Source organism: Phyllostomus discolor, chromosome 1 (assembly GCF_004126475.2).
Source record: "Phyllostomus discolor isolate MPI-MPIP mPhyDis1 chromosome 1, mPhyDis1.pri.v3, whole genome shotgun sequence".
NCBI lineage: Eukaryota > Metazoa > Chordata > Mammalia > Chiroptera > Phyllostomidae > Phyllostomus > Phyllostomus discolor.
Window position 1 is genome coordinate 39,092,819 of NC_040903.2, and position 144,179 is coordinate 39,236,997.

General features: G+C 33.5%; 1 protein-coding gene across 1 annotated transcript; it reads right to left on the reverse strand.

Annotated features, from left to right (window-relative positions):
* Positions 1-21,773: 21,773 nt before the first annotated feature.
* TECRL (trans-2,3-enoyl-CoA reductase like) lies at positions 21,774-105,078 on the reverse strand. Its single transcript, XM_028507947.2, has 12 exons — positions 104,798-105,078; positions 88,066-88,117; positions 69,257-69,301; positions 64,497-64,600; positions 52,602-52,717; positions 47,752-47,857; positions 46,530-46,602; positions 46,094-46,137; positions 36,555-36,612; positions 24,219-24,304; positions 23,707-23,752; positions 21,774-22,868 (listed from the first exon to the last, which is right to left on the reverse strand). The coding sequence occupies exons 1-12, from the start codon at positions 105,029-105,031 to the stop codon at positions 22,741-22,743; spliced, it is 1,092 nt and encodes a 363-aa protein (XP_028363748.1). The 5' UTR covers positions 105,032-105,078; the 3' UTR covers positions 21,774-22,740.
* Positions 105,079-144,179: the final 39,101 nt, after the last annotated feature.

The following is a 144,179-nucleotide window of genomic DNA, read 5'->3' on the forward strand; positions in this document are numbered from 1 at the left end:
AAAAGGAACCCCCCAGGTCCATTATGTCCGCTGCCAGAGGAAAGACATCTCTCAATGCCAGAGATTCGTGAAAAGGAAAGGAAATGTTTATTTCCTTAAATATTTATTTAATGCTATAGAGACTTAAAGTAGTGGCCTAATGTCTTCATCAAAATCCCAAAGTCCCTTAAAACACCCACAAATACACACTCCTTCCTTCCCCCTTTTCCCAGTCTGGGATACCATATCTCAGGAAAAGAAAAAGAAGTCCGTGACTCAGGCAGCCCTCGGTTCTTCCCAGTAATCCGTCTCAGCTGGTAGGCCTCCCTCAGTTCCCGGCACCCTGAGCTGTGTTGCCGGGATCTCTTCTAAAGCCGGGTGGTGGTTCCCCCTTCTAAAGCTGCAGGGGTCCCCACTCTGGCAAAGCTGCAAGGTTCTCTCTTCAATGGCTGCTGCATCTGGGTTTAAATCACTACTCCAATCTTCCTCTGCAGCCCCATTTCTGATTCCTCCTACAATCAGTTACACCTGCCAGTACTCTAAGTCTGTCCAGCTTTACTGGGCTGCCATTGTGAGTCTGGGCAGATGTGGTCCCATGGCATGGAGCTAATCCTCTCCAAGCTCCCATGCAGGTGCTGTAACTTGGGGGACCTGCCTCCCGGTTCCATCTTGGTGAGGAAGTTACTTCCATTCCCCTAGCTCAAAGCATGGCCACAGGTATTTAACATATCTATGCAACCAGTTAAAGGTTATAGATATGTTAGATGACCACACCAGAAGTTAGCTGCAAAGCTGTTGCTATGCAAAACAGCTCGCAGTGGCCCTGCTCCATTTGTCCCTTCCCCCAACGCACACCCGTGGTGGGGGTGAGGACATCCTAATATTTCCTGAACACTTTGAGTTCTGGACCCCATTCTAAATCCCTATTTGGGGCCCCCCTCTTGGCTGCACCCCTGTTACAATGACACTAAACCATTTAAGTAAAATTCAAAGCTAGCCACATAGTGGAACAAAATTGTGTATAAAGTATTTAATTGACAGTAATAGTTATACTATTTTGAATTATATAGTTAGAATATCTACAAGTCAATGATATAAAAAAATAACCCAGTTAAAAAATAAGCAGAATTTTAAGACAATTCATTAAAGAGGATATAAATTTCCAGTAATCAAATGTAAAATTACTCAATTTGATTTGACACCAGACACTGTAAATTAAGTCCACAATGAAGTGTTACCTTAACCACCTTGAATTTATTTTTGTGTTTGGTGTAAGTTGTTGATCAAGTTTCACTTTTTTGCATGTAGCTGTCCAGCTCCCCCAACACCATTTGTTGAAGAGGTTATTTTTACTCCATTTTATGCTGCTGCCCCATTTGTTGAATATTAATTGACTGTAGAGACTTTGCTTTATTTCTGGGCTCTCTATTCTGTTCCATTAGTCTATCTGTCTGTTTTTATGTCAGTACCAAACTGTTTTGATTACAGTGGCCTTGTAATACAGTTTGGTGTCTGGTATTGTGATACTTATTATTTCACTCTTCTTTCTCAAAATTGCTGCAGCTATTTGGGGTCATTCATGGTTTCATATAAATTTTTGAAGTGTTTGTTCAATATCTATTAACAGGAACCTAATCAACAAAACAAACAAGCAAGCAAAATATAACCAAAGACATTGAAATTGAGAACAGGCTGACATTGATCAGAGGGAAAGGTGGGGAGGGGGATAATGGAAGGAAAAGGGTGGAGGTTTGCAGGAACAATTATAAAGGACACATGGACAATAACAAGGTGGGGTATAATCAGAGGAGAGAGGTGGAGAAGGCTGGGGTGGTAGGGAACGATGGGGAGAAAAGGCAGACAACAGTACTTGAATAATAATAAAAATGTTTAAAAAAATGAAGTACTACCTTACAGAAACAAGAATTACCAAATTGATGAGAATTTGAAGTAAATGAAAATTTCATAGCTTGTTAGTGGATATGTAAAAATTAACACACCTATAGACATATTTTAAACATTTCTTATAAAACTAAGTATAAACGTTTAAACATTTCTTATAAAACTTACACTTTACCAAACAATTTTAAGGTAGTTATCCAAAAAAGTAGAAAATGTATTCTATAAGAAATTTCTATAAAAATTTCACACTTTATTTTAATAACCCAAAACTGGAAACAACTTTGGCATTCATTAATGGATTGGAAGTATGCATGAGTAGAAAACACAGCAAACTGAACAACTTGCAAAACCTTGTGTTTATAGAATATTCTATAAACTCTGTCTTCAAAATATATACAGGGCCTGGACACTCATTTCTGCCTTTGGTTTTAGGACCGAGGTCCTAATCATCATCATTTCTGCCTGGTTTCTTGCACTTGCCTCATCATTTCCTCCTTCTACTAAATCCATCCTCAATAGAGCAGAATAATCCCATTAAAAAGTAAATCACATCTTTTTTTTTAAGATTTTATTTATTTATTTTTAGAGAGGGAAGGGAGGGAGGGAGAGAGAGAGAAAAAAAAACATCAATGTGCAGTTGCTGGGGGCTGTGGCCTGCAATCCAGGCATGTGCCCTGACTGGGAATCAAACCTGCGACACTTTGGTTCACAGCTCACGCTCAATCCACTGAGCTATGCCAGCCAGGGCAATAAATCACATCTTAACTCATCATTTCATGCAAATAAAAACCAAAATCTTACAAAACAGCCTAGGTCTATGCCTCTTCTTCGACTCCATCTGCTGTCACTCTCCATTAGGTTTGATTATCTCACTTCGACCAGAGAGGGTCATGCTTGCTGCTTCTCTTAATTGCAGTGATACTCCAGTTAAGAGAATTCCTATTGGCTATTTCTTCTGACTAGAGAGATTATCTGGTTGGCTCACTCCTTCACATCAATGATGTCTATATGCAAAAACTGCCTTTCAATGAGGCCAACCTTAATCATTGTTACATATTGTTGCAATACATCAACTCAACTCGCCACACCAGCAAATGTTAATAATGCCCATTATCTCTTTTTTCTCAGGTGATTTGTAATTTCTGCATTTATTTACTGTTATTTAATTATTGTGTTAATTATTTCTTATCTGTCTTTATAGAATGTAAACTCATGGGGAGCTGGAATTTTTTTTCCTATTTTCTTCATTTATTTTTCCCCAAGAATAAACATCAAGACTCAGGATATGGAAGTTACCAATAAATATTTCTTTAATAACTTAGTTTAAATAGAATAATTTATACAATCCTTCTAATATATCCACATATTAACAAAATAAAATTGACTACTCTTTTTCAGCATACATACAAGAAATCCATAAATGAAAGCAACCTCGATTATTGAAGAACATTCATAAATTTAAATGATTGATATCAGTACATCATATGTTTTAACCATAACAAAATATTAATATACATTAATAAGAAATAAATTTAAAACAAGACTTAATTCATAAACTTATAAACAATTATAAATAATGTGTGAGTTAAAGAAAAAATGGCAAATTGTAAAATACTATAAGCTCTGCTATGAGGGAACTTTACAGTTCTGACATTTACATTTGTAAATACCTCATGATTGTAAGAAGAAACAATAATCAAATTTTAAAATAACATGAGCTGTTTCATGGGGAACATTTATAGTCTTGAATGCTATGGATCAAAAATAAGAAAGACTAAAAGTGTATTTTTAAATTTACTTATTAGGAAGTTACAAAAAGAATGACAAAATTTAAAAACATTGCATATTTTATTTCCCAAAGCTGGTTGAAGTAACATGTGCTCCTTCAACAGTGTGATTGACTCATCCCAACAAGTGGTGTGTTGTTCATTTTGTTCCCTTTGAATCTAGGCAGATTTTAGTAGATGGTGGCAGAATGATGATAGGTCAACTCTGAAGCTTGGTTATGAATAGAATAGAACTTCCCCTTGACTTATTCTGTTACAAAAGTTTCCATGGGAAACATGAGCTTACACTTAAAAAGTCCAAATAGTGTGACACCTTTATGCTGAAGAGACCAGGTATAGAAGACATACACATAATAAAGATGCACAGGGAACTTCAGCTGTGCATGCCTTGAGCTATTTGAGTTTTCCCAGCATCAACTACTAGACTTATTTCTCTCTTGGCTTCAAAAAGCAACAGAAGATACCAAGTGCAGTAGAGACAAAACCTTTCTGTTGCTCCCTGTCTTAACCTCTGACTCACAGAACCTGTGTGCACAATACATAGTTGTCAAATTAATTAAAACTAGAAACTGTGTTTACCAAATTCTGTTTTCATGTATATTTCTTACTTGGAGTTGACCAAAACAGGAAAATGAATAAGAATTGAAAGTGGGAAATAAAGAAGTCATTACTTTCCCAAGGTCTCAGAAGCCAGTCAGATTGAAAGAGAGGCAGAGAGATATCCAGTGTACTCAAGGATAGCCAAGGTCTGTGGGACTACTCACCTCAGCAACCAACTGCAGATGCAAATCAACTGCCAAGCTCATCAATGAAGTTGCTTCAAAAAAACAGCAAATTACACAGATTTCTCCACTGATTTTCATTTCATACTTCACTTCTATAATCAGACATGCACACCTTCTAAAATATTCCTTGAAGTTTGCATTTGCTCAAGTACTTCAGTGGCAAAGCTTTATGGTTGAGAGTGATTGTACCTTATCTTTCAATTCTTATCTTTGTGAATTTTACTTAGCTAATACCTTTCATGTTTATGTAAATCCTATTTCTATAGTAAGCTTTTTAGCTCTATCACAGTTTTAGTAGTTCTACTGTCCTAATAAAACTTTGCCTAAGACAACCATGAATTTATCACTTATTATATTAAAATATCTATGGCAAATATAAACCTTCAATTTTATATTAGAATTTTCAAGTTTATATTAGAAACTGTATCATTGAATATGAGATCAATGAGATCATGAATATAACATCTGCAAATGAACATAAATTTAAGATTCAGTGATTTTGATACATATGGAGTGGGGATGACAAACATTTTTTTTGTAAAGGGTCAGATAATGCATTCTTTAGTTTGTAGAGGGTTTTTTTTAACCCTCACTCAAGAACATGCTCATTGATTTTTGAGAGAAGGGAAGGAAAGGAGAGAGAGAGGAGAAAATATCGATGTGACAGAGAAACATGGATCAGTTGCCTCGTTTACACACCTGGACTGGGTACCAAATCTATGACTTAGGCCTGTGCCCTGACTGGGAATCAAACCCACAATCTTTTATTTTATGGAACCATGTTCCAACCAATAGAATGTTAATGTCCAGGGCTTAGCTTTCAGTTCTTATTAAGTCTCTTTTGTAACCATTCAACTCTGCAGAAGTGATTGTTGCTGTGTTCCAATTAAATTTTATGTACACCAAAACTGTTAGTAGTCCAAAATTGTTCCATGGAACATAGGTTGTTGAACCATGGTTTACAGAATGATGTTGAAGCAATTAAAAAAAAGAAGGACTTCAGAATTTATTTAACTTTGGAATCAACGCAATTTAAACTTACAAAACTGCTGTGTACAAAATCATTTTATTACACTTTGAACATTCATTACTTCCTAATTTCTATCATACCTGTACCTTCCTAGAAAATAACCTAAATACTACAGTTCTGCTTTTCAGATACTCAGCCTATTTCCAATTAAAGTCTAATTTTCCACATAATTGACAAAGTACATTGACTTATGCTCTCACAGTCTCTTGTGCATCGACTCATTATATGTCCCACATATTCTCCCATATTTGTTATGGAAATCTGGTAAATATGTGAGATCCCCCTATGGTAAAATGTCAGGGGGAATGGTGGTACATGAAATACAAACTGATGGAACCTCACAGTAGTGAACTTTAGCTTGTCAAACAAATGTGTAAATTTATTCCCTTTGCTCCATGCTAATAATGCACTGCATAAGGAATAAAAAATGGAAAGAATAAATGGAACCAGTGTTCAGAGAACCTGAATAATTTTTTTTAATGCTTGCACCTTGTGGATTTCATACCTTCTAGCAATGAAATCTTAAGATTTATTTGGTTACCCTTAGAAGTAAACAAGTCACTGTGACATTCCCAAAACATCTGTAATTGTATCCGCAGGTAGCTTTAGGGCTGTGCCTTCATTATGACCCTGCATTCTGTGGCAGCTGTTGTCTGTTTAAAAAGTCACAATAAATACTGCTCACAATCAGCCATTCCTTTCTCATACCATAACCAAAACTACTTAAAGTAGATCATGCATTGGCTAAATCCACACACATTATTTATGCCAAACAACAATAAATATATTAGTCTGTAATTTTTTTCTATTTTTCTAATAGAACTTCTCTGACAGAATTACATTTCAAACATTTAAAAAATCCATTATGACAATACAAATGACTTAAATAATATTAAATATTTATATCACTATGCATTGACATTGAATAGTGACTAGCTAAGAGGATTTGTTTCTCTCCTCGCTGAGGCTTGGCATTATTAAAAATTTTAAAGCATTATCAGCCAACTGCAGCTGTTGATTATTTAATTACAGTGCGCTTCAATTTTAGGAATTTAAAGTGAATGTCACCCTCTTCCTAAGTAAATAATCATATTTTCATTTTTTTAATTTAATTCAGGCAGGTATTTTAAAATTTGTGATTCACGGATATACATGCATATATTTTAGCATCATTAAATCCCCAGAAATTTTATCCACAATTGTACATGTGATTTTTTTCTGGTGGAAAAAAAGGTCTATAGATACCAGTAGATTGAAAAGTGGAACCATAAGTAAAAATGATCACTAGTAAAAAAGTAATTGTTATGAATTAAGATTGAAAATATAACTTTTTCTATTTTTATCACTTTCAATAACAATGTGTTTTAATTTGACTGTGGCATCTTAGACACTAAAATTATTTTATTTCTCTATGAAAAGCCCTTAAATCAACATTTAAATATAATCTTCATATCTCACGAAGAAAAGTATTGAATAAGATTCAAGAGAAATGAGTGCAGAAACTTGCCTTTTGCTAAAATCAATCAATAACATTATGTGACAAATAAATATGTTGTAAACCAGAATTTTTCATTATGCTTCCAATAATGACATGTGACCTTGTGATATAAGACAGCTATTTTTTTAAGTTCTTTTCAGGGTTGTCATATAATCAGGCTTTTCAAAGGCCTTTGCCAAGGCAATGACTATTTTTTACTGTTTGCTATTTGTAAAAGCCCAAACAAGTTTTTGTTGGCTGTTTGATTGATTCTGTTGTTTGGATGGCTTTCTCCTTCAAGTATTGTTAAAACACAAAATCAAGCCTTTCAAACATGTTCATTGAGTAAATAGATCTGGGTTGGGGTAGAAGAGAGCTAATAGGGCATATTTCTAATTATCTTTATATAATATTCAAGTTAAAAATAGAATCCAGTTTCAGAAGAATGAATGAAATGGAAAACACTTAACTTCCTGTTTACTTAGTTTTATTATTTGTGAAATCTCTTGCAGCTTAAAAATGCTATGATTTTAGTTTCAAGAAAGTCTGGTAAATGAATCATAAATACAATACTGCACTGATCAGGGTAATGGATTGAATGAGATGTAATGAGTACTGCTGATTCCATTTCAACAGTATCAAGCTATTACACATGAAAGGTCAATTACTCCCATCAGCTACTCAGATATTTTCATTTTTTTAATTGTTCAAGTACAGTTTTCTGCCTTTTCCCCTACTCCAGCCCAACCCCCCAGCCCTCTCCTCCTCCCTCCTATTTCTACCCTCCCTGTTATTGTCCATGTGTCCTTTATACTTGTTCCTGTAAATCCTTCACCCTTTTCCCCTGAAATTCCCTGCTCTCTCCCCTCTGGTCACTGTCAGCCTGTTCTCAATTTCAATGTTTTTGGTTATATTTTGCTTGTTTGTCTGTTTTGTTGATTAGGTTCCTGTTAAAGGTGAGATCATATGGTATTTGTCTTTCACTGCTTGGTTTATTTCACTTAGCATAGTGCTTTCCAGTTCCATCCATGCTGTCGCAAAGGATAGGAGCTCCTTCTTTCTTTCTGCTGCATAGAATTCCGTTGTATAAATGTGCTATAGTTTCTTGATCCATTCATTTACTCATGGGCATCTAGGTTGCTTCCTGCACTTGGCCATTGTAAATTGTGTTGCCATGAATACTGGGGTGCATAATTTCTTTTGGATTGGTGTTTCAGGGTTCTTAGGATATAATCCTAGCAGTGGAATTGCCAGGTCATAAGGCAGTTCTATTTTTAGTTTTCAGAGGAAATTCCATACTGTTTTCCATCAAAATGTCCATACTACCCAAAGCAATTTATAGATTCAATACAATACCTATTAAAGTACTAATGGCATATTTCACAGATATAGAACAAACACTTCAAAAATGTATATGGAACCATAAATGACCCTGAATAACTGCTGCAATTTTGAGAAAGAGAAAAGTAGGAGGGATCACAATACCTGAAACCAAACTGTATTTCAAGGTCACTATAATCAAAACAGTCTGGTACTAACAGAAAAACAGACAGATAGATCAATGGAACAGAATAGAGAGCCCAGAAGTAAAGCAAAGTCTCTACAGTCAATTAATATTTGACAAAGAGGGCAGCAACATAAAATGGAGTAAAAATAGCCTCTTCAACAAATGGTGTTGGGGGAGCAGGAGAGCTACATGAAAAAAAAAAAAAAAGAAACTTGAGCACCAACTTACAACATACACAAAAATAAATTCAAGGTGGATAAAAAATATAAATATAAGCCATGACACCATTAAACTCCTAGAGGAGAACATCGGCAGGAAAATCTCAGATATTTCACTCAGCAGTATTTTTACTGAAATGTTCCCTAGAGCAAGGGACATAAAGGAAAGAATAAACAAATGGGACCTCATCAAAATAAAAAGCTTCTGCACAGCTAAAGAAAACAGTATTAAAATAAAGACAGAATCAACCATATGGGAAAACATATTTGCCAATGATACTGCAGACAAGGGTTTAATCTCCAAAATATATAAAGAACTCACACAACTCCACTCTAAGAAGACAAGCAACCCAATTAAAAAATGAGCAAAGGACTTCAACAGACACTTCTCCAAGAAGAACATACAGAGAATCCAGAGACACATGAAAAGATACTCAGTATCACTAGCTATCAGAGAGATGCAAATTAAAACCACAGTGAAATATCACTTCACACTGGTCATAGTGGCCATCATAAACAAAGCAACAAACAACAAGTGTTGGAGAGGTTGTGGAGAAAAGGGGACCCTAGTGCACTGTTGGTGGGATTGCAGACCGGTACAACCACTGTGGAAAACAGTATGGAATTTCCTCAGAATACTCAGATATGTTCATTTCAGTTACCAGGTAAATGAATTGAAGTAGAATCTGGGACTGTGTACTTTAATCAATAATGTTTCAAAAGGATCCCATCTAGGTACAGTGTCTCATTCTAATGAAGCAGGCAGCCTATTGTTACTTCCAGTTGACCTAAGAATAGTACTTGTAAATACTATAATTGGAAGGATATTCCACTCATTAGTGCGATAGAGCAAGAGGAACTTAATCTTAGGGTTACTTATTGACAATCTATTAATTAAGAAACAGAGAGTTGTAATATAAAGAACTACTCTTCAAATTCTAAGTAAATTACTGTGAATCTTTTTATATAATATATGACAGAATCAGCCTGAGATATAAATATTTTTGACATAACAAAGCATTGTTTTCAAGACTTTTCTGTGAAGACAGCAAACCGTTTCATTCAGATTAGGAGGATTTAGAAGTGTGGCTTACCAGGTTCTCTTGGCAGAGGAATAGTAGTACATGGAAGTTAAAGTTCTGGGCTATAAAGATATTTATTATGTTTCCCATTGAAGGGTAGACTCCAAGCATTCAATTTGGTTATATTTGCTCTGCATCAGCACTTGAACAGGTGATTTGCAGGTATCTGGTGATATAAATCCAGTAAAAACTTTTCTTAATAACTCAACAGGATGCACTTTCAGGCTGGATTCAAGACCAAAAGAAAATTATATAAATCATGAATAAATACAATATAATTATATAGAGACAGAAAATGTAAATTAAGGGAAAAGATCAAAGCTTACTGGGCTAATGCCCTGAGTACTTATCAATTGTCAGACTTAAGTGGGGATGAGTGGATAAGTAACTAGTACAATTGAATGCTTATTATGTAGCTGATGCATTATAAATATGGAATCTCAGTGCCATCTGTGGTCGGCCACATATTATCCTTCCTTATATTGTCTTAGAGCATGTACTATATGACATTTGGCCAGTCCTAAATACCATATAGTAGTGCATGCTCCCTTCAGGAGGGAATGTGGTCTTTATCTGTCTCCCAGTAGGTAGTCCCACCTGTAGGACTGTGTGCTGTCCATCACTCTGGTCTGCTGTAGGGAAGGGCTGACTGGCCATGGGAGACCTGCACACACTACAAACACTGATTTTGTTGTACCTCATCTACTTCCTGTGAGTAAAGCATTGTTCTACTAGTGACTTGTATGTTGGTTCTTCCATAGCTACTTCAAAACTGTAGAATACTGATGTTTTGGAGCTCCTTTACAATGGTTGGCACTGTCAGGATTTTTCCATCCTTCACAATGGGAATCCTCACTTGGCCTTGATAGATAGATTTCCTGGCTCTACAGATACAGTGCCTTATATATGTTTGTTAGAAATAGTTGCTCTATTTATTTACCTCTACATCCTTAGATATCTTGTTTCTGATTGTTCTATTCATTATTAAAAATGGAATTTTAAAGTCTCCAAATATTATTGTAGCAATTCTTATTTCTCCCTTCAATTCTATAAATTTTGCCTCTTATATTTTGATACTTTGTTATTAAGAACATAAAGGTTTGCAATTTTTATATCTTCTTGATGTCGATATTTTATTAATAAATTATTTTTAGTCTTTTGTAAATATTTTAACTTAAAGTTTGTTTTGTCTTACATTATTAGCAAAGCCACTGAATGGAATATCTTTTCCCAACATTTAAGTTTAAGCTTAGCTATGTTTTAAGAACCAATGTGAGAGTTCTGGCCAAGATGGAAGTGTAGATGGATATGCTTCACTTTCTTGCATAACCAAAAGGAGGAAAACAAACAATTTAAAAATAACCACAACTGCCAGAGAATCCAACCGTATGGAAGTTCAATGACCAAGGAGTTAAAAAAATATTCATCCAGACCTGTAGGAGGAACAGAGATGGACAGCCTGGCAGAAAGGGGACATAAAGGCAATGGCTGGCTGTCCAGGTTGGGTGAGACTGCAGGTGGCCAACCTAAATATCCTACATTCACTTGCAGATAAGCCTGGAGGAAAAGCTGGGGAGCAAGACAGACCATGCAACACAAAGTTCCAGCAAGGGAAATATCTGTGGGGTTTGCAACAGCAGGAGAAACTCCCAGTCTCACACGAAAGTTCATTGGAGAGAATCACGGGTTCCTAAAATACATGCAAGCCCACCTACCCAGGAATCAGCACCTGAAAGGGTACAATGCACTTGTGGAAAGTAAGGGAAGTGATGGAAAGTGGAGAGAGAGCCTAGCAAGCAGCATTGTTCCTTCTCTGATCTCTCCCCCACATACAGTGTCACAACCCTGCCCTAGCAAATGCCTACGTCTCAGCCCCTTACAATGAAACAGGTGGACCAAGACAAATAAATATGGCTCAAGTGAAAGAACAGATCAAAACTCCTGAAAAAGAACTAAGTGACAAGTAGATAGCCAGCCTGTCAGATGCAGAGTTTAAAACACTGGTAATCAGGAAGCTCAGAGAAATGATTAAGTATGGTCACAAAATAAAGGAAAATATGAAGGCTATACAAAGTGAAATAAAGACAAATATTCAGGGGAGCAACAGTGAAGGGAAGGAAACCCTGATTCAAATCAACAATTTAGAAAAAAGGAAGAAATAAACATCCAACTGGAACAGAATGTAGAAACAAGAATTCAAAAAAAAGTTGAAGAGGGGCTGAGGAACCTTTGAGACAACTTTGGACATTCCAACATCTGAATCATAGGGATGCCAGAAGAAGAGGAAGAGCGAAAATTTGAAAAGTTATTTGAACAAATAATAAAGGAAAAATTCCCCAACCATGCAGAAGTTGCTGGAAAAATAATTCAGCTGAAGAGAAACTGATTTTATATTAACAACTTTATATTCAACATTCCTAATTGATAGAAAGAAACCTAAAATTTAATTATTAGACATGTCTCATCTATAGATTGAACCCCTAAATCATTGCCCATCATTGCTAAAACACAAGTGATTAAGGCTTTATTGGTGCCTTTAAAATGCATAAAATATACTGCCAATATAAGGTGGGAAGACAATAAGTAAGTGTAATATAATAAATGGTATATAAACTGCTATAACAGAGAACATCTGAAGAAAATGCAATATAGTAATTATATTGGGGAGCCTAAAAGAAACAACCACCAGATCCCACCAAAGAGAAGACAAAAAGAATGGGTCAAGTTATGGAAAGTCTTTTTTTAGAGAAGGTGTCAGTTCGGTTTATCTTTAAAGATGATAGCATCACTATATGGTTTTGCCAACTTTGTGTAAACACAGCTGCATGCATGTATGCACAGATGCACACGTGCACATACACACAGTAGTGAGGATGAAGGCTACCAGAAGTTGGGTTAGACAAATGCCTTCAAGGAACATTTTGAATTGTAAATATTGGTCACATGGTGTTCTGTTCAGTTGGTTCAGAGCCTGCTACTACCAGGGGGAAGAAAATTGTTTTCACTTACATTTAAATTAACTTTAAATTCACATATTAATTGAGCTGTAAGTGCTGAATAAATAATGTCAAATAATTACAATCTGAGTCTTAACATTTAAAAGTATATGAACCCATTCCTCACAAATTAATCACAGATGTGAAGAATCAGTTAGAAGGAGAAAACAGTCTTTTAAAACAAATTGTGTAAAATAGTAAAATAGTTAAAAGAATAATTTCCTTTCAATGCAGATAAACTGAAAAACCTCCTGTTTCTCTGACTGGTGTGGCTCAGGTGGTTGCACATAATTAGGCAAAGTGAAGAGTCACTGGTTTGATCCCTGGTCAGGGTACATACCTGAATTGTGGGTTTGATCCTGGTTGGTGCTCTCTCTCATGTCAATATTTCTTTCCCCCTTTTTCCTCCCTGCTTCCTCTCTTTCAAAAACTAAATATATAAAATGTTTTTAATAATGTAAAAACAAAAATAAGAAAAACTGTCTCTTCTCTTTTGTTATTGGAAAGGATAATTATGTGACGTTTGAGAAATAATTCCTCTGGTAAAATTTCAGTCTATTAGTTAGCTTAGGCTTCCATCACAAAATGCCATAGAGTGACTGAGAAAAACAAAAATGTATTTCTTACATTCCTAGAGGGTGGGAGATGGAGATCAGGGTGCTACCATGGCCAGGGTCTGGTGAATGCCTTCTCGTAGACTGCTGATTTCTCCTTGTATTCCCACAGGGTGGAAAGTTCTGAGAGAGCTCCCTGGATTGTCTTTGATACGAGCACTATTTTCAGTCATATTGGCTCCACCTCACGATCTAATCACTTCCCAAAGGCAAAACTTCCTGATACCTTCACATTGGGAGTTAGGGTTTCAACATATGGATTTTGAGGGGATGGGGCACAAACGTTTAATCTGGAATACAATGATTAATATTAGGTATGTTTTCAAAATGTCCTGTTTATGTAAAATTTACTAAATACCTGGTAGAGATATTCTCAATTTTATTAGAATTTTACCTATAACATGAATAATCTTTATTAATAAGATTTATTGGTAATTACATATAATTTTATATTATTTATATGAATCCCAAGCATTTTAGGTATGTGTATATATAAATAATTTTCAAATATGCTAATGTCAACTTTTAAAAAACAAAAATTATTTTTATCCAGAAAATACAGAGATAAAAAAATTCCAGTTTTTCATGGTAAAATAACAATACTTCTGGAGTATGGACCCCTAAATCAGTTATAATTGCTAACAAAAATATGCACCTATTACACACACAAGGGCACACACTCATAAACACACATATACACATTTAGAAACTTTGTGTTGAAATCATAGTTAATTGTGGGTTTTATTTGTCAGTTTCCATATGGAAGACAGATTACATTTGACAACTTATGGAGGATGTTTTTGAAAGTTCCTAGCTCAGAAAAGATAATGTTGCTGTAATGGCCATTGCATTTATGTTGCATGGCCTGAAGATCATTGAATGCCTGAAGTCCCAAGAGGGTTCTATATATAAGTATATACATGTATACATGCACTTACACATATACATATGAATACACATGTATATATATGCATATATATATCTATATATGCACAACTAACATTTAATTTCAGGTGTAAATTGTGTTGTAGAATGTAGCACTATTTTAAATTTATGTCCTCTATTCACTGTAATAAAAGAACAGCACAAACTGAAATTCTATAAATGTATTTCTCTGAATTTGATAAGCAAATTTTTACATATGAATCAATATTCAAATAAGTATATGTTCTCTCATCATTCTGGGATGGCAATTGTTTCTGAGACTTTAGGGAGGCATTAAAATTTTTAATCTCTAGCCTGTAAAAATTGCAATTTATCAATTCTCCTATTATAAATAAAAACTAAACAATATCAAGTACTTCACATATTTAAGTGACAAACTTCAAACATAAAGCCTACTGTGTGGTCAATGAAGAGAAAAACAGTTTCATCAATTTTCTTTAGTTAAATTTTATCTCTTGACTCATTAATTTCATTCTGTACTTTGGAGTTCTTATTATTTAGGGAAATATTTTCTGTTCCACTGTGATATTTTGAATAGCCAACAAAATTCTTTAGAAATTTATCTGTCTAAAATCACTTTTTATTCTATATACTTCACAGATTCTTCTATTTCCTCAATTATTTAGTTTTAACCAATGGTTCTGCCTTGTTGTGTTAACATTTCTTCGCATCCAAAACAAGGGTTGCATTACAGATGACCTTTGTGTTCCCTCTCATTTCTATTGGGAAAATCAACAGAAATTAGGATTATAGTTTTATCTATACACCAGAAAATTAAAACCTGTTATCTTATTCTATTTCCATAGTTGTATAAAGAATAAATTACTGTGCTCTCATTTAAGTAAGACAAGTGGGCCTCATAGATATTACCACAGTAAACCCAGGTTTTAAAATCCTTAAATGTAGGCCTTGTAAGACAGTTTTAGAGATTTTTAGGTATAAGAAAAATAGCAATTCCAAGATTTGAATGATTTGAATGTTTTTCATTAATACATACAAATTTCCCTAACATACACAAATAAGCTAATGTTGATCACATTATAATCTATGTCAATAAATGTAGTATATTTTTTAAAATATACACAGAGCCGAAATTTGTGAAAGCCTGGGAAGCTTGTTTGAAATGTCCACACATAATAAAATTTACATTTTTTAAAGAATGCATAGACAAGTTTTCAAATAAGATCATTTGCTGTGTTATAAAAGTCACAACAAATTTCAAACATAAAATGCCAAAAAAGAGAAAAAGCAATAATTTAGAGTATACTTTCTGAACACACATAATTAGATCCATTAAAGCAAACACTGAGAAAATGAGCCCAAATTTTTAGAAAATAAAAACTCATTTTAAATAATGTATGAATAAAACAAAAAATAAAAAATTGGAATATATTTTGCTTAAATGTAAAAGACTACTTAATGCTTGATATACAAAACTTTAGGAATACATCAAAAGCTTTGGTTAGTGGAACATTTACTATAAAATTAAAAATGTTGAAAATCAATTATTTGAGCTTCATTCAGAGAAAGCTAAAAATAAGAAAACAAAAAGAAAAACTGCAAATAAAACAAAATAAATACAGTAGAAAAAAGTAATATTGTAATTAATAGGGAAATAATTTGTAAAAATTCAATAGCCTTTTGCATAAAAATCTAGCAAACTAGGAATAGAAGGATTGATCTATAACCTGACAAGATACTTACCAAAAAAAACCCCAAAACAGAGGGAAACATTTCTTTGAAATAAGAATGAGAAAGAATGCTCTGTCAATATCTATAATTTGCAGTGATGATGTATAGGCGCGCACACACACACACACACACACACACACGAGGCAATCCCCTCAAACCAGCATTTATTCAAAAAATTGTGTATTTACTTTTACATGTTTAAAATTCAGCCACCTTCAAGGTACTTTCTATTTGATGCAACACAACTATTGATAATCTTTTCCACGGTTCAAAACAGTTTTTTGAATTCATTGACTATTAAGCATTTTAGTGCTACTGCCGGTTTTTTTTTTTTTTTTTTTTATGTTTTGCTTTACCACTTCCATATTGGCAAAACTCCCCTTTGAGGACTTTTTTATCTGAGGACAGAAAAAACAAGTCACTCAGGGCAAGGTTGGGTAAATAGGGAGGGTGGGACACAGGGGTCAGGCCATTTTTGGCTAAAAACCACTGAACATTCACCATGGTGTGTACAGGCAGGTGAATCACCCATTATGACATGGGAAAAGGCATTGAAAGTCATCAAAAATTCACTAGGTTGAATGCAACCACAAAATGGAAATACCACATGCACCCTGCCTGGTGTGGTTCAGTGGGTTGGGCATTGTCTCCTGCAAACCCAAAGGTCACTGGTTTGATCCCCAGTCAAGGTACCTGCCTAGGTTGTAGTGCATGTATAATTATATAACAAATATCTAGTTTCATATAACATAATTTCTATTAACTTACTAAAAATACTTATTAGTGTTTAATATCTGAGCATTAATATTTGGGTCTAAGCTCTCCTGCATAAAGTAAACACTAAAGCTAAGAAAACCCATATCAAAAAGGCACAAGTGAAAGGAAACTGATGGATGTTTCTCTCCCTTTTCTCCCCTCCTTTCCCCTTTCTCTAAAAATAAATAAAATCTTTATAAAAAAAGAAAATACCACATGTTGGGAGAACTGACAAGCTTTCCTGTCTGAGTCTTATACCTATCAATTTTAGGTGTCTAAAATGTTCTACCTGCAATCCTTCACCTGGCTTAATACTCCACAATTATCAGCTTAGAGGGGAAATCCATCATACCAATTGCCTCATCCTAGTTCCTCTACTGCTATTTACTGTCATAGCTCAGAGTTCATTCCTTTTTAGCATTAATCACAGTCTAAAATTACTTTGCCCATCATTTATTTAGTAGTTATATTCTCATTTCAACCTCAAATGGAAAGTTTCTTGAAAGAAGAAACCCTGTTTATCTTTGTACAGGAGAGCTCGGACCCAAATATTAATTTTCAGATACTAACCACTAATAAATACTTTCAATAAATGACTAGAAATTATGTTATATAAAATCAAATATTCATCATATGATTCCAACACTGATGTTGTTACATATTAGTTTTGAAGCAGTGAAAATTGGCAATTATCTGGATCTATAATAGCATTCTTTAAGACTGCATGCAAATATTATCATTATAGATTACTTTCCTCAAACCTCATTTTAAAGCTAAGAAAATTCATATCTTAAAAGGTTAAATAAATTTAGCCAGTGTTAGGTCCTTTAAAATAATAATTCCTAAATAACATTTTTAAATTCTATATATTTTTAAAGATTTTATTTACTTATTTTTAGAGAGAGGGGAAGGGAGGGAGAAAGAGAGAGAGAGAAACATCCATGTGTAGTTGCTTCTTATTTGGGCCCCACTGTGGACCTGGCCCACAACTCAGGCATGTGCCCTGTCTGGGAATCAAACCAGAGACCCTTTGGTTTGCAGCTCACGCTCAATCCACTGAGCTACACCAGCCAGGGCTAAGTTCTATAAACTTTTTAAAGTTACTTTATTTAGATTTTAAAAATCCTTATTAGAATTATATATTATATTGTATCCTGTGTTGAATTAGCCAATTGTAATTAAAGTATAATAATTCTCTATACTTGGAGATAATGCCAGGAAGTGTGAGACACCTTTTTGGAAAAAACAATCTTGTGAATGGATGGACAATAGAAGATCATTAACAGAAAAATAATGAATCGTAAGTGAGAATTTATCAAAGAAATAAGATTGAACCCCCGGCCAGTAAACCAATGGTATAGACAGAACTTTATGCTTTGTGATTGTTGTGATATTTCTTATATTTAATGTAGCTGATAAAATTTGCCAGGCACCATTCCTATAGTATTTAGTTTTTCAGACAAATAGGATGAAAGCATGCCTTTTATATTCTCATGATAGTAACTCTGGGATGATTATAGATTTTACAATTATTTTTATTAAAGTTTAGTTGGCATACTACACAATATTTGTTTCATGTATACAACATAATGATTTGGCATTTATATACCTTACAATGTGATCACCACCATAAGTCTTGTAGCAATCTATCACTGTCAACTTATTGCAGTATTATTGACTATGTCCCCTGCACTGTATGTTATGTTCCCATGGTTTATCTATTTTATAACTGAATATTTGTATCAATACTTCTTATTCCTCCTCACTTGTATTGTACCTGATTTCCTCCTCTGCAATAGTGTGTTGTCTGCATCTACGGGTCTGTTTCTGCTTTGTTTCAATTGTTTGTTTTGTTTTTTTAACTTTCCACATGTAAGTGATTCATACAGTATTTTTGTCTTTGTCTGACTTGTTTGATGAAGCATAATACCCTAGAGTTTTATTTTTGAATATTTCTGAGCACTTGTTTCTCACATGCTTTAATCAGCATTATCAAACAACAGTTGAAAAACAAAATCCCATTTTAGCATGGAACTTCTGCCTCTGGAAATGCTTTCTGCATTTCCATGACCAAACATCTATGGAAGAAGGCTAATTATAGGCTGCAGTATGCACCTGAGTGAAAAACTTTTAAGCAGCCTTTAAAATAAACGTTTTTTAATTATTATCATTATGTAAAAACTGTATAAATGCCTTTAATTGTACTTATAAACTAACATTTGCTATAATTGTCACCAAGCGTAGGTTCGTGATATAATCTCTCCTATAAGTCAAGCTGGGTAAATGCTCCGCTAGCTACTGAGCAGTCTGGCACCAAGGAGTAGACAAGAGTCACACACAGTAACTATGCTCTTCATTCAGCTTTTATTGAATGTAGGTTCACTCAATGTAGAACATCAACATATATTAATAACCTCCTCACACTCTAACAATCTAAGAAAAATATAACACAACGCACACACAGAAATCAATGGGGATAATGAACCTGAGTCCCAGAGTCCCAGCCTTCAGGTCTGAGAGACAGCGTGGTGGGCAAGGGAGTTGTCAGCATCTTGTGAGGAAGGATCTCCGGAGCAGGGTGGGCAGAAAGGCAGACAAAGTCCTCAATCCAGCAGGGCAGAGCTTCTGGTGGCTGATGCCAGGGGAGATCAGCAAGGCATGGAGCAGCACTCTGATGTGTGGAGCTGGGTTGTCTCAGCAGCTGGCTGGAGCCTGCCTCAGTTATACCTTGAAGGTGCTGTACTCCACCCTTCTGGGTCTTTTTGATAAACATCTTTACACCCCTGATGCCAAATGGGGAATTTGCTCAAGAGCCTATGGGTGATATATAGCTGTTCTTGACACCCCTGTTTGCAAGAGTAGAATTTCTCCAGGAGCCTGATTATGTGTGGCCCCACCCTACAGACATGGCTATTCTGACCATGTGTGCAGTTATCATTTTTTAAATTATTGCTCAATTATAATTGTTCCCATTTCTCCCCCATTACTCTCCTGTGCCCTCCAACCTCCCACTTCCCACATTCAATCCTCCCCCAACCCCCACTGGATTTTTCCATAGGTCTTTTATACATGCTCCTTGACTTAACCCTTTCTGTTCTTTCCCCTGTTATCTGCCCCTCCCTTCTGGTCACTGTCAGTTTGTTCTTTATGTCAGTGTCTCTGGTTCTATTTTGCTTGGTTGTTTGTTTTGTTGATTAGATTTCACTTATCAGTGAGATCATATGATATTTGTCCTTCACTGCCTGGCTTATTTCACTTAGCATAATACTCACCAGTTCTGTGTGCAGATGTGTTAACTGTGTCTCCTTGCCAGATATGTCTGCTCTGACTTAAGTGGTTTCCCTTTTGAACCAAAGTGTCACGGCTGAATGACAGCCATGCTGGTTGACATGAGTGACTCCACTTTGTTTTATATATTTTATGCTATCTTGATTGGGCCAATGAATGACCAAAAAGATTTTCTTTATTATTAAAATAAAAATAGGAAAAACCCTCATTATTGACTCATAGGTCATTTTATTTTACTTTATGAGCACAATTATTATTATAATTGAAATACGTAAACTGCTAAAATCTAACAGGTATTCAATAGTAGTTACTTAAAACTAAATTTAAAAATCTTGAAATCATGTAATTACTGGGAGATTAAAGGTAAACATACAAAACATCCAGCTATAATATTGAGTTTTATTATTTGATTAGAGAAGATTAAATATGCACATTTTTAAAATAAGAATATTTTATTTGTTTAAATATTATTTGATGGTACCACATTTTCATTGTCTCCCTAAAGATGCATCATTGCTTAAAATTACTGTGTGTGTCTGTAAATGAGTCAGAGAATAACTTTTGTTTTCACAGAACTTTTGCTGAAAGACAAAAAGCATGACAGGTTTATTTTTATTCAACCTTAGCCAAATGATTTTTTAGAAAATACTTGCAAAGAAACCAAAAACACCTTTAAAATAACAGTTTGAGGTAGGAAGCATGAAAGGGGTGGGGAAGAGAGGCAGTATGCTGTGATAATATAGGGTTGCATGGCAGCTGATTCAACTTTATATTTTTTTCTTTTGTTTTTTCCCCTTCTCCAGCTAGTTAATAAGACACACGTGAAGAAATGTGTGAGCGATAAAGATGTTGTGCTTTACAAACACTGTTTGAGAATTTTTAGTTGGGGATAGAAAAGTGTTATCCTAGGCAATTATTCAAAAAGCAGCTATTAGAGTAATAAGTAGATTAAATAAACTATAAGGCTTTGTTTTAATATTATATGTAATCATAAATCTAGTAACAGTCATAAAATTCTGATGTTAATTTATTGAATCGTGTATGCATAATTATGTTCACAAAATGTAAATAACTAGAGCATTGACAAACTCCAAATGGAAGGTGCAAAACTATGGCTTGTCAGGGGTCATGATAATTACTCCATTAAGGAATTTAAAGTAGAAGTGGAGGTCAGTGATTACACTTTCACACTCCTGCTTTAAATTACTTCCAGCCTTTGTTGGTAGCAGTGCTGGGCCCCATTCACCCTTCCTGCATCGGAGACCTTCTAGTGCTGCAGAGATGCGGACGCTTTCTAATTTGTCATCAGTCAGGATCCAGTTAAGAAAACAGAAAATACTCTTTGTTTATTTTTTATTATTATTTTTCACTAAGGCATATTTATCAACGTCGTTAATTACATAGATCTGTTAGAGGTACATAGTTTAATACATTAGAACTTTAGACTTTTGAATGCTCCCATGTTATTTTGCTTAATGGTTGTTAGGGAGACTGTTCTTGTCTTTCCCTGTAATAATTTAATACTATATATTGGGAATAATACTAATGTTGTTAAAGGGTCGTCTTTGTTATTTCTTGAATAATTAACTTCATATTTTAATAATAAACACCCACAGAACGCATATAGGTTTATCTTTACCAAGGACATCTTGTCAAATACCTATATAATAAAAGCTTTAATGAAGATATTTGTGATTTTATATATATATATATATATATATATATATATATATATATATAGTATATATTTGAGAATAGGAAAAGCTCTAGAAATGAACCAGTCTGAAGAATTCCAATATTAAAATGATGAAACTAAGAATTTCTTTTAAACATTTAACTAGTATGTTCTTGATTTTTGCAGTATCAACCATTTCCTTCTCAAAATACATGTGCATATTCACATACACACACAAGGCTTGAGACAATGTTGGAATTTAAAACTGTAAACATGATGCAGAATTTTTTCACTCTATTTCTCAGAAATCTCCAATGTGCTCTCTCTTCATCATCATATACAACTAATTTGAATTGTATATATTTCAATATATACACTCATATAAATATGATGTACATATACATATAAATATATTATATATGGAAGTGATTTAGTAAATGTCTAGAAAATATTGTTATAATATTAGAATTATAGCATACATTTGTCTATACTATGAATAAATAAGATACATAGCTATCTATCAGAGTTTGACTTTTAATATAGGTAAAAATTTTCACAACACACCTCTAAACATAAGACATTAAATTCTTCTCAATAACATCTTGAACAATGAGAAAAAAATTAAATTGCTATCAAAGTAATGTGTAAAATTCAAGTGGTATAAGTCTCACAACATTTAAAACTATTTACTTTAGACTTCAGATATTTTAATTGTCTTAAGAAAATAGTATGATGGAATATTTAATGAAATAAACATATTTTTCAAGGACCATCCAAATAACATATTGGATGTTATTTTTCATTACTTATATCTATAACTTCTGTTTTTCATGTGCCTCAAGTTAATTACTCTAAATTTAGTTAGATCACTACTATTTGATAGTTTTACTTAGCAAAATACTGTTGTTGGTGGATTTCTGGAACATAATAGTCAATCATACTTGACCAAGTCTGATTAGTGATATTATGTTTATTTTTTATATATGAGGTAAGGTCATTTATTTTTCTTACAATATGAATGGAATCATTGCTGATTTCCTATGCATACAAGAATTGAATCTCTTCAGATAAATCTTATGTTTCTTTTGGGCCCACAAAGACATCTGGATACTCATCATAAGTGTAAAAATTCCAACTAGAAGAAAAAATAAATAGTTATTGTTTTCTTTCTTCTGTGATGGATATAGCAAGTTATATTAGAAAAAAATGATCATATAGTACTCTTAAAACATTTCTCAAATGTTTCATAGTTTTCCGTCTATTTTGTTTACTCATATTCATTGCCTAGCTTATATATGTTCAATCAATATTTATTTCATGGCCTGATAAACATAGAGAGTATATAGCAGAGATCAAAATATATCTACATATTTTTCATCCTGTTGCCCCAAAGTACTTCCAAATGAGGAATATTTATCTCTGAATTTTTCAATAACAGTTGTCATATGAATGCAAAATACCTCTTCACACATATACACAATTGCTTATGATCAACCGCATTTATTGTGATTCCAAATTTTGTACAATGAAACAAGAATGGGTATAATTGGTATAACTGATGTCTCTTCTAATACATGCAGTATTGAAATCCAGCTTCCTTGCATGTGCTAAAATGCCAGCACCCAAGGTTATACAATCATGGTCTCAGTTGTTCCTTCACAGACACTCATGGACCTTGAGGAGCTCACACATGTCTATGCACACACATAAAAGAGACTTTCAGCTTTAATGCATTATTACCACTGCCTCTATATAACTAAATTCTCTGGCTCAGATTAGGCCATTGATACATAGAGATACATAGTAAATAATGTTCCATTATATTTTAAAACTACACAGAAATCCAAAATAAAAATATAATGAAAGCACAAAATCCTTCTGCAAACATGACAAACCTCAGAGCTGTACCAGCACATGCAGAAATCACTGCTAAAGATGTACTGACTTTCATTGTACATAAACTCAGGTCTTACCTGGCAGCGTTTGTGTCATGACTGTGAAACTGATCCATGATCCAATCTGTCAGATTAACACATAAATTAACATGTATGTGTAAGCTAGTAATTTGTTCATGTGTAACTTTAAATAGGTGATTCGAAGCTTAAAACACAGTAGAAAAATGATAAGTAAAAATAAATCTTCCCTAAATTATTTAAGTGTTCAATATGGTTAAATTATAAACAACCTTATAAAATAGTCATAAGAAAATGGATATTGTTCAAAGACTTTTTAAAAAATCCCAAAACATCTTAAAACATTTTATGTGAAGATTATAAAATTTTATTTAAATATAGATAAATATATGTTATAATTATTCTTTTTTTTCTAGGGAAAATTGCAGCTGAAATTTCCAATTTCCTATTCATATGATAAAATAAATATCAATTTATATCTGTCTATGCTGTATCTACAGATAGTAAATACATAAATGAATGCATATATTATACCAAATAAACTTTAAATATTTACATACATAATGGCATACCTCATAGGTATAGTTAGGACATGAAACCAGGAAAAACATCCATGTGAAGGGGTTATAATTTGGACTTGGAAAACAGGCATTAGTTCCTTTTAGAAAAGAGTATAAAATGTCAATGATGCTACATATTGCAAATTTGAACATATATTTGTTATATGATTCTAAATTCCCAAGAACAGCTGCCCACCACATGGAATGCCATCATATATTTATAGAAACCTATTTCACAAATTACTCAGAAGAGAAGCATTTTTAAATGTTATGACCTTTTGACCCAAATAGAATAACTATAATTTTCTGACCGTCTATAGCTATGTTGCAGTAAAATTACAGAAAATATCATAATAATCAATTTTTAACAGTCTAAATAAAGTGATGTATAAAAGTTACTTTGAATATCTTAATAGTTGCAGTGGTATTGCATACTGAGATTAATAAACGCATTTTAACATTCTCATGCATCTTCCTATTCTTATTTAGTGTCAAAGAAGATAATTCTGGTTGAGATTATTAAATACCTCAAACCTACCTTTCTATTAAATTAGCAAAATCCAATGGGAATTTTATAAGGATCTCATTTATATGATAAAAATTATAAATATCTTTCATAAGAGAATTATAGTGAATATCATTATATTTGATATTCAGAAATGCCATATAAATTATTTCTGTTCAGCAATCAGAATTATTATTCACAACTTTCATTATCCTTAGCATATTTTCACTTGATTTTTATTAGTTATTATTCACCTTTCAATTTTTCAGGAAACATTTTAGATAACAAATTCATAATGATTTCAAATTGAACTTTGAGCTGTGACATTTGTAAAAGTAAATGTGAATTTTAACATTACTGTTTATTCTCTATAAAGATTTAATCAGATGAACACATAAACTAATCTCTTTCATTATAATTCTAAAGTCATAATGAAATGTCAGTATGTTTTCAAAATTATAACTATTATTGAATATCAAGGTAAAAGTATATTAGGTTCTATGCAGATTTCATGCACTGCTCATTTCAAGATAAGGATAAATAGGTATGCCATTTAGTATTACAAATTCTCTTGGTAACATTTCTATAAACAGGTTTGTGTAGTGCCCATATAACCATCAATAAAATATAGTAGAGACAAATATTTATGTTTTGGCAGCTGAATTTCAGAGGTGGAAAATGCATACAAGCTAATCTGGTTGAAAGCCTCTACAGTATGACTGATCAGCTTCTGGAGCTGGACATGATCAGGGGTCCACAAATACAAACTTCTTTCTGATGTAGTTTATAGGTTAAAAAAAACATATGTGTTGTGATGCACAAATGCATATGTATACAGATATTGTCTTAAATGTACATAGTTGCTGTTAATTGTAATTAGAGATAAGATTAGGTATTACTAATTCAATTCATTCCCATTATATGTTCTCTCAACATTTACTTACTACTTATAATGGAACTTCTATTAAATGAGAGTCTGCAGATATTTTTAACATTACAATGCTTCACCACCTAAAATTTTCCATCTTAAATGGTTTATTCCACCATTTCAAGGAATGCTGCCAACGGGGACCATTCAACCCATGGCACCTCCTATGAAGGTGATGTGGTTGAAGGGACCACCTCACTCAAGGTTTTACTCACTGTTTCATTTAGTCTTAATCCAATATTTGATCAATATGGAAAATCAATGTCTCAATTCAGTACAACATTGTTATTTCATCCCAACTTTATAACTTTCCATAAGTGAAACTGGGATGCTCATTGATATTGTATTTCTCTTAGTTTCCTACCTGAATATGATTTATTTTTTTCCATACAAAAAAAAAAATCACTCCCTAACACACCTCCTCACTGCTAATCTCTATCTCATTGTCTACATCCTAAGAAACTAAACGTATAGTAGTTGACACCAGGAATGGCCCAAAAGGCAATGCTGGAATGATATTCTAGAGTTGAATGACATAGGAGCCTACAACTGGTACCCACCCCATTACAGATGGTTGGTTCAGTACAGATAACTGCTGTTTCAAGGTAGCTGTACAACTGTAAACTCATTTACCAGTGATATCCTGGTGTGTTATACTGTTGGAAGGGAATGCTTTATTTGGTCCAATGGAATTAAGTGGGGGTTACTCTCATTGTTCTTGACAAAGGTACGTAAAACTGAAACTAATAATTGACAATTAAAAGCGAACAGTGAAAACTAGAGGATCTCTTCAGCACCATATAAAGAAGCTCTAATTTTCTGAAGTGAGGGAAAGGTTGAGAAAGCCGAAGACTGGGTACTTGCAAGAATAGTCAAGATCCAATAATATACAACACCATTTAAAGCAGGTCTGCTAAGTCAAGGTTATTTTCACACTAAAAAATTACAATACATAGATTTTTATTAACTCCTTAAAACTAGGAAGTGATCCATTCCTTCCTATTTAAAGTTAGCACACTTCTTGCCTAAAAGTAATAGAGAAGCTACCATGTTGCAAGAAAATTCCCTTATGATTTTTTCCATGCTCCCATTAAACCCATGCTGTAGCTAGGACTGAGTCTCAATATAACCTACCTGAAATTGTTCTGGGTCTTTAAAAAAAAAGGAATTATTTCCCAATGGATTTGCAGGTCCCAGCAAGAATGAACAAGCAAATTACAGGAGAATGTATATGTGATTAGATTTTGAGAATGCTTAATAAGACAAAATATAAAATTGGATGAGGCTAGGTTTATTTTGTTAGAGTACCTCCATGGAATGTAGGATCCTGCTAAGATAGTACAAACACACTAACATGCACCTGGAACTGCAAAAAACAAAGCGATAATCTCCACTATGGGAGGAAGATATGTTATAATTCCTATGGTAGGCAGAGAAAGAAGGTGTTAAATGGTAGAGAAATGTAAGGATATTAAGTAGATAGTTTATATAAAGCTGAAATCAGAAGGGCCCTTTCCATTGGAAGGACTTATTTTTTCCCATGCTCTATATCTCCATGTTTTTCCCATTCCATGGAAGAACCTGAAATATATATATCATTTTCTAAAACTATAAAACACATGTTAATGTAAGGACACCACAATCACTAAGATGAGAGTTAGCTTACTGTAGTTCCACTCTTGATAGGAAGTGATGTCATCTTGGAACTGGGAGGAGCAGTAGTGCTTGGGTTAAAGGACCTTTCCACGTCTCCCAAATAAAAGGTATTCTAGTTTCAACACCTCATTGTCATAAACTAGAATGATTGGTAAGTTCAGAAGAAGCTTGGTCAACAGAAATTTGCAGCTGGTTAAAAGAACACAAAGTACCTGGAGGAGAGATTGATGAATTTGTGACAGTTCTATGTCTGAATTTAGACAAAGAAAGTTAATTAGAGGTTATTAGTCAAGAAACTTGGGGAAGCTGGCTCAATATAAAATAAAAATAACAATTACTTTCCCAGTTTTTAGACTTGAACCAGTTGTAAGACACTAAAATCATTGATGGGCAATCAATGTGGGACCCCAGGAGGAAACACTCTACAACATGAAAAGGAGTCATCTATAATCATATAGATGATGATTATCACTAAAATAACTTCACTAAATGTCTATGGTCATTTGTTTGGGGAACTATACACTAGTGAAAGTGGGATATCACTACATTTCAAGGACTACTAAACATAATGTGCCTTCTAGGTCCGAAGTGGTCATTTCCTTAGATACAAAAGGAATTATTTGGACTATACACACTTTGTAGTTTGGACAACTTCTACACTGCTTTCTTGAACTTTGGGCTAAAGGCTGTTGTAGTTGGAAAAGCCAAGTGGAAACCTCTGAAATTGCACCCATTCTTCTGTAAACATAAAAAATATTGCATCCCAGGGCATATTAGTGCTACCCTTATGATATGAGGTATGCTTGAGCAATGTTTTCCCTTTTATCACCATTTAATTAACTTTTATAGGCCCCAACGAAAGCAAAATGAATTTTGGAGATAATGGTGAAGTATTGTGAATTTGGTCAAACATTATCCACCATTGCAACTGATCACCAGATGCAGCATCTTTACTAGAACAGGTTGACATAAGTTTGGGTAGATGGATATAGCCCCAGAGTTGACAATTTTTTTTTTAATTTTATTAAAAGGGGGTCAGAATAGTTTACTTCTTATACTAAATTACAGACTTTTATTTTTTCTAGGACCATAATAATACTCCTATCTTTTGTCATAGCTCAAGGGGATCCAGATTCATTGAACATTTCACTGAAAATCACATTCTTGCACTATACTAGCAACATTATGCTATACTATTCATATCGCATGAATAAAAGGTGGCTAGCATGTGGGAGGCCTTACTAGGATGTGTGATTTACAGGAGGTAGGGGGGAAGCTAATAAATCTTATAAAGTTCTAAGGGCCATCAGTAAAATGTTTTAAGACCAGATTATTATGGAGCATCACTTAAAAAATCAGAGGAAATGTACTGCAATTTGTACTTCCCACCAGGAAGGAAGCAAAATGATTTTTGGCCTCTTCCATTAGGGAGGTATTATATTAACTTCCAGGAAACTCTGTCCTGAACCATATACCACATAGCACAAAAAGCTACAATAGTTTAGCAGTATTTAAGGCAGAAAGTTGCAGCAGGCTCAAGTTTTAGTGCAAGGACTCCTGTACTTGAGTATACTCTCTAATTGATATTAAACATCAATGGTGGGAAAAGATAATGTGTATAACCCTGGTATTCTAAAGGAAGGCCATACTATTTTTAGTGGAGAATTGTAATTATTTGAAAAAATAGTCCTGGGATGCTGCTGAGTCATGGTAAAGATTCAGATACTACTCTGGGAACCCCAGTGGCCACGTGGTCCTGCCTGAATCATAAGCTAAGTTCTGCTGAATGTGCCAAGTCATAGGTTGGCTGAGACCAGCAATAATGCATTGTAAGGTAGAAATGGAATATTAAGAGTGGAATATAAATAGGACAACAGGGTACAAGCAAGTTGCATTGGCATGAATTCTAGACAACCATATTAACTACCAATGTTGAACCAATTAGTCCCTTTTAACTCACACATGTGGCCACTGTAGGTATACCTTAAACCCAGCTGAAAAAGGAGGAAGAGCCTGAGCTTAGTGAAAGAATATCTTGACTCATATGTGGTATAAACAAAAAAAAAAAATTCATGGCAGCTGCATATAGTTATATTCAACTGTCACCTTAAAAGGCAATACTTAGGAGGGTGAGATTTTCCCAATGGGCAGAGTTTCTGGAGTTGAAAGAGATGTATTCACGGCCTACAATATACACAGAATCATGTGTTGTGTCAAATGAACAAACAAATCAGGGATGTCCATGAATATAAGTGTGAATATGTAGTGTGAAGGTTTTTGTATCACAAGTTAATGCCCAACCACAAGCATTTATAATAAAAGAGACAGTATACAGCAGGTAGGAAAGACTAGTCAGTCCAGCAATGTCATCCAGTCTCTGTCATGGATTACTCTTGTGCTGCTTTATGGATGACTGAGTGGAGTGTGGAAGCAAGGATGAAAACTGTACTTGGGCTCCATAGCACAGGCACCCTCTTACCAGGGCAGATTTAGCTACTACTACTTCCAAATGTTCAAACTGCTAGCAACAAAAACAACAGTAACACCATATTAAGCCACCATTTCTCATGGAGAATATAAGTAGATTATTTATTGAACCTCATCTATTGTAAAAGGGAGCAGCAATTCATACTGCAGGAGAAGACACGGACTTTGTGATTTTGGGGAAGGGGGTGGTTCTGAGTTAGTCCTACTATCTGAGAACTTACACACTATTTGAACAATTAACATATAGCCTTCACAGCATACTGTTAGTTTAAGAGATCCGCTTTCAAAAAGGAGGTATAAAAATAGGTCCATGACCATGAAAACTAATGTGAAGTCCAATGTCATTAAGAAATTGCTAACCTGATGTTTAACTAACCTGCTGTATTTGAGGGAATGTTCTGTTAAAGTCACTGCTGAAATGCTGACTTAGAGGCAAGGTACACCTTTAAATCAATAATAAACCATGGCTTTGAGTTGAATGTGGATCTTCCTGTGACCCATGACAAAACATTATCCATTTGTAAAGAAGGGTTCAAATCTGAAGACCCTGGAGTTGTGAGGCTAAAAGCACTATTGTTGAAAAGGCAATAGAACCTGATCATGAAGAGGAGGTACGCCTGCTGTCATACAATAAGGTAAAGAGCATATATTTTGCTGCTAGCACCTGGACATTCATGGTACTCCCTTGGCCCATGAACAAGGACCACATCTATACCCTGACAAGAACATGGAGACAGGATTTCAGCTACAAGATGAAAATCTACATCATGGTAACAGATAATTCCTGAGAGGTTAAATATGCTAAGTAAAATGGAAGGATCTCTAGGAAAATATGGAGAAGGAAAACGGTGCAAATTAGCTGTTATACCAAGAGCATGTGGAGTGGTGAAGGCTGTGTAATTTCCCACTAAAATGTCTCTCAATTTCCCACACATAGAAAAGTCCACTGGCTGCTCCCAGAAAATATTCAGAGAAGTGAATCTGTGAAGTAGAAGATGGGATTGTGACGGATGCTGCAATTTGCTGCCAAGATACCCATCAGAAATGATGAATTTATTCCAAAATTGCTGAGGGTGCTGCTGTAAGAAAACTTTCAACTGCTTGGGCCTCTGAGAGGACGGTCTTAATTAAAGAGAGCCGCCTTATCCAACACCATTCACCCTTCTGGGAGAGACCCAAATTCATTTTACCTTTCCTATAGCCATTCCAACTTCAGAAAACTCTAATGGCCTTTCCTAGCATCAGATATTGTTACTGGTAGCTAGTATGTCTGGAGTGCTGGGGAGTTTCCCCCACTTGGCCCCACTGGCCAAGATGGTGGCACAGGGAGGTTCTTATGCTGAACACACAGAAAGCTAGAAATATCAATAGATAGGGCCTGAGTACAAAACTCTAGCAAGAAAATTGGATAGAGAGAAAAGCCCTCCTACCCCACCTTAAGTGCCAGATTGGGAATAGAAAAGTCAGACACATACACCAAAGAAGTCAAAGTGGCGCATGGGGAGATGTTAGACCAAAGAGGCCTATCAGTTTAGCCTGGGGAAGAGTGGGATTGGTGGAGGTGGACCCACCCCACACTGCATGAAAATTTGGAAAGTCGATTGGTCATATTGAGAAAGCACCTGTCTCTTCCCATTCCCAAGCCAATATATACCCAGGGGGGAAAACACACGGATTATATCTCAGTCATACTTGTGACCTGAACATGCATGGTGCACTCTCTATGGGCCACATGGCCTTAGCAGCTATGTGGCCCATGGCTTCTAGTGAGTTGTCTTTCTGTCTCCCTTGTCCACCTGGAGATGAACTTACTGGTATATTCAGGTTCTTTTCTAGTAACAGGAACTCAAGAGTTAGAAAATTTTAGTTTAGGATAAATAGTTATAAGGCTAATAAATAATGCATATGTTAAAGCTTTTTGTACCAGAAACTACACATAAGGCCCATCCTGGCTCCTAGGAGAGACAGCCAACCTCCTGGAGCACTGCTGAAGACCACTGGCTGGAGACAAGTGGAGGCATCTGGGCCATTGTGTTCCAGGAAGAGACAGACAACCACCCACCCTTGGGAAGAGCTAACAGCCCAGGGTGACAATGCTGCAGTTTTTTTAATGTAATTTTCCCTGAATTTCAAAACCCCTCACCACACTGTTCTCTGTTATACAAGTGTTGGCTTGGAAGGAAATGTAAGACAGTCCATTAGGGTATGAACCCACTGTCTTCTCAGGTTGTCAGCCATCTGACTAAAGCACTCATAAAGATTCAATGCCAGTCTCTGCCTATTGGGTTTGGTATGTGACAGGCAGCCTGAACACCAGTGTCTTTTCCGGGTTTCACTAGGTGTATGAGAACTTGCAGCCCTAGCAGCCACATGGACCATGGTCATGCAGGCTCCTCACTGAAGCTCCAGGAGGGAGTCTGAAATGAAGAGCAGCCAGAAACAAGCTAAGCTACCTGGATGGGGACTATGATGGCTTTGCAGCTGCCTGTGGACTCCAAAGAACTGTACTTCAAACTGTAGCAGTAACTCTGCACACTGGCTTTTATTTTGGTTTGCGGGTAGATGGGCTTTGAGATGGGAGTTCACTGTTTTCCCAGATCACACAGCACCTGAAAAAAATCTCTTTTTTTTTTTGCACAAGCATCTCACAAGTTTGACTTCCGTGGCAATAAGAAGTTGAAAACCCAATTATTTGTTTGGTTACAATGTCTCTACAAAGTGACTAAAGCCCCATTTGAAACAGCATCACAACAACATCTACCACTAGAAAAAAGATGTATTTTTCATACTTTTTAAAATGCTTTTTAAATCTTATCCTCCATCAATTTGTGTGTCCTAAAAACACATTTTGACACCTTGTTTAATTAAACATGCAATATGAAATGGTTCCTCTACCATAATTTATGCCTAAAGCAAATCTGAGACAGATGTTACTACAAACTTCAATTAATATGGAAGTGGGAAAATAACAATCCAACAGCAGCAGAGACTAATGTGGAGCTGACAAAGTACTAATACTTGTATAAGGACTTTATGTAAGGGAAAATAATGTATTGAATGTGTAGATATCTAGAATTCATCAGCAGAAGGTGAGGGTCTATTTTTAGAAAATATCTGAGACCTGATTCATGAAAACACTGGGTATGGAAATTCAAATGCATTGATCTGAAATAGTGAGGACAGATGCTTTGCTTAGAAGGCACTGCTTTGAGGGGAGGAAACTGTAGTCTAGGAATGCAGCTCAGAAGGGGAAGGCATTGTCTGGAGGCTTGCAGGGTAAGGAAGAAAGGACACGATTCTAGGAATTAAGGAATTTTAAAAAACAAAATAATATGTAGAGAATCAAAAGATACAATGAAACCTCCATTCCTTCCAGAGCACACCTTATTCTTTAGACACTTCAATCATCCTGTCTATAAAAACAATTGCTGTTTCTTCTCAAGGACAATCTATGGACTTAAAAATGAACATAACTTAATCAGTATTATTTAAAGCTCCTATGTGAATAAAATAGAATATGAGAAATTCCTTTTCTTCCTCTTAAAAAGTTACCTCACAAAGAGAACATAGATAAAATTTTTAACAGAATACTCATAACCAGAAGCATTTGCAGATACCAAAGAATATAACCACTAAGAAATCCCAAAACTAAAAATTCATATGGACAAAAGAACAAAAGAAAAAAGGACTGGATGCAAAAAAAATGTAGAAAAAGAAGAAAGCTTTCTCAGTAATGTTGAATATATTTAATTTTTTCAAAGGATTTGGAATGTTCAATAGAATATGGACTATTAAGTAAATGAACAAAATCAACCAAAAATAACAATAAACTGAAGCTAAAAATAGAAAGTGATAAATCCATAAGATAATGAGGAAAATATAACATACATTTAACACTATACCTCCACAGTCCACAATGTAATGAAATGAATTTTAAATCTATGATATAAGAAAACCTTCTAGAATTATATTTCTAAAAATCCATAAAACAATCTACTAGATAATTACAGCATGTCCCTGGAAAAATTGTGGTGGAATTATCAATTCTAATACACACCTTACACAATTAATAAACTTTAGTAGTAAAGAAAAAGTCTTCTGGATTCTTCAGGAAAAAAAAAGTCAATTTAGAAAGCAGGGAAGATTAGATTGGCATCTGATTTCTCAAGAGCAACATGGATAATGTATATGGTAAACACACATATGCAAAGTATTTTCTCATGAATAATTTCAAAGTCATGTTTGATTTTTAAAACATAATGACTTACATTTTTCTATTTAAATAATGATGCCATATTCCAGGTAGATGGAGAAATTTGAGCAAGGTCATATTGTTAGAGGGTCACAGTCAGGACTAAAATGTGTGATATTTATAAATTTGTCAATGTTAGCAATTTTATGAGATTTTACTGTGTTTTGCTCCAACATAAAAAAAAAACAGACCATTAGTTTTTCATGTGAGTTTCATCATACATATCCAAAGAGAATTCAGTAGATCTATTAATTTGAATCAGATAAAAATGACATTCAATCTCATAAAATGTAGGTTTCACTTTTATACAAATGCAAACAAGCCACAATAGCATTTTATACAAATGCAAACAATAAACCAAATTTGATTTATCTGTAAAATTTTTTCCGCAATGAAAGTAGAAATAATTTCAAATCATATGATAGTTGCTTTAAATATTCTTGCACATAATAATATAACTTATATTATTGATACTCAACAAAATTAAGCACTTGAGTGTTGTTTAATGCAATATGAACCATGTTATTATATTATAATACCTTTTATGTATTTGCAAATATTCTAATATAATAAAATTTATTTGCAATTCTAGGTATTTCATTATAAATTTTTCCTGGAAAGTGGGTCATATGCTTTATCAGCCCACCAGAAATGTTTATAGCAAGAAAATGTTAAGAAATTCAGATAAACATTAAAACATACTTGTAGAGACAAATGCATCTTTATATTTTTAGTTGGTTTGAACACAACAAGAAGAACAGGTTTTACCACTGCTATTTGAAATGTACAATTAATTTATGTATAGTGTAAACAAGGATTTTGTGAATCCCTGTGTGTAATTGAACCTGAATGGGAAGATTGATTTACCCAAAATATCCTTAAATAATATACACTAATTTTGTTCAAATATCTTTAACTACCAAATCCCACATGTTCTTCTAAGCAGTGTTTGTATCAATCATTGTGCAAATTAGATCAAGATTGGGCACTAACCTACGGAATCAGATATTCATCAATGGATTTCATACTGCCTCACTTTTTAATCATGTGGGTTTTTTTTTTCACATTTTAAAGTGAGATTTTGTTCAGGGTATGTGCAGGGGGAGAGCATGGGTGTGTGCACTCACCCATTTCTTTAGAGAAACCACTACTTTTTATTATCATTTTTCTATTACAGCTACCCAAATTTTACCTTTGTTCTCTTCTGTCAGCCCACCCCCCAATCCCACAGTCAATCCCCCACACCATTGTCTTTGTCCATGGGTCATTGGTACCTGTTCAAAGCCTATATTTAGTTCGAATATTTGGAAAACTTAGGCATTGAAAGTATTGGAGCATATTATAAATGGTTCCAACTATTGCTACTTATCACTCAAAACTTATTTCCTTAATTAAGTATAGTTTTTATACAATCTAATATTCGTTATATTCATTTCATGTGTACAATATAGTGATTCAAAATTTTTATACCAAGATCTATACAGAAAAAGTCCAGCTACTATTAATATAATGAGAATGGTTTGTGCGGTATCAATGTAACCTGGCAACCAAGGAGAGCAGACTGGAATGTGCATGTGTGAACAATGATGACTTCACCATACTAGTCAGTGGGGGCAGTAGATGCTGTTGAGTGAGCATGTGTACTGTGTGGCGGTCACATTCAGAATGACTGAGAGAATAAAATAATGAACCTGCATCATATGTTGTGTTAAGCTTGAACATTCCTTCTCAGAAACTTTTCAGATTATGCAATGAGGGCAACATAAATAAAAACATGGCACAAACACTTCAAAGATGATTAAAAATTTGTTGAAAGTGATCCATGTTCAGGAAGGCCTGCAACAAGTAGAACACCTGATAATGTTGAATGTGTGGGGACTGCCAATCAATGAAGATCAGTGACTCACAGTGTTAGAACTAGAAGCTGATCTGGGGATTCCAAAAATTAATGTGTCCAAGATTTTGATGCAGAAGCTTGAGCTGAAACATGTTGTGGCAAAATTCATTCCGCAATTCAGGAAAATACAATGGGGCAGCTGATAGCGATTCCAACAAAGGATTTTGCAGTGTTTCTGAACAGTGGAAGAGACACTGGGAGAACTGTGTTAGGTCACAAGTGCCTACTTTGAAGGGGACTGAGGTGTCAGTGTACAATATTCCCTGTGTTTTGTATCTTCTTCAGTAAGTGTCTCTATTTTTCATATTGCATGGCTGGATACTTTCAGAAGAGGCCTGGTACCTTACAATGTGATCACCTTACTCATTTTAATAATTAACTGTTATGTAAACTTATCCCAACATTACTGAATATATTCCTCTTTTCTCTCATACCCTACCCCTTCCTTCTTGTTACCATCCCTTGGTTGCTATTTCTGTGAGTCTGTTTTTGTTATGTTTAGTTGTATTTTAGATTCCACATAAAAGTAAAACTATATATAATTTTGTATTTTTATTTAAGATTTTTAAAAATAATTATTATCATAATTCACCCTAGAGTAGATTAAAATAAAAAGGACTTACCTGTATGATTGGGATGAGCCAATACTACATTGATGAAATGATTTCCAGCTTCACAAATCTGCAAAGCATTTTAATTTTTAGTGTGATATGCCTGTGCCTGCTAAAAAAATGTTTCTGGTAGATATATTACTATCAATGTAATATACTAATCCCAAAGATTCAATAGATATGTTATTGCTCTAATTAAAGGAGAGAAAATGTTGCAGTCTAACAATAAGAGAAGTTGTTTGTGGGCTTATACAGAACCAAAATAATGTCACATTGACTTAGAAATCCTAAAGATATTATTTACCCTGTTTGATAACCAGGCTCAAATCAGTTGATGAATCAAGCCATGCTGATTATCTGTTTTGTATTTTTATGGGGGGATATTTTTATGTCATGAAAAGACAAGTCATGATGCTGATCATAAACTTGATACAATTGTGCATATTCTACACTTATTAACACAGTAAGAACCTTTCTTCTCCAAATTACCACAGTAAGGTTGGTAATTTGGTTCTCAGCTGGTTTCAGCTCAGCTTACACAACTCTTCATAAGCAGCACTGTCCTGCACAGACACTGGCTGTGTGTCTGTTTTCAGTCCCTTTGCTCAGGCACATCTTCTAGTCGTCCTTGTTAGTAGGCGATTATGACCCTCAGGCCTCACCAAGGTCTCCCAGGACTAATGTTCCAAAACACAAACATACATCCTTGGAAGGTAAGACTCTTTTCTTTGGCTGTCATGTACATCTTATCCTATTTAACACAAAGTATATACTCAACATATAAATACTGTGTTTTTTAATTGTTGTTCAAGTAAAGTTTTCTGCCTTTTACTCCCATCCCAGCCCAACCCCCAGCCCTCCCCGCCTCCCTCCCATTCCCACCCCCCTTGTTTTTGTCCATGTGTCCTTCATACTTGTTCCTTAACCCTTCCCCTTTCCCCCTGAAATTCCCTCCCCTCTCCCTTTTGGTCACTGTCAGTCTGCTCTCTATTTCAGTGTCTTTGGTTATATTTTGCTTGTCCATTTGTTCTGTTGATCCTGTTAAAGATGAGATCATATGGTATTTGTCTTTCACTGCCTGGCTTATTTCACTGAGCATAATGCTTTCCAGTTCCATCCATGCTGTCGCAAAAGATAGGAGCTCCTTCTTTCTTTCTGCTGCATAAAATTCCATTGTGTAAATGTACCACAGTTTTTTGATCCATTCATTTACTGATGGGCACTAGGTTGCTCCCAACACTTGGCTATTGTAAACTCTGCTGCTATGAGCATTGGGGTGCATAGGTTCATTTGGATTGGTGTTTCAGGGTTCTTAGGATATAATCCTAGCAGTGAAATTTCTGGGTCAAAAGGCAGATCCATTTTTAGTTTTCTGAGAAAATTCCATACTGCTTTCCATAGTGGTTGTACCAGTCTGCAATCCCACCAACAGTGCACTAGAATTCCCTTTTCTCTACAACCTCTCTAACACTTGTTGTTTGTTGCTTTGTTTATGATGGCCATTCTGACTGGTGTGAAGTGGTATCTCACTGTAGTTTTAATTTGCATCTCCCTGATGGCTAGTGATACTGAGCATCTTTTCATGTGTCTCTGGATTCTCTGTATGTTCTTCTTGGAGAAGTGTCTGTTCAAGTCCTTTGCCCATTTTTTAATTGGGTTGCTTGTCTTCTTAGAGTGGAGTTGTGTGATTTCTTTATATATTTTGGAGATTAAACCCTTGTCTGAGGTATCATTGGCAAATATGTTTTCCCATACAGTTGGTTCTTTTTTTATTTTAATACTCTTTTCTTTAGCTGTGCAAAAGCTTTTTATTTTGATGAGGTCCCACTTGTTTATTCTTTCCTTTCCTTTATGTCCCTTGCTCTAGGGATATCAGTGAAATACTGTGTTTTTAAAAATGGGTTGTGTTATCCAAAATTTTTATTGTGCAGAGTCATTCAGTTTTCACTATATTCTTTTTAATTCAGTTCTTTTAATGTTATTAATATTTTAGCATATAACTGATTTTGTTCCTTTTTTGTTTCAGCATTTTGGTATGCATTTATCCACATATAACATTATTCCTATAACTGTACGAGATACTCCTACATTCTCCTTATTAAAATGCAAAGCTCAATTTTGAATTTTTAGACAATGATATTATAGTTGAAATTATTTATGTGTTAGTGCAGTTAAGACCATGGACTTTGGTTGGATGGATGTGTTGGTATGTAGCATCTTTCACTTACACTTTAAGTGATTTAGATATTTGAAATTTCATTTCTTCATCTAAATGCTAATATAAATGTTTGTCTTATAGGTATTAAATGATGACTAAATAAAATCAAATACTCTCATAAACTGTTCAATAAATCTTTTATGATAATTTTAGTTACCAATATCATCAATAGAAATTTCTTCAGGAAATGAGTCTACATTCGTCTCACTTCTCTAAATTTCTGTCTCACACATTGTCAACACTACAAACACTTAATTGCCAAATTAATTATTGTGTATTTGTTTCTCATATCTGTTGCTCATCTATCAGTCCAGACACCCTATCATACTTATTTTCATCACTCACAGAACCAGTCAGAAAATATGATATGTGGTTAAAAATATTTATCAATAAGAAATTAACATATCAGCCCTGGATGGTATAGCTCAGTGGATTGAGCGTGGGCTGCGAACCAAAGCATCACAAGTTCGATTCCTAGTCGGGGTACATGCCTGGGTTGCAGGCCACAGACCTCAGCAACCACACATTGATGTTTCTCTCTCTCTCTCTTTCTCTCTCCCTTTCCTCTCTAAAAATAAATAAATAAAATCTTTTAAAAAATCTTAAAAAAGAAATTAACATGTCAAATATTTCAGAACAAATTACATATTACAAAATGTTTATCTTCTGGTAAAACACATTTGCTTTATTATTATCAATGTTATATATTCATTCAACCATCCAAGTATTTTCTTCTTTCTACTTATCACAACAGAACTAATAAAACATGAATCTTCTACTTAAAGTATGAGCCTTGAATAATATAGCATTTTTGTTTCAGTTAGCCCAGCAGTGTAACCTTATACTAATTTCATAATTTACATTAGGTGCTGTTTCCCCAGGCCAATCAGTAGTTATAGTGATAAAATCCTTTATATACATATATATCTTTTCTTGGTATGGGGAGGAAAAAACACCAACTGTAGTTATATGCTTAGAGATATTTAATTTATCAGCAGCTTAACTCCCTCATTGATTTTTTAAGAGCAATTGTGACTATTTGTAATTTTCACCTTAAGAATTACCTTTAAAATTCTGGGGAATAAGTAAGTTCAACACAGTCTGCAATAATAATTTACTTAGACTAGAGGTGGTTGATATAATTTCCTTTTGGTGTAGAGCTCAGTAAGATTAGAAAATTCAGTTACTGCTACAAACTCAGCATATGGTTCTAACTCTGATTAAAATTCCAGGGGCACATTAATTGTGAAACAGTATTTCTTGAAATGATTTACACATTTCTCCTGAGTTCATTCTTTTTAAAATTAGATGTATTCACTTGGCATATTATATGTTACAAAACAATTTAATAAATAAAGTTTGGGGGCATTTCCTATCATAAAATTTGATTTTACATTATTTAAATTTTAAATTATTTTAAGTAACATATATGGGTGCTATCTACTATAAATGTATAACCCCTGTGTAACAAAAATGGTGGATTGTAGCTATTAAGTATACAAAAATGTAAGAAAAATACTAAGGAAGCATGTCTACATTTATTATGACAAATAATATTAAAATATTATATATAAGAGCCATTTTCGGCATTATAGTAGTAGAACAAATTAATTTGAATTTAATTTGTCTTGCTCATATACAAATAAGCAATTTCTGACTATTTCATTTTTTCCAAAAATATAATGTAGTAAAAAAGAGTTTATATTTTATAAATATATCAAGGTCAAAAAAGCAGCTTGGGGACATTGTCAGAAGTGCCTTAGCTGTAAAGAACAAGATGGTTTAGACTTTAAAGTCACTGTCTGGCTCACAGCCCTGCTGAACTGTGCACTGAATGGAGGCAAGTTTATGGTGTTTGGGGCTGTTTTAACCACAATTGAAAAATAATGAAGCTGCTAAGGATGTGTTTTTAATGATAATAAACTTTAATATAATAATTAATGAAAATTTAAATAGTCTCTATGTTTGGATGCATATGAGGGCTTAAGGAAAATAAAATAATATTCATTTGTGCTTATTTTACTTAATCTTTATTGAGTAATTTGACTACTTGTCACTTCACACTAGTATTTGTTTGAACGAATACAGGGTGTTAAGGATTCAGCAGTCCGTTCTGTATTCTTCAAAAGAATCATTATATGGATAAATATGAAATTGTCAGCTAACATAATTGAAAAAATCACAATGTTTGCACATGAATATCACCTTTTTCTTAAATGGTTTCATTTAGAAAGTAAACAAAAATACTTTTATTTTTTTCACTCCCCCCCCCCCCGTCTCTGACATTTCAGTTTCATTTTTAATCAGTACTACTAAGTATTTAACAAAATACAGTGTGGGGTGTCAATTTAATAGTCCACAAAAGATGTGATTAAAATATTAGAAGTGATGTATCACCTCTCACATTATGCTCTACACTTTTCTTCTGAAAATATCCACCATTGAATCTCAATGTCCCGAGACTGGAAATATGATTGGATCAGAATATATGGAATTTCATCATGAAAGAGGCTTTTTGTTTACTACCTGGTCAGTTGCATGCTGTTTTGGGGGCAGAAAGAGCAAATGCCAATGATCAAATCTGATCAAAACAAGGGAGCAGAGGGAAGATTACTGCAGAGATCCACTTTTATATAATTTATATATTAGTCTTCCTCTCAAAATTCATCAAGTTAAACCCTCTCTACTTTAAATAAGTGAAACTGATGTTTTCATAGAGCAAAATCCAAACAGCCTAATACAGAACCTGTAGACATCAAGTAGTGGCTCTGTCATTCTGTCTTAGTAAAATCATTTCAGTTTTCAGAGCAAAATCTAACAACCTTTATGATCTTATAATATACAGAGGTGGGTAAAAGTAGGTTTACAGTTGTATGTGACACAGTTTGTTCTAGTATTATTATTTATTATTTATGGTAATATATATTATTATTAACCTACTTTTGCTCACTTCTGTATTTACAGAAATGAAAATAATCTGCTTTAATTCTGTATATACTTGTTCCCATTACAGTTTTATATGTATTACTATTGGTATTATCATTAGTTATCGGCAAAGCTAATATCTTATTTTATCATTTGAGCAATGTGATAGTCTTTTTATTAATGTATTTAAAATATAGAATCAGTAAGGAAGTGTGGTGTGGGATGGGTGGAGGGGAGCAAGGGAGGAAAATTGGGAAAACAGTAATAGCATAAAATAAAATATTTAACAGTAATAAAAAAACAAAATGTTGAATCTGCTGAACTGTTTCTAACTCTCATAAGCTGGTTTGTTTTGAATTCAGTTATTTTTTATTTTCTCTATTTATAACAATTTTAATGATAATTATAAGTTGTTTTATTTATTTTACCTGAATCAAGTTTTTAATAATAATGAAAATAGTGGCTAAATATATGATTACACAGGGTTTCACCTATAAAATATGTCAACTTCTGATCTTTGGAAGTTGGTTTCTATTTCAAAGGGTAAGTTATATTCCCATAGACTGAAACTATTTAATAATATAGGGCAATATTATACTATCTTAGCATTCATAAGTCTTAAAACTTATAATAATTTATATAACTATGTTAATAAAATTACAGAGCTTTATTCTAATTCCTCATTTCTACCAATTTATATACATTTATATATCTACCCATTTATATACAATTATACTAAAATAAAAAAATAATATGCATTATGTTCAGAAGAAATGTCTTCAAATGTTACCTAAGGTTTAACAGAAAATATACATACTAACCAATACATTATTTTCATTAAGACTTTATTTTTTATATTAGTTTAAAGCTTATAGTAAAATTAGGGGAAGGTACAGAGATTCTCAATGTGCCCCCTGCTACCACACACACATAGCCTCTCATTATCAACATTGCCCACAAGAGTGACACATGTGTTCTAATTGATGTACCTACATGGACACACCACTGTCATCCAAAGTCTATAATATGCATTATGGTTCACACTTGGTGTTGTGATTCCAAGGGTTTGGATAGATGCATGATGAGTATCCACCATTATGATTGTACAGTAATTTCAGTGCTCTAAAAATCCGCTTTGCTCCTTTCATCCCTAATCCCTAGTCCCCTCTCCCTTGGCAATCACTGATCATTTTTCTGAGTTTTCCATAATGTGATTTACTTGGATTCATACAGTATGTAGCATTTTTCACAATGGCATGTTTTGCTTATTAATACATTTTAGGTTTTTCCATGTCTTTTTACTTTTATTTTTAAATTACAGTGTATACTCAATATTTGTATTAGTTTCAGGTGTGCAGCACAGTGCTTAGACAATCATATACTTTAATCCCCTCAGTATTTCCAGTACCCACCTGGCACCATACATAGTTGTTACAAGATTATTGACTGTCTTCCCTATGCTGCACTTTTCATCCTCATCTTGTTAAGGCTCGATAGCTCATTATTCTTTAACACTAAATATTATCTAATTGTCCGACATACTACAACTTATTTATTCTTCTACCTACTGAGGATACCCTAGCTATTTTCAAGGTTTGGCAATTGCATGAATAAAGTTTCTGTAAATATCCTTATGCAGGATTTTGTATAGACATGTTTTTTACTAATTTGACTAAATATCAAGGAACATGATTACTGAATCATACGGTAAGAATATGTTTAGTTTTGCAAAAAACTATACCACTTCTTCCATTTACTGGTTGTACCATCTTGGTTGCAATTGCACTAGCAATGAGTGAGAGTTCTTAATCCTCCACATTTTCTCTAGCATTTGGTGTCAATGCTCTGGATTTTGCCATTCTAATAGATATATGGTGGTATCTCATTGTTTTAGTTTGCATTAATCTGATGGCAGAAAATGCAGAACATATTTTGATACGTTATTTTTTCCTATGTGTATCTGTATGATAAAGTCTTGGCTCATTTTTTAATTCAGTTGTTTGTCATTTTATTGTTGAGTTCTTTATATATTTTGTATAACAGTTCTTTATCAATTGTGTCTTCTGCAATTCATTTGTCCTGTCTATGCTAGTTTTGTCCTTCTCTTGACCTTATCTTCTACACTGCAACTATTAATTTTGTATAGTTGTTCAGATATATTTTATTGTATTTTTAATTAAAATTTATCTCTCTTGTACCCACCTCCACTCCCCCTCCCCCCACAATCACCACACTGTTTTTCCTGTCCATGAGTCCTTTTCTTGTTTACATCATCTTTCCACCCAACCCCACCCCAAGAACTGTCAGCCTCTATCTACTATGAGTCTGTCTCTCTTTTGATTGTTAATGAAGTAGCTAATCAGTATTTTTTTCATGGACTGTGTCTTTGATTTTGCATATAAAAAGCCACTGTCATACCTACATCTAGGTTTTCACCTATGTTACCTTCTAAGACAGAGGTCCCCAACTGCTGAACGGGCACGGACAGGTACCCGGTCAGCGTCCTATTAGGAACTGTGTGGAGAGATTAGCTCTCCTGAGCTCTGCCTCCTGCCCCTTCCCCCTCAGCTCCCCCGACTCATCGGTGGTAAAACCGTGACAGAAAGGTTGGAGACCATTGTTCTAAGAGCTTTATAGTTCTACATTTTACATTTAGCTCTGAGATCTATTTTGTCACTTTTCGTGAAGGGTGTAAGGTCTGTGTCTAGATTCTTCTTTTAAATGTGCATGTAGGTTGTTCCAGCACCATTTATTATGACTTTCTGTGCTCCATTTTATTTACTTTGCTTTAAACAATATATTTTACTTCTGAAAATGAATAATTGTAGGATTTCAGGTAAAAATTCAAATATTGTATTTATATCATTGCATAAAGTGAAAACCAAATGTTATTTTATTAGTTTATTTGTTGCATGAAACTAATACTTTCTTGTATAAACTTTGTCCTAGGGGATAATATTTCTGCTCTATAAACTCTAAGTTTATGGAATCTATTTAATGTTTAAGGTTTTTATTTTTATTTTATTTCTTTCTACCTCATTACCACAATTCTGGTATCACCTGAATTTTATTCATTTTTTATTTTTTTTAAACAAGTTCATCATCTTTTTTTTAAGATTTTATTTATTTATTTTTTAGAGAGGGGAGGAAGGGAGAAAGAGAGAGAGAGAGAGAAACATCAATGTGCGGTTGCTGGGGGCTGTGGCCTGCAACCCAGGCATGTGCCCTGACTGGGAATTGAACCTGCGACACTTTGGTTCACAGCCCGCACTCAATCCACTGAGCTATACCAGCCAGGGCCTGAATTTTATTTTTAATCTATAGAGCTTTCATGAACTATTGTATAACACAAGAATGTTCATATATGGTATAATAATATAGTATAAGAATCATACCACATAATTTTTTTTAAAAATTAAAAGTGATACTTTATGTATACTAACTCTATAGTTAATTATTGCTGACATATTTGTGATAATAATATGTCCATAAATTATTTTTACATTGGTTTTGACATCTATTCTAACAACAATCATTTCTATGGGTATAGTAGCTGCTGATTTTAATTGAGATAATGAGCATATTTTAGGAGTAACTCAGTTTAGCTGAAAAAAAAATAATATAACCAATTACAATAAAATAATGCAATATATTATTATTTTATAATTATATAACTAATGCAATAAAATAAAAATATATGCATTAGTTATATATTGTTATTTTTTAAAATCTGCTTTATAAATACATTATATAAGAAACAGTGATTCCAATTTAATTTGGGTATAAAACATAATTCCTTTGTATTTATTATTTGTATAGCTCCCTCAGCAAATTTGAGAGGAAACTAAAAAGGCAGTAATGAGAAAGTAAATGTAACTTTCTATTGATGTTTATCTGTTATAGTCAGAGGATCAGAAAAAAGTCAAAGCAAACAAATGTTAAATAAAATGATATAATGAACTAAACTGAGAACAATTAAGTTAGATCCTTGTTTCATTCAAAAAAGCCCATGAAAACATAGTTTTAGATGAGATTCAAATAGCACCTAGAATTAGTTAACAATTATGCCAAAGTGTTTTTTTGGATGTTCATCTGTTAGATTTGTAAAACTTTTTGCTTTTAGAGTTTTATAAGTTGTAAATTTGAAGACAATAGGAAGAATTACTGAGTATAATTTTTTCAAATTTTACTATATTTTAAAAAATTATTCATCCTTCATAGATGAGTAGAACATTTTGATTAAAAGACCTAATGACTTGATTATGGGAAGTTAATTTACTTCATTTAATACCATTATGCCAATAAAATAGATATTATCTACATAACAAGTACTTAAATATAATCTGTTTTGCATTTTAATAATATCATAATTAGAGCATGACTAGCAAGTAATATAAATAATACATACCAGAAAATTGATAGCAGATACTGTGACTTGCCTGTTTCCAAAAGCTAGAAAGGAGAAAAAGATATGCAAACACTCATATTTTGAATTGCCATATTATACATCTAATTCAGGAAAGAATTTATGTGAAATGTTAAAATTAACATTATTTGAAGAGCAAAGACAGAATAAAAATTGATGTAGTATAATTATTTTAGTCACACAAATGTATGATTATAGAAGGGTCCATATAAGAGATTCTTCCCGTCAGATTTAATACAGTGTCCTGATGTTATCTTGTTCATGATGAGGACATTGAAATATACAAAAGTAATAAAAGATGAAATTATCTAACAAGCTCACCATCTATATTAACAGTTCCATTTATTTCTTCTAGCTTCACATGAGTGTGTATACATGCAACTTAGTATTAGTTCAGTTAAGAAGAAATTCTACATACATGGTGGTGTGTACCGTGGGTGATTAATGTAGTAGGCAATCCAACAAGTGAAGCCCCAATAAAAGGCACAGCCCTGCATATAACAAAATAAAAGGAGAATTCATATGTGTGTTTGTGTGTATATATATATATATATATATGCACCACACTTCAATAATTTTATATGAAAATGTTATGTTTTCTAAGTTAGATAAATTGAATGTTTATTCACCAAGTAATCAGCATTTTATCATTTTAAAAGTACTTATTTAATATCACTTAAGAAATTAAAAAAGAAAAGAAATGCATTTCTTGTTTAATCCTTATTAATATAAATGGGTATTCATATACATGATTAATGTAACCATGTATTTTGCAAAGAATGGTTTATTCTATCCAACAATAAATATGAATAAAGTAATAAAATAGTAAATTATTTATAATAATTCCTTAACAGAAAATAACATAAGAATTAATTTTGTAACCATTAACAGTAGTGCATGTTCATCTATCAGCGAGGGCAATAGACTGATTTTAGAAGTCCTAAGCTGTAATACCTTCTTGTCAAAAGATAAGTAACTCCAAATGATTTCTGAGGTTTCAAAAATTTCTAGAATTTAGTGTTTCTTTACAAGGACAGCAATGAAATGGTTACCTTGTTCAAATATTTAGAAAGTAGATACTTGCAAAAAAGGAAGATTTTAGTAAATGTATAATTGATATTTAAATGAATTTTGAATTAGAAAATAAATTAAAATAAGTTTTAATTGAATATTTGAATTGTGGCATGATAACTAATATATATTTTCACCTCAATGTTTTTGAAAATTTTCTATTTCATGATAGTTATGTACTGGTTAATAGCTATTTCATTTAACATTTATTTGGAGAGCAAAGACATCACAAACTTGGATTATCATCATTTTTATCACACAAGTTTCTATTTACAGAAGGGTTCATATGTGAGATTCTTCCTTCTCCAAAATCTGAATTCAGTATAGTTTCCCCCCAAAAAGTTTTCTCTGTACTGTACTATACTGTACTATAACTAAAAGCTTCTCTGTACTAATAGTTCAAGACAATTCCAGAATATGGCATTTCAGAACAGAATGTTTAAGATACACTGATAAATTGAATAGAAAAAGTCTTGAGGGAAATAAACATAACACAGTTAATTTACATATGATTTGATACACAAAATAGCTCAATAATAATTAAAATTACACAGCATATTAATCCCCACCTTTATCAAATTTTTCAAAGGTGTATGCCCTGCAGAAATTTTGTGGACAAATAAAGTTTCCAAAAGGTATCGGGTATAGTGTATACAATGACAGAAGCAGGCCAAGCTGGAAAGAAAATGAAACAGAAATATTAAATCCCTTCCAAAAATCTGGCTTGCCTTATGCATTTCTTTTTTAGTTCACTATGATATTCAATATTAGAAAATAATATTTCCCGTAACTAAAAGACAAGTTTTTAATACTCTTATTCTAGAAAAATTTTAAGTGTATTTTATAATAAAAGCACTGTTACAACACTCTATTGATGACACTAGTAATATAACACCTGCCATATACTATATGCTCACACCTGCTCCAGTAATACATATGAATATAATAATTGCAAATGTGCTCATATCAGAATGAAGCAGATAATTTACTAGCTTAAAAATATCCAAAACTTACTGGAATGCATGTGACATTTTATAATATTCAGAATAACTTTTTCATTGCCTGGTTGTCCTTTAGCAAGTACCATAAATTAGAAGTTCAAATCTCATTTTCTATGCAGCCAGTGCCACTTGTGTTTTGTTTAGCTTTAGTTTTATGTTTGGTTTTGACAATCTAACACATTGTATTATCTTGTTTGTGGCTTTGTGTGTTGGTTTTTCTTGCTGTTGTTCTGAGTATCACCCCTTCTTGTCATTTATATAATTACTATTTTAAAAGTAAATACCGATATAATTTAGAGAAATATATTGTACTTTTATACTTAAAAGTAGTTCTATTAACATAGGTATCTATTTTGTGAATAAAATATAAAATTTCAAAACTTTGGCAATTATTGAAGAAAAACAATATGGGTGAAAGATAACACTTGAACTACTACAAGTTGAGCATAAAAATCAGGATGCCACCCTGGTGTATGGGTGGAGCAACATCCCATACACCAAAAGGTTGTAGGTTTGATCCCCAGTCAGGGTACACACCTGCTTCAGATTTGAGTCCTTGGGGGGACATACTGGAGAAAAGTGATCTACATTTCTCTCTCCCATGTCTCTGTCTCTCTCTGTCTCTCTGTCTCACTCTCCCCCTTTCTGTCTAAAATTGATGAGCATATCCTCAGTAAGTACTAACAAAAATCAGCATGACAATCACTTTATGTAAAATGAAACATTGAGATTCTACTGGGGTATTATTATCACATATATGAATTAATTATTTCTGGTTTGATAATAATGACTTTTGGGGAAAAAAAAACAAATAAGCACAAACATACCAGGCCTAGCCATCTGGAAATGTATTATTATTAATTACTTTAATATATAATTGTGCACCTATGAGGGAAGAGACATTTTATATGTGTTGTGTGTATCTATGAACAATAGATGATTTCTGAATTATGGGAGAGAACAAGCAGTATGAATTTCTGGGAACAAAGTTTTCTCCAGGCTGTCTAACTCACGGCCCATGGGCCACAGGCAGCCTAGGATGGCTATGAATGTAGTCCAACACAAAATTGTAGTTACTCAAAACATTATGTGATTTTTATGGTTTTTGTTAGTGCTTGTGTATTTAATGTGTGGCCTATGACAACTTTTCTTCCAGTGTGACTCAGATACACCAAAATGTTGGGCAACCTTGGAACACAGTATGATAAACAGAAACAAAGGCCCTGACATAGGAGGTTGCCTTAAGCGTTCAAAAGACTGATGAGGAAATGGCTATCTCTCCTAACTTGTTAGTTCTTTTGTGTAAGTATTTATATATAATAAATACTTGAATAATACAATTTTTCATTTTGTAAGAAAGTAAAAAAAAAAATAAGTTAGGCCCAGCAATGTAGCAGAGCCCTAAATGAGAAATTTTGGTTTAAGCTATGATACATATAAATTAATTCACTTATTTACTTTATACTATACTATGAGAGCATAGAAACCAAAATAGCACATATTGTTCTGCCTTTATATTTAAATATATGCAATTTTGTGTATTATTAGTAACTCACTAAGTTTGATTTCATGCAAAATATTACCATTTCATTTAATTTTCATTGACTTCCCTTCAAACATCAACTCTCTGTCCTATGCCTAACTAACGGATCATCCTTAAACAAGCTTGGGTTCAACTCTCCTTATAGAACATCATATTTGAATATATATATATATATTATTCTTTATTAACTAAAATTCAAGATACTAGGGCTGTGAAAGAAGACACTGTCTCAACTTTATAGAGCTACAAGAGAGGCAGTGTATCAGTCAGGTTTCTGTTGAGGAAGACTATGAAGGCAATAATCATAGTTTGAAAAGTTGAAGATAGAGATTTTGCAAATAATGGACTTTGAATTGCAGGGGGCATAGTGGAAGGATTCCAGGTGTTTGGGAGGACTTGGGGAAGGCAACTAATGGAGGACAGTAGAGTTTATTGAGATGGAATGTGAGAGATGAGAGATGACCTAAAAATGTAGGGTTAATGAAGTGGGTGACCTACACAGGGATAATGCATGTACACATATAAATATCTTGTCCTTAAGGCAGATAATCAAACTATGAGTGTTGTGTGCAGGAAATGTTTCTCTGGCTACTTTTCCATCACTAATGATGCAGTTAGAAGCTGTAAGGAGGTGTGGTCTTAGCCACAGTTCAGCTAGTTCACACAATTCCTCTCGTGAGAGGGACCATGATAATTTGGAATATGTAGCCTCTATCTTAAAAAAAAAATAAAACAAAACACTGATTGGATGAAAAATAGCTATGGACTACTTCTCCCTGCAGATGAGGAGGCAGATCCTGCCTTAGCCCTAGTGTTTAAAGGCTTCTAGAATTTTGTTGTGGTTGAGTCACATACCAATCTGAACTGACCTGAAAAATACTTTTAACTCTGTAATTTAATTCAAAGCACTTTTGGAGAATTAACATCGGAGTATGTGGTAAATGGATGTAACATTTGAAATTTGATCTTTTTAACCATGAGAAGTGACATCCAACCCAAAATTAGGTTGTCTTAGAAGACTTGTGTTTGTTTCATAGAGCTCTATTAGATATTTGCATTTCAGAAGTACTTTGTGTATATCTGGTCTGGAATGATTTCATATAAACTTAACATATTTGTTATTTTGGAACCATGTTGCACAACTACATTTATCAGTGAGAAGTTAGAAGACATGCTGTGTTTGTGTTTAAGAATAGTAACCGCCTGTGAACCAATTCCTTTGAGAATACCATGGGAAGAAAAATGTTCTTTTTTCATGCTGTGCTGTAAATCTGGTACATGTCATATGTTTGGTCTAAAAACTGAATGCAGTTGCCTTCCCCTTATGAACTCTTTACCCATAATCTTTCTAAATGAATAAGGCATATTTTTTTGCATTTAAGAGAAAGAAAAACACACTAATGTCTCAAAGGGCCTTCAACAACCTCTTCAATAATGACCAAACCATCATGCCTGAGAGCCGTCTCCCTGTGCCTCCCTGTCCCCACTGTGGATCTGCCCTACCAGCATTCTTTGTGTCCCTATAGATAATTTCCAGAGGAAGAGTCCACTACCTTGCTCTTAAAATCTGACTCATCCCTCCAGAGAACAAAGAAAAAAGTTCAAATGCAACTTTCTTAGAAAAGCTACCTCAGAACTCCCATCAAGGTCACATTTTTCCCTTTCATACTCTAAAAGTAAACAGTGTTAAATAAAGTGTATGTGATTTGTTCATCTACCTTACCATTAAAAACATTTTATTGCATAGCCCTTGTAAATCAAGTAATGTGTTAAGCAGTGAAGGTAGACAAAACATCAAAGCACAACCATTATAAAATTTAACTCTATATATAGAAAGAAAATTGGTTTTGAATATATAGTTTTACAGTGAAACTGTATATATAACATTTTGGTAGTATATTTGTCATGGAAGGAATAACAAGTGCTACTCTGAGTAAGAAATATGGGGATTTTATGTGAAGTTTGAATGGAGATAAGGGAGAGGGAGGTAACAAGGATGAAGGAGGAGGGAGACCACATGTAAAAGCCTGTCTGAAAGGGAGCATGGGACATACAAGGGCAAGAGAGGAGGTCAGTGTGGCTTTAGTACAAACATTAATGGCAAGAAAAGTTTGATTTGGGATAACAAATTCAGCAGACAAATCATTCTCTGTCTTCTAATATCTTTAAGATATAAATTCTGCTTCTCACTTATTATGTTTTCATTTAATCAGGATCTTTTTTTAATTGTTAATTCTATATACGTACATCTCAGTATGGTACCTTGAACGATTATTCTCTCTCTTTAATTTGGTGTGGAGACAGAAAGAGAAGGAGAGGGAGGGAGAAGGGAGACAGAGAGAGAAAGAGATTAACTGATTATTTCCACAATATGCTAACTACCAGTTATATATTCTGCTTATTCTGCTTTTATAACTGCCCTAGTCTTTTTTTTTCTTACTTCAAAGTACATTTTTATTTTGGATTTTTACTTACTAAAGGAAACTTGTAAAATTTTTATTTCCCCATTTATTATTTAGGCAATTATTTCTTTCCTATGCAATATTGCCAATATTCTTAGAGAAATATGTATATTTTAAGCTCTATACAGGCCTCTCAGCTTTATAATTTTGAACTTTTTAAATATTTCTAAATTTTCAGATTTCTCTTGATAATTATAGTTATTAATAAGTCCAGTTGCCTCTATTTTAAAGTATACTTAATAGTTCTTTGTTTATAAATTTGCAAGTTGGTGTGATATATTATTCATGATTACCTAAAATTTATTTCCCTAAATTTGAATACACTTTAATTGATTACACAAATAACTTTATCAATATAATATCTCCATGTTATTTTAACTCCTTAATTTAAATGTACTTTATGTTTTACTTACTGTACCACCGGGTGGCGTGATCTTCTAGAACTCTCTTTCATGTCATATATGTATGGGATCCTCAAATAAAAGAGGAAATATATAAACAGAGGTCCTGTGTATTCAGCCAAAAATACCTGAAAATGAGCAGGTGATTTAAATTAAAGTATATATATTTTAGGTGTTATTAACTTTTACTTATTATACCTGAAAATAAAGCTTTAGATTGAATGATAAATTTGTATAGATGTTCTTAAGGTTTATTTATGAATAAGGTTCACCTATTATACCTGAAAATATAAAGATAATTTAAACATTAATTTTTATAGATGTTATTAAGGTTTATGTATGACCATAGTTATGTCTACAGACTTAGCCTATTCTATGAATTGGAGAAATGGACAGGTGAGCGTGTTTTTAAAAAAGCATTAGACTAGGGGCTTATACAAATAACAGGATGTCTTCCTTGGAAATACTAACCACAAGATAGGTAGACAATTATAAATAATTTAAAATAAAAATAAAAGTTAAACTTAATATAATAATGTCTCCATAAATAGTATAGGGAACTTATATTTGAATAACCAAACTCTTATAAATGCATTTCTCCATGTCTCCCCAGCCACAGACATACCCCATCTTCTATGGAAACTGCCCCTGTCACTGAGTGGTATGGCCTACATCACGGGTGTCAAACTTATTTTCACCGGGGGCCACATCAGCCTTGAGGTTGCCTTCAAAGGGCTGAATGTGATTTTAAGACTGTACAAATGTAACTACTCCTTAACAGTTAAGCGAGAGCTTGGTGCTGGCACGAGGTAAAAACAAGGTGCCGGGCAGATAAAACAAGGTGGAAGGTCGGATTCTGACTGTGGACCTTGTGTTTGCCACCCGTGACCTACATTGTCTGTCTTTCCTTGTCCTTTCAGGGCAGTGTAAAGTTAAACTCAATTGATTTGACTGTGATTTAAGTTGAAATAATTCAGTTCTCTCCTTTGAAAATTTTAGACTTTAATTCTAATGAGTCTGAGCGAGTAATTAAAAGAGTCACCCTTTCATTTCTGGAGCTCAGAAGGAACCATATATGTGGACAGAACTATCTCACCTCTAGAGAGACAATTAGAAGATTTGGAAATATCATTGAAAAAACACCAGGTGACTGCACAGATTTTTTAACTGATAGGTTTCTGATAGTTTTTGAATCTGATAACTGTCCATTACTTGGCTTTGTTATGATGTCAAAGTCAGGTTAAAGTTATTTTCTGGGATTTCCAGATGAGAAGTAGCCATTTACCTCTGCAAATTTGAGAAGAGAATCTGACTGCCATTGCTACCTTGTCTTTGCCAATTCTCATTTTCTAAGAAAACTTGCACATGTTAATCTCAAATATGCAGATTTTTATTCGTGTACCTATGCACACACATACACATAACTATTTATATGTTAGGTCTTTTTAGGTATAATTCTGCTTTTTAACCTATTTACCATCTCATGAGCAAAAGGTACCTGAGGGTCAAAGCAATACAACATCTGATAAATTCAGTATAAAAGTAACTTTTTACTGAAAGGCAGTATTCATTTATTGTGTATGACATGCCTGATTATTCAGCTATAAAGAAAAATCTTTACCACTTTTAAATGTCTACTAATAGAGTCTAGTCAATTCTTTAATGAGGAAAGTGATTGTATATTATAACAAAAAGTTTTAAATATTTATTTCAACTCCATCTACTCTACTCAAGGCAAATTTGAGTAAATTCTCTATTACTATGTCAGGTGTGAGAAATGTTTCAAATAACAGTTAACCTGAACCAAATGTGAAGTTTATTTAAATCAGATAAAATTAAATCACAATCTTATTTCCATCATCTCCAAAAAATTGAGGCTGCTAGCTTATTATAATATGCTCTAAGAGGCTCAATATTGTATCAAAAATATGGTGCATGCTGAAACATGATTGTTAAAACAGTACTCAATAATGTAAAATAAATTCTAACCTCATTAAAGCACTTGAAATTGTAAAGGTCCAGATATCCAAATATTAATGACAGCCTTCTAAAAATAAGAGTTGCTCTTTGGTAAAAAAGAAAGAGAAAAACCCAAGCCAAAACCAAAATAACAAGCAAATATGCCATCTATAACCCTAAGCAAGTCAAATAAATTCACAAGGACTAGGAACCCCTTTATAGTCCAAAAATTTAGTAGAGTTTCTGTACTTAAAACAAGCAGATGCATTTCCTTTTTACTTTGAAGATCTATGCTATTTGTAAATTACAATTGATTTCCAATATCAAATCACTTTCATGTTTCCTTTGTATCAAAAGTTCTCTGTAGTAAACTAATGTCTTCCTTTAAACACCTAAAACTATTTTACTTCTATAACTAATTGGTATTTCTGCAGATTACTAAAGTTAATCTATGTCTAAACCAAATAAAGAAAGTAGGCAATAGATGTTTTAGAAAATTAAAAAAACAAAAACAAAAAAAACCTGCAGCCCTGATGGTGTGGTTCAGCTGGTTGAGTGTCATCTCACAAACCAAAAGTTTGCAGGTTTGATTCTCTGTCAGGGAAAATTACCATGTTGTGGGTTTATTCCCTGCTCAGGGTGGGTATGAGAGGGGACAGATCAATGTTTCTCTCTCAAATTGATATTTCTCTCCTTTTGTTTCTCCCTCCTCTCCCCCTCTCTAAAAATAAAATAAAATAAAACATGCAACTACAATTGTGAATGAATAGAAACCTTGTATTTAGACTGTGCTTAAAATATTTCATTCCATCTTGAAAAAACAAAAAATCTTTAATTATTAATGTGCTGCTGACTTTACTTATTTTCTAAAATTGCAATTGATAGTGGAGAACATAATGAAGTGCACGTTTCACAGTTGAAATTTACCTACAAAATAAACTGGTACTAACTCTAATCTTCTAAAGGGAGGAGAGCTACTAAGTAAAATTATGAGAGCATTTTTCATATCACTTTGTTTTCAATGAGTACTACCCCCAAAGCTACTGTGAGAGTAGGAGAAGAAGGTGGTTTTTTGTTTAAATTAACTATTATATAGATAAGATAAAATGGAGAATTTTATTCCAAGTTATTCAAACAAACCAAATCAAAGTAATGAGGTCAATGAGAAAAAAATAGCAAAATATTTTTGTTAGGCTTCAAAGGGTTACTATGTCATTGAAAACTTAGAAAGTAAAAATCTTTCAAGCAGAGCTTTAGAGTAGTGATTGATTTGGAATATGAAACTCAATAAGAGCCTGATAAGAACACAAAATCAGCCCTGGCTGCTGTAGCTCAGTGGATTGAGTGCCAACCTGTGAACCAAAGAATAGCAGGTTTAATTCCAAGTCAGGGCACCTGCCTGGGTTGCAGGCCAGGTCCCCAGTAGGGGGCATACAAGAGGGAACAACACATTGATGTTTTACTATCTCTCTTCCTCTTTCCTTTCCCTTCTCTCTAAAAATAAATAATTAAATCTTTAAAAAGAAAGAACACAGAATCTTTTTGAGGTGCCTGACAATGCAAGAAATAAACAATGTTTCTTGTTCCCTTTAGAAGGTAGAGGTGGCCTTATATCATCTGCAGAATTTGGGTTAGGGCGTAAAAGAGTTACACACTAGAAGTGAATATTATGCAAAAATACATATATCTTTACAGGTACTGAATCTCAACTTGAATTATTTCAATCATTGAATGGATTAAGATGATCGAGACCCTGTAGTGCCATTAGTCTATTTGTAGAATGATAAATTATCTTTGAAAAAAGAAAACATCATTCTAAGCCTCATGTTATCATTAAGATTTTCACAATTTTTTCTGTAGTAGATCTGAAATATGCAGAAATACGAGGAGAGTAGATATCATGACCAAAACCAAAAGAAACAGCAGACATTCAAAATAGATAAATTGAAGATTTACCTAACAGGATTGTCAGACACAGAGTTTAAAAACCTATCTTTTATATTGTCAAGAAATAAAACATAAGGTTGAGAATTTTAGCAGATATTAGAAAATTCTGAAACAAACATTTGGATGTTTAATATGAACCCCAGAAGGCAATACAAATGAAGAATCAAAAAATAAAGAGTATATTTTAACTATTTTTTTCAGATTATATATATATATATATATATATATATATATAATCAGACTATGTATTATCTGAAAAAAATATACATACATATGTATATATATACATAGATACACACACACACACACAACCATAGATTCAAGTAGAATCAGGATTATACCATAAACCTGAAGTAGTATAGACAGAGCAGAAACATAACTGTGTACACCACAGTAAAACTGTTGATAGTCAAGCAAAAGAAGATTATAAAGTAAGTCAGTCACATTAATTTCGAAGGCACAGAGTATACTTTTGAAAAGAAACAGTAGGAGTCAAAATTAACATAATAAACTTCTGCAAAAGCAAAAACAACTGCCAATGTGAGATTATTTTTCTGCAAAAATGTTTTCCAAGAATAAAAGGTAAATAAATATATTTTACCGTGAATAAGAATTGAGAAAATTAGTTAATGGCAGAACTACCAAAACAAACAAACACACACACACTAAATAAAGTGTTATTTAGGAAGATGAATGATTTTACTAGATGTAAACTCACCATTACAATGAAGAACTAAATTGCCATCAAAAGATGAATCTAAATAAATGTTGGCCATGTAATATTGCTTAAGTAATATAGACAACTAAAAAATACGACAAATAAACCAGTAGGAGCTCAGATATGTTAAAAGTCATTGAACTATAGATGAAGTATCTTCATATTAGTAAATTTAATTTAAGCAAAGTATATTAGTATTTAGTATTCTAAGATGAACTTTGTAATGTTTTAGATAACCATTAAAGTTCCCAAAAAAGAAGACATAACTAACAAAACAATAGGAGAGCTGATAGAAATGAAAGTATTCTAGTTAATCCAAAACAGGACAAAAGAAAAAAGAAACAATTATAAAACACAAGAGGTAAATTGAAACAATATATTAACTGTGACAATAAAATAGTAGGTAATACTTTATAATAAAAATAAACTATGATTAAATGTAAAATGTAAAACTATTGGAAGGAAACATGGGAGCAAGACTCAGATGTTGCTAGGCAACATCTTATATATGACTAGGAAGGCAAGATTCTTAAGAGAAAACATGAATAAATTAGACTGCATTAAAGCTGAAAACATGTTACCAAACAACAAGAATAAAATTTTGTTGAGATGAAAAGAAAAGTTAAGAACTAAAGGAAATATTTATAAACTACATATCAGATAGAGGATTTGTATGTAGAATATAAAAGGTACACTTAAAACTCAAGTCTCCCAGATAAATAAAATTATGTTCACTCAAATACTTACATGCCAAGAGTTAATAGCTGTATTTGTAATCACAAAAATACCATAAACCACCCAAATGTCTGACAATGTGTGAATGATTAAACAAACTCTGCTACATCCAATACAACTTCAATGCTAGTCAGTGAAAAAAAAGCTGAGTGTTGATACTTAAAACAACCAGGATGGATCCCAAAAGTATTACACCTATAGAAAAATAAACATCAACCTCAAAAACTGTTTGATTCTGTTTGCATAGCTTTTATCACATAACAAAAATAAAGAGAGATGGAGATTGGCAATTACCCCAGGGATGACATTTTTTTTGGGGGGTGGGGGGTTGCGGGGGGAGTGGAACAACTCTGTACCTAATTTTGGTAGTAGACACGTTAATCTATGAAACAGATAAATTGACAAAGTTATATGTACACACATGAATGAATGCACAATGATGAAAACTCTAAGATCTTTAGTCTAGCTTAATCTAGTTATTAGAATTTATATGGTGAAAATTATTATATAATTATATTAATCTCTTCTCCTAACCCTTTCAGTAACTTCTATTTCTTCTTTTTAAAACAATTTTTCCAAGCAAACTGAATGGGAAAAGAAAGCCAGGGTAGCAATATTCATATCAGACAAAATAGACTTCCAAAAAAGGCCATAAAGAGAGACCCAGAAGGTCACTTCATAATACTCAACAGAAGAATCCACCAAGACATAAACATTATAAATACATATGCACCCAACATAGGAGCACCCAAATACACAAAGAAAATCTTAGAGGACTTCAAGAAAGATATTGACAGCAACACAATTATAGTGGGGGATTTTAACACCCCACTGTCAAAAATGGACAGATCTTCCAAGCAAAATATCAGCAAAGATATCATGGCATTGAACAATGCCCTAGAAGAAACGGACTTAACTGATATATGTAGAGCCCTCCATCCCAAAGAAGCTAAATACACATTCTTCTCAAGTGCACATGGAGAATTTTCAAAGATAGACCACATGATAGGACACAAAACAAGCCTCAACAATTTCAAGAAAATTGAAATCATACCAAGCATTTTCTCAGATCATAAGGGACTGAAACTAGAAACCAACCCCAAGGAAAAAAAACCCAAAACACTCAAAATCATGGAGATTAAATAGCATGCTATTAAACAATGAATGGGTCAAGAATGATATTAGGGAATAAGTCAAAAGGTTTCTAGAAACAGGAAAACCAACCCACAACAACCCAAAACTTATGGGACACAGCCAAGACAGTCCTGAGAGGGAAGTTCATAGCGATACAGATCTACCTAAAACAGTTAGAAATATTTCAAACAAACACCCTAACCCTACGTCTACAAGAACTCGAAGAACAACAACAAAGACAGCCTAGAGCAAGCAGAAGGAAGGAAATAACCAAGATCAGAGCAGAATTAAATGACATAGAGACTAAAAGCACAATTCTAAGGATCAATGAATCCAAGAGCTGGTTCTTTGAAAAGATAAACAAAATCGACAAACCTTTAAGCAGACTCATCAAGAAAAAAAAGAGAAAACCCAAATAAACACAATCACAAATGAAAGAGGAGAGATTACAACGGATACCACAGAAATACAAAAGATTGTAAGAAATTACTATGAAGAACAGTATGCCAAGAAATTTGAACACCTAGGTGAAATGGACAAATTTCTAGAACAATATAATCTTCCAAAACTCAATGAAAAAGAAGCAGAAAGCCCGGACAAACCCATAACAGCAAAAGAAATTGAAGCAGTAATCAAAAAACTCCCAACACACAAAAGCCCTGGACAAGATGGTTTCACAGGAGAATTCTACAAAGCATTTAAGGAAGAGCTAACCCCTATCCTTCACAGACTATTTCAAAAAAATCCAAAAAGATGGAAGACTCCCAAACTCTTTTTATGAGGCCAGCATCATCCTAATCCCCAAACCAGATAAAGACACAACAAAGAAAGAAAACTTCAGGCCAATATCGCTGATGAACATTGATGCTAAAATCCTCAACAAAATACTGGCAAACCGCATCCAACAATACATTAAAAAGATTCATACACCATGACCAAGAGGGATTCATTCCAGGGATGCAAGGATGGTACAATATTCGCACATCAGTAAATGTAATACATCACATAAACAAAAGCAAAGACAAAAACCACATGATCATATCAATAGATGCAGAAAAAGCATTTGATAAGGTACAGAACCCATTTATGATAAAAACACTTGGTAAAGTGGGAATAGAGGGAGCATTCCTCAACATAAAAAAGGCCATTTATGAAAGACCTACAGCCAACATCATACTCAACGGGCAAAAATTAAAATCTTTTCCACTAAGATCAGGAACAAGACAAGGCTGTCCACTTTCACCACTTCTATTCAATATAGTACTGGAAGTTTTAGCCACAGAAATCAGACAAGAAAAAGAAATAAAAGGCATCCAAATCGGAAAGGAGGAAACAAAACTGTCACTGTTTGCAGATGACATGATAGTGTACATAGAAAATCCTATAGACTCTGCCCAAAAACTGCTTGACCTAATAAATGAATTTGGCAAAACAGTGGGATACAAAGTCAATATCCAGAAATCAAAGGCATTTCTGTACACCAACAATGAAACAGCAGAAGCAGAAATCAAGAAAAACATCCCATTTGAAATAGCAAAAAGAAAAATAAAATACCTAGGAATAAACCTAATCAAAGAGATAAAAGACCTGTATTCAGAAAACTACATAACATTGAAGAAAGAAATCAAGGAAGACACAAACAAATGGAAACATATACCGTGTTCATGGATTGGAAGAATTAACATCATCAAAATGCCCATACTACCCAAAGCAATTTACAGATTCAATGCAATACCTATTAAAGTACCAATGGCATATTTCACAGATATAGAACAAACACTTCAAAAATGTATATGGAACCATAAATGACTCTGAATAACTGCTGCAATTTTGAGAAAGAGAGAAGTAGGAGGGATCACAATACCTGATACTAAACTATATTACAAGGCCACTATAATGAGAACAGCCTGGTACTGGCATAAAGACAGGCACATGTACCAATGGAGCAGAACAGAGAACCCAGAAATTACCCAAGTCCCTATGGTCAATTAATATTTGACAAAAGGGGCAGCAACATAAAATGGAGTAAAAATAGCCTCTTCAACAAATGGTGTTGGGAGAACTGGACAGCTATGTGCAAAAAAAAAAAAATGAAGCTCGAGCATCAACTTACACCATACACAAAAATAAATTTAAGGTGAATAAAAGACTTAAATATAAACCATGACACCATTAAAATCATAGAGGAGAAAATAGGCAGGAAAATCTCAGATATTTCATGCAGAAACATTTTTACTGACTTGTCCCCTAGAACAAGGGACATAAAGGAAAGAATAAACAAATGGGACCTCATCAAAATAAAAAGCTTCTGCACAGTGAAACAGTATTAAAATAAAAAGAGAACCAACTGTATGGGAAAACATATTTGCCAATGATACCTCAGACAAGGGTTTAGTCTCCAAAATATATAAAGAACTTACACGACTCCACTCTAAGAAGACACGCAGCCCAATTAAAAAAATGGGCAGAGGACTTGAACAGACACTTCTCCGAGGAGGACATACAGAAAATCCAGAGACACATGAAAAGATGTTCAATATCTCTAGCCATCAGGGAGATGCAAATTAAAACTACAGTGAGATACCACTTCACACCAGTCAGAATGGCCATCATAAACAAAACAACAAACAACAAGTATTGGAGAGGTTGTGGAGAAAAGGGGACCGTAGTGCACTGTTGGTGGGACTGCAGACTGGTACAACCACTATGGAAAACAGTATGGAACTTCCTCAGAAAAGTAAAAATGGATCTGCCTTTTGACCCTGCAATTCTACTGCTGGGACTATATCCTGAGAACCCTGAAACACCAATCCAAATGAACCTATGCACCCCAATGTTCACAGCAGCACAATTTACAACAGCCAAGTGTTGGAAGCAACCTAGGTGCCCATCAGCAAATGAATGGATCAAAAACCTGTGGTACATTTACACAATGGAATTTTATGCAGCAGAAAGAAAGAAGGAGCTCCTACCCTTTGCAACAGCATGGATGGAACTGGAAAGCATTATGCTAAGTGAAGTGAGCCAGGCAGTGAAAGACAAATACCATATGATCTCACCTTTAACAGGAACCTAAACAACAAAACAAACAAACAAGCAAAATATAGTCAAAGACACTGAAATAGAGGACAGGCTGACAGTGACCAGAGGGGAGAGGGGAGAGAATTTCAGGGGAGAATGGGAAGAATTTACAGGAACAAATATAAAGGACACATGGACAAAAATTAGGGGGCATGGAAATGGGAGGGAGGTGGGAAGGGATGGATGGGTGGGCTGGAATGGGAATGAAGGACAGAAAACTGTACTTGACCAATGATTAAAATAAAATTTTTTAAAAAGAAAGAAAAAAGTCTATTTTCTCAATATATCTGTGACAAAACACTCTTACTTGAAGAAAAATATTGTTAAATGTTAATTTTGACTTTGCTAAAGAGATTATCTTTAAAAAAACACTATGATATCATTTTTATTCTGGGAGTGCATGATGATAATTTATAAAAATATAAGAACGTTATGTGTGGTAAAATATTGCTTTTATTAATTTATAATTTAGTTTATGTAAAGTAGGTGTGATTGTGATGTAATGTGTATATTTTAGCATTCAATAAGACTGACTCATTTGCAGCAAAAGGGTGTGTGAACCATAGGGTTGATTTTAAAATATCCAGCCTATTTCCAGAGTTCTCTTTGTTACCTAAATGACTTTTCTCTTAAATAAGCTATAATTTTCTAGTACAATTATCATATAATTCCACTTTAGTACTTTTTTGTCCTCAGTGCTTATCCAAATGATGGAACAGGAACTTCCAATGGACTCACAGTTAATGCTGCTTATTCTGACATAGTTTCTGTAGACAGAATTCCTTTCCCCTTATACATGCAGACAAATACTGAATAGCTTAACTTTTGAAGACCAAAATCTGCTGGCCTAAAATCTCTTTCAGCGAGGTCTGTAGATATCATATGTACTGAACCCTTTACTTATACAATGCCTGCATCAACAGGTTGCTTTGTAAACATTGTAATACATTTCACAAGGATTCAGAATATTTTAAACTCAGTTTTTAGTGTAACAAATTAGTATGCAAAGTTCAACAAACTTTGGAAACTAAAGCAACTATTTAACCAAAAAGCTTATAAGACCTAGCTATCTATCTGTCATCTATCTATCATCTACCTATCTATCATCTATCTATCATCTATCTATCATCTACCTATTATCTATATATAAATCTATCATCTAGCTATCATATGTGAAGATTGTATATGTTAAAGAAGAAATTTTAAAAAATATAAAGAATGTGACACTTTTAATTAATGGATACAAACTTGAAATTCTCCTTTTGAGAAATAATAATGCATAAAATATTTTGTGTTTGTAAGAATATTAAAAATGGGTAGCTTAACTATAAAGGAAAAACTCAAAGCATAATAGATAATAATGTTGATTGCTAATGCTGGCAAAAGGGAAGGACATTTGAATAGAAATTATTTAAAAGGTAATCACATCATCATTATCTAATAAAATTCAATCAGAAAAAAATCTTTAAAGGTCTAAATGATATAAATAAGTTTTATTTAAAAATAGAGTGATTGCATTATTCTTTGTGTATAAGAGTCAAATTATTTATTAGATTAAAAATTTCATTTTCTCTGTAGCTAAATATCACATAATATTTCTTCTTACTACTGAATGTATTCTATTACTCATGAAGAGTTCAATACTTGTGAACTGGTGTCAAATATTTTCTGTTTCTTAGTCCTCCATGTTTTTTTTTTACTGTTTTAAAAATATTTTATTGTTGTTCAAGTACACTTGTCTGCATTTACCCACAGCTACCCCACCCTAGACATCCCCACCTCCCTCTCCTGATGCTACCCTCCTTGGTTTTGTCGATATGTCCTTTATAGTTGTTCTTGAGAACCCTTTCCCTATTTTAATGACACTGGATTCAGTCACTATCACCTTTAAACTCTTTCTCCAAGGAAAGACAAAAGAGCACCCTCCTCCCAACTGAAAGAAATCTTAGTCTCAAAATGCCCTCCACTTGCTTAGAACATTTTTATTTAAAATTTTATCTTCTTTCTTTCTAATGTCAAAAGGATCTTCATTATCACCAGACTCCTAAAATGAAAGCTGAAGAAATGTCATTGACAAGGTGTAGGGAGAAAAGGAATGAGGCCATCAAACATTGAATAGACTGACTTATAAAACAAAACTTAACTTCCCTTTCTCAATGGTACCTTCTCTTGTTGCTCCAGTTCTGAAATGGAAGTTTAGCTACTGATCACAGTAAAAATGGACAATTTAAAATGCCATCCAAGACAATGTTTTGCTATACACTATTTGACAGAAATATTTCACATCAGTAAGTATTACACATCAAACTATTGCATTTCAAATTAATACTTACTGTGGTCCAACTGACCTGCTGACCTAGGTCTGTAAAGTAGAGTGTGACAATGGAGGAAGCTGCAACACTTTGAATGGTTATGTAGTCCTTCAAAAAAGGCCCACCTTAAATAATAAGGAAGTATTATTTTAATATAATTTCAAATCATAATAAAAATTTTAATTAGAAACCAATAAAAGCTAAGATGAAATTAACATAGAAATTATGATGTATAATAAAATTTTTTATATAAAGTTAAATGTGTTTATACCCATTTTATGAAATATATCTAGTAAATATTCAAATGCCAGTGTTTACCCAATGCTATCTAAATAAAGTAGATTACCAATAGCTACAATCCTGTTATGTTCTCAGAAAATGTAATATTAGATAACATCATAATCAAATATGATACAAGGTATTTTTAAAAGTATAATTTCAGATGTCAGTAGATACATCAGTACATCTCAACTGTTCCTTAAATAATTATACTAACAGGATACATTAGGTGGCATAAAATGACTTCAATGCTTATTGCTAAGCACCAGGAAAGAGGCAGGGTTTACCTTATGAAAAAAAAGCAAAATAAAAGCCCTGTGGATACTGTGTGGAAAATTGGAAGAAAGGAAGCAAAGAGATTATTTAGGAGTACTTTATAATTTTTCAAGAGATGATCGATGTTTGGATTAAGGTGGCGGTGGAGGAAATGAAAAAACAATTGTTAGATACAGATATATTTTGAACATACAGTAGGTTCAATTTAAGAGGACAGAATTCAGTGAGATAAAAATTGGTCTTAGATCTTTGGGCTCAGCAGTTAGGTTTTTTGCAACCTCATTAACTGACATGAAGAAGACTGAGAAAAGAGCAGGGCTTGTTGAAAAATAAGATTTCAGTTAGGATATGTGAAGTATGTGATAAATATCAGACATTTAAGTGGGAGCTGTGATGTAGGAAGTTGGATAGAAATGTCTAGGAATATAATCTTAAAATTTAAATGCACAGGGCTTGATGAGATTATTTATTTTGCATTCACTTTAAAATGAAGACAATGAAAACAGAGACAGAGCTTTTCAGCACTCCAGGATTTTGAAGTAGTGAGGGAAGCATATAGCAAAGACTATGGAGGAACAAAGAATCCAGCCACTCTGTGTACTCAAGCTAATAAATAAGTATTATTTTAAACTGCTAAGCTTGTAGTAATTGGTTGAATGAAAATAGGAAGCTAATGCAACATGGATTGAGGTAAGGACTGATATTCAAACAGTCAGTGATGTCATTGTGACAATTATGTATAACAACATGAAATGCTAATAAGGACAAACATTCTGATGGCTTTGTACAACTTGAAAGTGTGTTAAAAACATATTTCCAACATACACCCATTGACACCTTTGGGGAGGGGATTAGTTATTACTCTTTTAACACCCTTGTTAACTTCAAGGAACAGAGTACTGGCTTTATACTTTAAAATGTAGTCTCATCAATATAATATTTATATAAAACAACCTGACAGAAACCAGATATAACATTAATTATACCACTCTTAGGCTTATACTATCATTCATACCACTCTTAGTTATCAGGAAACCCCTGTCTTTGGCCCCATGACTTTATCATTCCAAAGGGAGAGGATCATGTAGGGCCAGGGGAACATGTCTAAAATGAGTTTATGCCATTATTCCCTATGTCATACCTCAGCCATTTAAGGCTTGAGTTTTCTGCATAAATTAACTCAAGCCATATACTTTCCTTGGGGATTTCCTCTCAAGAATGGACCAGATACAAAGGGGTATATCTTGGGATTGGTCACCGCTGTTATATGATGGGCATGGATAGAGGGAGGATAATAGTAAGAAAAGGGCCAACTCAACCCACGCTTCACTTTTATATTGTAGAAAATCAGTAATTCTAAGAATCAGAAATTCAACCCTTTACTTTCAGAACATCATTAAGTCCTGATAATCAATCAGGTTGGAAGAAAGAACACATTTTAGTTGCCAGTTTGTATGAGAGACTTATTGCAATCATGGCTTTAATTCTTCACAATTCCCACATCCACACCACTTAAAATATGAATTTCAGTTTCTTCTAACATGAATTGGTGTCTATTTCCTCACCTCTTCAATATGGGTTAGCTTAGAGACTTGCTTTAGTGAACAGAATGAGGGGCAAGGGATCAGCTTCCAGTTTCAAACCTGGGCCACAGGAATTCTTGAGTGCTTATAATCATTTGTTTATATCCTTAATTCCACCATGATAACAAGCTTATAATACTCTTCTGAAGCAGGAGACCACACAGAACAGAGACGAGTGGTTGCAGTTCTGACCATCCTAGAACACTCAGTCCCCAACAATTCACCAAGTGATTACAGCTACATGAGTAACCCTAGCCAAGTAAGGCCAACTACATCTAGCCCAGCTCATCAGAACCATTGAGCTCAAAAACTGTTTGTTGTTTCCCCATAAAAGTCAATACTTTAGATTATATTTATGTTTTAGCAATGTCTTGTGCGTGTGGAAACTGTAAAAGACTAAATTCACATGATGTCATTTTTTTGTAGTGCAATAATAATTCTGGCAAATACATTCCAGCAGTGAATATGTATAAATATTCAGGCCTTACATTATTTCACTGTTAAGTCTTTTTAAAATATCATAACTATGTTTATAGTAGTAACTATTATTGTTAAAACATCTATTATGCACATCATTATAGAGTTTTATAAATGCAATCTTACAAAAAATAAGTTAGATTTCTGTTTAGCTCCATGTCACAAAAGAAGACTCAATAGATAGGTAAGTAAAGAGTCAGATTTTAAAATCTGAATTACTCCAAATAAACTCTTTTTTGCACAATAGCAGCTTATTTCACTTAGTTAATATTCTCTCTCTCTCGTTCTCTGTCTTTTCAATATGTCATCACATTCCTATTCAAGGACTACATTTGGCTATATTTTATTCAGATCACACACTGGTAGACTCAACAAGATAAATAAATGTGAGAGGAAAGTAAAACTTCCCATTCACCAGAAAGGTGGAACTAACTGAAATTCCCCAGTCACTTATTGTGTCCTTCAATTTAAAATTACATTTGACATTGATGCCTTTGGTATTTTTTGAGTCTTCTTTATATAAGTCAAGTTCATAGAATAATACCACTATTTTATGTTATTTCATAATCCATGTGTCAAAAAGCATTTATGTGTCTGGCACATACTAGGCCCTGCAGAGACAAATATAAACAAGATGATGATTTGTCTCTTTTAAACTCTAGCCAGATGGGAATTCATCTCGAACACATGAACTTGGAAGAATTTGAGACTATCAAGAACATGTGACTCTAGGAATGCCATGGATTCCTTTGTTTTCAGCACAGAGGTCTCAGACACAATGGAATGTCTAAGATAACAATGAGAGCAACTACAACATCTTAGATACAAGGAAACCAGCATTTGTTTATACTTGAATATGTTATCTGAAAAATGGTAGCCTGAATATTTAAAAAGCACCAGACTTCCAGCAAAGATGGAGGTATAGGTACATACTCTTTGCCTTCCCACATGACCAAAAGAAGGACAACAACAAACTTAAAAACTAAAAAATAACAGAAATATCAAAAAATCAAACTATATGGAAGTGTGAAAATCAAGGAGTTAAAGAAGAAACATTAATCCAGATTGGTAGGAGAGGCAGAGATGGGCAGCCATGGCAGAGAGGACACACAGCTAGGTAGCAGCTGGAAGACCTGGAGGACCAGGAGAACTGGGTGGTCCCACACTCCTATGAGGATAAATTGGGAGGAACAACTGGGGAGTGAGACAGACCATGCAACCTAGGGTTCCAGTGCAGGGATATAAAGCTTTAAAACCTCTGGCTGCAAAAATCTAGGAATTGCAGCAGCGGGAGAAACTCACAGCCTAACAGGAGAGATCTTTGGAGAGATCCACAGTCTTATATGTATGACCCATGGGCATCAACTAAGGGTGGAGGAATGTCGATGGGAGGGGTTTAAAGGTCAGAAGGGAATAAAGGGGAGAAAATGTGACAACTGTAATAGCATAACCAATAAAATATATTTAAAATATTTTAAAAGCACCAGAAAAAGATGCACTTCACCATCGAATGGAGAAATTTATAGACTAAAATTTTTTAATAGATTGTGTCTTGTTACTATTGTAGACTTTGAATAAGTATCCCTCCAAAATTTACACTACACCCACACCTTTTATTTAACAATTCAAATTTCGGAATCAAGTTGATCCAATGTCAATAACAATAATTCTTAGCAGGGCTCATTTTAAGTGTATCTATTTATAAATTATCTGAATGGACTGTAGGGTTTAAAATTTGAGGCTTAATAATGAATATAATAATTTTCTTTGTACTTCTTTTATCTCTATTCCTCCTTACATCACTTATTCTGCATTCATATAGCAAAAACAGAAAAGGGAAAAGAAAGAGCTAACTTCTAGTTTTGAGAATCTATTAAGGGACAGAAGGATGAGGGAGTAAATCAATAAAAATTTTAGAGACAAAAATATACTAGTTACATCTCACCCCCAATATGACTGACAGTGCATGGCAAAAATTATCTCTTTGAGACTAAAATTCTTCATCCATAAAAGTAGAGCACTGGCTTGTTGGACAGATCACATGCAATAATAAATTTTTAACATTTACTGAAGTACTTTCCTTTTAATAAGTGATAAATATTATCTATTGATGGCAGAAAAGGGATTCCAAATTAAGTAGATATATAAGTGAAAGCTGGTTCTTACCACGTTCTAGCTGCAGGCCAACTCGGGAAGGGTACCACTGAGGGCCTATTCAATGACAAAAAATGACATTTAATTGTCAGCACAAATGTAAGTACTTTTTTATATTAAATGATTTTGAGAGAGAATTTATTGTTCCACTTATTTATGCATTCATTGATTTTTCTTGTAAGTGCCATGACCGGGGAGTGAATATGCAATCTTAATGCATCAGTATGAACCAACTAACCAACAATTAGAACCAACTAACCAACAGTAGTTCTAACTACCCAGATAAAACTAAACAGATTTTAAAATCTAGAAGTTTTCACTGAATGACATATTAGATCTTAGGAAGTGAAGAAAATAATATCCAGTGTCAGAAATGGAGATAGTGGTTACCCTTGGCAGGCACTGAGAAGTAGTGCTAGATAATTCTGAAAGAAAGCATGGTAGAAGCTTTAGGGGTGGTAAACTTTCTGCTTTTTAATTGGAGACTGCTTATGTAAAAGCATTCAATCTGTGGACATGTACTAACGTATATGACCTATGTATGACTTGTACACTTTATGCAAGTTAACAACTTCATTAAAATTGAAGTACTTTGATCTCATGTATAATGCATTTATTATTGGCTTGTGAAAGTTGGTTATTTTCTCTATTAAGACTAAGAAATTCTATCAGTATAATATGTATTATTGACATCAATATTATGGCCATAATTATCATAGTATAAACATCACTTCAGTATCTTCTACTTATACTACCATTAGGAATAAAAGGATGACTGAAGAATTCTATATGGATAGGAAAAGAAAGACATCTTCATTATATACTGCCATAATAAAAATGTTGGTTCACAATTAACAAACTGTAATTCTTTTCTCTTACAATAAACCCTATGTTATTTTAAAGTCTCTATTGAAAATTTAATTATTGACTATGAAGTCCACTTTTAAGCAAATAAATGATAAATAATTCTTTAAAAAGAGCATTTTCATAGGAATATTCTGCAATTATTATGTTTTGAAAGCATTGCTTTTTAAAGTGTCAGTAAGAATAATGATAATGGAACATCACCAGACTGTTGCAATCAGTTATCTCTAAAGTTGCTTTAAAAAAGACAACTTATGCATGCAAGTTCTAATAAAAAATAACTCATAAGTCAAAAGTCCTAATCACTGGTTAAAAGCTATTTGAAATAAAAAAAAAGTTAGTAATAGCATGGCAAATGAAGAAGGCAGACGTATTTAACTTTGACATCTGATTTTTCTAATTAGAAAATATGTAGATAAAGGAACATTATTTTTCTTTTGTTTTTATATTTGCTAATGCAATTATTATTTTATATAGTCACTTGTTGCTCTGGAATGTATATTGACATTATTTGTTGAAAAATATTTTAAAATAGCTACCTTATTACTCATAGTGAGAATCTGCTTCCATAGAAGATACATTGCAAAGGAATGTAAAAGAGACTTCTATAGTTTTAAATGTTTCCAACCATGGATATTAGAAAAATATATAAACAATATAAGATCCTTTTATATTTGACAAATGTTCAATGAGTACCTGTGATTAATGTACATAAGTCATCATATTCTAACCATCCTAATGATATTCATACAATGCATCACTTTCAATAGTGCTTTAGGATGCCTTTAATTGTGGGAAAGTCAATGCAAAACAAACTTTATCATTCTAAGCAAATATTTATGTCTGTGAACTACATAAGTGAATACTGGCAGCATTCATGAAAATGAAGGGTCAGAGAACTTAGAAACTCTAAACACCTTCAGGAAAATCCATGTCTTTCCAACTCCTTCAACATGGATCAACTGCAAAAGTACTTAAAAAATCGACTTGACATATACAGGTTGTGATGTTTGAAAACTATGCGAGTGAGAGAGTTATCTGCCTATGTAAGCCTTTAGATCAGTTTCAGTTATCTTTTATTAGTCAATTATCTTTTAAAAGAATAAAGTATACATTTTCTGAGATGTTCTTTACTTGTTGAAGTGAGGTAGATTAGGCTAAAAATGGCAAAAAGAGAGACAATTTACAAAGGATAAAGCACTTAGGTTAAAAAAGAATTTTTGGCATGCAGGAATAGTCTAGAGGGTTATTTATACTTCTGAGCACATTGAACTTAACTGGCTCACAGCTGAATTATTATTATGTAATAGATCTAATGCTTCAGGCAGTATCTTAAATTATCTAAGATGCTGAACTTGATTTGTATAACTTTTAGCATAGTTTAGCCATGCTTTAGAGTTTTTTCTTTGATAAGTGAAAAGGTTTATATCACTGTGTAATAACATTCTAAATAAGTAAAGTCTTAATATAATTCAAATGTATTTGTTTCAATAAGGTGATGTTTATCAAACTGTTGTGAGTCATTAGTAAGTTAAAAGTGGAATCAATGTGTTATTCTCAGAATTTTATAAAATAAAATGAACGAAAGGGGTGGAATGGAATGGAAAAGAATGGAATGGAATGGAAAGGAATGGAATGGAATGGAGTGGAATGGAATGGAAAAAAGAAAAAAAAGGAAAGGAAAGGAAAGAATATAGTACGAATGGATTATCATATCACTGGATGCAACATGTTGGAATAAATTCTAGATACACAGGTTAAGTTTGTTTTTCAAATTTTTGTTTCAACAGTTTCAATATTCTGTTTTTATATCAATAATATGAATTTCTCATTCTGTATCATAATCTAAAAAGTGTGAACTCCATGGGTTTAAAAACTTTATTTTTTACCCTGGCTGGTGTGGCTCAGTGAATTGAGTGCCAGCCTGTGAACTAAAAGATCTCCAGTTCAATTCCCAGTCAAGATGCATGCCTGGGTTGCAGACCAGGGCCTCAGTAGGAAGAGCACAAGAGGCAACCACACATTGATGTTCCTCTACCTCTCTTTCTCCTTCCCTTCCCCTCTCTCTAAAAATCAATAAATAAAATCTCTAAAAAATACATTTTTTTTAATTTCCCAAAACTATTTATTATAGATCTCTTACATAAAAATTAGCATCAGTGATTGAATTAAATCCTGTAAGGTAAAACAAATTTGAAGCATTTAAATATTTTACTTTTTCAAAATAATCTTTTTAAAATTTGCAATGATTAAAGAAAATGGTAACAATATAAGTCATATTAGATTTAAACAATCTAAATTATGTTATAAGCTACATTCATTCAAGTACATATGCCAGAAGCCTGCCCTTGTTTTGTTTTAACCTAGGAGCATGTTAATTATTATTATTTGTGTTATAATTGGATTTTTTCTACATGATATTGGTTGATAGTATAAATTTTAATTCAAATTCACTACTTGTGTTTTCAGATATCTAATTTTACGAATGATAAAAGTTGGCAATGGACAAGTAAACTATTTTATTCTTAATGGTAGCGACATTCTATCTTTGTATATATAGAAATACAGAGCTGATAAATAATCAAAACATATAGACTAAGGCATAGAAAAATTAAATCCTTTGGAGTGGTATATAGTTTTCAAGATAATAATTATTATTGATAGTTCTTGATTATTGGTGGTATTAAATACTTAACTGAAACCAATGTGTCATATTATTACTGAGAGAAGGGACATATAGAAAAAAAATAGTGGAGAAATTTTCAGAAATAATTGGTATCCTTGGTGACCTAGAACCTGAATTCCTCACTTAAGACTCTAAGTAAATATCTCCTAATATTTACTTACAGTAAATATTACTCTAACTCCTATTACACCCCCTAATTCCTACCCTTTCTTGAGATCACCAGTCCTACTAAGAAGAAGTTCTAAGAGCAGTGAAATGTCACTTAAAAATATAGTCATGAGGATATAAAGTACAGCAAAACAAATATAGTCAGTGATATTGTAATAACAATGTATGGTATCAGTTGGGTACCATATTTAATGGGGTGATCAACTCATAGGTTATATAAATTTCTTTTTTTTTAATTTTTTTTAAAGATTTTATTTGTTTATTTTTAGAGGGGAAGGGAGGGAGATAGACAGGGAGAGAGAGAGAGAAACATCAATGTGCGGTTGCTGGGGGTTATGGCCTGCAACCCAGGCATGTACCCTGGCTGGGAATCGAACCTGGGACACTTTGGTTCCCAGTCCGTGCTCAATCCACTGAGCTACGCCAGCCAGGGGGTTATATAAATTTCTAATCCTATGTTTTACACTTGAAAGTAAACAATATTGTATGTTATCTGTAATTGAAAAAATAAACAAAAGACACACTTAATTTATGTGATGATATAATTATAGTGAACCGTGGAGAGAGAAAATTGTGACAAACATTTATTGTTTATATTCTGTGCTGTCCGTGGCTGGTGTGGTGATGGGATGAAATGTAAACAGAAACAAATGGCTCTGAGAAGTGTGCTCTGCAGAGTCGTTCTGCTCAAGAGTTCAGCCAAAGAAAGAAAAACGATGTTACACAAGTTTCTACATGGCTGAGTTCAATTCCTCAAGGTTCCTGAAATTCATGTAGGAAAAATAAGCAAAACGGAGTGTCTTCTCACAAAAATGTAAAATGAGGACACTATCAGCTAGACTAAGGAACCGCATGCCCAGTAGACCCTTTCTTTCTATCAACAGACAGACACATAACCAATCAACTCTGAGAAACACGAGCTGGTGACAGGGCGAAGCAATGAGATGTACTAAACAATGGTTTGCAAAGAACCCTGTGTATATGTGAATAATTCTATATAAAGTAACAGAATATCCATATGCTTGCTTATATAAAGTAATAATAAAGATGATAATAATTTATTTTCATATGGAAAAATAAATAAGATACTGGACAACAGTAGTGTACAATAAGAAAGGTGTTTGGATTTAAAGCATTTTGAATACCTTACTTAATGGTTAATCTTAGACTTTGATAAAATAATTTTAATGAACAGTTTTATTAATAACATTACATAATTCTATGAAGCCAAACTTTTCTCAGTAACTTCCAGTTATTTCTCTAGTTTTGGCAACTAAAATGTGTACAAACTTCCTCCTTTCCTGTCAAGTAAAAACTTGCTCCAACAGGAAGTTGTCATGCATATAAAACAAGATCAAGGGTCAGGAAGTGTTTACCAGGGAATGGAATGGTGACTATGGAACAGGATGGTGTGACAGAATGTCTCTGCATTGCATCATCATTTTAGTTATATTGCTTTATAAATTAGTGAAGTACCATTACCTTGTTTCCAAGCATTAAAAACCTAAAAGTCTGACAAAAAAGCAGACACATGAATTCAGTTTCCTTTTTCATAAGAAATAAACATCAAGTATTATTACACAAAACTCTATTTTAATGTTCCAAAATACTCACTGCTGATTTAGTATTGTTAAATCAGTTGCATTATTTGTTAGAAATTATTCCTTTATTACTTTACTTCACTGGAACTAAATCAACCATTTTATTATCTGTAAACTGTTTCTTTGCAGTCTTATAAATGTTGCCTAGATAATTAAGTGATCAAGCTAAAAATGAATCAAGGATGCCTGTAAGATATGGTATGTATGATAGTGTTTATGTATCTGAAAAATAAGAGAACTGTTTCCAAAGTCATACCCAACAACAACAACAAAAAGCATTAACACTCAAACCAGCACCAACCAGCATGTATAATTTTGCTAACCTTGGAAAGAGAAAGCATCTGCTAGAAAGTTTACTGTTATGAAGTACTCAACCAAAAAAGACAAAGTGCTATAACACTGTATAATCAACAACTGCAAAGCAAGGCTTCTGTAAAAAAAAAAAAAAAAAAAAAAGACATGATGCTAAAAATGGAAAATTTTAAAGCGGTACGCACAAAATTCAAAACTACAAAATAAAAACTATAAAGGAAGGAGACATAAAGTAACAAGCCAATTTTACAAATAGATTCAGTAAAATACAAGAAACAAACAAGAATAATGTAGGAGAAGAAGAAGAGCATACAGAGCACAGCAAAATTATTTCTTTATCCTCACTGGTTTAAGTCTTTAATCAGTTTGTTCAGTTAATTACCCACCACCCTAGGATTGATCATTATGCTTACATCCCCATCCACATTAGACACTGTTAGCTGTCCAAGATTCCCAGAGTATCCATCATCACCATGGCACTTCACCAGTTTAGCTTTGTGTAGTTACTAATTAGACCTGATTGTCCCCCTCTTCATGTCTTCAAAGACTCCCCAATGTACTTTATAACACTCATAGTCTGTCATCAACAGGACATTCTTAATCAATTATCTGAGTATTTTTGTTGTTGTTGCTGCTGTTTTCTCCACCAGGATAAACACACATATACACATATAGTTTGAGGGCATTATGAGGACCTTATGAGGGGGAACCTCACAAAACTGGAATTATTTTCTGGAGGGTGGGCTTTCCCCACTAGGTGAGTATTCTAGGAACCCATCTGTATCAGTGTACCAGCTGTCATTGCTGCGAAAGGCTGTGTTCAGCTTCAGGGAAATTCTTTTGGAGACTCTTTCAACACCTTCGCCCATTTCATGATTGGTGATTTATGCATGCACCTGCCCACTGCATTGACTGTTCAGCAGTTTTTGACCAAAATGGCATGACCCCTGTGCCCCACCCTCACTATTCACCCTGTTCTCTCCCCAAGGGACTTTTTTTTGTTTCCCCAGATGTAAAAAGTTCTCAAAGGGAAACATTTTACTGAGATAGAAGAGGTAAAACACAAAACAGCATAAGCACTAAAAGCTATTAAAATCAATGAGTTCAGAAACTCATCGAGCAGTGAAAGAAATCTCAATCGGTGTATTGCTTTAAATAGAGAGTACTTTGAAGGTGACTGAAGTTTGATCATGTTAAGAATAAATAGGGTAGAGTAACGGGGGAAAAGTGGGACAACTGTAACTGAAAAACAATAAAAAGAATAAATATACAAATTTGTATAAATAAATTCCTGTTTTGGGGGGTCCCCCTTTGTATGCCATGAGGTAGGAAGGAAGTAGGAGTAGGATGCAGACCACGTCAATGTGTAAGAAAAGGTATTAAACTGGAGACTAATATAAGTATCCCGATTTAAAGTTCCAACATTTGAACCGTAGTTGTGAGATTGCAGATATATCAATGGTGTATCTGAATATGTTGGTAGTAGTCATTTGCTTAATAGTCAGTGACCTCTTTCAAATAATTTTATTGCAATGCACAATCTAAGAATTTTAATAAATATAATTATAAAGTGGTGATCTAATCACAGAGCTACACAGCCACATGTATATGCACATACATAAATCCATGTTCTTATGATCAATATTTTTATTTGTTCTGGGATAAGGTAAGTTTATATCAATTTGTCATTCCTGAAACCCAATAGCTTCAAATATAAATAAAATGCCTTGGTTAAAAATGGTTTCTCATTATCACAGTACTTTAAATAGAACCTTTACACTGTAAAACAATTCAGTGTGCAGTACATATCCCTATTTATTGTCCCAAGAATTACTTCATTTCAGTTATCCCCAATTCTTAGAATTTGGAAAAAAACTTGAATGTTTCAGAATGATTATTGCAGGTTTGTGTGTCAAATCTAATGCATTTCTTCAGAGGTGTCTGAAAGATGCAATATTGAGATGCCAAGATGCCACATTGGCTGTTGAATATACAATTGAAAGTTCTGGTAAGAAGACAGTTTTGACTTCATTCATCTGTTAGTGATATTTTATCTTTTTAAATTTTTATCATATTTTCCTATTATTATTTATCCCCTTAATACTCCACGCCTCACTGCAATCACCACACTGTTGCTCATGTCCACAAGGACTTTTTCCTTTTTGGTCCACCCTCCACCTCCGACCTCTGTCCTATGTCTGCCAGCCTGCTCTCTATCTATGAGTCTGTCTCAGTTTTGCTTGTTTGTCCAGTTTGTCTATTAAGTTCCACATATGAGTGAATTTTTTATGGTACTTGTTTTTCTCTTGCTGATATTCTTGAAACAACTGAAATTATTGAGAACACACACAAAAAGAAAAAAATGTAGAATTACAAAGGAAGCGTTCTTAAGATAGAGTCTGAGAAGGAATCATATTTAACAGGCAAAGAATCATGAGAAATCCTCAAAGGAATCTGAGAATGAAGGTTCAGATTAGACAAAAGAAGTATAATACCTTAGAATCAAGTAGGCAGAGAGGTACAATCAAACAAAAAGCCGCCAAACACAGAGAAAAGTAGTGTACATGTCAAACGCAATTGACAGTTTAAGTTACAAATGATCAAAAACGATCCACTGCCTTAGCCACCTACCACCAAAGAAATACCAGTGACCTTTGAAAGATCTTGGCTTGGTGACAAATGTGTTTTGAGGTGAGTACTAAGCTATGAATAAGTGAGGGAATGGTGACATTTTTATAAGTTGTTTGTATGTTGGAAATTTTGTTTGGTAAAAAAATATAGGTGTGTTTGAAAATATACAATAAAGTGAGCAATATATGTTACCAGAACAGAAAGAGGTTTTCATAGTAAAGCATTTGATATTAACTAACCAGTAAGTGAGCAGTCTTAGATAAAGTACAAATGACAATTTTAAGCTAGGTGACACTTCAGAAGAATGGTGGGATTCTAGAGGTTGTGCATAATCTCAACAAGTTTCACAAAATGGGAATTCTGAATTAAGAATGAGATATTTAGAATAGTAGATGGTCATGTGGTTTAGTCAGTTTCAACATTAAAAGTAAATCATAACTAAGGCAAATTTCCTGGTTTGAATAATAGGATAAAGAAGTAAAATGGAGAGGAAGTAAAAGTACCAGAGAAACAAGTCTTATTGAGACTTGCACGGCTACCATCTTAGATGTAATTTTTAATGTAATGCCAAGTCTTAGGATGAAGGAAATATCTGAAAACCTGGTATGAAAGCTCTCAAAGAAAATAGGAAAAAGTTAAGTAGGTAAGTAGAAAAATAAAAAGAAAATTGAGAGGTAATATACTAGAATAACATGAAACTTATAGTAGGTAGAAATTTTATGTAAAGAAGTTGATTTAAATTTCAAAAGTGAACCAGATGAATGGTGTGCTGTGGATTGTTATAAAACATTATATAAGGAACTCAACACCAAAACACAAACAGCCCAAATAAAAAGGCAGAAGACCTGAAATGACACTTCTCCCAAAAAGATATACACATGGCCAACAGGTATGTGAAAAGAAGCTACCCTCCAGTAGCTATTAGGAATATACAAATCAAAGCTACAAAGCTACCTCACAACTGTTAGGATGACTATTATCAGCAAGACAAATAATGACAACTGTTGAAGGAGTTGTAGAGAAAAACAAACCCTCATTTGCTGCTGGTGGTAACGTAAACTGGTAGAGTTACTATGTAAACAGTTTGTAGGCTCCTCAAAATATTTAAAATACAATTTACCGTGTAACCCAGCAACCCTTTTCTGGGCATCTACCGAATAAAGTTCATAGAATTTACTTGTAAAAATATATTCACCCTTATGTTCATTGCAGTACTACTTGTGGTGACCAAGAGTAGTATGTGCAAACTGACAAAGATGATTAGCTAGAGAAAAAGTGGTACACATTTTCAACAGAATACTACTCAGCCATAAGGAAAGATAAAATATTGCCATTTGCAACAAAATCTATGAATCCTGAAAATACCATGCTAAGCAAAATATTTCAGACAAAAAAGTCTAGGACCATATGATTTTACCCATTTGTGTGATATAAAACTGGAAGCAACAAATGAGCAAACAAGAAAAATGAACAAACAAAAACTCATACACAACAGTATGAGAGTTGGCTACCAGAGGGAAAAGAGAGTGGAGGGTAAAGGGTGAAGGTGGCCAAATATATGGTGATGGAGGACAATTAGATTTTAAGAGGTATTCACATGATGCAATGTACAGTAGATGCATCATAGAATTGTACACTTGAAATCTATATAATCTTTTTAAAAATATCTTATTTATTTATTTTTTTAGAGAGGGGGAAGGGAAGGAGAAAGAGAAGAAGAGAAACATCAATGTGTGGTTGCCTCTGCCCCCCCACTGGGGACCTGGCCCACAACCCAGGCATGTGCCCTGACTAGGAATTGAAGATGCAACCTTTTGGTTTGCAGTCCTGTGCTCAATCCACTGAGCTACACCAGCCAGGGCGAAACCTACCTAGTCTTATTAACCAATGCCACCTCAGTACATTTAATTAAAATATATATTCAGATTTCATTTGATGAACATTTAGTGAACCTCAATATGATCCTGTAGAATTTCTATATAAAACATTCATTTCAGATTATATATTTTGCTTTTGACTTTTTTACATTATTTAACTATAGCTTGGGAATGACTGACATAGGCTTTGAAACGCAAAAGGTACTGAAACAGGAAATTAAGGTATTTTATTTTTAAGAACATGTAAACATTGTTTGGGGTTTCTAAAATATTTTTGTCTGCACTAAAGAAAGTTAGCCAGGAATGCTTGCATATTTCAAATAGAAAAATGTAATAATTTTCTGAAAACAGACTTTAGATCATCTCTATACTTCCCTAACTCTGTAGTAGAAAAGGTAAATATTTGACTATATATTTGTTCTATGACACTGCACACCATGTAATCCTCTACACACACATACACACACATATCTAAGATCTGTATTTTAAAATACACATGCTATGTATATAATACCACATAATACTACCTTATACATTTTTTAGATAATGCTATAACTAAAAGCTTTGTTGATGTGGATTTATTTTATGAATATTTTACTCTAACTCATGTCAGGAAAGAATTAGTGCTCACTAAAATAAATGGTGAAAAAACAAGGAGGCTATACAGATCCATATTTTCAACTATTTAACAATGATATATAATGGTATTATAGAAGTCTTTGGATAATAATATTTGCAAAACATCATGTCCCTGAAACTATTGGGGATTCAAATTTATGGGACTCTAAAAAATAAACTAAAAAGCTGTCAAGAAAATATGTTTTTTAAATTATCAGCAAAATAATGGAGAAATCATGATACAAAATGAATGACCAAAGATATATATATTTAAGTAGGATAAAGTTTCTAAGATCTAAATAGTTTTTAAAAACAAGTAATGTAAATGTATCTAAAGGACAGAAAATAGCTAAATGAACTCAGTAAGAATAACATTTTATAAGAAATTAATGTTAAAGGAATAAAAATGATACTCTAAATAGGGAGAATCCAGTACTCTATTTCTTACACCAGCATAAATACCAGATATTTTAAAAAATGTTTATGTTTTAATTGGATTATTTGTTGTTTTGGTGTTGAGTTCTTTATAAAGAATTGTATTTTTGCTTTAAAAGTTCTATATAAATTTTGGATATTAACCCCTTATCATATATATCAGTGATTATGTTCTTCCATTCAATGGGTTGTCTTTTTATTTTATTGATGACTTTCTTTACTCTGCAAAAATGGTTTAGTATACAAATAAAGATACATAGTCCCATTTGATTTTTTCTTGTGCTTCCCTTTTTCTTGCAGATATTTTGGAAGAAAGTATTGCTATAGGAAAAGGATCTGAATAGGAACTTCTCCAAATGAGACACAGATGGCCAAAGACATTTGAAAAGATGCTCAACATCACTAGTTGTAGGAAACCATCCTGTGTGGCATGGGCCCAGCCCCCACTCGGAGATGCACAGGGCCCATGCCCATGGATAGGTTCTTCCATGGAGAATCAGGCCTACAGAATGCCTAGGCCACTTTGAGTCTTGCTCTTGCTAAAAACTCCCTCACCCTGAATTGAGGACATTTACTGCAAAGTAGTTTTCTAAAATCCATGCTAAACCTTCCAAGGATGAGTGTAACAGGTTCAACCACTTTTGCCTTTTCATTTACAAATATTCCTCTTCTGTTATGTAATTAGCGGCATTGGCTCCTTTGTTTTCTGTAAAAGGTAATCACCTAAAGCGAACTTGTGCATAGTAAATGAGGACCATCATGTAATGTGCTGAGAAACCCAATAAAGGGTACTCCCCTTGAGAGAAAATCCATGCTGTCCCTCTTCCTCCACCAGACTTGGTAGTCCAAGTGAATGTCTCATTTCATCCCTAACGATGCAGATACTGTGGGCCAGTGTCTGTGTCAACTAGTCATCAGAGAAATCCAAATTAATGTTAATTAATATTTGACAGAGGAAGAAAGTATATACAATGGACTAAGGGCAGTTTATTCAATAAATGGTGTTGGGAAAATTGGACAGATACTTGCAGAAGAATGAAATTAGACTACCATCTTACATGACACATAAAAATAAATTTAAAATGGGCTAAAAATTTAAATGTTAGACCCAAAACCCTAAAAATCACAGAAGAAAACAAAGGCAGTAAAGTCTCAGATATTGCTCATAGCTATGTATTTTGTGACATATCTCTTCAGGCAATGAATGCAAAAGGAAAAATAAACAAGTGGGACTACATCAAACTAAAAAGGAAACAATAAATAAAAAAGAAAAATAGCCCACAAAATGGGAGAATATATTTTCTGATATACTATCCAAATATAATAAAGAATTTATAAAACTTAACACACACATGCACAAAAAGCAATCCAACTAAGTGTGGGCAAAGGACTTGGGTAGACAATTCTCAAAAGAGGTCATACAAACGTATGAAAAGATACTCAACATCACTAATCATCACAAAAATGCAAAATAAACCCACAATAAGATATCACCTCACACTTATCAGAATGGCTATCATCAATAAATCAACAAACAAGTGTGGGCAAGGATGTGGAGTAAGCAGAACCCTTTTGCTTTATTGGTAGGAATGCAGATTGGTAGAGCCACTGTGGAAAGCAGTATAGAGATAACTCAAAAAATTAAAAATGGAAATACCTATGACCAAGTAATGCAACTTCTAGAAATTTATCTGAAGAGACCTGAATCACTAATTGGAAAGAATATGTGTAGCCTTGTGTTCATTTCAACATTATTTACAGGAGGCAAAGTTTGGAAGCAGGCCAAGTGTCCATCAGTACAAGAGTACATAAAACAATTATGGTAGGTTTAATACAATTGAATACTACTTGGACATAAAAAAGAAGAAAATTTTACCTTTTCCAATAGCATAGATGGACCTGAAGAACATGTTAAGTAAAATAAGCCAGTCAGGGAATGAAAAGTACCATGTAATTTTAGTCATATGTGGAATCTAATGAACAAACTGAACTAAAAAAGGAAAACGGAGACAGACTGGTAGAGAGCAAGCCAACAGCTCTGAGTGAGGAGAGGTTGCAGAATGGAGAGTTGAGCAAACATGAAAAAGGATGCACTGGCATGGACAACAGTGTGGTGACAACAGGGTGTGGGGTAGGTGGAGTTGAAAGAGGGCATAAAGGGAATAAAGGTAATGGAAAATACACACAAAAAAATCAAAAAGGAAAAAAAAACTCTCCAGCCTAGCATCTATGATCAGTGAATATATTCTTCAAAATTGCAGAACAATTTAACTCTCAGCCAATTTTTTTTTCACTGGGATTAATTTGTTATTTTGGCAAACTTTTGTTTTTTCATTAATTAAATCTACAAAATAGAATACAAGGTTTGTCCAGAAAATGTCTAGCCATTGTTAATACAACAAGAATTATTTGAGTGACATCAATATCACCTGGCATCCAAAGAAAGTGCACTAGTGGACTAGAATGCACATGGGTGAACAATGATGACTTCACTGTTCTAGTCAGTGGGGGTGGTAGATGCTATTGAGTGAGCATGTGTACTTTGGGGCCATCACATTCAAAATGAATGAGCAAGTAGGGCAATTAATCTGCATCAAATTTTGTGCTAAGCTTGAACATTCCTCTGAGAAAATTGTTCAGATAATTCAGAAGGCTGCAGCTATGGGTGATATGACAATGTGACCATGATGTATTGTGTCTCATGAAGAGTGTTTTGGCAAAATATCAAATCATCCAGGTGATTTAGCCCACTACAGCCTAAATTTGGTGCCCTGAGACTTTTCACTTTTCCCAAAACAAAATCACCTTTGAAAGGGAAATATTTGCAGACCATTGATGAGATTCAAGAAAACACAATGGGGTAGATGATGACAACTAGGAAAATTTTGTGAGGTCCCAAGGTGCCTGCTTTGATGGGGACTGGGCCATCATTGTCCTATGTACAATGTTTCTTGTATCTTGTAGCTTCTTCAATAAATGTCTTTTTTCTTTCATATTCCATGGTTGGGCAGACCTTGTATATCATTAAAAATTTAAATTAGTATGTGTATATTTGGCTGTGATTCTTGGTGAGTTCTGCTACTTTCTAAAAATTTTGATAATTATTCTAACAAGTCATGTTGTATTCTAAGAGAGGATTAATTGCTTTTAAACTAAAGAATACATGAAAATATTTTTAGTTGAATAACATGAAATGGGGTAATGCTACTCAGCCTAGACAGGTAATTGTATACTTGCACAGGGATTTTTTTTTTTAAAGCTCTGTTGAAATCTTAGATTTTTTTTTTTTTACATTCCTTTAGTCCAAGTGTCCCCTGCACTTGTATAAATCCCTATTTTTCAGCTTGGTTTTGACAAGCAGTAATTTCTATATGCAAGCTGTGTGAAAAGATGGGAGTGACTAGAGGGATAATATATGCAGAATTGAGTGTGAAAATCACTGAAGCTATTCAGGAAAGACTTCAAGGTATAAGCAAGAATAATAATTTTAAGTGTTACAAATAAATGGATGGAGGTAAAGAAAGACTGGTGGAGAATTTGCAGTTGAGGGCAATTCATCAATTTTTTGGTAGTTAAAATGAGAAGAGGAAAAATAGTTGAATGTAATGTTTTTGTGTGCATTTGTGTATGTGTGTATATATAAAATTTATAGTGTAATAGGTATCTCTTTTGATGAAAATCATTGTTCTTTCTCTTTTGCTTTAACAGCCAACACTGTAACTGCATTTTCCCCCCCTATCTATTTTCTTACCAGTCTGATTACTGGTGTCACCAGGGCAATCTAAAAAAAAAAAACTCATAACAAAGCAGAAATGAAAAATTATGAACCTTAAAAGAGCATAAGATAGTCATTTTATAAGACAAGGAAAATCATGGTAAAAAAGTTCCAAAATAAAACTAAGAAAAATGTAAAGCTGACAGAAGTCAGAGAAATAGTAGGCAGACAAGAAATCAAGGTCAGTGAGAAAATCTAGAGAACAAAGGCTAGAGATAAAAGACACACAAGGAGTATTCTTCCCTCAGGAAACCAGTCTTGCGATAAGTTACTTTTTTACTTCCAAGATTAACAATTTGTATCATAACTCCAGGGCCTGAAAAAAAACAGCATCTGAAATGTCATAATAAAAAATAATAAATTGGCATCAGAAAATCGTCTGTAGAAAGCTAGCAATTGTAGTTATGTAGTTATAACTGTTGTACATATACTATATATGCATGTATACACATATGTGATTATTCTTGGTTGAATATATTTATAAATTTGAAAAATGAATGCAATGTTATGTACTCTTAAATATGCTAAAGAGATACAATATGAGGAAAATTAACACATAACTTTCTTTTAATCATTGTACATACCATCACATATTGTTAGTGTTAAAGTTTCTTGCTTTCTTTTTATGATTTGGCAAATATATTAAACATAACACCCAATTTAATTATGCTTGAGATACTTCTCTGTAATGTAATATGAGCAAAATATGTTTTTGTGTCTTCATTTTCTAAAATCTGAAGATCAATAACTTTTTAAAATTTAATACAACAAATGCAAAATTTCATGACTATTATTGTTCTACAAATGATGGATATACTTTCAAAGTGAAGGTACTTTTGGAAAAGTAAAAAAGAAAAGTTTAAATTTGTGCAATTGTTAAAGATTAAAATTGCTTAGAAAAGTAAATTAATAGTGGTCAAGATACCCCTAAGAATTGATATAATGAGCTATTAATACTAACTGTATTATTGTCATATTCAATTTTCCAATTCTGAAACTGGACATTTCTAGGATTTTCTACAAACTACCTAACTTCATTCGTCTACCTAGAAATAGGCTTGGGATCACATAAATACAAAAATTCTGGCTCTACAATTTTAAGAGTCCATGCAGTTGTTATGCAAATCTATATACACAATCAAGCTATCAGAAAATGCTCATGAAATCACACAAGGCAGTGATTGCTCATTGTTTCTACAAATTCATTAGCCTGTTATTCATTTCCTCATTTCAGGACAAATACAGAAATAATGTATTTCTTACATTGTCATATCAATTTAAATAAAAACATGTCTGCCATTTTTTACTTTATAGTAAAAAACTTATTTTTAAATATCCTCTCACTTAATACTCAAAATTTTCTGAAGCCACTTTATTAGATAAAATTGATTTAACTCTTTCCAAAGATGGCATTCATTACTACTTTAATGAGAATCATATTTATGCAAAGAAAGGAATAAATCAAAAACATTTAGAATGTAAATAGGAAATACTTGTGGAAATAATTATGGTAACATGGTTTACATACATTATGAGATAAGGCATGGATATGAGATTTAAAATTTTTTAATAAATTATAATATATTGGCATAAATGCATGCAGAATTTGATGGCTAAAAATAGAGAATTGATCTATGGCAGATCTTTCATTTTGATCTCACTTTCTTTTGTTCTTTTTTTCTTAATATTATTTCTTCCTGGTTCTCTTCTGCATATTCAAAACCTACCTGTCCTTATCGTAAAATAGCAGAACTCACCCTTTATAAAAATTTAAATCAATGATATCTTAAACAAGTGTTTGATCTCCAAAATATATAAAGAACTCACACAACCCCACACCAGGAAGGCAAACAATCCAATTGAAAAGTGGGCAAAGGACCTGAGCAGACATTTCTTCGAGGAGGACATGCAGAGCATGCCACAGACACATGAAAAAATCTTCAGCATCACTAGCCATCAGAGATCTGATGCAAATTAAAATCACAATGAGACAAACACTTTGCGTCAATCAGAATGGCCATCATAACCAAATCAACAAACAAAAAGTTCTGAGGAAATTCTGGAGAAAAGGGAACCCTAGTCCACAGTTGGTGGAAATGCAGACTGGTGCAGCCACTGTGGAAAACAGTATAGAATTTCCTCAAAACACTTAAAATAGGACTGCCTTCTGACCCAGCAATTCTACTGCTAGGATTATACTTTAAGAGCCCCGAAACACTGATTTGAAAGAACCTGTTCACCTCGATGTTTATAGCAGCATGATTTACAGTAGCCAAGTGCTGAAAACAGCCTAAGTGCCCATCAGTAAATGAGTGGATCAAAAAACTGAGGTACATTTACAGGATAGACTACTACACAGTGGAAAGGAAGAAAGAGCTCCTGCCCTTAATAGCATGGATGGAACTGGAGAGCTTTATGCTAAGTGAAGTAAGCTAGGCTGTGACAAATAAATACCATATGATCTCACCTATAAGTGGAACATAATCAACAAAACAAACAAGCAAGCAAAGTAGAACCAGAAACACAGAAATAATTCTTTATTTCTTTATTAAAGAAATTAATTCTTTATTTCACTGTCAAACTGACAGTGACTAGATGGGATAGGAGAGGGGGATAAAGGAGGAAAGAAGGGGAAAGGGCAAGTCAAGGAACACGTATAAAGACCCATGCTAGGGGGCGGGAGGATTGAATGTGTGAGGTAGGGGTGAGTAGGTCAGGGGCACAGTAATGGGGGAGAATGGGGACAATTGTAATTGAACATTTTAAAAAGTCCATAAAAATAATCTAAATCATATTTCAAATAATGCTTTTCCAACAAGTGTATGCTTTCTATTCCTATTAAAAATTCTAAAATATTTCCCCCTATGTTTATAAATTTTAGATACATTGACTATTTTATTTACCTTCCTCATGAGGGTAATTTTTGAAGTCAAACAGGGACGTCTTCTACTTCCATTTAGTCATTATGTCTAGCATAATGTCATATATACAGAAAGTATTCAGTAAATATTCTATATTTTCCTGAAAAAATAATGAAAATAATAAAAGCAATTCTACCTATTTTACTGTTATGATTGAACAGGTTAATGTTCTAATTTGTGAACTTTAGGCATATTTTAAGAAAAGAAACATGATTCAACTAAGGACTGAAAATTCTCCATAACAAAACCTCTAGACTATAGAGCACCGAGAACAAAATTCGAAGTAAACTGTGAACTTTGGGTAATAATGTGGTGTCGATGCAGATTACCGGGTTGTAAAAAATGCACTACTCTGATGTGGGGTGTTAATGATGGGTGTCAAAAATCATTTAAAAAATGTACCTTAGCAGTTATAGGCATTTTTAGTGTTTATGAGTAAACCTTGTTAAAATGTTGTAAAAATAAAAATCCAGCATACTAATGTCATATCAATAAATAAATAATTATAGGATATCCATTAATAGGTTATATTTAGCTATTAATATAGTTAAATAATATGTGGAAGCAATTTGACAGGTATAAATACATGGAGTAAAATTTTTGCTTAAATGTAAAAAAATACCTTGTATTTATTCATGTTTGTATATATAAGTAGTTTTCTGTTAGAACAAAAATTGCTCTGATATGAACTAAAAATGAGTTTTATGAAAAAACAAAGGGATAATGAGGATTAAAGCATCAGTTAGAGAATAAGATACAAGAATGTTCATGGTCCAGAGGTATTTACCATATTATTTCTGAGCCACATGTTAAATACTCTGTCCTCTTACTCTCTTACTCTTTCTCTCTTACATTGTACTTATTTTTATAGATAATTCTGATTCAATAAAAATAAGACTGTAATATAAATTCTAAAATAGACACAAAACTTACATGCTTTGTGAAATTTTTGTTTAACATCATGAATAGTAGATGTTTGTGTCACCTGTAAAAAAAGAAAATAAAGTTATAAGGAAAAAGTGTTTATCCATTTACTGTACATTCTTAATAAGAAAATATAACATTTTTGAAATATAAATTTATTTCAAAATAATGTGCTTATTTTGTTTAGCTTTTTAGTCATTTTGCTTTAAAAACTTGACAAAATACATCTATACTTTTTCCAATATTTTAATTTAAATATAACAATAATGGTGTTATTATATGAGTTCATCCTAATCTATATCTCTAAATTAAAACTTTGTGTTTTCTTTACTATTAATATTCAATTTCTGGTTTTCACATAAGTGAAATTATCAATTAAATGATGAGTAAGTACACAAGACAAATAGAAGATAAAGTGTATAGAAGATAAGGCAAAATAGATTTACAGGTGTCCATATGAAAAAAATGCAATATTAATAAATAATAAGAATAAACTTTGTGTTTTGTGCACTCACAACTATAAACTTACTTTTCCCCCACCATTTACATAGCAGGGAAGCCTTGGGATACAAAAGTATTTTATATGGACAAAAAGGGAAATACTTATTTAAAATATCATCAGGAAAAAACTACCTAAGACCCCTAGTTAGTTACTAAAGCTTCCATCTAAAATTACTATTAGTTCACCAAAATCCATGTTAGATATATCATTTCGGTTCTTTAAGTGCATAGTGTTTGACTATTTGAAATATTAAAATGGAATGGAAAAGTTTTTTTTTTCATTTAAACTGGAAAATCTATGAGGATAAATGTTCTATCAAAGCACCTCAAGTGCCATTACAATACTATAGTTTAAAGATTTCACTTATTTATTTTTAGAGAGAAGAGAAGGGATGGAGAAAGAACAGAGAAACAGATGTGAGAAACATTAATTAGTTGGTTTTTGTAGGTGCCCTGACTGGGGATTGAATAAATCTATGAAGACTACCCTGTCTGGAGCAATTTTAGCCAAATATAGGAAAAAAAAGTTAATGTTTCCTGGTGGCTCTAACCTGTGGCCCATGGGCTGCATGCAGACCATGATGGTTGTGAATGCGGCCCAACACAAAATCATAAATTTACTTAAAACATGATGAGATTATTTCATGATGTTTCCCATATACATTTTGCAATGTATTTAATGTGTGGACCAAGACAACTCTTCTTCTTCCAGTGTGATCCAGAGACACCGAAAGCTTGGATACCCTGTTAGATAACATTGCTCAATTAGACACTTGGATATGCTTAATCAACTTTTTCAGGTCTTTAGTTGTATTCAGAGCTCAAAATGAGGAAAAGATGATAAGATATGCAAGATTTATGATTAATAACTTGATTCCTCAGTAGTTTTATGAGAGATATCTCAATTGTGCAGATGGGAGAAATACATATCCTTACATTTGAAATCCTGAAATTCTCATTAACATTCTTCTTGTCAGACAGAATTAATCTTAAAATGTTAAATAGACAAGTAAATTATGTTTTTAGTTGAAACAAAAACTTACTTCTAAATTTTAAGTGATAATGGTTGAAGTATCATCATTACTTTACCTATCATTTAAATTGCTGGATTAAGGAAAAATATTTTCACAATCTACATTCTGAGTGAATTTGCCCCATACAAAGCTCTTGCAATGTTTCACATATACAAAAATAAAATGTTGCATTATTGTTACTTTTAAAACTTAGTCACTTCAGGAACGCCTTTAAATGAATAGAATACCTTCAGAATACTGTTTATCCTACTTAGATAAATGAAAATTAATTAGTAAGGAAAAACAAGAAGGATTTGAAGTTCATTTGACTAAGACATTGAACTATGCATTACAAAAATTTGTTAGTAAACTTTGTGAAGAACTGTGTCAACCAATGAAGACGCAGACAGGAATGAAATACAAGATAAATTGAATATAAATAATTAGCTCTAGAGCTGTGAAAATACACCAAAAACACAAAATAGTCAATGCAGAGCTTCTAACTGGCAAGACCTCTTTCTTGCTTTGCAGTCACAAGAAAGATAACTAAACTAGCCAAAAGAATAATATTTTAATATGGAATAATTCAGGAAAGTGGAAAAGTATTTCTGAGAATTTCCATTACAATGTTTTACATTAGTAAATAGAATATGTAGTTGCCCATATTTTACTCAAAATAAAAGGGAGTTTTCCAAGTAATCAAATATTATTTTACTAGTTTATTATCTTCAGATTATAACTAAAGTATAAAATAAGCCATCTGTATGAATAATTTTATAATTTCAGAATATGTATGGTATTTTACAGAGTATCAAGAGTTTCTACACAGCAGAGAGAAGGAAGGGCTCCTACCCTTTGTGACAGCATGGATGGAACTGGAGAGCATTATGCTAAATGAAATAAGCCAGGTGGTGAGGGACAAATACCGTATGATCTGACTTTTAACTGGAACATACTCAACAAAAGAAAAAAGCAATCAAAATATAACCAGACACATTGAAATTAAGAACAATCTAACAATAGCCAGAGGGCAGGGGGGAGGAGATGGGGTAAGAAGGGCTTTCAGGAACTACTATGAAGGACGCATGGACAAAACCAAGGGGGAGGGTGGAAGTAAGGGAGGGAGGGAGGTTTGGAGTGGGTGGAGGAAGAGGGGGAGGAAGAAAATACAGACAACTGTAATTGAACAACAATAAATAATTTAAATTTTAAAAAAGTTTCTGCTATGAATAAAATGAACACACGGTATAGATTTGGGGAAAAATCAGTATTAATAAGATGTAAATATTTTTAGTTTAACTAGACTTTGTTTACTGTTTAAGAAATTAGAAAATTATATCATCTCAATTGTGTTTATGTATATACCACAATGTAGTATTTAAAATCAATTGTTTTATTCATAATTATACATACATATAAACACACATTTATTTTAAATTTCTGTATAACTTTTTAATACATACAGCAATAACATTTGGTTATTGTCCTTTCAGTTCAAAAAGAAAATAGCATTAGTATATAAATTTATTTTTAGAAAATATTTGTCATACATGTTAAAAATATATTAATCTAAACAATTTACTTTTATATAAATACTTTTCCCCAATAAATTATTTGTAAACTTTATTTAAGGTTAAAGCTCAGACATTAGTGATTTTATAATAAATATACATATGTATGAAATAATGACCTATTTTAAATAGTTTAAAAATTTATAATAGATGCTAATGTTTGAAATTATAACACAATACAAAAAAATATCTGTTTTATAAGTTAGAAACTAATTCAGAAATATGTCATCATAAGTTCTCTTTTGGAATATTTTTAGAATACATGATTGACAACCAAAATTAGAGTAGTGTAGGGCTGGATGATATCATAAAGACCATAGAATTAAAAGTGTATTTTTAAGAATAAAATAAATCCAAGTGGAGTTAACATTTATAAGCACTTCTCATATTACTTTTACTATGCTTCCCTATTGCAAGTTCATGAAACCAGGAAAATAATGCTTTTACTCAGAAAAATTTACATGTTCCATGGTTTTACTGAAATAAGTAAGGCAGCCTAAGCCATATGAAATAGTTTCTGTATAAACAGTAAAGGGCCATTTTAAATAAAATAATATTGGCTCTATGGAATCTAAAAGATAATCACAAAAATATGTTAAAAACATTAGTAATCAAATGACAGTAATTTTTCCTAAATAGTCACAGATATTATTAAATGAAAAGTGACTGCAGTGTAAAGAAAATAATTAACAAATGACTGGGTCTATTATTAGTCTACTATCATTGATTAATTATTAGGCTTCATGATCAAAAAAAGGAACTAAATTTATGTGTGCATACTCCAAATTAATTTATAGTTATTTTTATATGAAAATCATATTTTCTTAAATACAGAAATTCTACATCAATAATATAGATCATTAAAATGTAAATGCAGATGAAAGTAGAGGGAGAAAATATATGGCAATCTAGTTTAAATTTCCTTAATTATAATCTGTAAAATATTTCAGGTTCATATTAACTGATATAATTGCCTAGTGATGACCAGAATAAAAGTCTTCTTAGAATCAAAAGGATTTATAAGTTCATTGAAAAGGTATTGATTAAAATATAATTGGTTTCTACTTGCTGATTTACAATGAAAATGACAGAGACATTTGTCAAAGTCACTTTGTCTTCAATTGTAAATGGGAGAGATAACATTTATACATACTTGCAATTATTATGGCTATAAACTATGTTTTGAGTAAAGGCACAAACACAGTGAAATTAACAATGAATGGCAGTGATGACAGTGGGCTTGGTATTTGCAGGACTTGGGAGGAATATTAAAATAATTGTTATTATCTATCAATCTGCTTGTGTGTATGTATATATACTTTTTATTAGAAATAAAAGTGTACTTATACACTATTCTATTCTATTAAGTATATTACTTTGATGATTGCAAAAATAGCCGTAGTATTTTGCAGATTCTCCCATCAAGAGGTAGAATTTGTTTTCCCACACCTTAAGTTTATCCTGGCATCTGATGTGCTTTAATGAAAAACATAATTTAAAAGTGTGGCTGTGCAAGTGACAATTCTAAGACACAAGAGACCATGTATTTCTTCTACTCTTTCTGATAACCTCCTTGATGAGCACAATGTAGAGAAGCCTGAGTTTCTTCCCATGTGACAACAGACTCGTGCCCTGTTGCTGCTGTTCCCCCAGCTAACTCCCCCAGCTACTCGACGACCAGCTGCGAGTACTTAAGTGAGTCCAGCAGAGGACTAAATCACACGCACACACACAATCAGAAAAATGAGATGAATAAATTGTCTTTGTTTTAAGCTATCAAATTTTGGAGTAGTTTGTCCTCAAACTGTAAAGAACTATTAAAAATATTAATCACTTAGAGCAGTGATTTTAGCCTTTTTCATCTCATGTCATCCATAAACTAATTAATAATTTATGTGGCATATCGAAAATACATTTTTGCTGATCTGACAAAGATATAGAATAATTTTGATTTATTCAAACCGGATAGCTACTGTTATGTTGGCTGCTGTTATTATTTTATTGGACAATCTAAGGGAAAACAGGTCATGCCTCTGAACAAAGAGTCAAGTATTGCATGCTTTAAAAATTCTTGTGGTATACCAGTGTGTGTGGCACACCAGTTAAAAATTGCTGATTTAGGGGAGAAAAGAAAAAAATAAAACCTATAATTTCAGTAAATGATGAACTGCTCATTGAATAATGGTCCCAGAAGATAACAAAGGAGCTGAAAATTCTTGTCACCCAGTGATGTAGTAGCCTAACATCACAGGTCCACATATTACTCATGGATTTGTGATAGTGCTGGTGTAAACAAACCTACTGTACAGATAGGTGTACAAAAGTATAACACATAATTATGTATAGCATGTAATACTTGAGGATAATATGCGGCTATGTTATTGGTATGTATATTTACTATACTATACTTTTTATCATTATTTTAAAGTACACATTTTCTACATATTCAAATGTTTGCTGTAAAAGAGTATGCCTTGTTACACCAAAAGCAGCTTCATATCTCATGTTTACCTAGTCTCCTGACTGCATCATTTAAGTCTGTGCTTAATGTAATCTTATGTTATCATGTATAGTAATGTGCTGTGTAGGCTGGTAGTGTAGTAGCAATACAGTATAGCCTAGGTGGGTCGTACACTATACCATCTAGGTTTGTGCCAGTGTGTTGTTAGCCAACCATTATGAACTGAATGTTATGCCCTTTCAAAATTTACATATTTAAACCCTAACCTGCAATGTGATGGTTTAGGAGGAGGGGTCTCTGGGAAGTAATTTAGTCCTGAAAGTGGAGCCCTCATGATGGAATTAGTGTCCTTATAAAAAAGACTCTGGGGAACTATTTAACCCTCTCAATAAATGAGAAATGCCAGTCTGCAAACTTGTAAAGGATACTTGCCAGAATTCCACCATCATGGCCCTTGGATTTTATACTTCCAGCCTCCGGAACTTGGATAAATAAATTTCTGTTTTTCATAAGCTACCACCCTATGACAATATATTACAGTAGCCCAAAGTTAGATACCACCTGTTTGTTCACTATACTTGGAAACTGACTATGACAATACCAAGCAGTGTTTGATCTACCTGGTTCTACAACAGAGTTCAGAGTAAAGCCATAGCTCATTCTCTGTTCATGTTATATGAATGATAATTAAACTTTTGGTATTGTAAATCATTGATTATTTGGAATCATTATTTAGTCTAGCTTCAAGGATACTTTTACTAAATACTATCTATATTCAGAATGTAGCAGGACTTTTTGAAATAACTTGATTAAATTTATTAATGTTAAAGGACCTCATATGCTATATATATAGATCTATTAAGATGATCACTTGACCATTATAAACAACCTGATGAAGTACGTGATACTGATAGTCTTTGAAAGATTAAGAACTTGTGGTCATAAAATATAAGTATCTTCCTAAAATTACACAATTGATTAGTTAACTAATATGGATGCAAATTTTAGAAAGTATTCACTCTCCAGATAACCTTGCTGCTCATAATATCTATTCTAAGTATTGTGTCTTTGATCTTTACATAACTTAGATCACTGTTAATAATATAAAAATCATTCATTATTAAAAATATCCAAGCTATGATATGGTAAATATGTATGAGAGTTTGTTGTTTCATTCAAAAATAAAGTTGAGTACCAAAGAGGGACCAGTAACTTTTCTACATGTCATGCATATTGGAGTGGGAACATACATACACACATAGTCCAATGCTCTGTTTAAATATAATAATCAGCACACATATAGTGTTTTCTATGTACACTATGCACTCATTTAAGCAGTTAACTCATTTAATACTTCTAATGACCCCAAGAATTAGGTATTATTTTCTTCCCTGGTTGCCAAGCAAAAACTGATGTACTTTGATGTCGTAAGGTCTGCAGCCTGTCACGGAGCTAACAAGCAGCAGAGCTGGATTAAGTTTAAGCAATGTTGTACTTGAATTCACTTTCTATAACACCGTGGCACAGTGAGACACATTGAAACAATACTCTAGAAGAAATAAGAAAATAATTAAATATCTATTATAATATATCTAATGGTAATAAGTTCTAAAACAAACATATAAATGAGGTAAGAGATAAGGCCTGATGCAAAGAAGCATGATTCTGACAGAAAGATAGATAAGGATATATAAGCAAAGGCCTAAGCTAGTCATCAAATTATGCAGATATCCTGAAGAATATCCTTTTAGACAGAAGAATTGTCAAGGTCATAGGCTACCAGGGATCACCACACTAAGAGCGATGAAGAAATGGCAAGCAGGCCAGTAAGTTTGCAGTAGAGTACAGATAGTTAAAGATATGACTGGAGGGGTGGCATGCAGAGATAATGTAAAGCTTTTCAAAATATGGGAGAGCAGATTGGATTTTCTGAGTGAGATGTGTACTTGGAGTGTTTTCATCTGAGGAAAGGCATCATATTTTAGGTTTTAGAAGGATCAATTTGGCTTCTGTAAATTAAACAGATTCTAGATGACATTTAAAATGACCTTTCAACAACAAAAGCATTACACCTGCAAGAATAAATTCCAAATTTTATATTACCTGGTGATATTGAGGAAGCTTTATGCCATAAGTACATCTGGAAGAACTATGGTGGATGTATTCTGTGTTCCTACATAGATCGTGTGTGTTCAGTGAAGACCCATCTATACCGGTCCATTTATTAGAGGTGATGGTGACTTAAACTAGGATGGTAACAGTTCAGTGACAAGATATACTGTGTGTAGAATAAAATGACCGATTGATTGGATATTATATAAACAGGAAGAGATTCTAGAGAGTCAGCAGCTTGATAAACTAAAGTAAGACTTTTCCATAGCTCATTAAAGAATCACTTCTCTGGGTGAGTTCTCTCTTTTAGGGAACACTTTGATCATAACACAGTCACTGTCTGTGTCTTCACCTCTTTAACATCATAGATAAAAGACCTTGAAGGTACAGAATGGTCAAATCTAAAAAAATGCTTATTCATCATGTATACACTGTCTATTATAGAGATGCACACATCATTTCTTCCTATTAGGGTTGATTTGATTGTATGAGTAAATAGAAGAGATACCATCAGGAAAGGGGAGATGGATATCTTTGTATTTAGAAGCAAAGATAAATCTGTGTACAGATTATTTTTTGTGATAGCACTGGATAGCCCCAAGAATAGTTGGCTTGACAATTAGGTCTTTCAGGCAAATTGTGCTATATACTTAAACTATGGCATACATGGACCTTTACATTTTTTTGTTAATGACAAAAGCCTAAGAAGACATTATGTCTATACAATTCCAGAAATGTTGATTGAAAACTAAAAGCAAATAGGTAAGTTTATGAATCTATTTTTAATTATAAAAAATAATTGATTTTTCTTCCCATTTTAAAACGAAGCAGATTTTATTTTAACAATCAACAGCTCAGTGGTTGTTGTGACTGCTCTGCTGATTATGTTCTGACCATGTCAAGAGTTAAAAAAATTTACATAAAATAGCTCTTAAGATAAAAGTAATTTCTCTGTAATTTTAGAGTAACAGCTTCCTGAAATTGCCTTTCTATAAAAACGGGGAAGGTATCATCTGAATAAAGGCCTCAGGATTCTCTATTACATTCCTGATTTAATTAAGGTTGGATTATAACAAAATTTTATTAAGTGAAGTTTATGAGAAGCAGATGACACGTCTGTATTTAGTGGTATGGAGACCAGTGCTGACAAATAAAAGACACCATTAGGTTGCAGTAGCTCATCAAATGCTTTGCTAAAATAAATTACTTATTACAATTCACATTGGTTTAAAAAAATCAAATAACCAATCATTGAAAAGTTAGAAACATCCAAACATAAAGCAATATTAAATGTTTATTTTGGAGGCAGTAAAAGTGTGGAATGAGAACACAAACAGCAATAAGAAACAAGACAGGTAACAATTGATTCCCTTTTTTCATAAAATGATGCTAGAATTGTGAGTTTATGAGAAAGCAGAGACACAACATTCTTAAAGAGTAAGATCAATTCTCAAATAAAATATCTGGTATCTAGATGTAGTAGACAGTTCCAAATCTGCCTAAAAGAGAATTAACTTCTCATAGGAGAATAAACAAGTGTGATATTCAAGGGTTTTATGTAGCTACAGACTTGTGAGCTCAGATTGCTCAGCTGAATCCCAGTAGATCAACAGGGATAGAAAATTATTTGATGACTGTCAGTTTAAAAATCCACTAATAAAATATAGTATATCGTTGGTATTGAGCTTGACAAGTTTGTACCTTAGAAAGTCTTAAGTGTGAAGAGAATTCATCCTCACCTTCTTCCATAAATTCTCCAGAGGTGTCTCTCTAGCAACGTGCCTTCAAGTCAAAGCCTGAAAGAAGGCTGAGTATGTAAGGTAGTTAGAGGAAATAATTTCTACTTTAGGAGATTACTCTTTAATCTTAGAAATATCCTAACAAAAGAAAAGAAATATCCCCATGATGGTCATTCAGTGTGCTGGGGCTATTTATAACTAAAAGAGATATCTACAGCCATTCTTAATTTCTTCAGTGGAAAAGAAAATTATTCATCTGGGCTCAGTACCACTTTTTTCATACCTGTTTTATCTTTTATTATATTATTTTGTGTGGGACTAGTTACATGTCATTATGAATCACAGTACTGTGAATATCTGAAGAGAAATGAATATACAGGGTGCAGCAAGAGTAGGTTTATGCATGTCTTTATAAAATTATACCATAATTAATAAAGGATAATAAAAAATAAACCGTGTTTTGTGTATTCACAATGGTAACCCTGCTTTTGCCTGCCCTGTATTTGGTTTGTTTTGGTTTGGTTTTCATCCTCATGTTCCCAGGGTCTATTACAGTGCCTGCAGACTGGAAGGTTAGTATTCTTCAATGTAGTTGTATATGAAGAAAAAACAACAGAGTAGAAGAAATGGAGAGACTGAGGGAAGGATGAGGATTAGGCAGCATTCTATGATTACGTCCCTGAAGATATTTTTGTAAGTAGTACTTAATCATAATCAATTGAAAGTGGTTTAGGGGTAGAAACTTCAAACAATGATTGTCCTCTAAACCTTTGAGCTCCTGTAATGTAATCATGCAAATACCATAATTTCCATAGTAGTGAGATGTCATGTAAATATATATTAATCTAAAATCATGCATATATATGTATAATTTAAAACTATTTTGAACTTAGATAGTGTCATTACACAAATTCTAGCAAAAATATAAATTTGATTATGTCTATGCTTTTAGTAATCTAGACTTAAGAGTTCAGGGAACATACATTTGTGACCAGAAACATGTGATGTGAGGGTATTAAAAGTTTTAACGTGACATAAATATCAGCATCCACTTGCTGCAGTATTTCCCCTCAGACCTCTTGCCCTGGAGACTGTATAATTTAAAATATAGAGTAACAGAATTTTTATTTCTTAATGTTATTTTAAGTTATTGCTCATTTGATAAATCCTAGTCACAGTGAAATTGTCAGTAATACCTCTGAGCACTAAGGTACATGACAGGAATGAAAAAAAATGTGTGTTAAGGACATGCTAAAATCCCAGCAATAGCTTAGGACATTATTTTGATAGTTATTTTATTTTGCTACACCAAAAATACCAGTAAAATGTTACTCTGGACAAGGTGCATGCTGAATATATAATTAGACTTCAATTTCCCAAAAATATATCATATAAGCACAATCTTTATCTTATGTTTGAACTGTTAGAAGGAGCTACAAATTCCTTCATTGTGAAATTTTTTATAACAAGTGCAGCATCCATATCTTCATGTTTTTTCAAGACTTGAGTGAAACCCCTCCATGGTATCACTGCCTTGGCATCTGTTTTGTTTGACTCATGGCCTGCAATGACCTTAAACTGACATCAGCTCCTCATGCAATCACACGCCTTAGATAGTGTTCCTCAGAGTCACAAGTAAGTGTGCTTTCCAGATGTGATTTTCCCATTTGCTTTTGTGATCAACAGCCCCCTCAACCCCGGGGCATTTTCCTTGTGATACTCAATCACATGCCTTAGATAGTGGTCCTCAGGGTCGCAAGTAAATGTACATTCCGGATATTTTCCAAGTAGCCTTTGTGATCAGCAGCCCTCCCCTCCAGCTCAGGCATTTTCCTGTGTGCACCTTAGATAAGACCCATTGGGATTTGCTAAAATTCTGCTCTTTTGATTCAAATTGATCAGTTCAGCTTTAGCCCAGGAACTTAAAAGCATTCCATCCATGGACTGTAATAAAGGCAGGTGCACTGGTCCTGCCATGAGGCCATTTTAAAACAGATGCCACTCTCACTTTGCAGAAGAACGAATGGAGGCATTATTGTGCTAAGTAGCCCGCCCAAGATAAAATATTAAAAGTGACAATGTCAGAAATTACAAGTTCTCAAAATTTTATGCAGCCTTACTATACTACAATTTCTCTACTATTTTCTTGTAATGGTATTTTTTTTACCATTAGGAGAATTAAAGAATTATTGAGTGCTTTATTTTATTTGTAAGAAGTCTTTTAAAAGCTTTTGAGATATTTGACAGAGACATTTAAACAACAGAAGAAAGAGGGCTCTTGTGGTCAGGTTCCTTGGAGAAAAAGAAAAAAAAGAATGGGATGTTACTGGAAATGTTTATCAACATTAGTTTTAGAGTTTTGCCATGCTCTTGAATCATCAACCTATCACAAGATAAGTTTCTGACATTTTATGAAACAGAAGTGAGACAAGGAAAGTTAACAACTAGAAATAATTTATTGTTAATTTATTTTTTAAATTTTAAAAGATTTTATATATGTATCTTTAGAGAGAGGAGATAGGAGAGAGAAAGAGAGGTAAAGAAATATCTATAAGTGGTTGCCTCTCGAGCGCCCCCTACTGGGGACCTGGCCTGCAACCCAGACATGTGCCCTAGACTGGGAATTGAACCAGCGGCCCTTTGATTCACAGGCTGGCACTCAATCCACTGAGCCATTCCAGCCAGGGCTATTGTTAATTTTTTAAAGTTTACATTTCTGATATATTATTGATGCTCCATTAAACACTTAAGAATGATATTTAATAACATAATTTAAATTCTCCATCTTATCATACTTGGTTAGCCATATGATTTTAATCATTCATGGGAAATAACTAAAATAGTTATACATCCCCATCTTTACTCTCTTTTTTATTAAAAGCTTCTTAGATTTTGTAACCATAATGTGACTGTTAGTAAACTATGCACAATTACAAATTTTAATATTATTCATCATTGTTGGGAGCAAGCCAGGAGCTACTTGGGCACTCAGTAGAATGAAATTTTATTTATTTAGTTAGTTAGTTATGTATTTAGTTAGTGAGTGAGTTAAATAATTTCATTTATTTATTTTTAGAGAGAGAGGAGGGAAACAGAAAGAAAAGGAGAAAAACATCAATTGTCTTTCTTGTGCCCCTTAATGGGGACCAGGCATGCAACTCAGGCATGTGCCTGACTAGGAATTGAACTGGTGACTCTTAGGTTCAAGGGCTGACACTCAGTCCACTGAGCCACCAGCCAGGGCTAGAATGGAATATTTAAATGTCTTTTTCTATGAATGTATTACATTTATTCTGATGACAATTTGATTTAGAAAATAGTATAAAGTATTTTCTAATATCATAATCCTCCACCTTAAAACCATTAGTGTTAAACATGAGTATATTGTGAAATCCACATATCTCTTGAACAGGCATTGATTACATTTAGTACATACTTAGCACACGTGGTTTCTTTGTGCCAAGCCTTAGTTCTAAATGTTGGAGATACAAGAATAATAAAAACCAAATCCCTGGTTTTGTAAAGAAGGCATGTGAAGAATAGGCCAAATAATACACAAAATGAAAAAGGAAATAAATGTTACTAAAAGAATAAAACATGGAAAGGTAATAGAAAATATTGACAGATTTTTCAGTTTTCAAAAGTAGTAAATAAAGTCCTTGAAAAAAGTGACAAGTCAAGATCAAAAGAAGGATATTGGCTAGTTTTGAGTAGTGAATCATATTATCTTAACAACAGGCTAGTTCTGTTGTGTATAAGGAATACATCAAATGTACTAAGCACAGAAACAGAGAAAAATCTTAGGGCTCTGGCAGGGGATGTGGTTAAAATTTTTCATTCTCTATGAGAAGGCATCATTTGTGTTGTGAGATTAGATCTAGGGTTATGATGCCTCTACACATTTCATTTGAGCTATTTCAAGAATGTGATTTCACTCATTAACCTGAAAAATCTTGTGGAAGATTTTTTTTTCTTTTTTTGTGGAAGATCAAGTGTTCAGTTTTAGAAATACTAACCTTGAGATGCCTAGTGAACATTTAAATAGATAAGATGATAGATGATAGATAGATAGATAGATAGATAGATAGATAGATAGATGCACGCATAGATTCATAGATGAATGGATTTACAATCTGGGGGGAGTACAAGTTGAAGTTACATGTTTATGAGTCATCAAAAGGCAGATGATATTTAAAACTATGGGACTCAATAAAGTAAATGACCTAATATGGGGAGAAGTTCTGATGACTGAGTTGGTGACGTGCCACACCTAATAAGTTAGATAATGAAGTAGTAGCAAGAGAAAAGTGAGAAACTAATAAGGTAGGCTTAAAGAAAAATGTATGTAGTATCATCCCAGAACTTAGAGAGCAAAAGTGTTTTCAGAAGAATGTACTTAATAGTGGCAGATGTTTTAATATACTAAGATGAAGTATGAGAATTGATCTTTGGATTCAGCAAGGTATTTACCACGATGTCTGATAACCTCAGTATGTTCATCTTCTGGAAAGTAATGGAAGCAAATGTCTAAATGGAGTGTGTTTAGAATGAAATGAGAAGCAACTGTGGGCAGATGAAATGAATATGACACAAGTAATGAGAACAACAGGACAGATGCTGGAGAAGATATTTAAGGCAATAGAAACTGTTTGGTGTGTGTGTGTGTGTGTGTGTAAGACAAGCATGATTTAATATATTTTCTTCAATCTTAGGAATTATCTCAATGGTTTTATCTCATGAATATCCTGAGTACTTCCTTTATCCATGCTGGAGTTAATGGATAAATGGAAGTTAATAAAATACCTAGATGCAAACACAATTTCTACTAGAACTCACCGTATATAACTAAGATTCATAGGTATGAATTGTACCACTAAACATATCTAAATATTTATATATAACCTAAGCATTTATAACAAATCATGGCAATGAATAATTATTAAGGAGTCAAATTGAAATTCTGTGCCAGTATCACAAGTTTCATCACTTGTTTTTTCTTAGATTTTTATACACATTAAATTTAGCTCTTTAAATGATCTTTAAAACTACAAAAATATTTATTTCTTATTCTGTTACAGGCACTATGCTAAGTCTGTTACATATCATTCTCCTGCTCTTCACTATATGCTTACAAAATAGATTATATTAACCTACATTCTAAATAAGTGGTATTGGGATCAGAAATGCAGTGAATTTCCTGAGCCTTGTTAATTTGATTTGTAACAGAGATTCAGTTCAGATAAGATTAATTCCAAAGTACATGACCTTTAACTTTTTCAAATTTATTGGGCAGTACTTAGTGAAAGATAAGGAGTAAGTCATAACCAGCACTTCTTTTGTGTACTGGGTAGAGCTAAATGCAATGAAAGCCATTCAACATGCCTTACTGTTAATATAGTTATCAATTTGTCTAACAGAAACATAATCATGAATGGCAAACAAAATCAACCTTTCTCATGTTTATAAATTTGAACTGTTAGGAATCATGAAACAAGAAAAGAGTAAATTTTTTTCTTTTTCTTTTAAATGTTTTGCCATCATTATGATACAACTTACCAAATCACAAAAGTAAAACAAGAAGCAACAAAATCCAGTTCTATTGACAAGTCAAAGATTTGGATGTAGAATGTAGCAGATCATATGGTGTTGATTGTCCAAAAAAAGCTGTTGAGGAATGCAAAATTAATCCTCTATCTAGTCTACATAGTTTCCCTAGAGGAGTGCTACTGGACATGCAAATACCAGGACTCTTAATCTCAAATATGAGATTTTTTTGGAAAAATCCTTGTTTCTAAGATTTCTGTATGCTTATTAACTTTTGCATAATTTAATTATTACTAGAATGTAAACTGCCATGTCAGAGTTTCAAATAACATATCAATTACATGAAATATAAATGTTTGAGGAAAATAATTAGAAGCCCAGCTCATCCATTTCTCCTTATTTTAAGGTGAATTATTGTCAATGATTACCTACATATCAGAAAGGACACAATAGCCAGTCTCACTTTAGGATCTTGACCTTTATATATCCTTGACTAATTGAATATCCATTCCATTGATTGCCTGGTTTCCCTTAATTTAATTGTATTGTTTAAAAATTTTTGAATTTTCAATGGTGAGATATTATAAACATCAGCAACTTCTGAATGATTTTACTTGTCTTATTTATGTATGATATCAAAATATAAAAACTTTACTGAAATGTCAAAATACATTATACCATGTATGAAACTCATAACTTAAAAATATTTATACAAAGTACATGCATATTTATTATTTAAATGTGACCCCAGTGGTATTATAAAAATATGGTTTAGAATTGCACAGAAATGATTTTAAATCTATTTTCTACTTACTTATATCCTTTAGGAACTTGTAAAATAATTTTATTTTTCATTTCCATCTCTAAATAAAAGTTAATATTACCCAACTAATAAACTGGCAGTAATGTTATAATTACTAAATAAGAAAGTATGTAACATCTTCTTCTTGACAATTACAACAGAAAACAGGTCCTTCTCTTGCCTTCTTATCTAGAAACAAGGCTAAAACAGTTCAAGTGAATCAGGGATTCAATGCTATTTTTAGAACAATAGCAAAAATCTTAACATGACAATAAAGAAAAATAAATGAAGATTTATTTAAAATATTAATCTTTCTCATAATAAACTAAACTACTAGCATCTTTTCAATTTTGAAAGGCTAAAAGTATTTTGAAATATTGTACTATGTATATCTGCAATGTACACTGATTATGTGAGCTTGGAAGTATGTATTTTTATCTTAGTGAAACATCTGTGATATGAGCATATGTGGGTGATATTGAGCAATACATTCTCTTTAACCACTTGAAACTTATGGTTTTAAAATAAGTAAACCTTTCAGAAAAAGTGAGATTTTTATTTTGCAAGACATAACTCAATCAATTCTGAATAACTTTTAATGATGAGATTGCATCATATACATTAAATATAATTTTAGTGACTTCAGTGGTTTTTGCTTGTTATTTTCTACAAATACTATTATAATCCTAGGAAAATTCTTAATAAATATTAAGTGCATGAAAACAACAAACTAGCAGCACTTTTTTCATGTACATGAGAAGGTAAGCACTGATAATTTTGCCTTTCAATAATAGTTAATGTTAGCAGGAAAACCAGAACCTAATAATTATTTGTCACCATTAAATTGATTGTGAAAGCTGCAGTTAGTATCTCCTACTGAAACAATTTATGAAGTATCTATCCTGCTAATCAAAAAAGTAACACTAAAAAGTAAGCATTTAATCAAGAGATTCAAAATCATGGGGGCAGATAAAAGAAATTTAAATAAATAAACTCACCTTATCCACAATACATATCTGCTTTCTTGTTTGAGCATCAAGTATTTCAATCTCAAAGTGAGTTGTTTTTGATTTTTTAACTGCTGGAGTTGATTTTAGAGGACCTGCTGAAAGTACCAGTTGTGAAAAAGACTGAAAATTTCTCATATCATTCTTCTGTATAGACCGTGTACCTCCTTGAGAAAAAACTTCTCTTTTGCGTTCTGAAGCAAGAGACTTTTGCTTTTTGAACATTGTATGAACAACCAGGAGAATCTGTCATGTCAACAGAAGACACTTTGCAAGTGTGTTTCCTTTGCACCAGTTAAATACTGCTGTGAAACACAAAAGGTCAAGTGCATGCCATTCCAATAGTTCAGTTTTATTTAGCAAGACTGAAAACAATGACTGATTTTATTGCTATATATAACACCCCATTGTGAATTGCTGCAATGCAGAGGATCACTTTACCAGCATTCAAATTATTCCTTGCATTCTCCTTTCATCTCTGCTTCTTAATATGACCAACTGGTATCTTAAATTCCAAAGCAAGAAAGGAATAACAGATTTTTCTCTTATCTTTTGATTCTGGATGCACTAATGTTCAAACACATATCATCATGCACTCATTCATATTTAAAATTATTTAAAATTAGCTTCATGTTATCTTGTAGTCAAATTTACAGTCACGTAGTACATTATTATGTAACAAATTTTTATAGATGTTGTCTAAGAAAGACTTTGGCAAGGTTTTAACATCTATTTGATACAAAATGCATAAATTCTTCACTCCATGCAGGGATGAGAAAGATGACAAGTTGTCTCTAAGACTGAAATATGTACACAGTAATTTTATAACTTAAGGAAAAGGAAGCAAGCCTTACTTTAATATTTGTACACATTTTGTGTTACTGGAAAATCATTAAACTTATCTGTAAGGTCAGTACTAAATACTATATGTACCACAATACTAAGTTATGAAAAATTTAAATTGTCTCAGAATAAACAATGAAAAATAATGAACAACACAGTACAACAGTATTGTGAAAAAGACTCGAGTACATTGAGACCTGAAAATCTGGCAAACAGACAACTGAAAAAAATCCAAAATGTATTGTCACCTATTCAAGGGATATTATAGAAAATATTCCAGATGTTATTTTGAATGAAAACCTCAAAAGACAAATGGCTAAAATTATAGAAGCCAAAACCTGTATATCCATATGAGGCTAATATTTACTTTTATAATTAAATAAAATATGTATTATTTATTTTTAGATTTTACTACACATTATGCACTGGAAATTCACTTGCACATTGTTTAGTTGTCTTTTTAATACTCAATATTATACTCAACATTACTCAACATTATACTCAATTTTTAAAACAATATTATGTATTTATTTTTAGAAAGAGGGGGAGGGAGAAGGGTAGAGAAACATTAATATGCAAAAGAAACATTGATCAGCTGCCTCTCTCTTACATCCCCAACCAGAGACCTGGCCCACAACCCAGGCATGTGCCCTCACTGGGATCAAACCAGTGACCTTTCGTTTTGCAGGATGATGCCCAACCCTATGAGCCATGCTATTCAGGGCTACAGTCAATATTAAATATATTTTTTAAAGATTTTATTTATTTAGACCTGGCTGGCGTAGCCCAGTGGATTGAGCGTGGGCTGCAAACCAAAGTGTCGCAGGTTCAATTTCCAGCCAGGGTACATGCCTGGGTTGCAGGCCATAATCCCCAGCAACCGCACATTGATGTTTCTCTCTCTCTCACTATCTCCCTCCCTTCCCTCTCTAAAAATAAATAAAAATAAAATCTAAAAAGAAAGATTTTATTTTTAGAGAGAGGGGAAGGGAAGGAAAGAGGGAGAGAAACATCAATGTGTGGCTGCCTCTTGCATGCCCTCAAACAGGGACTTGGCCTACAACCTAGACATGTATCCTGACAGGGAATCAAACTAGTGACCCTTTGGTTTGCAGGCCAGCACTCAATCCACTGAGCCTCACCAGCCATGGCAATGTTAAATATATTTTTTAAAACACATAATATAGGTATATGTGTGTTCAGGTATTTATGAATATAGATATACATTGTGCAATTTTATTACCCCAATTGTCCAAGACTCCAAACTTGGTATCATTCTTACCATCTCTCTTTCTCCCACACCTCAGATCTAATTTACGGGAAATCCAGAACACAATCTTCTCACCATCCCCACAGCTACCTTCAAAGCACCATTCTCACTTGTAATTGCTCTTTTAAACTTGTCTTCCTGCGCCAGCATTGGCTCACCTATAGTGTGTATTTTAACACAGCATCTAGAGTGATCAGTGCCTACATTAAAAAAAAATAATCCAGAGAAATGCAAATTAAAACCACAATGATATACCATCTCACAGCTGTCAGAATAGCTATCATCAATAAATTAACAAGCAACAAGTGCTGGCCAGGATGTGGAGAAAAGGGAAACCCATTTGATGTTGTTGGGAATGCAGATTGGTGCAGCCTCTGTGGAAAGCACTATGGAGATACCTCAGAAAGTAAAAATGGATCTGCCTTTAGATCCAGCAATCCCACTTCTAGGAATACATCCACAGGAACCTAAAACACTAATTCAAAAGAACATAAGCACCCTGTGTTCATTGCAGCATTATTTACAATTGCCAAGACATGGAAGCAGCCCAAGTGTCCATCAGTAGATGAGTGGATAAAAAAACTGGGACATTTACATAATGGAACACAACTATGCCATTAAAAAGAAGAAATGAAAAGTTTACCCTTTGGACAGTATGGATGGACCTGGAGAATATTATGTTAAGTGAAATAAGCCAGAGAAAAACAAATACCATATGAGTTTACTCACATGAGGAATCTAACGAACAATCTGAACTAATAAGGAAAATGGGGACAGACTCACAGATGGAGAGCAGGCTGACATCTAAGTGGAGGGAGGTTAGAGAGTGGAGGGATTGAGCAAAAAGGAAAAAGACTAATGGACATGGACAACAGTGAGGTGATTATGGGGGAGAGGGAGGGTATAAGGGTACTAAATGGTAATGGAAAATACAATAAAAATTAAAAAAAAAACAATAATCTAATGATCTGCTCAACACACTGTGGGGGATTTCTATCTTGTGTAAGGAAAAGACAAGTTTCTTTTCAAAGGTCCACAAGGATCTGCTTCATCACTTAAATTATGTGTAGTGCCTACAATAGTGTCTGGCACATAGTAGGTGCACAATAAACATGTACTAAATAAATAAATAATTTGTAAATGTACACTGAGGGTGTAGAAAGAATGATGTGATAGTAATTGAATGGCTACGGTAAATTACTATTATATTACAATAACATGACATATTACAATAACATGTTATGTTATGTAATATAATGTATCTTCACATATAGTTTCTATTTAAAAAGGGGAATTGTCAAAAGGACACAGGAGCCAAACAAAAAGATCTCTCATTATCAAAGCTGGAAATAATTCAAGAAAGAAAATAAATGCTGATGATAATAGATTCTAATTCAGAGAAAAATATAAACTCAAAGAATTCCAGTCCATACTGTTATTAATAAATGAATAAATAAATAAGGCTGAAGAATGAAATCTTTTTAAACAAAAATTTCAAATTTATACACACACATACACACACACACACACACACACACATACCCTCCTCTTGAGTGTAGGTTTGACTTAATGAATGACACGCTTATAAAAAGTAGTGAATGGAAAGAGAGAATAGAAACTTCACAGTAGGGAAAACTGGCAGAGATGCAGCACTTTAACCAAGAGGCCAACTCCAACATCACCGTGAAAAGTCATGCTGATGTCATGGATCCACTGATAGCATCAGATGAAGACGCATCACCTCTGCAATGTTCATCTAAAAGTTCATTACCTCAGCCTAACCATGAGAAAACATCAGACAAACACAAATTGAGGGTAATTCTAAAAAATACCTAGTACTTTTCAAGACTGTAAAGAGTATAAAAAAGAAGAAATATTCAGGGGATGTGACAGATAGAAAATTGCTCATAGAGACACAAAGAAAATGCAATATGGTATTCTGATTTTTTTCATGGGAATCAGAAAGGGCACTCAATAATTAGATAAATGAATAATTATGATAAAATTACTATAAAATTCACATTGTACCAACTTTATACCAAGAATTATAAAAATGCCATAAAAATAAAAATTATTTTCTTCTAATTTTATAGTTATTTCTTATGACTCATCTTTTGTCTGTAAACTTTGGTAAATCTACAGAATGACTTTATAATCACCCTAAAATATGGTTATAACTATCACATGGGTCATCTTATAAGTGATGTATATTAATATTATTATTTAACTCTTGGTTGATATAATTTAATATACTTCTATAAATATTCATGCTTCCATTAATATTATTTAACTCTATTCAAGTTTATTCCCCCAAAATGTATTATGCTTATTAAAATTTTTATTATTAAATCTTATTATTATACCTCTTGACTTCAAAATCACTGAAGCTGAAGTAAGTCACTGAAAATTAAATTAAAACTTTGAAGGATAAATACTAATGAAAAAGAAAAATGTATAAGCATATATATGGATATGTAAAATATTCACATATATCAAACAGAAAAATTATTTCTTATAAAAAGTTAACAAAAATTCTTATGTTATAACTTCTTTTCACTCCAATATGTATAGGTAAGACATTTGTTTGGAAAGCACTAATCCTTACAATTCACACTTGGTTCCCTGCACACCTATTTCATGTTTTTCTCTGAACATATGTCAGTGTCTGAGACTTTCTCACTTTTTGTTCTTCCAACACTTTTACCCTACTCCTCTGCTTTGTGCCTATGTATTCCTGCCTCTTTGTACTCATATTGTAAGGCTGACCATTCTTCCATCTAAGGCCAAAAACCAGTTGTACACTGAATCTCATGTCCTGTTGCAGCTGAAAACATGTTAGAGAATTTAACTCCTTCTTTACTGTATTATAATTTAATTTATTTTAATCGGTTTTTAAGATCAAATTATGGACAGTATAATACTATTTATGTTAAAAACATATCTTTACCTCATATCTATTTTAGCTAGCTACTCCTTATTTCTTTTTTTTAATACATAAATTCTTGAAAATTTTATCTGAGACTCTTGTCCCATTTCCTTTACACATATTCTTTTTTTGGCTCCATTTTAACATCCTTGTTCATACCCACTTGATTCTTTATGAGACCATCATCAATGTCCATTTCTGCAAATCAAATCTGCAAGCCTCAGTCTTCAGTTTTTAAACCAGTCTGCAGTTTTAAATCTATTAAGCCACACTCTCCAAAACATTTTCACCAGTTGGTCTCTAGGATTCCATCTCCCCTGGTTCTCCTTTGTCAGTGAGCTTTCTTGGATTGCTAACTTAAGAGATGTGTCAAATATACAGCATGGATGGAACTAGAGAGCATTATGCTGAGTGAAATAAGCCAGGCAGTGAGGGACAAATACCACATGTTCCCACTTTTAACAGGAACCTAATCAACAAAAGAAAAAAGCAAGCAAAATATAGCCAAAATCATTGAAATTAAGAACAATCTGAAAGTAACCAGAGGGGAGGTGAGAGAGGACAGTGAGGAGGAGGGTTTTCAGGAACAACTACAAAAGACACATGGAGAAAACCAAGGGGGGTATGGAAGCAAGGGAGGGAGGTGATTTGTGCTGGGGTAGTGGAAGAAGTGGTGGGGGCTAAATGCAGACAACTGTAATTGAACAACAATAAAGTAATTTTTAAAAAGAAATGTGTCAGCCCTGGCTGGTGTAGCTCAGTGGATTGAGTGCAGGCTGTGAACCAAAGCATCGCAGGTTCGATTCCCAGTCAGGGCACATGCCTGGGTTGCAGGCCATGGCCCCCAGCAACCACACATTGATGTTTCTCTCTCTCTCTCTCTCTTTCTCCCTCCTTTCCCTCTCTAAAAATAAGTAAATAAAATCTTAAAACAAAGAGGTGTGTCAAATATAACATGTCTAAAAACAAAACAAAATTTTTAAAAATACTTTTCTCCAAAAAATATTCTCCCTGTAATTATTTACATTAGCATAAATAGCAATTACTCTCATTTTTCCCTGCCCAGAATGTGTAAATCATCCTTAACTTTCTCCTTTCCCACATCCCTTGGGCATTCCATATGCAAATGTATTGGTTTTACTGTTTAAAAATACCTGGAGATTTAGCATTTTCACAACCTTCCAAGAAAACATCATCATCTCTCATTTTGAATATGACAGTAGTCACCAAACCACTATTCCTTGTTCTAGTCTTGTTTCTCCAAAGCCAATCCCTTCATAAATCAAATTGGTTTTATAATTTCCTGAAAAAGTAAACACAAAAATTACATCATCCTTCAAAGAGTCTTGTGTGGCTGGAGCTCCAATCCCCTGTCTTCCCCCACTGTATTCTTTGCCCATTCTACTCCATCACTCTGGCCTATCATTTTCTAGAAAATACCAAGCATCTGTCCCTTCAGTTTTTTTCATTTCTTTTCACCTTTCTTGTATACAGTTCTCAAGTAATTGTAAGGCTACTTAATTTTTTTTTTAGGATTTCACTCAAATATCACTATTTTAGAGAAAACATTTCCAACCACTCCATCTCTACTGACTGTAAGTATGGGTCCTTATGCACCTTTATTTCTTCTGAGCACATATCAACATTCGAAGTGTTAAGTATGGATTAATGTATCCTCCTTCTATTGAATGTAACCTCCACAGAGGTATTAGTCTATTTCGTTTACTATTTTATGTTCAACACCAAGAATAATTGCCAGGCATATAGGCAGTAGATGAGGAATAATTACTGAAATTATATGTGAATTAAATATGAAGCAAAGAAGACAGTTTAAATGATCTATAACTCGTGACCAAAAACAGTCTTAAGATTTAGTGGTTTGCTATTGTCAGAATGGACAGAATGACACAGACATGTCTGTCTACATCAAGACAAATGTGTAGACCAGTAGCTATTCTTTTCACACCTCCGACTGCTTTTAAAAGAGTTTCTAGAGGTTTTTCTTTGATTCTTCAGACAGACTATATTTTGAAAGAGAATAGTATAGAACTAATTATTTCTTGGCTGTCAATCCAAAACATGGCTTGTTGCATAAGAATAAGTGAGAAAAACATGGATAATGACCACCCTGGTTTAGAGCACAGAGATAAACACTGACTAGCCAATGCACTAAACAGCAGTTTAATTTTTAAAAATGTTTATATGTCACAATTTATTTTTAAAAAGTTTTTTTGTAACTATAAGGTAGTTTTTAAATTATATTACCTACACTACAGTTAATGCACCTGCTCCCAGCCTCTCATTTTCCCTTATTCTATATCATAGTTATATAACAATCTTTCACCAAATTTCTAAATATTACTTTTGTCATAAAAATCAACCTCTGTTATTCTTCAGTATTTTATATTTGCTACATTGGTGCTTATTGGTTTGGCAAAACTAGATGATCTGCTTAATCCAGTTACTCTGATAAAAAATAATATTGAATAAAATATTGACAGGAAAATTTAAAATTGTCCTAAAAAAGATTACTTACATTTTTCAGAATGATGATGTATTTTTAGAGTAAAAACTAGTAACAATGGCTGCTTCAAAAGACTGAGATTCAGAGTTTTCTCTTTAAAATTGTTTTCCCTTTTTTGCTTCACCAGTAGAGATGACGTCTTTGGAACAGAATGATATTATCTTGAAGTTCTCTACGTCAGTAATACAATATTTATCATGAATGTATGTTGTTCAAAATCATTTATTTATTCTACACTATTTTTATTTCTACTTTATGAAGTCTGACTAATTTTTAAAGATATACTCTTTAGATTATTACAACAATTAATAATTTATATTATTTTCATAAATGTATAAATTCTGTGTCTGAAGATATTTTAAGAAAGACCTGTCAATGTCATAGTATCTTATTCTTTTGATTGAAATTTAAATAAGAAACATTAGGACCATTTAGAGAAATACTGTTTAATTTGATTGCATATTACATTTCATAGATTATATTCTTGAAAAAATAAAATTCATATTTTTTCTGATGTTATATTTCATGACTTCATATTTTGATTGAAAATCCACTGCCAACTTGAAATGGATAAAGTGACATTGTTAATAAGTCCTCAGGCGCTATCATTAATCAGAATCTTTAACTGTCTGTGGCAGCTCATGTTGCTCTTTGAAAGCTCCATTGTGTGGAAATGCTCCCAGCACATTTCATTATTTTGTTTGTGTCATTAGTTTAGCAAATGACTGAGTCATATGCTATGAGATAATGCTTGCTTTTAATATAGAAAGAAGAATAGCTATGTTCTTGCTTCAAATTTTGTTAATGCAATCCCAAAATGTACTTCAGGAAAGTATATAGGTTCCTGAGGAACACGCTAGCTGAGGTGTCCTAATTGTGGCAAAACAAACAGCAAATAAAATCAACACATTTTTTGTAATGTCATTCCATATACATTTCAAACAAGCATGTTTATTGCTCCTTAAAACAATCATGTGCAATAGGTTTTATCATTAAAATAGAATTAGATACAGCAAAACAAGATGGTTAAACAATTTGACAAATTTGTAAATAGGGCTCACCCGGGCTTGACCCATCTTCTTTTTTTTAATAGTTCATTTGTATTGTATTTTTCAATTACCATTTATCCTCTCAGACCCTCTTCTACCTCCACCCACCCACCTCCTACCCACAAACCAGTATTCTGAGAAAACATTGAATAACTGCCTGATAAAAAGTATTTCAACCCAAAATTTAGTTCAGTAACAGAAACATGGGGAAGTGAAAATGTTTGTAAACAATGTAAAGATTACCCTATATGATAGAAGATGTATGTTAAGGATTTCCAGGTGTCCGACCAGTCGCCCGTGGGACACATATGGCCCAGGATGGCTATGAATGAGGCCCAACACAAAGTCACAAATTTATGTAAAACATTATGAGATTTGTTTCTGTTTTCATTAGTGTTTGTATATTTAATGTGTGGCCCAAGACAACACTTCTTCCTCCAGTGTGGCCCAGCGATGCCAAAAGATTGGACACCACCAAATCCTAACAGGCTCTGTTCTTTGTGTTTGTGCATATTTATATAGGTATAGTGTAGCTATAAAAGGAAATATGTTGTTGAACATGTAGCTTTCAATTATTTTTATTTCTGAAATATTTATAAATATAAAACACTACACACAGCATAGTTTTAAAGTTTAAAGTATAGTAATAAAACAAAAACTCTAGCATCATGACACAGCTTTTTTAAAAAACAGGGTTTTGCAAAGTAGGCTTACAGTAGTAGAAGAACAAACTCTTCCGCCTACCCACAACTGTATAGTTAATTTTTGCCCACCCCTATATTTTCAGATCTCTTTGTGCATCTTGCTCTCTCCTTCAGTTAATTTTTCCTTTTTATTTTTTGTATTTATCCTGAAACAACACTGTGTGAAGTTTTGGGGACATTTTTTGATACTTACATGAACAGTATTTATTCTTCTGTGATATGCATGTTCTTCCAAACATTCCACTTCTGAGAGTAAGATATATTCATGTCCACTGTCAGCAGTAATTCCAACAGAAGAAAACGCTCATCAGTTATTAGACCTGACATTGTCATTATATGCAATGAAATTTATTTCATTGCATATGACATGATACAATATTTTATTATGTTTGTCAGGGTTTGGGGTTTATTTTCATTTTTCTTTTACACACATTTCAGCAATAAAAATGCATGTGCATGACTCTTGATGTGCATGTGAGAGTATTTTCCTGTGTTGAACACCCAGATGTATAATAGTTGTGTAATAAATACAAGCATGTTTAATTTTACTGCAAATGAAAAGTGTTTTCCAAAGCTGCTGCATAAACTTAAACATCCAGCAATGGTGTCCAATGCTGCTATCCCTGCATGGCTGCTTTTTCACTTGATATTATCACACGCTTTTTTTTTTTAAGATTTTATTTATTTATTTTTAGAGAGGGAAGGAAGGGAGAAAGAGAGAAACATCAATGTGCAGTTGCTGGGGGCTGTGGCCTGCAACCCAGGCATGTGCCCTGACTGGGAATCGAACCTGTGATGCTTTGGTTCTCAGCCCACGCTCAATCCACTGAGCTACACCAGCCAGGGCGCTTTATTTTTTTGATACAATAAATTTTTACTGTGATCTCAAGTTTTATTTTCATGATATTTAGGTGGTTGAGCATATTCTCACAGATTTTTTATCATTTTTTTCCTTATTTTTGTCAAAGCCAGGTCAAGATTTTTGCTTATACTTTTTTTGATTCAAATGCTTTCTCCAAATAATTTGTAGATGCTCTTTATAGTTTCTGTATTTAGATCATTTGTTGATTATGTGTATTGATAAAGTCTTCATCAGCCTTTTGACTTGTCATATTTCACTCTTGATAGTGTGTTTATTTGACACACATTCTTAATTTCAAAGTAATCTAAATTATCAGTTATTTTTCTTTGTCTAATTATTTTTGGAATTTTAACAAATCTTTCTCTTTGCTGAGTTAACAAGCTTTTCTTTTAAAGGTTTACAAATTTTGCTTGTGAAGTATGTCTTCATAATTCATTAGATATTGGTATTTCATGTTATAATGAACAATTCACCTTTTTCAACATAGATAGCAAATGGACTCAGCACCATTTATTTAAGACTCCACTATTGCACTACAATACCAGAGCATATCTATGAAGTCTTATAAATGGTGACCTGCTTCTGTGAATTGGAGAATTGCCCATTTCTTCACCATTAAAACAGTATTTTTATTACCATCCCATATAAGTAGTCATAATATGAACTAGGACAAATCCTCCCCTTTGTTTGTTCTGTAAGTGTATGTTTGTCTCCCTTCCCTAATATTAATTTTCAAATTATATTATCAAGTTCTTTGAACAATTCTGTAAATCCTTATTGCGATTACAAATTGGAGAGAATAACATTTTATTACTTTGAATAATTTTCTTAAAATTCATATTTTTCCCAAAATTGTTTTCGAATAATATTTTGAGTTCTTGCATTATTTATCTTTTTTCTTAATTTGCTACCTGGGATATAACTCATTTTAAAAAGCAAATGCTGAGAGAGATGTTCGCAATGAAGTGGATTAGGAGGCTCCTGGCTTTCTTTTCTCTCATGTACACAGTGAATAAATATCCACGCATGAACCAGTTTCCTCTGAGAGAAAACCAAAACTAGCTGTGTGGCTTCTACACATTGGGTGACTAAGAAAATATCCACATTGAAAAACAGAAAAAGCTGATACAGGCTAGTAGCATACTCTCCAATGTCATGAAAAGTCTCACATGCAGAGGGAACCCCTACCTACCAGCTTCCTCCTGAGGATTAAAGCATTTTGACTACACAGTTAGCACTCCAGCTTTTATGACTGTCATTCACAAGACTGGATCCCAAATCACGTGATATGGTTTTGAATTTTGAAGTCACCCAGGCACCACCTTAAACAAAGAGATCATTTAAAAAAAAATTTGCACCACCACTACCAGTGCAGAAAGAGCAAACAAAAGTGCAAGGCTCCCGGTTCTCCCAGGGTGTAATGGGGTACAGCCAAGAGGGGAGCCTCAAATAGGGATCTGTAATAAGATCCAGAAGAGCCTGGAGATAATTGGCTCCACACCACAGGGCCACACCTGCCCAGAATCTGGCAGCTGTAGCCAATTGTGAGAGGAGCCGGAAATGGGGCTGCAGAGGAAGATGGGCGCTGGGATTTAAACCGAGACGTGGCAGCCATTTGAGGAGGGAGGGAGAACCATGCAGCTGTGGAAGTGCAGAGAGGATCACAGCTATTGAAGAGAGAACCACGCGGCTCTGGCAGAGTGGGGACTCCCATGGTCTGGGGAGAGAGGCCCACGTGCCTTTGCCAGAGTAGGGACCCCCACAGCTTTAGGAGATAAGGTACTCTGGACTGGGCAAAAGGGGAAGGAAGGAAGGACTGTGTCTGTTTGTGGGTGCTTTAAGGGACTTTAGGATTTTTGGTGAAGACATTAGGTCCCTACTTTAAGTTTGTATAGCACTAAATAAACGTTTCCTTTCCTTTTCACAAATCTCTGGCATTGAGAGACATCCTTCCTCTGATGGTGGACATAACGGACCTGGGGGCTTCTTTCAGTAATAGTTTATCATCTCAGGCCCCCCCTTGTTTGTTCTGTAACAAGGGTGAATTTTTTTAAGATTTTATTTATTTATTTTAGACAGAGGGAAAGGGAGGGAAAAAGGGACAGGAACATCAAGGTGTGGTTGCCTCTCGAGTGCCCCCTACTGGGGACCTGGCCCACAACCCAGGCATGTGCCCTGATCAGGAACCAAACTGAAGATCCTTTGGATTGCAGGCGGGCACTCAATCCACTGAGTCACACCAGTCAGGGCTCCCAGGGTGAGATTTGACAGGAGATATTCTCAGCTGCTGCCAGGGTCAAACTTCTAATCAGCCTGCGTCTGGGAACAGACTTGGATCCTGTGGGAACCTAAAAGGTCTGTGGACAATTTTCTTGCCTTCTCCTCTAAGGTCTCTCCAGTAATAAAACAGTCTTTATATTCTCCCTGGTGAGAGCATGTCTAATGCCGATAGCCTGTCCGACCTGGAAGTAGGTTGAGGGCCAGGGAATAGGAAGGGCTCCCGGGGAGATCAGGAACCACCTGGGGTCATGGTGAAGACATTACTTTTAACGTCCAGTTGTCTGTAACTGAGCACATGCATTGCAGGTGCTCTGCCCCATTATAGAGGTCCTGCTCATGGTTGCAGATACCATTCCTCCCACTGAAGCCACCCTTGGTGCTGCTTGAGAGTCCACGCAGGCAGATCCTTTTAACCAGGCTTTTGGTTTGATTGCTTTCTGCTGGTAGGCCCTGAGTGTGGGAACTCGCTTACTATGGAGACTAGGGCATGGGAGGCCATAAGTTGACAAGTGCCAAAGGAGTCTCCCCAGTTGGCCGTGAGGACAGCAGGAGGAGGTTCTTATGCTGGGCAGTGCAAGGCTAGCAAGACAATTAGATAAAGAGAAAAAAGGGAAAAAAGCCTTAAAACCCCTTTGAGTACCAGACTGGGGGCCAGACTAGAGGAAGGCAGGCCCATGTGCAATATAAGTTTAAATGGTGGCATGGGGAGGTGCTGGACCAAAAAACTCTGTCAGTCTAGCCAGGGGAAAGAAGGGATTGGTTGGGAGGTGGACCCACCCCCAAAAGCCCAATAGTTTAGGGAGTTAATTGGTAATTCTGAGAAAGTACCAGTTCCTTTCCTACACCTGAAATTAATATAAACCCAGGTACAAAGAAACTCTCTTTTGCTTATTTCTTGCTGCTCAGGACCTGCACTCAGATGATGCACTGGCTGGTTCTCTCCATGGGCCAGGTGGAGGGAATCCCTCTCTCTCACTCTCTCTTGCATCCACCCGTGTGTTCCTGTGTTCTCTGGCCCAAGAGCACAGGACCTTGAAGCTGTAGAAGCTGTGTGGCTAATGGCGGTGTCAGCACCACACTCAGCTTCCAGGAGAAGCCTGAAGCCAGAAAGCAGCTGGGAACAAGCTAATCTACCTGGATGACCACTTAGTAGCCACCTTGGGCTCTTAAGGGAAGTATTTTAAATGGAGTAGGCCTCTGGGCACTGTCTTTTGTTTTACTCTTACTCAGCACAGGATGGTTTTGTCTGGGTTTTGCAGAGGAGATGAAATTTCAGACAGGGAGTCCACCATTTTCCCAGATTTTTCAGTATCTGAATAAAAGCCTTTCCTTTCTCACAAGGCTCTGCCTCTAGAGTTTGCCTTTTGTGATGGTGGGCTGCCAGACCCCCTATTTTTGTTTGGTATCATGCTCATACAGACAGAGTGGCAAACAAATCACTCAGCTCTTGGAGCTAATAGAGCTCTGTAATTGAGTCTAATGGGCGTGGAGAATATAGAAGCAGCCTTATACAAACACATAAGCTCTCCTAGCGGCTATTCCCCCAAGTTTAGCACAGCGCTAGTAGGTAAAAATATCCAGCTCCCTGTTTCTCCTTGAGAGAAGCTGGACTGCATTCTAAATCCTGACTTTCACTACTGCTTTGCAGTGTGGCTTCCAATTAGCCTGCATCTGTGAGCTGTCAGGGCAATCAATTAGTCCCTGGGAGCCTGAACAGGTTTGTGGTTTCCCCCTCCTCTGGGGCACTGACTGAACTTGGCACACCCTAATCTTCTGCGGGTCCACAGAGAACAAAGGCAGGGATTTGGAAAAGCACAAGGCTCTAGAATCTTGGGCTAACCTGAAGATTTTTGTGTCTATATTCATCAAGAATATTGTCTTATAGTTTCCTTTTCCTAGAGTATCCTTATATAGTCTTTGGTATCAAGGTAATGCTGGCCTTGTAAAATGAGTTTGAAACCATTTTTTCCTATTCAATTTTTGTGGAAGAGTTTTAGAAGGATTAAAATTAAATCATTTTGAAAAGGCTCATAGAATTCACCAGTAAATCCATCTGGCCCTAAACTTTTGTCAGGAGATTTTTCAGTACTGCTTTATATTTAAATTTTATATTTCTTTGTAATTCAGTCTTGGTAGGTTGTATGTGTCTATGAATTTATCCAAATTTTCTAGGTTATGCATTTTGCTGGTTATAATTGTCTATAGTAGTCTCTTGTGATTATTTACATTTCTGTATTATCAATTGTACTGTCTCAAATCATTTATTTTATTTGAGAATTCTCTTTTTTCCTTAGCCTAGCTAAAGACTTGTCATTTTTGTTTATCTTTAAAAAAAACTTTCTTAGTTTTGTTCAACTTTTTATTGTCTGTTTTATTTATTTCTGCTCTGAATGACACCAAGTCTCACAGTGTGTTAACCCAGTGACTCCCAAGAGTGATAAAAAAATAATAAGTCCACATCCAGGTATATTTTAGTGAAACTTCAGAACCAAAGATAAGGAGAGGATCTTGAGAGCATCCTGAATGAAAAAAAGAGGGTAGAGAAATGGATAGATCACTTCAAAAAAGTCTAAATAGACTACTAGTTTATATCTTAATGGTAACAATGACAGCATAAATAACAAAATGTTTTGCTTTCCACTTAAGCAAAATAAATCAATACATCAATGTTATTTATGTTTTAATATAAGCTTGTACAATTACACTAATAAATTTTTTATTTCTCGGCCCCCTTCTACTTCTTAACAAACTGTTTATCTCCTGGGGAAATTTAGAAGTAAAGGCATCTGGCTACATTCTCATTAAAACAGAGTGTGAGAGGAACTAACTGCATATTTAAAAATATGATCATGTTCACAATACATATATTAGGGAATTTTTTCCAACTTGGAATTGTTTCCATCAAAATCTCAACATAGAAATAAGGATGTTTAAGTGAATGTTAGTACCAAAAATACACTCTTACAAAGTCCTTTTGAAAATTTTTATGAATCTTCTCAGAAAGGCAAAAGTATATTCTAACCTTCAAAAGAGAAATGCATATTTTAGCTTACAGTGGCTCATTCATGTTGTAGAGATAAAATTATCTAAATTAAAATATTAATAAATGCTGTATGTTAGAATTTCTTTGAGAAATATCAAAACTGTGATATAGTCTCTTCTCTCACAATGGGAAAAAGAGAATTATATTTTGTGTCACATCAAGTCTAGTCAAAAGGGTTTTATGAAAAGACAAAATATAATTTAACATCTGTCTGCTGAATTCTTCTTACCGCACTCGGAAGGGTCATGAGGCCTTTACGAGATTTCATAAAAGGTATGTTCACGATGACAGCCTCTAGCGTTTGTTGGAACAAAGAATGCTTAGGGCTGTTTCTCAGGATTCAAAGAAGAGGGTGTGGAAGGCAGCTATTTTTAAACCTTTCTCAATTAACTCTCCTGAGAAAGGATATCAGAGAATTAGGGGAGGAATTTTAAGTGGCCATTAGGTAAAAATTACAGGTGAGGGAGCCCTAGTGGAGGACAATGTCTGAAGCCTCACAAAGCTTTCCGCAAGTAGTAGTCTGATTACCTTCTATCAGTGATAGGTCCTGACAGGATTAGTGAACTAGGACCTGACCAGGTCACTGCTTCAGCAGTGAAAGCATCATTGACCGTGTTTAGCAAATTGGAGAACTTGTGAGGAAAAGAAGCATAATAGTGGGGAAAATTAGAGAGAAAGCCAATTATACCCACTTCTGGTATCCATAATGGAGCAGGCAAAAGCAGAAAGACTATACAAATTTCACTTGAAATGTAATTCAGAGTGTGCTCCTTGTATATTAGATTTCTTCAGAGAAACAGAGCATATGATCTGCATGTGTGTATGTGTATTTATCTATCTACCTACCTACCTATTGAGATAGAGAAAGAATGTTAGAAAATTGCCTCATGTAATTGTGGAGCTGGCAAATCCAAAACATGTAAGCTAAGCCAGTAGGCCAGAGATCCCAGGAAGAGCTGCAGTTTCTCATCCTCAGAGAACTGTCATTTTTGTGTTCAGGACTTCAACTGATTGAATGAGGCCCACCCACATACTAGAAGGTAGGCTGCTTTACGCAAAGTCTACAGATTTAAATGTTAATCTTATCTTTAAAATAACTTCACAGAAACATCTAGATGGGTGTTTGAGCAAGTATGAGTATCATGGCCTAACAAAGTTAATCATATAATTAATTATTACATATAGGTAGCTATGTTAAACATTATAATGAATTTATTTTTAACTTAAAAGTGAAGTGATTGGAGAATTTTACTGTATAGAGGTGAAAAGAAAAGTCTTAGGATTGTTCATAAATTCTATCAGTGTAATTATAAAAGTCTTATATACACAGTCAGTGGGGGAGACAGTTTTATTTCAATAAAGCCTTAAATAACATAATATTAAGAATGGTAGCAGAGGGAAGGTGATCTTTCTCCCTTTCAATCTCTCTCTGTTTCTTAGCTTTTATGGATCCAAATTTAGGGAAGTGGATATTATATCTTTTCTTTAAGAAATACAATCTCACATTAATTTGCAATATAGGAAGTATATTAAAATCCATTCAGTTGAGCTTAAAAAGCAGTCAGTTACAAGTCATGAATATCAATTTAACCATTCTTTTACCTATGTTAATTAATACTCTGGTTAATTCCAAAGAATTACTTTGTACCTAGCTACAAATAAGTGTATATGTTTGAAAAACTCAGACAACCTTGCTCTGAAACCCTCCCCATGCCACTGCAGATGCTCATGCCCGCACTTCTTTCTGTTAACCTGCTCCAATGTGACTTTGGCATAGAGACCCTGACAAACTACCCTCTACAAAATAGTCCTACACACCCATGCTTCCCTATTCACAGCACCAAGATTCGCGTAACTACATATCACCCCTGGTTTATTTGCTATCCTTTATCCCTACTGAATGTGAGACCAAGAACTTACTGTTTTGTGCAATGATGTAGTCCCTATGACAGGAACATTACCTAACACACAGCAGTTGATGGTCAATAAATATTGTTAAAATAATGGATAGATGGATCAATAATGGATGAACAAATAGATAGCTGGACAGATGAGTAGGTCCAAGTTATGTTGCGATGCTAGAAGCTGTTTTATACTGCTCCACAGGCCCAAAACAAGGAGTAAGTAAAACTTTTCGAATCTGTTGTGCAATTTGAAACAGAGGATGTTTTCCCAATTACAGGTTAAATCTTCAAGGATAAAATAAGATTCCAGGTCAAAGTTTGTGAATTTATAAAGACAGATTTTAGCGTCTCAGGCTTATCAGGACTGGGTCAGGACAAAACATATTTTAAGCCTAAGGATAGCATGGAAATAGCAAAGGAAGCTGGGGGACCTGAAGTGGTCTGGGCATTGCACATGTGGAATCCTATTTTCCTTCAAGATTTATCATAGAACAATTTTTCCAAGATACAGGAATGATTGGCAACTGACTTTACATTTTTCTTCTTATTGCTAAATTTCAAAATCCTGTCCAGAGGCCTAGGTTGTGGGGAAGTTTCTAATTAGCTTGATGAAGACCACCAAAATCTATTTATAGGTTTACTCAATATTAATTTATTTTATGAAATTCCAGAGATAGAAATTTGACATTGTTTTTAAGTTTTATCCCATAACCACTAATATCCATCATCTTTACCACTTGTTTTTTGATAGTTTGCTTAATATTACATTAATACTATGGAATTAGCTTGTAGTTTCCTATTGGTCCCATTTCTAAATTAAAATGATTTCTATAATAAACATAGAAGTACTTATGCATATCTATTTTCAAATAATATTGAAATTATTGTTACAGTCAGGCACAGAACCCTCTACAGATGTAAATGGGAAATATTTGTCAGTCTATCTCAAAATAAAGATAAAGAGTATTTAGGAGTTTAGGAGGCAATCAACCTAAAATAAATCTATTCTTACAAATATATTTTCCCACCAAAGAAATTGATAGGTGTTTTAGCAAACTGTTAGCTAGACTATTTCACCCACACTTACACAAAGTTTATTACTTAGAACATATTATTTTCACTGTATTTTTCAATATTATTAAATATATGAAGCAATACTGCTCTCTCTACTTTATAAACAGTATTTTCTCAATTAAATCAAGGGATTTATGGACATATCACATATTGGTTTTCAGCTCTCCAGTCATGCTTTAGGGATAATCAGACTGCTGTGTTAAAAACAGAAAGCTTTTATCCAGCACATTTTGATTTTATAGCAACAGAGATGGATGAAAACAATTTAATGAACAAAATCTGCATCGTCAAATTTGTATAAAAATATTAGCCTGTATCAGACAAAACTTAAAATTGTGTATAGGGAGTAGGGAAGCTTACGATTCATTTCATTTTCATTGATTAATAGATTTCTCAGTTTTTCCAGCAGATAACTGCAAGATTGGAGCCTATGTGAGTAATTAATTGGGTGATCTTGTCATTTTCCTATCTAACAGGAATGAGCAAACGACATCTGAAATTAGGTGGGATAAAGAGGCTTCTTTTTTATCAACTTACTAAAATTTTTCCACTATTTTCTTTTCAATTAACATGTAAATGAGAATAGCCTTCCTAATGCTATAAAACATGTTTTATAACAAGAAAAAAGGGGTTTAGTATGTTTCTAGTGTGCATAAGAAATATTGTAATTTTTACAACTTAGAGAAAATAAAGGTGAGGTTATATATTCTCCAATTTTAATACAAAGATGTAAGAATAGATCAATAAAATTGGCTTATGTTATATTCATTCTGAAATGTTAAAATGCAGAAATATTCTGACTAATACCTTTCATTTAATAGACTGATCTAGAGCATTTTGATTTAAAATATTTTCATGAAACCTTTATTGATAAGGTGTTGTTAGAGAATTGCTGTTAAAATATACAGTAACTAGTACCCAATTTATTTAAAAAAGGAGAGAACAGTCTGACAGTGACCAGAGGGGAGAGAAGGGAATTTCAGGGGAAAAGGGGAAGGGTTTGCAGGAACAAGTATAAAGGACACAGGGACAAAAATGGGGGGGGGGTGGAAATGGAAGGGAGGCGGGGAGGGCTAGGGGGTGGGCTGGGATGGGAGTAAAAGGCAGAAAACTGCACTTGAACAACAATTTTTAAAATGGCAAATAAATAAATAAATAAATAAATAAAGGACACTTCATAAAAATACCTGTTGAGGAGGGTCCATAGAAAATTAATTAGTTACTACTTGATCATATCTAATAATCTTTTTCTATTAAAGTATACACACACAGAGGCATGTATCGCCTAATGACTAGAATATATTCTGAGAAATGTATCGATGTGTGGTTTTACACTTGTGTGAACATCACAGAATATACTTACACAAACATAGACGGCATCCCTACTACACACCTAGGCTATATGGTATAGCCTATCGTTCCTAGGCTACAAACCTGTACAGAACGTTTCTGTACCGAATACTGTAGACAATTGTCAGAGAATGGTAAGTATTTATGTTTCTAGGCATAGCTAGACATAGAAAAGGTAGAATAAAATATAGTATACAGTATTTCATATGATTGTTAACAAAATAAGTTAGTTTATACCAACATCACCAAAAACACATGAGTTGCATTGTATTACAATGGCTATAATGTCACTAGGAAATATGAGTTTTCAGCTCCATTATAATGTTTTGGGACTGCCATTGTACATCTGGTCTGTGATTGACCTAAATATCATTATGGGGTTCATGACTATATTTTCCATGTTATAATTATCAGTATTCTAGTGTTACTTGGATAGACACAGTTGAAAATCCCTGACAAATTAATGTGAATATTTAAATAAAAAGTTTTTTTCTCATTTTAAATTATTAACAGCAAAAATGTACTTATAATAAACATTTCCATTAATTACTTATGCTCAATAGACAAAACCAAACTGTAGTAATGATGTTCTTGAGAATGAAAAAGACATACTTTTCTATTTTTAATATTTTCTAGGTCACATAATATTTATATGTATGCATAGTTATAAATATGTTAAACTATAAAACAACTTTGGGCCATAATTATAAGAATGAAGGTGCCAAAAGATGAATATTTATTTGTGACCAAAACTAATCACAAGAGAACCTTTGTCCAAAAGATCAGAACCAATTATGGCTACAAATACAGTAGCAAATGTTCTGTGATCAGAGCTCTGGTTTTAAAAATGAAACACTAGGGCTATGAATTTGTTAGCCTTGATTCATATTACCAAATAATAGACCCTAAATAAATGTATAAGCAAACATAAATGGGTGGATGAAAGCTTACCTACCATTTTTCAACTATTAACGTAAAGTTCCAAAATCATTACATCTTATATCCATTATTTTTTTCTGTAGATAGATGTAAGACCAAATTTTATATATATATATATATATATATATATATATATATATATATATATATATGATACATTTGTAAATTTGGAAAATAGATTTTATCCACAAGCTGTTTCTATTATTTCTTGAAAAAGTTATGTAGATGCTGAAGTTGATATATGCAGCAGATTTACCAAAATAATTGTATTCCAGATGAGCTATGTAAAAATACAAAAAATAAATAAAATAACCTCACATATTGGACAATCTCTGAGGGAGTTGTGAATAGGGACTCTTGGATTAATATTCTCTAATATGAACATAATAAGAGGTCTAGCCACTACTTGACTTAGTGGTTAGTCAAGTAGTGGTTAAAGACTTCTCATTTAGACAAGAAAATAAGAAAAATTCAGAAACAGTATTGAGGTTTTAGGAACCAAAGCAACACTTGGGCTGACCTTTCAACTGTACAAAATCTTAATTCTATTTTGTCACCTTTTGAGTTTGTAAGACAATAATGGACATTATGGCTCGCAGTAAGATGGGTGGCAGTGTAATAAGTCATGGTAATAAAAAATAACTGAGATAAAGCTTCAGCCTCAAATTAAAGGTGTCCAACCATAGGACATGAGGCATGGGGAGGAAGACAGCATGAGCCAAGCAGACCTCCAGACCATCAAGGCCTGGGTTCAGGGCAAGGCTCTATTATCAAGGAAACCCAAAATGTAAATCAGAAAAGTGAGACAAGCATCACTGTCTTGTTAAAATTATACATAAAATGGGCCCTGGCTGGTGTGGCTCAGCAGATTGACTGCCTGCCTGTGAACCAAAGGGTCACTGGTTTGATTCCCAATCAGGGCCCATGCTTGAGTTGTAGGCAAGGTTCCCAGTAGGGGGCACGTGAGAGGCAACAACACTGATATTTTTTTCTCTCTCTTTCTCCCTCCCTCCCCTTCTGTCCAAAATAAATAAAATCTTTTTAAAAATTACATACAAAATGAAAAGACTTGAAAATTCTCTGAGCAGACAAACCCTTTCAGCCACATAACCTTATTCCATAAACACTAGTAAAACATTGATTATTTTTATGAACACTCAGAGAATCATCAACACAACATAAACTGTTTCTCCAAACTGACATGAGGTAACCCCTTTTTATTAAACGGCCCTTTATCCCTAGAAACTGTCTGATGCTATTGCCATCACTGTAACGGATAAACAACATCTGTATTTTCACTGTATAAACTGCCCTATAATTTACCTGTGAGCCCCATTCTCTGGCTGGCTAGAGAACTCTTCCTTCAGGTAATGTTCTTACATGCATGGTAAATGCTTACTAAATCCTATTCAATTGACCTGGTGTTTTTAATTTTGGTATTTATGGATTTTTACAGTATGGATTGGGACCATAATAGCAGACTTCAGGCCTGTTACCTCCCTGTGATCTCCACAGGCACACTGGACACCAGGTCTGCCAAGGAGGCACTAATGCCACGTGAAAATCAAAATTCACCCAACAAAACTAGAAAGACAAGATCCCAACGTACTTCTTGCCTGATTAGAAATGTTTAAGGAGATTGGAATGGTAGAAACAAGTGGAATTTATTTGTGTGTTTCTAAACATCAAAATAGTATTCTATAAAATGCACTTTATTTATTTCAGAATGAATCAGCAGCTGGAGTTACTAGTTAGTCCCTGTGGGATCTGTTATAGTTTGGAGTTCAATTATTTTTTTCTTTTTTTTTCATTTAGAAATACTGTATCTTGAAGTAATTTTAATATAACATTGTAAATTTGTGATTTATAAAGGAAGGAATAACACTCCTGCATCAACAATAACATTACCAAAAACTGAATCAGCAAAGTGATGTGAAAATCCATTATAAATAAGTAACTTTCCATCTAAAAAGAAACATATCTTAGGGTTTTCTTAATTGTCACATAACTGTGCATTATTTATTTTTTTTTACTATGCCACTTTCAAATTTATAGGAACACAAATGGAGAATGTTTCTAGAGACTTTATTTACATAACTTACTCAACAAGAACATGGAAATTTGTTTTCATGGGTTGCTGTTTGTTTTTTCTTTTCATTACCTCCTGGCATAATGGGAAGGAGTGATTACATTTTTGCCTTAATCTCTGTGTGATAGCACTGTGAGAAGAACGAGGGCACTGGGCGACAAAAGTAGTAACAGACAGCTGCCATGGCATGCTCAAAAAAGACCCAGACAAGACTTTTACGTAAGTAGGCACCGCCAAAAGGGCGCACTTGACACTCACCATTCTAGAATAGCAGCCTGTCAGTCCATACCTTGTTCTGAGATTCTGTTTTGTGAGACCTTCTAATTAGACAGTAGGTATATTTTATTCAATTACACAGTGGCAATTGTAACCCTTCACTCTGAGTTGGAAAAAAAGGGACATAAATCAGCGATGTTTACATATTTTCTCTCTTGTTGAAAGCTCTGGTCAGGATAACGATCTGAACACAAGCGTATCTTTTCCTTTCTCCTCTGGAATTGCTGCAGATATTTTAAAATACTATGATCAAAATCATATAAAGAATTGAGAAGGTTGTGCCTTTTGAAATTAATTTAGAAAATATGTGTAAAACATTTTAAAATGACTAATTGATATTGTTAAAAGGATTCAAAACAATTAAAGAGAATCCATTGGTATATACACATGCATAAAACACATACATACACACACTCAAAGAAACATTGTCAGATATATTTATAGTAATGATAATATTATAAATACATGAGGGAAAAATAAATAGTATATAGAAAATAGGAATAAAATTGCAAAGCATTCTGAAAGAGAAAAATTTAAAAAGTCATTTTATTTTACCTAAGATTTTGCACCATTATTCTTTAAACTACTATTATGGATCCCCAAACCCCCCAAAACTGGGACATTATAAATTTTAAATACACCCTTATATCAAAATGTTACTTTAAAAAGTTTCTTAGACTCAGTTTAATACAGTAAATGAAATGTAGATTTTTCATGGACTGACATCACTGTAATTAGATCAACCACTTTCATGTTATAATATATAATGTAAAGTATATATATTATATATAATGTGAAGCATATATATAAAATATATAAGGTATGTATATAATATATTGTATCTATATATTGCTATGAAAACAAAATATTCTTAGATAAATAGTTCTGAAATTAAAAATTGTGTAATCAAAATGAAATGAGTTTTTAGACAGAATAGTAATTAAAACAGATTTTTCTTACTAGATAGGTATATATTTGATATAATGATTATAGATATGTATAAATGATGGAATGGTTATAAGTGAGCACTATTACAATAGGAATAAGCAGTGAAAGGTAAAATAAAATCAATGGTCATGAAATAAAAAGTAGCTGGTATGAGAAATAGATACACAAGGAACAAACCATCAAACTTTGCTGTGACAATAAATCATTTAAAAATTATACTATATACTAATTTCTGGATTCATCCAGAATTTCAGAAGACAGTGTAAGATGCCGACATAAAATTTCCTTTGTTGAATAGTCCTTCCCGGTTTATTTTCCATGACTAGCTATAGTAACAAACATTGCTCATCCTGTATTTTATTACTCATAATGTAGGTGCACCATGAGATAATTTGCACTCTCTTATATTATTTCCCTGTATACCTTCCTCTGTCTACGAGTTTGCAGATTCTTTCTCACATGACTTTCTCTATGGTGTCTCTATGTCACCTGTGGGAGTGAAGCCAGGGTCAACTGAGCAGAACTCTAGATAGCCCGGCCAACTGCTTCAGTCAGAGGAGCTCTGCATTTGTCTGCTTTACAGTCTCACTCCAAGAACACAGAGAAACTGACCTGCATATAAGATTTTAGCAGTATTATTTAACAAGGCAGAATACTGGAATTCAGACTATATTCATATTTATTGGCAATAGTCTATTTTTAACTGAATGGTAGTTAGAAATTTCACAAGGCTATGAATTTTCATAACAAAATCAAGAAAGAAATCTTGTTTAATGAATAAATGTAACAGGGGAAGAAAGAAAATACTTTATTTAAAATTATAGCCAATAAACCTTGTTTGTGTTCCATATGGCAAGAGCCTCGAATGCAATGACTGTTTTACCAATAAACAATTATGGAAAAGCTGTACAAATTTAACGTGCATTGTTGCTATTGGTACATTGTCATTTTCAATATAACTACATGAAACCACATTCATCTTGATTTTATTGTAGTAACTATAATTTTTACCCTAAACTGCAAATATAATTTTTAAAATATTGGCAATTTGTGTCTTTAAAATTATGTCATGCAATTAGAGCAGCAATTCACCTGAATTGCAATACAGGATGATACTTTGAAATTAAGTCTCATACTTTAATTGAAGAAGAGAAAACTAGAGAGTTTGTCTTTATAATTTTGAGTGAGGAGACACATAATTGAATTTTTCACTAATGCTGGTGTCACCTTCCATAAAAGAATCAAATATTTACTTTAAAAATAATTTTAGAGTTTATTGCATTTAAATAACCCATCTTGCAATTTAAAAATGTGAGCAAGCACATTTCATGGAAAGAGTATAAAAAGAGGGGATTTGAACTAAAAATGAGTACTTGTTTCTTTGGTCACACATTTACAAGCATGGTTGGGAGTTCTGGACATATAAGCACTTGCAGAGAGTATTATCCATTTGTTGAATGCTGATGTGTGTCAGCCACTATGCAAAATATATGCAATATTTTATTCAAGTTTTGCTCCAACCTCACAACTTACTTGTAGGAACTTGAGATTTTGAGAGGGATGGACACCAAATTAGTAAATAACAAAGTCTTTTAAATTCCCAACTCCAAGACCTCTTTGTAACAGCACATACCTTCAAATTATCAAATTTATTAAGACTTATTATGGAGGTTCACATAACTCTATGCAAAGAACTGTATCGCAATATGATAACTGCTTTTAAGAGATACAGTGCATTATTGGTTATAGAATGCTGAGTTATAGAAATGAACTTCAACACATCTTTATGTTTATGTTCTCCAATTTAAAAAATCCAACAAGGTTAGCATCTCTAAAATACCCATATTTGTTACTGATGCATATAATTTAGCAATGGAAAATGTGTTTTTGCCAATGAGACAAAAATTTTTATTTTATTCATTGATTTAAGCCTTGGCTCTAGAATGAAAGACCCAGTATGGAATTTAGCATATCAAGCTTCCCCTTGGAAACAGAGTATCTGCAGCAGCATGTGCCATAAAATGTCTCTTTAATAGTCAATAAAACTGACAAGAGTCATTGCTTACTACCTGATAGCTATGAGGTTTTCAAATTATAGAATTCATTTGTCACACTCCACTTAGCATATCTATATCTTTCCAATAATAAATGCCATCTTTAAGCAGTTATTTTAATGACTGAAAGATTAAATGCTAAAATAAGAGGTGATAGAAGGGAAACATGAAAGGCAATTATATCCTGTCTCTTAAGACAGAAATAGGAATCACCTGGAGGTTCATATCTGTGTTCTCAAAGACTTTATTTAGGAAGACATAAAAAACCTTTAAAAAATAAATAGCAATTCAGTAAATGCAGACATGGGTTTGGATGAATCTCTGGATAAGATTTTTGCTGTGGTAGTGAGTATTTATTATAATTAATCTTAAACAGCATATGAGGACTAAAGAGGTGATCGTCATGATTCACTGAAGCAACTCTTACATCCATATGAAAATGTAACTCTCATTCTTACATGCACATCCTAAAACAAATCTGCCAAAATCTTTCTGTCATTTTAAATATTATTGACCTTTGCTTTTTATTCAATAATAATTAAATTTTAATAAGTATTAAGGTTATGTACATTAGCTCAGAGCAATTTTGTCACTCACTAGACATAAAGTGGGACATAAATGAGTTAGAGTCCAGAACATAACCAAGTTTTGGAAATAATAAAAGTGTTTAAGCACTAATAGTACAGTTTATTCTAAGTTCTTGGAGGGAATGTTCTGAGTTGCCCTACTCTGGAAAAAATGTCATCTAGTGAGAAAAAATAAAATAAAAGAGAATAATATGATATTAGAGCAAGCATTGGCATTGTGTTGGAACTCCTTATAATTTTTAGGCAATGAAACTGAGCAAAATTAAAGATGAACAAGTTATCTAAAATAGGTTGCTTCTCTAAGGACTAGAACATTTAGTAGGATCTTTGTGTATTGCATTTTAAAAAATATTAAGTTTATATTGTATATGAAAATGCTCTCTTCACAATAATCGCATTACTGTCATTGATTTTTAATTAATTTTTTTAATTATCAGTTGTGTGCACATTCTTTCCACGAAATTCCAGTAGGCGGTGGTGGCTTTATGCTTAGAGTTCCTCTGTGACTCAGGATTTCAGAGACTTTAAGGACGTGTTGAGCATCTGAAAATCCTTTCACAAGATGTAAAGTCTTTTACTCCAGACAATTATAAGAACAAGTGTTTATTAACAAAAAGCATGGTTACTAATGTGTGTTTCGAGAACCTTGATATTGTTTTAGTCATCACAGGAAGATTGGCTCTGTGGACTCAATCACAGCAAGAAAACAAGAAAGTTGAAATAATTAATGAATGAAAGTGACCAGTATTAGAATATTTGTTATATTTTTTTAAAATGGATGAGTGGCACAGCAACTTGTCTGAGGGCCAGATAAATGAGCAGAGGTAGAAGCTGAATGCACTAAAAGAAGTTAAGTTGGCCCATACCAAAGATAGACATTTCGAAATACATTATGTATCCATACTAGTATTGAACTAGTATTATTGAACTTAGTCCCAGTTATTCTTTTGACCTTATAGTATAATTACATTGCTAGTCCATAATTCTAATACAAATACTGAATATAGGCAAAATGATTTTGCTTCTCTCAGTAATTACCACCATCACAAGCTAACGAGAACATTTTTCCCACATTCTTTAATTATCATTTAAAACCTGAAGTTTCAACTAGAATAAATACATAAGTGATTCTTTTTGGCTCATGAAACTTATTTCTATTACTATGTAATTCTCTAAAGTTTTCCTGCTAGTTTGACGGATTTTCAAATTCACTCATGTACCTCCATCCACTGATTATAAGTAAACTACATTCTTTAAAATGGGTCAAAAAGAGGTACCTGAATCTCTTTAGGTTTCTTACATGTATCTTTAACAACAGCTTAAATTACATATTTAATATTCAAAGAGGAAATAAAAATAAAACTAAATCAAAGTTATTTCTATATATGATAGTAATTCAGCCTAATATATCCAATACATATTCCTTTACAGCAAATATTATGTTATTTTTTTGCTTTGGCTTAGTCCACTAATTATATACTCAAAGCTGTCAGTGAAGGACATGTGTACGTGTAATTCAAAGGACTTTAAAGACCCTTTATAATCAAGGAAATATAACGCTAGAGTTTATCTTCACCTAATGCAAAAATAAATTGCACATTTCATGAGAAAATTGGATTCTTAGATAAACAGTGCAAATGGAAGCAAATAAAAAGAAAACCTATTTTCAGGGATTTTTACATGTGACATCACACTTATAGTAGGGTTAATAATGTATTCATCTATAAATCTAATCCATTATCAAATAATATAATCTATTTAATTGATATTGAATATTTTCCAGTAATTTAATTAGAAATTATTCACAGGTATCAAATGTTTTATCACTCAATCTTTAAAGTGGGTAAACATTTGGAAAGCTTATTTAGAGGAATTTATTATAGGAATTTGACCTTGCACAACTGTGGTACCTGCTCAAGTATTCTCTGTGAGGTGTTGGCTCATGTCTGATGCTAGAGCCTGGAGTCTGCAGGGCAGGTAGTGAAGAGAAGATGTATAAAAAGTGGTAGAAAACAAAGATAAGCAGGACCCCAGAAAGATGGACTAAAACCCATGTCAGCTTCTTCTGCCATTGATATTGATGGTATGGATGTCCTGAAGAACCTGTTACCCTTTCCCATGGAGTTCAACACTGGGCCCAAAAGTTGACAAAGCTGAGAAGGATCCAGGGAACCATGGGACAGTTGCAGTCTTGCTGCAGCCTCATGCTAAGGAGATGAGCTGGCAGACAAGTGACAGTGTGTATGAGCTACGTGGTGGCTGCTCCTTCCTCTCAGCTCTCCAGATCTTGCATAAGAGTCTGTTCTGTGGCCCATCTTCAACTGCAACATTCAAAAAGAGGAGGTCTGAGAACTATAAATCAGCAAAGCCAAACTGTTATACTACAAAGCCAACTCAACTTCTCATTCTGTTTCTTAGTCCCTGAATATTAATCTTAAAATCATCTACTTCATTAGTGTTAATAATTTCCTATTTTCATTCCAATAAAAATGTATGCAGTAACTTCTTTTCTTGCAGTTATTTTATGTTGCATGCATAGGTGATCTTTTTTTAACTCTGAAATTGCCACCAAATAGATCTTCACTAATATTTACTAGGTAAAAATGATTTATACAATGTTTGGGTAGGCATGAGAGGAAAGGTAATTATGGTTTTCACTGGAACACATTTAAATAAAAAAGAATATGAAAAGCTAAGAATAATGTAGCAGAAACTTTTTATTATTTATGTCTTAAATGATCTGTAAAATAAATTTTAAAATTATGCTACTTCTTAAATTCATAATACTATCTGAGCCATATATGCCATGATTCATCACCTATCATTTTCTCAAACTAGAACATTTACTGTATATTTTGTAATAACTTTTATTTTCAGATGATGAAGTAAGTGCCATAGGTTTCTCAGTTTAAAAGTTAAAGGAGTGCTTCTAGTTTTTGAAGGGAATATCTATTATATTCTCAATATTGCCTTGATGTGAAGTATTTGACACACATCATAGAAAGTTACTGTTGAAAGACGAGCTTATTTTTTGTGTCTCTACACCATTCAAGAAGTCTCATCAAGGTTGATGTTCATAACTTATCCATACTTGGAGACAAATTTTGAGCTTATAAAAAAGATGTCAAAACTTATAGGGTTATCCTTTTATTTTGGAAAACCAGGTCAGAATAATAATTACACATATCAATGTTTAAATTATTCAATGTTCTCATCAGCGTGTGGATAAAATAAAGACCCAATAACATCAAGTTCCACTGGTATCCTCCACTGAGAACTGTGAGAAGAGCTGGCAGATAAGCGACAGTGTGTGTGAACTGCATCTCGGCTGCTGCTTCCTCTCAGCTCTCCAGACTGCACACAAACCAGTCTATGGCCCATTTCAAATTGGAAAATTCAGAGGAAATTTGGGCACTTAGATCCCCATAGCCAAACTGACATATTACAAAGCCGCCACAGCCAAAACAATTTCTGATTTGGCTTCTTAGTCTGGTTCTGATTCAAACCAAAGAGAATCCCCAAAGAGACCCTGATATGATCTCAGAAAGCAAACTGGGCTTCTGGAGGGATTAATTGCTGGCTTCAATTGCTTCTATTTTTGCCTTTCATCCCTTCTCTGGCCTCTGGTATCCCAAGATTTTCTGTCAGCACTCAACCTCAGCTCACTGCTCTGATTTCTGGCTCCACCAAGGTAAAGATGTCCTCTTCTGACCTCAACTAAAGAAAAACTCAAACTGTTCTCTCTATTCTTCACGAAACCAAAAAGCTCTTATAAAGAGCTGGACCTCTTATAAAGAACTGCAATCAGGTACAGATACCCCCATGAGATTTTTCATAGATTTTATGAAATTATACAGGTAAATTACCCAGAAAGTACACATTAATATGAGATTTTTAAAATACATTTTTACTATTTGATGGAAAATTAGTAAGGAATTAATTATATTAGAAATGCCATAATTCCAAATTAGTTATTCCACTAGGCAGAAGTTTATACAACACGAAATTTGTAGTTCTGTATGAATCAGATGAAATATGATCAGATTTTCCAAACTACTTCATAATTCAATACAATTATTTTTATGTTTTAGTAAAGTTTACAATGGTATGCATTCTAAGTGTATGAGTACCTAATTAAATATAATTGATTCCTTTTATGAGTATTATTTGCCAAAAGAATTTGGCATTGTTTTTAAAGTATTATGAATTTGTGACATACTACTTTGTTATTGAAATATGTATTCTCTAAAGTGACAATTATAATTAAAAAGAAGAAACCTAGGAATAAATTTAACTAAGGAAGTATAAGAACTATACTAAAAAAACTATAGGACTCTGAAAAAAGAAATTGAGGAAGACATAAATAAGTGGAAAGGTACCATGTTCATGGATTGGAAGAATTAAAATCATTAAACTGTCCATACTATACAAAGCAATCTATAGATTTAATGCATTGGTATTTTTATTAAAATACCAATGGCATATTTCATGGATCTGGGATAAATAATGAAAAATTTATATGGAACCAAAAATTATTCTGAATAATCTTAGCAATCTTGAAAAAGAAAAACAAAGTTGAAACTATCACAATACCTGATGTCAAACTATACTACAAGGCCACTGTAACCAAAACAGTCTGGTACTGGCATAAGAACAAAAACATTGATCAGTAAAACAGAATAAAGAGCCCAGAAATAAACCCACATCTTTTTGGTCAATTAATATTCAATATTCACAAAGGAGACAAGAGCATACACAGGAGTAAAGACAGTCATCAAAACATGGTGTTGGAAGAATTGAACTGGTATATGAAAAAAAGATGAAACTAGAAAACCAATTGACAACATACACCAGAATAAACTCAAAATGGATACATAACAAATATAAATCTTGAGTCCCTAAAAATCCTAGAAGAAAAGATAAGCAATAAAATTTTGGATATCTCATTTAGTAGTAGCTTTGCTGATATAGTTCCTAAGACAAGGAAATAAAGGAAAATAATAAATAAAGAAAAATGATTACATCAAATTAAAATGTTCCTGCATAGCTAAAGAAACCATCATAAAAATGAAAAGGGAACCCACTGTATAAGAGAACATATTTCCCAAAAATCCATCAGTCAAGGGTTTAATCACTAAAATATATATAAAGAACTTATATGAATCAATACCAGGAAGACAAATAATCCAATCTAAAAATGGGCAAAGGACCTGAATAGACACTTCTCCAAGAAGAACATACAGATAGCCAATAGACATATGAAAAAATGTTCAACTCCACCAACCATCAGAGGCATGCAAATTAAAACCAGAAGGAGATATAACCTCACACTTGCCAAAATGGCTATCATTAATAAATCAACAGATAACAAGTTCTGGTGAGGATGTGGAAAAAAGGGAACTTTAGTGTACAGTTGGTGGGAATGCAGAATGGCACAGCCATAGTAGAAAACAGAATGTTCTTCAAAAAGCTAAAAGTGGAACTGCCTCTTGATCCAGTGATTCCACTTCTCGGAATGTATCCCAAAACACCAATTCACAAGAATATATGCACTTCTATATTCATAGCAGTGTTATTTACAATAGCCAAGATTTTGAAACAACTTAAGTGCCCATCAGTAGATGAGTGCATTAAAAAGCTGTGGTACAGTGTCGCAGGTTCAATTCCCAGTCAGGGTACATGACCCCCAGCAACCGCACATTGATGTTTCTCTCTCTCTCTCTTTCTCCCTCCCTTCCCTCTCTAAAAATAAATAAATAAAATCTTTAAAAAGAAAAAAAAAGCTGTGGTACATTTACACAATGGAATACTACACAGAATTCCTACCTTCTGTGACAGCATAGATGGAACTGGAAACTATTATGCGAAGTAAAGTAAGTCTATCAGTGAAAGAAAAATGCCATATAACCTCACTCTTAAATGGAATCTAATAAGCAAAAATAGAATCAGAGGCATAGAAACATCTAAGAGACTTATAGCTGTTAGAGGGGAGGTAGGACGTGGGGATTGGTTGAAAGAATGTGAAGGGATTAGTAAAGGAACATATATTAGTCAAAGAACAATGACCCATGGGCATGGACAACAGTGTGTGGATTGACTGTTAGAGTGGGGAGAGGGCTGGATGCAGGGGGACAAAGGAGGAAAATTGGGACAACTGTAATAGCATAAACAAGAAAATATAATTTTTAAAACTAGCCCCAATTAAAAAAAAAACAGATTGAAGAGGATTGAATGATGATATAATAATTACAGTTGATACAGTTCACTCAGTGTGCTAGAAAGTGTACTAATCCAGAAGAGGTTTAGACTGTCATTTACAAAAGATGATATTAAAGGACATAAAATAACAGGGACAATAGGGTAAAGTATGTAACTAATCTGGACTGTGTTTATTAAACAGCCTTCATTTGGAAATAATCTTCTATTGTTTTTAACATTTAGTGTCTGCATTTTTCCAACATGAGTCACCATAGTGATTTTTCTCTTGAATTGTTACTAAGTTATAATGCTAACAAAAGTTTTCCAAGATAATGATGAACAGGTAATCAATCACTCTATCATCACCTTGCAAGTGTAGAGAGCCAGTTTTACAGTGTATCTAAGATTTGAATATGCAAAGCAGATTAGATTTCTTTAAGAAAAAATAGTCATAACTTCTTGATTCTGTTCATATCAAGAAAATTAAAACTACTGTGACTCAAGAGCTTTATGAAAGTTGGTGTAATTTATGTTATATTTATTTTTGAATTGGTGGCATATTCAATTATTACATTTGGAAGTAGTTTTGTTGCTATGTAAAGTTTTTTAACCTAAGTGGTACCTAAATTTGTTTTCTTAGAGAGGAGCATCAGTTTGAGAGAACCAAAGACCATAGACATGTAGCAGAGAGCTAAATGCCCATAAAATAACAAATAATATAGGGGTGGGCAAAAGTAGGTTTCCAGTTGTAAGTACACAGACACAGTTTAATCTTGCATTATTTATTTATTTATTATTGCATTATTAATATGTATTATTGGTCTTCATAATATTATAGTTATTATTTTGTATGCTCACTTATGATTTATCTTTTGGGTAATGATGGTCGTAATACCATTACCACCCTCATTTTTGCCCACTCCTGTATTCTTCCTGTATAAAAGGATATACACAAAAATGTAATAGGAAAGAGTGTATCTGTTAATATATAATTATTTACTGAGTGGTGTACAAAGTGTCATTGTAGGTTCAAAGAACAGAAGGAAAAACTAGTATTAGTCTAATTACTACCTGAACTGCTTACAGTAAAGCCATTAAAAAGGCAGAAAATACATGTATACATATAAACAAAGGACAGCACATTGTTGGTTTGAGTCCCAGGAGAAACTAGAATTCATGCTAAGTAATAAACACATGGATTCCTATAAAGCTACCATTTTCACAGGCAAAGGGCAGCTTAAGAAAATAAGCAAGAGATTGTGAGGTAATCAGTAATTGGCCACAGCAGAAAGCCCAAAACTTCCCCAGGGCTGAAGGGGCACAGGGAAAAGTCAGGTTCACTGGAGATCCTTGAGAACTGCAACACTGGAATCAAGGCTGCAGTCTAGGAGTGACAAAGGTGTTGCTGGAGATGCTGGGCAGAAGCAGGAGGAAACCAAAAAAAATTAAAGAAATCTCACTTTCCTCTCTGTGCTTCCAACATTCTATAGGTACTGCTCACTGCCTGGTCTCCCAGGAAGCCCCCTGGTCAGGAAATCCTCATCATGCTGTCCTTACGACGTAGCCTCTAAGGTGCAGTACAAGGCAAAGAAATTCAGAGAGTGGGCATTTGGGACAAATGTGGTGTGGGGGAGGTGACTGGCAGAGCACCCTTGCTGGTTTCTGTTGCATCTAATGATTTCTTTCCCAACATTGGAATTTTGGATTAGTCACTTTGATGGTAATTTAGAAGGGAGAGTAATAACAAAGAGTGACTTAAATCAGTATGTAGGATAAGATGAATTCCCCTCCCCAACACGCATAGTTTTCATTATGAAAAAAATTACCTTATTTATAATTCTATTTCCATTGGACAGAAATCTTATCAATCACTTTTTCCCTCTTTTTTAGAATAGTGCTAGCAGTGCTATTCAATAATTTATTGACATGGTTTTTACATGTCACAAACTTCACCTTTCTGAAGTATGTAGGAATAAAATTAATACAGCTTATATTTCACTCACCCTTTTTTATTAAAAAGATAACTAATATGTATTGAGGGTTTATTATGAGCCAGGTATATAAAAGCTGTATGCATATTATTCAATTTAATCATCTCTACAAAATATTGATATTTTTGGTGTCCTCTTGTCCCCACTTTATGGGAGAGGAAACACAGATCAACAAATGGGTCAAGGATCCATTATGGTCAAGAGGACAAACTATTTCTTGAACAAAATTAGACTAACACAAAAGCTCATTTTCTTAACAAATGTGTTTGTTTTTGTAAACTGGGCAAAAGTGCTGACATAGAGCATATTCTGAGAGAAGACAAATGTGAATCAGACGTTAGTGTTGGGATGTCTATTAAGAACACACCCTTGCTACCAACACCTGTGAGGGGAAAAAGGGTGAGGTGCAATATAGGGCAGGCCCAACCCCTCAGGAGCTCTGGAGTTGAAAGGGTTCAGAGATGTGGAAGCCCCTATACTACACCCAACTCCCCTGTGCTCTCCCACTTCCATAACCCAGCAAGGGTTAACCTTGAGCATGGGTGCTCTCTGCAGCTGAGACTATCCCAGAAGTTCTAATAGTGAAGCCTGTCAGCAGCCAGACAATACTGTTATCCTTGAAGGGCAGTCTGGGCTGTACCTCTCCATATCCACATGTGTATTTATCTCCTGAGATACAGAAACTAGCTTTCACAAAATTATGAGTCTTAGTATTCATTCTTCCTAAACTTGAGTTGATTTTTCCCTGGAAGTACCAAGTCATGTGATACATCTGTGCTTTTTGATATGTCCATTCAACTTGTCTTCTTGCTAAACATCAATTCATTATATACATATATATGGTTCAAATCAAGTTTTGAGTTCTTATATTATTCAAATATGTCAGTTACAAATTGCAAAAGCCCCTGTTTCTTTTTTGCATTTATGAACAACAGAAGCAATATAATAAAATCCATGGTGGGTTTACAGTAAATTTGTGGTTGGCAGACAAAGCATTCTTTATAGCAGGGCAAAAGAAGGCTGTTCTAATAATTAAAGCCTGAAAATGCTATGCACCACTTTTAAAACAACATGGTTTCTGTCCAGTAAAAGGTTTTTTTTTTCTCTTCCTATCTCTAGCCAGCTGAAAGAGAACACAACTGGGACAGGGAAAAGAAATCTGAAGCTCAAACAAGAATTGTATTGTTATGAAGTTTAAAGGTGAGTTTGTACAAATATCAAAAACTAATTAAGCAGAACAGGTGATATTTAACTACTTTGAAACTCCGAGAAAAGAACATTGATTTTTGTCTCATTGGATTAAATTACATTTTCATATTGATTGACACAAAGTGCTTCTGTTACTTCTTTTCCACACAAGGTAAATACACTTGCTGCTATTTATTCATGAAACTCTGTCTCTCAAAATTTCAGAGAAAGTTATTCTAGCATTTTATCATTTAACCAATATTTTGACAGGTGATGATATTTTAAAAGATAAACAGAAATATACATCTATTTAATTCCATTATATAATATTGATCTAGAAAAGAAGGCATAGAAACAGTAGAATGCATTCACAGGTCAGTTCTGCCAGATATAGATGAAGATCAATGGAATCACTAAAGCTTAATTAAAACTTTAACCATTTAATATTTTTGTCAGTCACAAAACTAAAGTGTTAAGCTAAGAACTGCTACCATTTCTATACTTATTCAATTTCATTTACTTTTCCAAAGTTCTTAATGGTGAAAAATAGACACATGTAAGCCCCATAGGACAATCAAACTACTAGAAAGTTATGAAAAGTTTCCTAAGAAAATAAGGCAGAGAGGAGGAGAGGACTATAGAAGCAATCTTATATTTTGACCACAAAATACTACCCTCTCCTAGAAAAACACCTATTTTAACAGATTGTTTTATTGTCTAATTTTGTTTTGAGCAGTGAATGTTGTTATGACTTGCTTGGGAGGAGGAAGAAGGTTTAGGGAAACAATTAAAAGTTAACTTGGAAGAACAAAATGAGTTTTATGACCCCAGTTCTGGTGAGAAGTATGAGCTAAAAAGAGCATGGGATTTTTTTAACATTTGAGGGGATCTGTAATGACTTTATGGAATAAAATCCAGAAAAGAAATAAAGGGGAAAAACTGGGACAACTGTAATAGCATAAACAATAAAATATAATTTTAAAAATGATTAATCTCATGAAAAAAATTGCAGCTTTCTATAGGGAACTTTATTTTTGTTCTGTTTTGTATCCTCAAACTATGTTTAAATTTTGAACATCTTTCCCTCTTATTCTGAATAAAATTTAAGACAGTTATTAGGCCCTTAGAAGTAACAAATGCCCTGATTAGCATTGCGATCCCATTTCTTACCAGTACCCTATAGTAGTTTATTCTGCTCTAGCCACACTATACTCATTACAATGAGTACACCAAATACACTCACAACACCAGCCCATTGCAGCATCAGTGTCCTATACCTCAGATGACTTGCCTGTCACTTCCTCCATCTCTCTGATCAAATAGCAAGAGGCTCTTCCTTGATAGCCCTATCAAGTAGCATAACCCTTTGTGATTTTTCTTACTTTGCCTTCATTTTTCACAGCTATTACCATCTTTTGTTATTTATTTGCTTATATATTTATTTGTTTATTTATTTATTGTTAATGTCTACCCCCCCACACAATTCTATCTTCTCAATGAGAGCATAACGCCTGCTTAGTTTATTCTCACATCCTAGTACCTGAAGGAGATTCAACATGCATTTGTTGAATGAAGGAATGGATCTCCTTACCTCCCTGCATGCTTCTTGGTAAACAATAAGCTTTCATTTTTGAATTACAAAATTGGATGTTCTTGGGGCATTGAATGAAGGGGCATTTTGCAGAGCCCTAAGATGACTGCAGGTAGCCTCGGCTCATAGCTGCCTCTGTGATGATTACTGATTAGTTATTAGTCAGTCACTCTGGGAGAGCAGGAGAGCACCTCGTGAAGTTATTTTTGTCTTCATGGCAGTGAGGTACAGAAAAAAAGAACCTGAGAAATTGTGTGTACTGGTTACTTATTAAAATAACAGCTATTTCCTACAAAGGAGTTTGATTATCCCCTTTCAATGGATACTAAAAGTATGATTCAGATACATGACTTTACAGTGATTTAATGTGACCAAAAGACAAAAACTAAGAGAGCCAGATGGCATAGTAGACAAACTGTTTATCAAAGGTATCCTTTCTTCCTGGTGAATTTTATTTTTGTATGTTTTATCTGACTTTAATATAATTTTCCTCTGGTGAAGTTTTCCTAGTAGTTAAAGAGCAAATGACATGAGGTTAAAAATGCTGAAACATGTAGAATTGTTTTATACATTTTTTTTCAAAAAGCAGTCATAGCTGGCTTATTGGAGTTTACAATCCTACAGCTCAATAGAGATAATTATTATATTCCAGGCTACCTTTGGTAATTTTCTCAAAGGCCCTTAAAAAGTATTATTTTTCCAGAATAATGATAAAAATCTAGTCTTATTTATTTATTTTTTTTAATTGTAGAAGAGCAAATTTGCTATTAGAAATACAGATGACTTTTAGGAAATTAGATTTTTCTCCTACAGGCCACTAACATGCCATTCAATGAGAAAAAAAAATGAGTATCACTGAGAAGGGAAGAGACATTTTATGCCAGGCCATGTAGTTAATCTTTGGTTTCAAGTATCAAATAAAGGGCAGAAGTATCTTATTGTCCTAGACCATGATGGCTTAACAGGTAAGGTGTTTTAGAACAAATCCGAAACAGAGCTTTAATTCATTTCTGAATCTGAAGCCTAAACCAAGCAAACCTTTGGCATGTAAATATCTCTGTTCCCTATTCTATCCACAAAGATGATAACAGGGCTTATCGCACAGTGCTTTCAAAAGCATGCCGAATGGTGACCGAATGAACAAAGTCAATGTCTAAATTAATGACTAGGAGGGCATGTATTTTAACTTCTGTTCTATTTATATTGACAGGGAACATTCAAAAGTTAAGAGACTGGCAATGCTTTTTAGATACAACATCAAAGACAGAACCCATGAAAGAAATGACTGATAGGTTGGACTTCATTAAAATTCAAAGCTTCTGCTCTGCAAAAGGCAATAACAAGAGAATGAAAAGACAAGCCACAGACCAGGAGAAAATATTTTCAAAAGACAGTTGATACAGGATTGTTATGCAAAATATACAAAGAACTCTTAAAAGTCAACTATAAGAAAACAACCCAATTAAAAATGGGCCAGAGACCTTAACAGACACCTCACCAAAGAAGACAGGTAAAAGACAAATAAGCATATGAAAAAAATACTCCACATCATATATTATCAGAGAAATGCAAATTAAAACAACAACAAGCTACCACTACCCACCTATTAGAATGGCATAAATATGGAACACTTAGCAACATTAAATGCTGACCAGGATGTAGAGCAATAGGAACTCTTATTCA

Excerpts from the sequence above, each read along its gene's own strand:
- TECRL (XM_028507947.2), bottom strand. The coding sequence starts at position 105,031 with ATGTTCAAAAAGCAAAAGTCTCTTGCTTCAGAACGCAAAAGAGAAGTT. Across the intron at positions 24,305-36,554 it reads GGCTCATCCCAATCATACAG|GAACTAATGCCTGTTTTCCA; the intron begins GTAAGTCCTTTT and ends CTTTTCTAAAAG. Across the intron at positions 23,753-24,218 it reads GTCCTAACTATACCTATGAG|ATTGGATCATGGATCAGTTT; the intron begins GTATGCCATTAT and ends TTAATCTGACAG.